This window comes from Schistocerca serialis, chromosome 4 (genome assembly GCF_023864345.2).
Source record: "Schistocerca serialis cubense isolate TAMUIC-IGC-003099 chromosome 4, iqSchSeri2.2, whole genome shotgun sequence".
Classification (NCBI taxonomy): Eukaryota; Metazoa; Arthropoda; class Insecta; order Orthoptera; family Acrididae; genus Schistocerca; species Schistocerca serialis.
The window spans coordinates 913,283,273-913,427,451 of record NC_064641.1 but is presented as its reverse complement, the minus strand read 5'-3'; the positions used below and the strand labels follow the sequence as shown (position 1 = coordinate 913,427,451).

Genomic DNA, 144,179 nt, shown 5'->3' with positions numbered 1-144,179 from the left:
AAGATTAAGGAAAGGCAAACCTACATTTCTAGCATTTGTAGACTTAGAGAAAGCTTTTGACAATGTTGACTGGAATACTCTCTTTCAAATTCTGAAGGTGGCAGGGGTAAAATACAGGGAGCGAAAGGCTATTTACAATTTGTACAGAAACCAGATGGCAGTTACAAGAGTCGAGGGGCATAAAAGGGAAGCAGTGGTTGGAAAGGGATTGAGACAGTGCTGTAGCCTCTCCTCGATGTTATTCAATCAGTATATTCAGCTATCAGTATAGGAAACAAAAGAAAAATTCGGGGTAGGTATTCAAATCCATGGAGAAGAAATAAAAACTGTGAGATTCGCCGATGACATTGTAATTCTGTCAGAGACAGCAAAGGACTTGGAAGAGCAGTTGAACGGAATGGACACTGTCTTGATACGAGGATATAAGATGAACATCAACAAAAGCAAAACGAGGATAATGGAATTTAGTCGAATTAAGTCGGGTGATGCTGAGGGAATTAGATTAGGAAATGAGACACTTAAAGTAGTAAAGGTGTTTTGCTGTTTGCGGAGCAAAATAACTGATGAAGGTCGAAGTAGAGAGGATATAAAATATAGACTGGCAATGGCAAGGAAAGCGTTTCTGAAGAAGAGAAATTTGCTAACGTCGAGTATAGATTTAAATGTCAGGAATTTGTTTATGAAAGTATTTGTATGGAGTGTAGCCATGTATGGAAGTGAAGCATAGACGATAAATAGTTTGGACAAGAAGAGGATAGAAGCTTTCGAAATGTGGTGCTACAGAATAATGCTGAAGATTAGATGGGTAGATCACATAACTAATGAGGAGGTATTGAATAGAATTGGGGAGAAGAGGAGCTTGTGGCACAACTTGACTAGAAGAAGGGACCGGTTGGTAGGACATGTTCTGAGGCATCAAGGGATCACAAATTTAGCATTGGAGGGCAGTGTGGAGGGTAAAAATCATAGAGGGAGACCAAGAGATGAATACACGAAGCAGATTCATAAGAATGTAGGTTGCAGTAAGTACTGGGAGATGAAGAAGCTTGCACAGGATAGAGTAGCATGGAGAGCTGCATCAAACCAGTGTCAGGACTGAAGACCACAACAACAACAACAACAACAACAACAATTCGAAAATTACTATAAAATGTGTTTGCGTTGGTTAGTAATCACAAAATTTGCTGCACCACAAGTACTTTATACTTTCTTTCTTAATTTTGTCCACCTCATATTTTCCATTATTCTATATATCCGTCTCACAAGGCTCCAAACTTTTTTCTCCTTCCATTCTTATTGTCTTCGTTTCTATGTCAGGAGCAGTCAAATGAAAACCGAGCACCCACCATAACGAGACCATGAAACGGTCCCATTCGAAAGTAATCACCACACGCGTTAAATGATTTATCCCACTAGGAGATGAGATAAATCAATTCCTATTTGGTAGAACACGGTCGGCCGGTAACGGAGCCACAACGGCACCCAATTTTGCACGTCGACGCATGTCTTTCTTCAGGTCGCCACAGACGTGAAAATCGTGTAGTGTAAGATGTGGGCTCTGTGGAGAATGTTCAGGTGTTTCCCATCCAGATCGCAGAAGCGTAGACTTTGTCCGATGGCTCAGTGGGGGTTGGCGTTACTTTACGACTGGATGCTTTCATGCGACAGGGTTCTGTCAAGCCGAATGCAAATGACAAAGCCAGCAGTGGAAACGGCCCACATCTCCCTCGACAAAGAAATCCAAAGCTGTTCATCCAAGTTCCAGTAAGGTCATGATGACCGTCTTCTTCGACCGCAGGGGCCCTCTGCTCATCGAGCTCCTCGAGCATGGAGCACAATCAACGCCCAGAACTATGAAGACACTTTGCAGAAACTGCGATGCACCTTAAAGTCAAACCGCGTAGGAATACTCTCGGACGGAATAATCCCACTTCACAATAACGCCTGCTCCCACACTACCACTCGAACGAATGGTGCGCTTCAGTGCTTTAGTTGGGAAACACTGCAACATCCTCCGTACAGCCCGGATTTCCCACCATGTGATCTTCGCATCTTTGACGACTTGAAGAAAGACATGCATGGACATCAGTTTCAGTCGGACGAGAAAGTGCAAGAGTAGGTACAGTTGTGGATCCATCAGTGGCAGACCACGTCCTACGAAACAGGAATTGATTGTCCCGTCTCCCAATGAAATTAATCTTTTAACGTGTGTGGTGATTACTTTCGAAAGAATCCATTTAGTGGTCCTGTTGTGTAGGGTGTTCGGGTTCCATTTGACTGCCCCTTATGTCTTGGCGTTTCTTCAGTTGTTTGTTTGGTTTTCCACATACAGGTGGTTAGGCTGGAACATGAACCCAACAGTGACGGAAGAATCAGCCATTCGTAGTTCAGGTGAAGGTGCCGCTTCATCGCATGGATGTGAGTTGGGGGTACTGATCACTGGAACCGTTCGCCGGGCCGTTAATGAAACATCCCTGTTTATAGTAGTCCTTTAACACAGAGAGAGGACTCCAGGAGGCTATTGCTCCTCGATCACGTCAGTGGCTGCTGGTGTGTCAGGTGCCAAGGTCAGCAACTGCCAACTTGGAATATGCTCCATCATGCGTTAGAAGCGATGGGCCTTGGTAGCAGCGAACCTGCCACCGGAGTCTCAGGCACGGCTCCTGGCATCATGATGAACTCATAGTCGCACATAGCACACCAGGAGGGGAGTGTTCTAACTGTAACATTCAACATGGCTGAGGCTGAAGGCAACTGCACACACTGGGCGGTGATCAGTGATTATGACGGCCCCTAGAATACAGTGTACAGCAGCAAAGAGAACGGACAACACTTACCCAAGGCTCTTATGTGCGACCCATCAGGAAAGTGGTTCTCACCGGAAAATACCATAGTAATTTGGCAGGTGACCCAGTGGCCTGAAGGCATCAAGTCGTCTGCTTACAGTCCCCAGCTCAGGTGATCGTCCACTGCTACTGGAGACAAAGTCCTTGGTAGATGACTCAATGCTTTATCTGGTACTGCAGTGGTATTCACCTCGAAGCTAACATCTGATGAGGGCGACGGTGTTTCGCATCATGTACATACTCTGATGTGGTGATGTACAGAGAACATCGGCGAGCTTCTGAGAGCATCGAACGGACAACAGGTCACAGCAGCCGGGTGTCCGCATTGGGTGTGATGACTTCATCTGTCCTGCGTTTCTTGTTTAGTCATCTTCTCCAGGAGCTTAGTCAGAGTTGCAACATAGCCCAGCTTCAACTTTCGTAGTCGCTGGCTTGCTACCTCTGCTCTGTCAGCTTTCTGAATAAGCACTCTTTCATTCTGAATATGTCTTCTTGTGAAACAATGTCTAGCCTTCAGCCTGACGCTCACTTCCCCCTGTATGACATCGTTTTGCTGAGAACCACAGGAAGAATTCATCGGACCCAATGGAGTATTGGTGCAATACAAGTTTCTTCTTCCTGTTGAATGCTTCGCTACCCATTACAATTCTTCCTTTTAGTTTTTGGTTCATCTCATATCCACCTTTATTAAGGTTACCATCCATTTCAAACTTTACTTGCCTTTTTGCTGTCTTTCTTTACTTCCTACCATTGATCATACTCTCTGTTTTCTTAATGTTAATTCTCATTCCACATTCTTGGCATGCATCACTCCGATTTTGTGCCATCCATTATAATTTCATCTTGAGCGACAAGCGACATATCATTACCAAATTTGAAATCTTTAATTTGATGAATCATGACAAAATAATTCCATTTGTTGTGCAAAATGTATGAGGCAGGCGAAATACCCTCAGACTTCAGGAACAATGTAATTATTCCACTTCCAAAGAAGGCAGGTACTGGCAGATATGAAAACTATCGAACAGTCAGTTTAACAAGCCAGATATTGACACGAATTATTTACAGAAAAATAGAGAAATTGTTAGAGGGTGACCCTGCGGAAGATTAGTCTGCGTTCCGGAGGAATGTAGGAACGTGCAAGCCAATACTGAACCTCAGAAAATCGATTGAAGTAAGGCAAACCCTTTTTATATCATTTGTAGATTTAGAGAAAGATTTTGACAGTTTGAGACTAGTCTACACTTTTGTGAAATTTTGCGCGAAGTAGGTATGAAATACAAAGACCGAAAAGCTATTTACAACTCGTACAGAAGCCAAATTGCAGTACACTTGACTTGCATTCTGGAAGACGACGGTTCAATCCCGCGTCCGGCCCTTCTGATTAAGATTTTCCGTGATTTCCCTAAATCGATCCAGGCAAATGCCAGTATGGTTTCTTTGACAGGGCACGGCCGACTTCCTTCCCCGTCGTTCCATAATCCGATGAGACCGATAACCTCGCAGTTTGGTCTCTTCCTCCATACAACCCAACCCAACCCAAATTGCAGTTATAAGAATCGAAAGACATCAAAGGGCAGCAGTGGTTGAGAAAGAAATGAGGCAGAGTTTGTAGACTATCCCAAATTTCACTCAGTCTGTACACTGAGCAAGCAGTAAAGGGAACCAAAGAAAAATTCGGTGATGGAATTAAATTTCAGACAGAGAAATAAAAACTTTGAAGTTTACCGATGACACTGTACTTCTGTCAGAGACTGCTAAAGACTTGAAAGAGCAGTTGAAGGGATAGGTCTCGATAAGAGCTTGTTAGACAAACATTAATAAAAATGAAACAAGCGTAAAAGAGTGCAGTCGAAGTAAATGAGGGGATGCTGCAGGAATTAGATTAGGAAATGAGACACTAAGTAGCAGATGAGTTCTGTTATTTGTGCAGAAAAATAACTGATGATGGTTGAGGTAGGAGATGTAAAATAGCAGACTGCTAGTAGCAAGATAAGCATTTCTCAAAAAGAAGAGTTTGTTAACATTTAATATAAAATTATGTGTGAGGAAGTCTTTTCTGAGGCGTGGCCACTTAAATGGCAGTCAAACGTGAACAATCGGCAATTCAGACAAGGAGAGGATAGAAGCTTTTGAAATATGGTGCTAGAGAAGGATGCTGAAGATTAGATGGGTTGCTCGAATAAGAAATGGGAAGGTACTGAATCTAAATGTAGGAAAAGGAAATTTGTGGCACAACTTCAATAAAAATGGACGGTTCGATAGCACACATCTTAATGAATCAAGATATTGTGATTTTGGTAATAGAAGTAATCGTGGGGATAAAAATTGTAGAAGGCGACCAAGGCTTAAATACATTAAGCAGGTTCAAATGGATGTAGGTTACAGTCGTTGTGTAGAGATGGGGCTTGTATAGAATAGTCTAGCATGGAAAGCTGCACCAAACCAGTCTTCAGACTGAAGTCCACAATGACAGCATCTTTTTTTCTATTGGTAGAAACGACACTGCTCCCTTCAGAGGATTTCTTTACAGTTTCTTCCAAATATATTTTGAGCAAGGTGAGAGAGAGATACCATCCTTGTCTGACCTCTCAGCCATTTAAACTTTTATTTGTCATCTCGTTTCCAATTTGTATTTTTACTTTCTCTCTAGTTCGCTGTATTTTCTCTTTTGTGCCGTTGAGCTCTGCCCAGTGATTTTTTTTTTCCAAATCAATATACATGGCAGCAACTTTTCTGCTCATCTCACTATGCTTCTTTGCCTGTTTAAATCCTAGAGAATGGAAAACATACGAATGTAATATGAGTGTGAAAATCAATATCGTACATTCACATGTTGACTACTTCACCGAAAATTTGAAACATAAGAGTGAAGGTCAAAGAGAAACAGTCCATCTTCGCATTTAATGAGATGGAGAAAAAACGTAGATAGATGGAATGGAAGTATGACGGCCGGCTATTGTTATACGTTGTACGGGGACAATAAATCAAAAAACACGAAATCTGAAAATTATATGTTGTTATGAGAACTGTTGGTAGTGTTTTTAGTATATGGATTAACAATAAAACAACAATAATAAAAAATTGACTGAGCAACTGTTTTGTTATCCTGTCTGATATCCCAAAGGGTGTTCATCAAGTATCATTACCCATCTGACACGAAACGTGTCACTAATTAGCTGTCTGGCAGTTCTATCAAACCTGCTCTAACTCACCTTAGACACGCGACGTAATACTCATTTATCACCACAGACAGAACACGGAAAGACTAATGAATACCACTGACACGCGAAGCTTTATTCCCGCTGTTCTTCTACAGCTAAGAGTTTGATTACCTAGTTGCGGAGCGAAGGACTAAATAGATATCTCGGCAATGGCAGCTTCGAAGAAGAGCAGCTGTCTGACATAATAACGTAGAAATAAGGTCGTTTTGCTACGTTGCAGGTCATAATTTAATTTCAATACAGAGTTACATTCGCTGCTATAAGAGTGCGTCTAAGAAGAAAAAGTGAGGCTACCGACCTCTCTATATTCATGAACATCGAAAGTTTCAACCGGTCGGAGACTTTTTGCTTGTTCTGTAGCAGACCATAGAAACTCAAACACGAAATTGGCGGCAATATGTATAACTTCAAGTGACAATGATTAATAAATAACTTACTAAAAAGCCAGCTGGCCATACCGGAATCCGTACTCGTACTGATGCTTCTTGTATGCAACATTATTAATTAAAAAGAACTTTCTGAAAAAAATAAATGAATCAGACAAGCGTGACGAATTTCGGCGGCGATGGCCGACCACTGACGTAAACGCCCCCTGTGCGGGCAATTGAGAAACTATTATAGTGCGTTTAAAATCAGTTGCGACTTTTGACGTTTGGCTCACAAGGGGGGCGGGGGGGGGGGGGGGGGAGTACATGACGCCCTTGCCCAGGTAACACCAATGGCGAGCCGGGTTTCACAACTGCGCCGTCAGCAGTTCGATTGGTAAAGCGCCCCTGTTGTCACGTCGTGGATAAACAGTTCACGTGTTTTCGCGTGTTGGATGTACCTACTTTCATTATCCCGTAATAAAGTGGGTATTTTATCTCGTTGATGGATGTGTTCTGCAGTAATCAGGTATTCTGAACAAGCGTTTTGTGTTGGCGTTGCTTAGCAGCAGTTCAGCACGTCTGAACATGAAGTTCGCATTAAAAGTTGTCGTCGCCAAGGACAGGATCACCGGCTGTTACGATAATGTCTGCTGCAAAATATTCCTCCGAATTCGGCAATGGTAATGGACAATGCAGGTACCACTCTGCTGTGATGGATGCAGCTCCAAAAATGTGATGGAAGAAAGCGGATATTTTACTCTGGGTAGAAAGAAATGGCCCACTGGATAAAGTTGAACAAAGCATGTGTGAGGCATACTTAATTGAACTTGTAGTGCTGTACAAGCTGAACACACCACGTTACGAGGTCGACGAACTAGTTAATGCTAGAGGGCATCGTTTAGTCAGGCTTTCGCCGTATCATGCTCATTTAAATGCGACTGAGAATATATGAGCATAGATAAAAGGTAATGTGGCAGAAAACAACAAAACGTTTACGTTCAATGAGGCTGAAATGCTGACAAAAGAAGCCAGGTCAAATGTTACACCAGAGGACTAGTCTCTAGCTGTCAGCCATATCAAGAAGGCAGTTGAGGAGAAATGTACTCATGATGGACTGTAACGAGTTTTGAGTAATACATAATTTCTATTGTGCCACATTAAAATTCGCTTCCTTTACCTAAACACAGCAGTTTACAAATATTCACCTCACTAACATTCTAATGCAGTTGAGAGCGTGACAGAATCCTAAAACAGTGTCATTTTAAAATCATCTAGTTACAATGATTGGGCTAAGCAGTTAGTAAACAAGTGCTCCAACATCTTTTCTGAATATGCCTGTAAAAGCATGCTGCAAATGAACCCCAGGGCACCACAGCTGTATGGTTAACCGAAGCTCCACAAACCGGAAGTGCCAATCCATCCTGAGTTATCTGCAATACAAGCTCCAGTACACAAGACTGCCAGGAGAATCAACACCATCGTGAAGAAGAAACTGAACTTCAAAGAGAAATTTAGCATTAAGAACAGTTTAGATTTATTTAACAAGTTAACAGACAGTGAGGTTCCAACAATGGCAAAATTCGTCCTTTTGAATGTGCATAACTTCTTCATATGTATTCCAGTGAAAGACTGTGTAGATATTGTATTACTATCATTCTATTCACACAACATAAATCCTGAAGAGCAGCTGAGTATTGTTAGTACAGTGGAATGATGTTTAAATCAAAATTATTTCTGCTTTCAAGGGAGCTATTATCAGTAAGTAGATAGTTTGGCAATAGGCTCACCTTTACCCCCTTACTAGCTGAAATGTTCATGGACAAGTGGGAGACTGGTTTTCTTAAGAGAGAACCACTGGCAAGAAATGTTGTTTATTGGGACAGGTATGTAGATGATATTCTTTGTATGTGGAAAGGTTCCAATAAATTTGTGGAAAATATGAACCATTGACACACTAACGTAAAGGTCAGCATGGAGTTGGAGGGGCCCAGCATAAATTTCCTGGACATTACCTTAAAGATAGAAGAAAATAACCTTAAATTCAAAATTTACCGAAAAGATTCCTTCTCTGACACTTTCATCCCGGCTTCCTCCCAACAGCCTACAACCTACAAATATGCGGCATTCCATCACATGATCCACCGTCTCTTTTCTATCCCTATGTTCAAAGAAGACTTTGACCAGGAACTTAACACAATTTAAACAATAGCCACTAATAATGAATGTGACCCCAACACCATTGATAAAATTTTGGGTAAAAAGATGAAGAAGCAAGCCAGGTCCCTACTGTCCCCAATGAGAAACACATACGATCTGGAAAAGAAATAGTGCAGATTACCTTTTATGGGAAAAACATCAAATAGCATTAGTAACACCTTGGAGGCAAAGGGTTTCTCTGTGTTTTTCTATATTCTCAGACAACAGGTAGTTTCTTGTTCAATGCAAAAGACAAACAACCAGCTATCACAAAAAGTGGGGTTTATAAAATCACATGCTGTGAGAGTCAGTCTTGCTACATTGGACAGACAGGGAGGTCAATCTGTACCGGGCTTAAAGAACACCGCAGAACCAGGAGATTGAAGAAGCCTGATTCAGCCTTTGCAGAACATAGCCTGGACAATAACCACAAATACACACACAGAGGAAAATGGGGCCAAACTCAACCAATCAGAAATTTTAGAAATTAAAACACATGTATATATCCCCACACCTGTTATTAAACGAGCAAACCCAGTTCAATTATTCATCTCTTTGAGATGAGATCACGGCCCCAGGATAGAAGCAAAACCTTGGGCCCCAGTCCTCAAGAGTTAAAAAGTTCTTGGCGATGCATAAGTTTAGTCCGGTTGCTGTAGTCTAATTGCCGAATGTGTCATAATCTATGTAATTTGTTAAAAAATGTTCATTGACATAATTGTACATTAAGCTGTGGATCGCTACCTTAAGAAACTGAGATGATTATCTTTGCCTTTTCAACATGTTTATCTGTGCATTATCATCTTCGGGAATCAGTAAGTACTTGCAAATGGGCTTATAGCCCGAACCCTAGGTTGTGCAATAAAATTGTTAAACAACGCCAAAAAACAGTGTTTGTATAGCTAAAACAGTGCGTTATTAAACTAACAGCTGAGGGCAAGACAGGCCAATAGTTACGAGAAAGCCCATTCTCTCTACAAAACTAAATTTTTAACTTTCGCTTATATTGTTGCAAAACCCACAGCAATCCTCGTTCACCAGCTATTTATGGACCTTAAAAGTTACATTATTTCATCTAAAAATTGTAGTTGCTTGAACATGTCGGTAGATCTGTAAGTTTGGCGTAATTGTCATATGGGAAATACTCTTCTGTCTGCTTGCTATCATTTGCCAAAATCTTGTTTTGATATCTGAGATCTTTTATGAGATATAGGGCTTTATGAATGCTGCATTTTGACTTGTTCACTGGAGCGTGCTTTCGTCACATAGATCCCATTTTTTCAACACTGGAGACAGATAGCCATATCTTTAAGAGTTTAAAGTATGATTCATTACATTATCTAAATTTCATACGTCACAACATATGACCTTACGCTCGCCAAACGCAAATCTAGTGACCCATGTTTTTCTCTGCAAACCTTAAGAATTTCGTGCAGTAGTTTGCTTAATATCGAATTATCACAATAACTGTTTCCAATAACGAAATTGCAAGCAATTCATGACGACGCCGACGAATGAAGCTATAAGATGTGCGAAAATCTAAGTTTATTAACGAATAGTTTCATTATCTTAGAAGCTAGATTAAGAAAAGGCAAACCTACGTTTCTAGCATTTGTAGACTTAGAGAAAGCTTTTGACAATGTTGACTGGAATACTCTCTTTTGGGACATGAAAGAGAAGCAGTGTTTGGGAAGGGAGTGACACAGGGTTGTAGCCTATCCCCGGTGTTATTCAATCTGTATATTGAGCAAGCAGTAAAGGAAACAAAGGAACAAATAGGTATTAAAATCCATGGAGAAGAAATAAAAACTTTCAGGTTCCCCGATGACATGGTAATTCTGTCAGAGACGGCAAAGGACTTGGAAGAGCAGTTGAACGCAATGGACAGTGTCTTGAAAGGAGGATGTAAGATGAACATCAACAAAAGCAAAATGAGGATAATGGAATGTAGTCGAGTTAACTCGGGTGATGCTGAGGGAATTCGATTAGGAAATGAGATACTTAAAGTAGTAAAGGAATTTTGCTATTTGGGGAGCAAAATAATTAACGATGGTCGAACTAGAGAGGATATAAAATGTAGACTGGCAATGGCAACGAAAGCATTTCTGAAGAAGAGAAATTTGTTAACATTGAGTATGGATTTAAGTGTCAGGAAGTCGCTTCTGAAAGTATTTGTGTGGATTGTAGCCATGTATGGAAGTGAAACATGGACGATAAATAGTTTGGACAAGAAGAGAATAGAAGGTTTCGAAATGTGCTATAGAAGAATGCTGAAGATTAGATTGGTAGATCACGTAACTAATGACGGGGTATTGCATAGAATTGGGGAGGAGTTTGTGACACAACTTGATTAGAAGAAGGGATCGGCTGGTAGGACATATTCCGAGACATCAACAGATCACCAATTTAGTATTGCAGGGCAGCGTGGAGGGTAAAAATTGCTGAGGGAGACCAAGAGATGAATACACTAGGCAGATTCAGAAGGATGTAGGCTGCAGTACGTACTGGGAGATGAAGAAGCTTGCATGAAGAGGTTGCATAGAAAGCTGCATCAAACCAGTTTCAGGACTGAAGACCACAACAACAACAACACAGTTTCTTTAAAATCGTTTGAGAAAGACTGCATATCGGCCGACTTGATCGGCTTGCTGTTAACGCAGCTAAGCGATCTTGACAGGATCCGTGTTCAGCGCACGCTAGCAACTATGCTACCCATCAGTCGCTCCGTCCTGTACTGCCAAAGCTGCAACTAATTTGGAACGCACTTGTGTGATCATGTAGACAATCTAGCTCGGTGTTCGGTAACTCGTTAACGAACGAACCAGTTACAACATGTAATTAAAAGCGATATCAGTGTTGAAAGTGCCTCGGGCGAAGTTTGTTACGATGTTAAGTGGCTTCCACGCGTCGCTGATTTTACAATGTCGTCAAATGTGATTCCCTTATTTAACGCAGTTGTACAAATAAATAAGGTGGCACCCGTTTTTCTAAAATGAATTTTTTTAACAATAGTGTCGTAACCACAAAAGCAGTCCCAGTGACCATACTTAGTTTCGCATTTGAAAACTGCTGTGCTAGAAGACGCGACTTACGCAGAATAATTGCAATGGCGACAACGAAACAACTATAAGTCATGAGGTAAGCATGCCTCCTCTCTTTTAACAATCGGCGAACCTTCCAGTTCATCTAACGAAGCCGTCCATATTTAACATCTACATCTACATCCATAAACTCGCATATATTCCGCAACCCACGATAAGGTGCTTGTGGCGGAGGGTACCCTGTACCACTACTGGTCCGTTCCACTAGCAGACGGCTGTCTGTAGGCCTCCGTAAGACCTCTAATCTCTCTAATCTTGTCTTCGTTGTCCTTACGCGTAATGTACGTTGGCAGCAGTAAAATTGCTTTGCACTCAACCTCAAATGCCGGTTCTCTAAGTTTTCTCGAAAAGAACGTCGCCTTTCCTCCAGTGATTCTCATTTGAGTTCCCGAAGTATCTAACTCCGTAAAACTTGCGCGTGTTGTTCGAACCTTCTGCTAATAATCTAGCTGCCCGCCTCTGAAATGCTTCGACGTGTTTCTTGAATCCGACCTGCTGCGGATCCGAAACAGTCGAACAGTACTCAACAATGAAACACACTAGTGTCCAATATGCGGTCTTCTTAACAGATCAACCACACTTTCCTAAAATTCTCCCAAAAATCCTAAGACGTCATTTTGCCTTCCCCACTACAATCCTTGCATGCTCAGTTCATTTCATATTGCTTCGCAACGTTACGTTCAGCTACTTAATCGCCGTGACTGTGTCAAGTAGGACAGTACTAACATTGTATTCGAACATAATGAGTTTGTTTCACCTTCTCATCTGCCTCACCTTTCATTTTTCTACATTTCGAGCTAGCAGCCATTCATCACACCGACTAGTAAATTTGTCTAACTCATCTTGCACCCTCCTACAGACCCTCCCCATACACCACAGCATCATCAGCAAACAGCCGCAGACTGCAGCTTACCCTGTCCGGCAGATCATTTATGTACATAGAAGATAACAGGGGTTCTACCACACTTCCCTGAGGGCACCCCTGACGATACCCTAAGTCTGTGATGAACCGTCGCCGCCGAGGACAACATATTGGATTCTGTAACTTCGAAAGCCTTCGAGCCATTCACACACCTGGGAACTTATTCCGTATGCTTGTATCTTCGTTAACAGTCGACAGAAAACCTTCACGTAAGGAGTAGTAATGCGTCGCGTAAGAAGATTCGATTGTTTTCTTCAGTCAAAGAATCGCCACAGCCTTACGAACGAAGTACAATTCCATTTGAAAGTTCCTGTTTTAAGTTATTTGTTTCTGTTCGGGGTGCGTGACGTGAGTCCCCTCTTCTTGAACTTGTGTCTTATTCTCCTGGCCCTCAGCTCTCAGACGGCCTTACGTGGAATAATGAAAGTTCAACGATATAACCATAGAGTAGAAATATCTCTGGAGTGAGCATTCAAAAGCGCAGAATTGATTTTGTGTTGTCAACATACGTTGCCACAAGGGTCACGTGATCTCGGGACGCCATAGATTTGTCCGACATTTGTCCTATAAATTTTGAATGTTGTCATATCGCTAGTAAAGACAGATTCCCTTCGTAAGAGCTGTGGATTTAGTATAGACATTTGCAGTCACCATAGCAGTTTACGTCTGATATTTGAAATAAATTGGGCTCTTAGCTTTGAAGAGCAAAATGAACGAGCATGACGTCACAGAAGCTTCACGTCAGCATGTATTTATAATGTGTTTCATGTCACATCTCTTCAAGTCGCTTAACACAGTACTGAACGGCGAAATTCGGGTTTTGAGTCACCATCCCTAATATGCATAAAATGTTAGAGTATAGTGTCAGAACTGAGGAGCTAACAACGACAAAATTTGTCAATGGCCGAATCAAACTTTATAACCTATGTTCTTGATCAATTATGTTTGGTAAATTACTGAGAAGTGGGACAACGTTTCAAAACATTGACAATTATTTGCCAGGGAAAATACGTACATCCGTGCACATCAAAGAAAGCTTCAAACGAATTAATGAAGCCTGTTAAACTTATCCATTATGTTTTTTCTTACGTAATTAATAACGTCATAAACAGCTGTATTTTACTCCTTCATTAAAGCTGACTTTTTTGCTTAAAATGTCCTATGGTGGAATTTGCTTCGTGTACTTGTGTTCTTATACATATACATTGTGGGCGTCAGCGCCGTTGTGTTATCGCAAAACCTAAATAACTTTTCGCCTTCAGATATACGACCTCGGTTGTGTAAGAAAGTGGAAAAAATATCCCAGCCGTCATGGAACATCTCCAATTTGTCACTAAAACAAAGCGCTGTTATAAAATAAAATTATGAAGATACAACAGCCAGCCGCGGTGGCCGTGCGGTTCTAGGCACTTCAGTCCGGAACCGCGTGACTGCTACGGTCGCAGGTTCGAATCCTGACTCGGGCATCGATATGTGTGATGTCCTTAGGTTAGTCAGGTTTAAGTGGTTCTAAGTTCTGGGGGACTGATGACCTCAGATGCTGAGTCCCATAGTGCTCAGAGCCATTTTTTTGAAGATACAACAGTACAAAATCCACTATTATAAGGAGAAAGAGCGCTGAAAAAAAAGGTTAACTTAAGATGTTAACAGACTGGTACCGCTAAAATTTTCTTCCCGAGAAACCTTGACGTACCGTGAAATGACGTGACGTTCCGTTGACGACCTGTGCGAATGCCTCCATTCGAAAGGTATTGTAGAATGTTTTGGTGTTATGTGACGAGACGTGACGTTACCTGATGGCTGACGCGAATTGGCGCTAAACAATCGACGTCGTCCCTAGATCACGTGACAATTCCAGTTTAATGTTGACAACATGCGCAGGACGCAATGCTCACTCCAGAGATATTTCTACTCTATGGATATAACCAGAGAGTACAAAGAAATAATGTGCTGCACATGGAATAAACGAGCGTTCTGCGTCATTCAGCTCAAAGGTAAATTCGTAACACACATCAAACACTTTCTGTAGGAGAGAGGTACATTCCCTGAAATGAAACAAAGCACTTACGAATCACCGCTACATTTACACGTCTACGTACAGTACGTCCCCAGACAACAGCCGAGTTCGACGCTAGCTCATCGTCTCTCTCTGTTTCAAAGCGCTTCATCCATTCTCTCCGCTTATACACACTCTGATGTCGCAGACTTGGCAATCTGCCGCGACACATGATCTGTTCCGCGTCACTCTTATTGCGTCAGGACTACCACTGATAGTAGCATCAGCGGACCTAGCGAATGAATATATTTAGTTTGCTCTGCTTAGGTCAGTATTACGCTATCATATTTCTTTGTCAAAGTTGATATGTCAAATATTTATGTCAAGGAAATTTGATGGTGTAATAGGGTACTTTGTGAAATCTCAGCAGTTCTCAAATAAATATGATCAAATCTAGGGTCTCGCCGTAGATTTTATCATAAAAGTCATTCGTCTTCTGTTCACTGCAACGTGCAATGTAACCGCTTGGAGCGCTGGCGTCGCTATAGCTATTTTACGTCTCTACATTGTTTGTAAACATGGCTTCAAAATTGGTGTGTTCCTTTGACTCTTTTGGTTTTACTAAACTTGCCCCGACAAAGGTGCGAGGTACAACGGTATAACGCATGCTAGTAACTGTGTGTTGCTGGGCAGGTGGAATATGCTGCAGGCGACTTCACAATCACAGCTACAGCCATCCACCTCTACAACTGGCAACATCCAGGCACCTTTTCAGCAAGCCAGAACAGAGGATGTGGTCACACTGTAAAATTAAAAAAAATTTTCCTAGCTTTCCATTTTACTTAGTCTGTTTCTTATCTCTGGGTGACACAAGTTAAAAAACGCTTGCATACTGTTTATTAATTTTGTAGTTGTTGGAACACTAATTCCCCTAATTAAATGTTCTGGAATTATTTTGTTTAATGTGCAATGTGATACTCGAGTGCTGTTTTGTAATATAGAGTAGCTGTCTCCTATATCAAGAAATCGCAGTGTCACAGTTTGCGTGTCTTCTGCACGTATAGCATTTCTCAAGAGAGTATTCTGCTTTGTAATATGAGATGCCACTTTACTGAGCAGATACTGAAATACGCTCTCATCCACTAGTAAGTAATTTATATATTAAGATTTGACTTCCTCCACTTGCAGCTCTAGTAACAAATTTTGCTGAATGCTTTTACTATCTCGACGTAATACCTATGGCTTCATCCAAGTATGCTTCCTTTTTTTCCGTCGCTTTTTTTTTCAAATACACCCAATGCAGTTGTGGTATTAGCAACAGCAGCGCACAATAACAAGTTGTTGTCCACCATCTTGAAATTTGACGAAAAATACGACGACAGAGTAATACCCCTTATCAGCGCCACGTCGAAGATCTTTGTCAAAAAAATTTGACGAATATTTGATCATATTTCTTTGTCAAGGAAATATGGTATGTGATACCGGCCTTGGAGCTGTAGTGTTCCATAGTATGCCACTGGATTTCGTCAGCATAGTACTTCACACACTAGCACACTTCCACCACACGCCGACAAGGTGTCGGTTGAGACGTAACGTCTACCTGATAAATGAAAATGATTTGTGTAAGACCACTGCAATTGAAACTCGACGAATTATAGACAGTTGAGATAGCTAGTGTAGCTCTGGTACTTCGCTTTTTATTACACAGTACCTGGAATTCATCACAAGACCTGGATTTGTATGTATAATCTATTCAGAGTGCTGAGTAAAAGGTACGCCTTTATACTTTTTATAACATTTTATATCTCAAGTCAATACAGGTTGTCCGCCGCAAACATCAGATCGACAATGAACCCCCATCCCCACAGCTCGCACGCTTATACGGAGTGTCCCAAAAAGAGCACCGTCAAACTTCAGGGAAAGGTTCCTTGAACGAAAACAAGAAAAAAAAGGTCTGGTGAACAAGGGTTCCAAAGCGCACACCTTAAGAGATAAGGCCATTAGTTCATCTTCAGTGCTATGAAACACATCTCTTGCTCTACTAGCTGAGTTTCGTATTTTGCTAGGAGGTGATATGGAGCAAAACAACAACACAATCCCTAATAACATGGGCTCTGAAATATATACCTTGAGAGCTATGACTACCTGTTTGGTGGAACAGATGTGTTTCACGCAAGCGAAGATGAATAGTAATTCTGTCGTTTGCACAGAAGGTATCTTTTGGTGATTTGTTTACATAATTTGGTTTCGTTATTCACAGAGTTTCACAGTTATTTAGAAAATTAGTGATTTTAGTTACATACTTAGATTATATGGATGAATAACAGCTTTACATTTGCTAATTCAAACTTTGTTTGTTGTATTTTGGCTGACAAACGAAAGCGAGTACATGGCATAACACGCCTTTATTACCAGCTAATGAGAACAGAATGACATTGCTAATCCTTATTTTGTACATGGCATAACACGATTTCATTACCAGCTAATTGGAACAGAATGACATGCTTTTAGATGTTGTTACCAATTGTCCGATTTTAATAGGTCAGTTTTTTATAATAATTTACATAATATATTAAATGAAAAGCTCTAGTTTACATTTTTCTGCAGTGTAATTTATTTTATTAACCGGTTTTCCGCTTACAAGGCCATCATCAGATGTTTACTTACTGACTATTGTCCCCAAAGAAGTTACAATCTTTGTGAACGACACTGGAAAAGAAGCACAAACGCACACCTAGTGACATCTCTGACAGCGTGGTGGCAAGCAATATAAAAAGTAAAAAGTTGAACAATAAATAAATCCAAAGCGAGTAAACAGGTAAAAACTTTAACACAAACCTGTAAAAGCGTTCCTACATAGGTTTATATTAATAAACGAAACCAATAAAATAAAATTACTACTTAACAAGGCTACTTCAAGTGGTATAAAATGGAGAGTGATACACAAACTAATTAAAAGAAAGAACTGCAGAATGTGTGAAGAACTTAAGCAATATCAATAAGAAAAACAGGAGTGAATAAACAGAAAAATACAGGAATGCGAAGCAATGTACGGTAAATACAACCTTTGAAAGTGTGGTGGTACTGCATTTTAAAAGTAAAAAGTTGAACAATATACAAACACAAAGGGAGCAAACAGGAAAAACATAAACACTATACTCTAAAACTGTGCCTATATAACAATTTGCGTTAAATAAATGAACCAAGCAAAATGAAAACAGTACTTGACGAGACAACGTCAACAGATATTAAACATGGAAAGTGATACAAGTACCAATTAAAAAATAACTTAACAGTTGTAACTATAGACTGTATGGATATGGATTACATAGACAATTTCAGTAAAATAAAAGAACTCCATGAATACAGGAAAATGGAGGAATATGAAGGAACAGACAACGTGGGAAACAATTACAAACTGAATTATGTGAAGATTAGAAGAGGGGAAACTTTTAAGCTATGTCTGGTCAATTAAGATTAGATCTTGACTGTAAGCTAGATGTTTGTTGATTTCCAGAGCTTCTAACAGATTGAGTTTTAGGCCTTTGTTTGCTAAGTGAACGACATGAGACTCTGGCTAGTTGTGGCCCTCACTCAGTACATGTTTAGGAAATACTGAGTTAGAATTCTACAACCCCCAGCTGCGTTCATGTTCAGCCAACTAGTTGCTATGACCAATGTAAAACTTGTCACAGTCAGAACAGGTAATTTTGTATACCCTGTGAGACTGTCCACACTTTATATCTGCACAGCGAATGGACTAATGTGTGCAAACTTAGCCCACCACTTAGTGTGCAAATGGACAAAACATCTGAACTGTATTCTGAAGTCCAGGATGTTAAAAAGACATTCTATATAAATATGAACTTGGCCCTCTAAGGCGTCTTATATCACGTGCAGAACGTAACAAAATCGTTAGAAATGCTGCTGTCACTTAATTAGGAGGCGCAAACTAATAAAAGTCAAAGTTTGTGGTTTATTCTACAAAGACAAAACAGCTATTCCCTTTTTTTCTACATATAATTTATCAACTGCGCTTTCAGGGGTCAAGTGATACACAAAAATCATGTTCAGTTACTTTTGACACTCAATAACAAAATATTTTACTCTTGGACATTCTTAATTGACGATTATTAAAATCTTTATATCTTTATAGATGAAAAATTTCTTATTACATGAAAGAATGATTAAAAATCTTCATCAGCTCATTTACATCTGCATTGTCGTAGCTGGTCAATGCACTGAGTTGGTGGAGAGTAAATTTACTTTTTAAAACAATGAAAAACTCTCAGATACTCAGTGTGAGGGTAGGTTAGTGTCCTTGCTTTTGATATTCAATGGTCAAAGCGTACACAAGTTGGCGTGAGCAAAATCTTGACCTAACATTTACTGTGGCCTAATGCATGATGGTACTTAACCAAGTAGCTGGATTTGAAACGCTAATTCCCTACTTTGGCCTTAACAGAATTCACTCAGTCCCAACTTTCGTGCATTCCATAGATTATTAATTTTTTCCTAGATGAAATAGTGGCTATTGTACACTCGCTAAGGGTTGGAGCAATGTGCACAATTTCTTTGCCTGCAAGAATAATTGACTACCTCTTTGCTATCTGTCGCCACGATACGTGAAGCGTATCGTCCACTCTTTGCAGAAAGCAAAGCTCTCAACGCCCTCGCTATTTTCCACACGTTTATGCGGTCTGCCACGAGATGGGAGAGAGATCTAGAAATTTTAGTTCTCAAAATGCTTTTATATAATGGGGATCTTCCCACTGTGTAGCGTCTGTGTCACCCAGTATAGCTTCAGCCAATCGCTGTCTCGTTAGAGGTGAATTTTATTTTTCTTGCCAAGTCTCAACCTAGCCCTGTTATAGCCGTCCAGCCACTTACCCTTGGTCCCAGCTGTATTTACGTTAAAAGGAATAGTTATTGTTCTGGCCTTATCCTTTTCTGTGGTGAAGCTCGCCGTCCTCTTGTCAAGTGGGGTTTTCCGATGTCATTAACCACCTGCTTGGTTCGTCTCCAAAATGAGTTTCACTTTAACTTGTTTATTCGTGCCCTGTCCATAAATTGGTAGATATTGTTTTGTTAGTTTTCGGTACATGAGATTACTGCAATTACCTTTTGTTGATATAATGTAATTATTATTTTCTGGGGATCTCATACTGTATCGTACTGTCGTTATGGATCGAGCTCACGTAAGGTCCATAAAATCCAGTCACCTTACAACCCCAGTGTTGGCTTATAAATGGGTCTCATCTTTGCTACTGAAAATACACTGAGCTGTGGTGTTCTTAACATACTATGTTTAGTGAATTTGTTGATCAAGTGATGCTTTAATATTCAAAGACAGTTGTAAATAAGCGGCATATTCCTGTGGCAATGGTTTGTATAAATTTAAACGAACCTTTTTATCAATCTTGCAATAAAGTGAACTAATATTTCGTATGTTGTATTCTCATTTCACCATCTCCTAGAGCAGTCAAAGAACCGACAGTTACACAGGACGACTGTAGTTTCGTCAGCTCATAACACTTTGGGCGCACCCAAAGCTACTTCTGTGTTTGTCGATGATTTTCCATGCAAGGTAACATGCAGCGTCCTCATTACTCAGAAATTTTCACATAGGTTACAAATTTCGCTTGATATTCCATACGATCGCACTCAATAATATGCATAAATGTGGTACTCTGCGAAGTGCTTTTCGGGAATTCAAGAAATATTTCCTCCATATAACTGTGTAATCGGGTAGCCCCTTGAAATAAGAAGATAATGACGAACAGATTAACAGAGTAGGGTCGTCGTTGAATGACTGTATGAGCTTAACAAGGTGACTATACAAGATTTCTGCTTGGTATGATTAATCGCAGCTGGTTCGAAATGCAGAAAAATGTAAGTTAATGCAGATGAGTCGGGAAGAGAAACCCATAATGTTCGAGTACAGCATTAGTAGTGTTCTGTTTGACACAGTCGCGTCATTTAAATACGTTGGCGTAACGTTGCAAAGCGATATGAAATGGAACAATCATGTGAGGATGGTTCAAATGGCTCTGAGCAATATGGGACTTAACATCTGAGGTCATCAGTCCCCTAGAACTTAGAACTACTTAAACCTAAAAACCTAAGGACATCACACACATCCATGCCCGAGACAGGATTCGAACCTGCGACCGTAGCGGTCGCGCAGTTCCAGACTGAAGCGCCTAGAACCGCTCGGCCACACAGGCCGGCAATCATGTGAGGATTGTGATAGTGAGGGCTAATGGTCGACATCGGTTTATTGGAAGGATTTTGGGAGTATAGTTTATCTACAAAAGAGCCGACATAAAGGACGCTAGTGCGATCTGTTCTTAAGAACTGATTGAGTATTTGGGACTCGCGCCGGGTCGGATTAAAGGAAGACGGCGAAGCATTTCAGAGGCGGGCTGTTAGATTTGTTACCAACTGGTTTGAACAACACGCAAGTATTCCAGAGGTGCATCGGGAACTGAAATGAGAATCCCTGGAGGGAAGGTGCCGATCTTTTCGAGGAACGCTATTGGGAAGATGTAGAGATCGGGCATTTGAAGCTGACTGCAGAACGTTTCTCCTGCCGCCAACATACATTTCACATTTCACGTAAGCTCCACGAAGATACGATAAATTGGGGCTCACACGGAGGCATATAGAGTCACTTTTCACTCGCTCTATTTGTGAGTGGAACAGGAATGGAAACGACTAGTAATGGTACAGGGCACCTTCCGCATACTCCGTACTGGGGCTAGCGGAGTGAGAATGTAGATGTACAAGGTCTGTTCAAAAAATTCCGAAACATCCGTAAAATCGCGCCAATGGTGTGTTGGAGCGGAATGGTGTTGGTACCTCTACATACGCTTGTGTTAAATGTGTAACTACCGGAAGTTTTATTGTTGTATATCTGCTCTTGTTCACTGCTGTATTGAGTGGAACGTTGTTTCGCACAGTTTGCGAATTTCGAGATGGAAGATTTAGAGGAGCAACATGTCTGCATTAAATTTGGTGTGAAACTTAAGAAGACCTTTGCAGAGGCAAACGAAATGATGCAGGAAGTCTACGGTGATGAGTGCTTAAGCTGTACTTAGTGTCACGAATGGTTCACACGGCTTAAAAATGGCCGAACTGAAGTTAAAGATGACCCTCGTTCAGGACAGCCTTCGACGTCTACCGACGACTCACATGTCAGAAACGTCAGCGAAACTGTGCGTGCCAGTAGAAGACTGATAGTCCGAGAGATTGCACAAGAATGTGACATTTCAGTTGGATCCCGTCACGAAATCCTGACACAGCACCTGGGAATGAATCGTGTTGCCGCCAAGTTCGTCCCCAACTCATGAGTAAAAACAAGAAAGACCTTCGTCTCGCAATCTGTGAAGAGCTTTTCGATCACGTGATTGAGAAAGAGATGTTCCTTAAGAGAATCGTAACTGGTGATGAGACATGGGTTTGCCCTTATGATGAAGAGACCAAGGTTCAGTCTTCACAGTGGGTCGGGAAAGGTTCTCGAAGACCGAAGAAAGATCGTCAGGTCAGGTCAAACGTCAAAGCCATGCTGATAGTTTTCTTTGACTTTGAAGCATTAGTTCGTCATTAATTCGTATCACAGGGCAAACTGTTAATCGATGGTACTATCGAGACGTGTTGCGACGCGTGCGAGAAAATGTGAGAAGGAATCAGCCTGACATGTGGCTAAACAAGTCATGGCTCTCGCATCACGACAACGCACCCGCACATTCGTCCCTGTTGGTGCGTGACTATTGCACAAAAAACGAATCACTGTGCTGCCTCATCGTCCGAACTCTACACACCTAACCCTGCGGACTTACGTTGAAAACCTCTTTAGAAGGACGAAGATTTGCAACGATGACGAGATAAAAGAAAATTCGCTGACGACGCTTCGCCCTACCCAGCAAGAGGTGTACCGAAAATGGTTCGGGAGGTGCAAACGGCATTGGGAGCGGTGTATCAGTTGTGGAGGAGAGTATTTCGAAAGAGACAGTGCACAATAAGTAAAAGGTAAACGTAGAAAAAATTTTGTGGACGAAGTTCCTGAATGTTTTGAACGGACCTCGTAGATGATGGTGGGCTGTGTAAACGTCTGGCAGCTGAGAAGTGCAGAATAGAACATAGCGGCAGACGGGATAAAGGCCGGTGTGCGGCCGCGGCTGGCGCCTGGCGCTCGATAGCGCATGCGCCTGGCGGCCTGCGGCGCCACTTGCTCACCTGCTCGCGCCCAGCGCACAACAATGGAACGCCAGAGTCGCCGCGGGCTGCGACGCCACACGCCGGACACGCGACCGGACCACGGTGAGTCGGCCCGCCTCCGTCTACCTCTCACCTCCCCCCTCCCGCTCCCCCTCCCTATCCCTCTCACTCTGTCTCCTTACATACTGTGAGCTGACTAGGTCGGACAAAATATTCTCCTCAAAAATTCTCAACAGGACGGAATGATTTCCTTCGATACTCGCTCGTCTACGTATTGGTTTGGTTGTCGCAAGGGATGTGCGCTGTTGACATATCATTGGTGCTGATTTCGATTTCATCATCGACGTGGAAACATTGTTATTTTTAACATAATGTTTCTTCATTGCTAAATACACAACTATATAACATTAAATTTCTTATTGTTGTTGTTCTTCTTCTGCTTCAGCATCGTCCTACAACGTGGCAGTAACCGCTCTTTTGACCCGCTGTCTCCACTTGGCGCGAACTTGTGTTTGGTCATGTTGGGGGACCGCTAATTTGAAGTCTATACGGATGTTATCTAGGCAACGTTGCCTTGATCTCTCAAATGGTCGTTCACCATTTATCGTTTCAACACAAAGCGACGTGTTGCTATTATATCTTGGTCTGCTCGAAGTACGTGTCCATACCGTTGTAGGCGATGTTCCCTCATCTTGTTAGCGAGAGGTACCATTCCGTACCGCATGCGTGTTCGTCATTGGTCCATGATCATGAAGCGGCTGGCCAGATGTCAATCGAAGCATTTGGTTTCCATTTCAAGTCGCTACCCTGTATCGTTTGTTATCATCCAGCATTCTGCATCCCGTCCACACTTTGTGGTCTAGTGATTTCTGTAATTATGTCAGTTTCTTGTGATTTCGCCTTGTACATCAAACGAAGGGCTTACAGTATCAGAAAAAGCCTGTACGATAGTTCAGCGTGTTCGATCAGGAGTCTACCCCCCCCCCCCCCCACCCATCATCTCCTACCCTCTGCGATGATTGTGTTTCTCATCTACGGAATTTGAACATGTCATACGACATCCGCATAGAACCAGTGACGAAAAAACAACGAAGATACAGGTCGACAAAAAAATACTGTTTAGCGTTGCTGCCTCTAGAGCGCGGAGTCCCGGATTCGATTCCCGACCGGCTCGGAGTTTTTATTCGCTCGGTGACAGGGTGTTTTGTGTTATCCTATTCATTTCATCCTATCTTCATCAAAGGGCAAGTCGTCGAAGTGGCGTCAAATAGGAAAGTCTTGTACCATGAGATATCTCCCGGGCAATAATGCCAATCATTTCATTCTGCACCGTGCAAGGCAACTGGGAGGATTGAAAAGTGGTATATTTTCGACTTGTGTCGGTGCGAGATTTAATTATCACAAAGCACGCAAGTCGTCGTCCGCCATTTAAGTCATACACTGCGAACACAGTTATTTCAGGGACGAGTGAGCCTTTGGCAGTGTTTCTTGAACCAAAATACTTGAAGATGTTTCTGTTTGGTACATCGGTACCGTCGGTCGTAATTGTGTCCGTATTATTTGTATTAACGGTTTTCAGTTTTCTTTATACTGAAGCGTAGTCCGGAGTGTTCAAGCTGCTGAAGGTTGTTCTCTTCAATAGCCAGTAGAACATCGCGAGCATGCGGCAGAATCCAAGCTAATTTCTGAAGATAATTGGTGGCCGTGTTCATTATTATGATGAACAGAAAGGGAGAAAATTAACGCCACATATCCGACTATAGTCAAGTTTGTATAAGAAGATCCCTGGCAGCTAACAGCGCTGTTGCCAGCTTTTAGCTGTTAGCGCCAACGGCCGCAGGCGAAAACAATAATATTCGGCTATACGGTTGTGACAACACTGTGACTTTAACATAGACGTTTACAAAATCGTATTGTGTGGTTGGCTGAGGTAGGCGCACGAAGCTGTAGCGCCCAGGCCAGTGAAACTGTCAGGGATCAACTTATGACGACTCGACAATAGTTTTTGTCAACAGACGAAAAGTAAAGTTTTTGAGAGACGTTTCCCCTTCAGTCTGTTGCACTGTTAACAGAGAACATAATCTTGCTTTTGGAAGCAATCTTTCACATGCTGTAGCTCTCAAATACTTCAGTCCCTTTTATTTTGTAGATTTGGATGGGTAGTATCGATGACGTGATTCCGTACTTCTATGGATCTTGCTTAAGATATAGAAGACCAGCTTTCAAATAATAACTGAAGTGTGCTGTTAGGTCAGATTCTGTACCAGTCAGACAATTTTTTTTCTTGCGCTATTTTATATTGTTCACGCCACAAATCGTAACGATGTTTCCATTTTCCTGTGGTGCATCATGGTGCTGACCATCTTCACTGACAGTCGTTTCAACAGCTGCAAGCAAGTCCTTGATGACAATTCTGATTGCCATCGACCGTGCTGAAGCATCTTGGAAGTGTACGTTCTTGAATACTAGACCGAACAGCCTCGATATCACCAATACGTTAACAAGTTCAGTTAGTAGTAAGGTTTTTTTTTTATTTCTGTTATGATGGTACTCCTCAGATTGTTTCCAGTGCCCGTATTTGTTGCATGTCAGGTTTTTGGATATTAAACATGCCAATTATTGGGATTAATTTCACATGTCCTTTGACTTAGAACGTAATTTTCTACCCAAATGTCACGAGTATTCACTTCTTTAGACTGCAGAATATCAGAAACATCTGCCAGATCTACAACATCTGCCAGTGTTAACATGAGCGATGCTCTAGCAAGGCAGCTCGTGATATTATTAACCAATGGACGCACCTGCAGAAATCTGTCAATCATGTAGGACCTTAATTCTATCCAGTGGATTCTTCTTGAATTAGTTTGAGGTCTGCCTCATTTCGTAGGTTTTCAGTTGCTATTACATTTTGTTTGGACGACAATACAATCTTTTTACAGCAGCAATGAACTCCGAGAGTTGACAGAATTTTCGGTAGATTTTTTTTTGCTAATAAGCTGTGTAAGTTGGTAACACGCGGTATATGACTTCTTTTTCCAACTGCTATTTTTATTACTTTGACGACTGCATTGATGCCGTTATCATACGTGCAGAACATCCATCAATCTGATACTGCATTATTTTGACACATTATAAGAGGCAGAACGGTTCAAGTACGGTACAGCTCAAAAAGGGGCTAAACTATCCCCCTTTAGAAGTGTCATCAATGAAATATAGGCCAGTGATATTTTGTCATACAATACCACACCAAACATTAACACTCCAATGACGGAGTATGTCAATAACATCACGATTACCGACAGCGTGAGGTCCACGCTTGAGTCTCAGGACGTGCACTTCATTTATTTCAAGCGTCAACTTCGCTTCGCAATTTCTCGAGATGTTATTGTATTGCGATGCAACCAACGCCATTATTTTTGCCATTTTTCATGCTACTGATTGCATACGAAATAATAGGAGGTGTCCATTTAAAAATACACAAGTTTGTATTGAAAATAGTATTTGTTTACGTTTTAAAATTTGGCATAGTATTTGGTTTCCTAAGCCCCTGCCGTACGTTCATGGTGATGAAAACCGTTTTTGAATATATATTGTTGTTCCAGAGATATTTTAGGTGGCAGAGTTAGGTGAGACACCATATATATATATATATATATATATATATATATATATATATATATATATATATATATATATATATATATATGTGTGTGTGTCTGTTTGTGTGTGTGTGTGGTGGCAAATCTCTCACGAAATAAGCATCAAACGAAAAAACTACAAAGAAGAAAACTCGTCTAGCATGAAGGGGGAAACCAGATGGCGCTATGGTTGGCCAGCTAGATGGCGCTGCCACAGGTCAAACGGATATCAACTGCGTTTTTTTTTTTTAAATAGGAACCCCCATTTTTATTACATATTCGTGTAGTACTTAAAGAAATATGAATGTTTTGGTTGGACCACTTTTTTTGCTTTATGATAGATGCCGCTGTAATAGTCACAAACGTGTAAGTACGTGGTATCACGTAACATTCCGCCAGTGCGGACGGTATTTGATTCGTGATACAATACTCGTGTTAAAAATGACCGTTTACCAATTGCGGAAAAGGTCGATATCGTGCTGATGTATGGCTATTGTGATCAAAATGCCCAAAGGGCGTGTGCTATGTAAGCTGCTCGGTATGCTGGACGACATCATCCAAGTGTCCGGACCGTTCGCCGGATAGTTACTTTACTTAAGGAAACAGGAAGTGTTCAGCCACATGTGAAACGTCAACCACGACCTGCAACAAATGATGATGCCCAAGTAGGTGTTTTAACTGCTGTTGCGGCTAATCCTCACATCAGTACTAGACAAATTGCGCGATAATCGGCAATATCAAAAACGTCGGTGTTGAGAATGCTACATCAACATCGATCGCACCCGTACCATATTTCTATGCACCAGGAATTGCATGGCGATGACTTTGAACGTCGTGTACAATTCTGACACTGGGCACAAGAGAAATTACGGGACGATGACAGATTTTTGCATGCGTTCTATTTAGCGACGAACCGTCATTCACCAACAGCGGTAACGCAAACCGGCATAATATGCACTTTAGGGCAACGGAAAAACCACGATGGCTGCGACAAGTGGAACATCAGCGACCTTGGCGGGTTAATGTACGGTGCGGCATTATGGGAGGAAGGCTAATTGGCCCCCATTTATCGATGGCAATCTAAATGGTGCAATGTATGCTGATTTCCTACGTAATGTTCTACCGATGTTACTACAAGATGTTTCACTGCATGACAGAATGGCGATGTACTTCCAACATGATGGATGTCCGCCACATAGCTCGCCTGCGGTTGAAGCGGTATTGAAGAGCATATTTCATGACAGGTGGATTGGTCATCGAAGCACCATCATACCATGGCCCGCCCGTTCACCGGATCTGACGTCCCCGGATTTCCTTCTGTGGGGAAAGTTGAAGGATATTTGCTATCGTGATCCACAGACAACGCCTGACAACATGCGTCAGCGCATTGTCAATGCATGTGCGAACATTACGGAAGGCGAACTACTCGCTGTTGAGAGGAATGTCGTTACACGTATTGTCAAATGAATTGAGGTTGACGGACATCATTTTGAGCATTTATTGCATTAATGTGGTATTTACAGGTAATCACGCTGTAACAGCATCCGTTCTCAGAAATGGTAAGTTCACAAAGGTACATGTATCACATTGGAACAACCGAAATAAAATGTTCAAACGTACCTACGTTGTGTATTTTAATTTAAAAAGCTGACCTGTTACCAACTGTTCGTCTAAATTCCATGTGTTTGTGACTATTACAGCGCCATCTATCACAAAGCCAAAAAAGTGGTCCAACTAAAACATTCATATTTCTTTACGTACTACAGGAATATATAATAAAAAATGGGGGTTCCTATTTTAAAAAACGCAGTTGATATCCGTTTCACCTATGGCAGCGTCATCTAGGGGGCCAACCATAGCGTCATCTGGTTCCCCCCTTCAAGCTACACATGTTTCGTTCTTTGTAGTTTTTTTCGTTTGACGCTTATTTCGAAGATATTTGGCCCGGTCACGATCAAGTGACCACCCTGTATATGCCAACTAGCTCCGCAGATGATGAAGAGATTGAAGAAATGTATGATGATGATGAGATAAAGACGTAATTCAGATAGTGAACGAAGACGAAAACTTAATTGTCATGAGGGACTGGAATTCGATAGTAGGAGAAGGAAAGGTAGTAAGTGAATACCGAATGCGGGTAAGGAGTGAAAGAGGAATCCGCCTAGTAGAATTTTGCACAGAGCACACGTTAACCATAGATAACACTTGGTTTATGAATCATGAAAAACGCTTGTATACATGGAAGAAGCCTGGAGACACTGGAAGGTTTCAGATAGATTATATAATGGTAAGGTAGAGATTTAGGAACCAGGTTTCAAATTGTAAGACATTTCCATGGGCATATGTGGACTCTCACCACAATCTATTGGTTATGAACTGTAGATTAAAATGGCTCAAATGGATCTGAGCACTATGGGACTTAACATCTATGGTCATCAGTCCCCTAGAACTTACAACTACTTAAACCTAACTAACCTAAGGACAGCACAGGAAAAAAAGGAATACAAACGTCTCAAAAATGAGATCGAATGGCTAAGCAGGGATGGCTATAGGATAAATGTAAGGATGTAGAGGCATGTTTCATTAGAGGTAAGATAGATACTGCCTACTGGAAAATTAGAGAGACCTTTGGAGAAAACAGCACCACTTGTATGGATATTAAAAGCTCAGATGGAAAACCAGTACTAAGCAATGAACAGAAAGTAGAATGGTGGAAGGAGTATATAGAGGGGTCTATACAAGGACGATGAACTTGAGGGCAATATTATGGAGATGGAAGAGGACGTAGATGAAGATGACATGGGAGATATGATACTGCGTGAAGAGTTTGACAGAGCACTGAAAGACCTAAGTCGAAGTAATGCCCCGGGAGTAGACAACATTCCACTGGAACTACTGGTAGCGTTGGGAGATCAGCCATGACAAAACTCTACCATCTTGTGAGCAAGATGTATGAGACAGGCGAAATACCCTCAGACTTCAAGAAGAATATAATAATTCCAATCATAAAGAAAGCAAGTGTTGACAGTTGTGAAAATTACTGAACTATCAGTTTAGTAAGTCACGGCTGCAAAATACTAACACGAATTCCTTACAGACGAATGGAAAAACTGGTAGATTCCGACATCGGGGAAGAACAGTTTGGATTCCGTAAAAATGTTGGAACACGTGAGGCAATACTGGCCCTCCGACTTATCTTAGAAGATAGATTAAGGAAAGGCAAACCTACGTTTCTAGCATTTGTAGACATAGAGAAAGCTTTTGACGATGTTGACTGAAATACTCTCTTTCAAAATCTGAAGGTGGCAGGGCTAAAATACAGGCAGCGAAAGGCTTTTTACAATCTTTTTACAGTTTGTACAGAAACCAGATGGCAGTTACAAGAGTCGAGGGGCATGTAAGGAAAACAGTGGTTGGGAAGGGAGTGAGACAGGGTTATAGCCTATCTCCGATGTTATTCAATCTATGTATTGAGCTAGCAGTAAAGGAAACAGAAGAAAAATCTGAAGTAGAAGCTAAAACCCATGGAGAAGAAATAAAAACTTTGAGGTTTGCCGATGACACTGTAATTCTGTCAGAGACAGCAGAGGACCTGGAAGAGCAATTGAACGGAATGGACAGTGTCTTGAAAGGAAGATACAAGATGAAGATCAACAAAATCAATATCAGGATAATGGAACGTAGTCGAATTAAATCAGATGATGCTGAGGGAGTTAGATTAAGAAATGAGACACTTAAAGTAGTAGATGAGTTTCCTATTTGGAAAGCAAAATAACTGATGATGGTCGAAATAGAGATGATATAAGATGTAGACTGACAATGGCAAGGAGAGTGTTTCTGAAGAACAGAAGTTTGTTAACATCGAGTATAGATGTAAGTGTCAAGAAGTCTTTTCTGAAAGTATTTGTATGGAATGTAGCCATGTATGGAAATGAAACATGGACGATAAATATTTTAGACAAGAAGAGAATAGAAGCTTTCGAAATGTGGTGCTACAGAAGAATGCTGAAGATTAGATGGGTAGCTAAGGTAACCATTGTGGATGCACTGAATGTAATTGGGGAAAAGAGAAATTTGTGGCACAACTTGACTAGAAGAAGGGATCGGTTGGTAGGACATGTTCTGAGGCATCAAGGGATCACCAAATTAGTATTGTAGGGTAAAAATTGTAGTGGGAGACCAAGAGATGAATACACTAAGCAGATTCAGAAGGATGTAGGTTGCAGTAGGTACTTGGAGATGAAGAAGCTTGCACAGGATAGAGTAACATGGAGAGCTGCATCGAACCAGTCTCTGGACTGAAGACCACAACAACAACAAATACCTTTGCTGCATTGTCTTGTATGAGTACTATCGAGACAAGAGAAATTTAGTTAGAATCTCAAGCATGTGCTAGAAAATCAGAACAATATTGGCGAAAACCTGCCTCAGGGAAATGAAGATAAATTTCTACAGCGCAACTGTAGTCCCAGTTCTTCTACGAATGAGCGTAAGGAACCAAATCCAGGACACAGGAATGAAGATTTTCGGAGGAGATAAAGGCTGCAGCAGATCAAATCACGTCCACAATGAAGACGTAAGGAGAGAATGGAGGATCTTCTCAACAACACAAAAAAACTGAAGAATAAAGGCAAACTATGCCTAGCCATGTCCCTCGAAAAAGCAACGAGCAACTGCCAAAACAAGCCCCCTCAGCATCAACCAACAGGCAACAGTAGTATGAGAAGACCAAAGACGAAGTGGACTGATGGACGGCCAGTGGCCCAAGGACCCGTGAAGTAGGTGACGATGATGATGATGATGATGATGAATAGCGGAGGAAAAATGATTACAGTTTAACTTTTCGTATACGTCGTGAAGTGATGGGCACAAGGTCGAACTCGAAAGATAACGAAGATAGGCGTTCAGCGCCATGGTTACTGGTGTCGGGAAACATGCTCGGTTTGGACAAGAATGGGAATGGCAAGAGGTCATATCCTTTTCAGAGGGACTAACAAACCATCACGGAAGTCGGCAGGGCCGATTTGGAGGAACCACGGACAACCTGCACCTAGGTAGGACAATAGGTATTTTAACAGCACTTCTTTAACGTAAGACAGTTCAGTATATTACTACAGCATAATAAACTAGGCGCATCTTGGAAGCAACGAAACATTTTTTGTTTAAATGCTTAGCAAATTAGTATTTTCACACGGTAGATGGCGAAAAGTTCCTAGCAACACCTAAGAAATCGCTTGTTTCGAAAGGAGGAAATACGATTCACCTTAAATTCGGAGGTATTCTGTTTCAGGCCTTAAGAACTTTGTACAAAAAAGTAATATTTTTACATGATAGAAGATTGATTACGAGATGCTTAGGGAAAGAAGGAAATCAATGTTAGGCTATGTAATGCCAAATTAAAAAACAAAGTGATGTAAGTTCTTTTAGTAGCAGTTACTATATGGCCTGCGATGTGATCACAGGAGGCAGGACATCGAACAGAAGACGTTTTGAAAATATCGACTTAGGACATCATTTGAAATCCGGAGTGTCGGTCACCAAGCTATAACTATTCGTAAAACTATGCGGCAATCACAGATGAAAGAAATGTGTGCAGAAACTGGGCCAGCCTTAATGACGCACCTAAGATATTCTAGAAGCACTACGTCAGTGACTAAGATGTGAACAGACCACGTCACGATAACAGCTGATCTTCGAAAAGCATCTGGAGGACTGTTAAGAAGCGATGTGAGTGTTACATTGCGCTAATCCTCCTGGAGAATCAGAGAACGTGGTATGGAGGGCCACGAAAGAAGTCCCCTGACACCTGGCAGAGCCGTTGACAGCTTTCAGCTGCGAAGAGCAAACGACTTAATAAATTTTTCACTTGGCTTTTTTTCTTTTGTAATGTTGCGATGTAAGAAACGACTAGTCAGAACTAAGCGTAACTACACTCATTGATATAAGAAGATACGCACTTTGAAGTAATAGTTCGGTGTAGCTGAAAAATGCTCCTGTAAACGATAAGAATTGCAATCATCTTAGACAGTTTGAACGATCGTTTGAGTGTGTTATTATGGTCACCATGGGGTGATGTTGTCATGTCTTACAGAGTGTGCACTGATGAGCCAAAACATTATGACTATTTACTTAATAGCTTCTTTGTCCGTCCTTGGAACGGAATACATCACTGATTCTGTGAACTGCGGATCCGACAGTTTGTTGGTAGGTTTGTAGAGGTATGTGGCATTAAGAGGTTTACACGAAGGTAATGTAATTCGCGCGAATAACAGGCCTCTGATTTGCGTACGCCGTGATGGCGCTCGATAGCGGCCACATGGATTCAGTACGATTTACATCAGGCGAATTTGGTTGCCTAGACATCAACATGACTTCACTATAATGCTCCTCAAACCACTGTAGCACGGTTCTGGCTCAGAGACGAGGACAATTATATTGCTGAAAGATGACATCACCGTCGGGAAAGACATTAAGAATGAAGTGATGCAGGTGGTTCGCAGCTGTAAGGGTATGTTCGATTACTATGACACGCAAGCGCGGGAGAATGTCTCTCATACAATATTACTGCCCCCACCATGTAAGTCGGCCGCTGTGGCCGAGCGGTTCTAGGCCCTTCAGTCCGGAATCGCGCTGCTGCTACGGTCGCAAGTTCAAATGCTGCCTTGGGGCATGGCTGTGACTGATGTAATTAGGTTACTTACGTTTAAGTAGTTCTAAGTCTAGGGGACTGATGACCTCAGATGTTAAGTCACATAGTGCTTAGAGCCATTTGAACCATAAACTTAACTTTGAATTGGACGTGTTATGTGTTTATTATTGTGGATTGTGCATACCTTCCCATTGTGTGAGCCCCTGACACAGGCAGCGTGAGGTGCACGCTTGAGTCTCAGGACGTGTGCTAGCTGTGCACGCCATGTATTTCAAGCGTCAACTTCGCTTCGCAATTTCTCGGGATGTTATTGACGTATTGCGATGCAACCAACGTCATTAATTTTGTGTTTTTTCCTAGCGGGTGTTCATATAAAAATACACAACTTTGTGTTGAAAATAGTATTTGTTTACGTTTTAAAATTTCGCATAGTTTTTGGTTTCATAAGTCCAAGCCATACGTTCATGCTGGTGAAAACCCTTTTTGAATATCTATTGTTGTTCCAGATACATTTGAGGTGGCAGAGTTAGGTGAGACACCCTTCATATATAGGATAGTTTTATTATGGGCCTAAGAATATACCGTTAATCCACCTCGTTAAGGAAGACCCCTGCTCTTAACAATTCCAACTTCATTTACAAGATGTGGTAAAACTTCGTCACCACGGACGAACGAAAAATAACAATAACCAGGAAGATGCAGTCTGGACAGTACTGCCCACTGACGAGAATTATTATGATGACCATAGGAGCAGTGCTAAAGAGTACTACCATAGCGGACAGCAGAGCATGCAACGCGACTGTTTCATAAACTCCCTCCTAGCCCTTAACTTCACTGGGTATTGTTCCTTCCGTGCGATTCACAGGACACAGAGAATACGAGGCAGTGTCATTCTGTGCGCAACACGTCCCGTGAGAGCGAACGACGCTTGATTTGTGGGATTAAGGCCGCGAGAATGTGTAAGCCACTTCATTCCCGTGATGGCCCAGCATTCTTCATTGTCTGTAGAGCTCGGACTGCTCCATGGGGACTGCCGTTGTCGTTCTTGGAAATGAGAAGTCGGGGCCTGCTATACTACGGGCGAGACGAAAATATCTCTTATCGCTCTCCTTTCTCCTTCGAAATTATTTCCCTTAGATCGACAACACCGTGCACATTTTTTATGTAAATCGTAACAGCAGCTGCGATCATTGCCCAACGTCCATCCTAATGATAACTTCCAGGATGTCTCGAGTGTGTCGATGGGTTCATCCTAGTCTACACGCCAGTGTCTAGAATAACACGTAAGAGGCGCGATTCATCGATGAATATCACGATACTCCAGTGTGCAACGTGTTATATTTTTACTCCACGAAATTTGTCGCTCTGCAGCGACTTGCAGGATCGTATCTATCAATATAGAATAAACAGTGAGGTGATCAAAGTCATGGGGTAGCGATATGAGCATATACAGATGGCGATAGCATCGCGTACATAAGGTATAAAAGGAAAATGCATTGTTGGAGCTGTTATTTGTATTACGGTGAATCCTGTGAATTGGTTTCCATCGTGATTATGGACCGCTCGACGAGAATTAACAGACTTTGAACGCGGAATGGTAGTAGGAACTAGACGCATGGGACATTTTATTTCGGAAATCGTTCAGTAATTCAATATTCTGCGATCCATAGTGTCTAGAGTGTACTGAGAACAGCACATTTCAGGCATTACCTCTCGCCATGGACAACGCACTGGCCGACAGCCTTCACTTAATGACCGAGAGCAGCGGCGTTTGCGTAGAGTTGTCAGCACTAACAGACAAGCAAAACAGCGTGAAATAACTGCAGAAATCAATGTGGGACATACGGCCAACGTGTACGTTAGGATAGTGTGGCGAATTTTGCCGTTAATGGAATATAATAGCAGATGACCGAGCGAATGCCTTTGCTAACAGCACAACGTCGCTTGCAGTACTCATATCGATTGGACTCTAGACACTGGAAAAGCATTGCCTGGTCAGATGAGTCCCATTTGCTATTGGTAAGAGCTGATGGTAGGGTTCGAGTATGGGGCAGACCCCACGAAGCTATGGACCCAAGTTGTCAACAAGTCACTGTGCAAGCTGTTGGCCATAATGGTGTGGGTTGTGTTTGCATGGAATGGACTGGGTTGCTCTAATTCATCGGAACCAGTCATTAAGTGGAAGTCTTTAGGTTCGGCTACTTGGAGACAGTTTGCAGTCGTTCATAGACTTCATGTTCCCAGGCAACGATGCCATGTCACTGGGCCACATGTGTTAGCGACAGGTTTGAAGAACAGTGTGCACAATTCCATCGAATGATTTGGCCACCCAAACCGGCCGACACGAATCTCATCGAACATTTATGAGACATAACCGAGAGGTCAGTTCGTGCACAACATCATGCACCAGCAACATTTTCGCAATTATGAGTTGCTGTACAGTCAGCATAGCTCAACATTTCTGCAGCGGACTTCCAACGACCTGTTGAGTCCATGCCACGTCGAACTGCTGCACCAAGCCGGGCGGAAGGAGATCCGACACGATATTGGGAGGTATTCCATGACTTTTGTCACCTCCGTGTTTCTACGTATTTAGTTTTCAGTCACTGTTCTTAGCCATCGCCATATTCATTATTATTAATTTTCATATTTATTATTAGCTTATTTTGTATTGGGACTTCTACACAGCGATGATGACCTAACATTATGATCACGACCACCGTGTGCTCGGATGCTGCCTGTTGGCATTAAGGGCTCGTGACGCTGTAAGGAAAATACAAGGTGACTCAAAAGTCCCGTAACATTTGAAAATGCACTGATTCGTGGAATAAAGCAGACAAGAGGTGAAAACTGACACACATGCTTGAAATCCGATGAGGTTTTACTGAAATCAAAAACGACTGCAAAAGCTGGCCAACGGATGGCGCTGGACAGCGACACGCCAGTGACGCTACATGAGAAACGTGTATAAATTGATCTGGTTGATAAACACCTGCTGGAATGTGCGACTTCTATGCAGGATGGCGCTCCATCCCACATTGCTGCACGTGGAAGACATCTCTTGCGCACGTCGTTTGGTGAGGATCGCATGCTGAACCGCCACTCCGTCACGCTTGTCCTCTCAGGTGCCCAGACTTCTGCTCGCTGATTGTTTGTTGGGGGGTCACCTGAAATCTCAAGTCTGCCACGATTGTCCGGCCTCATTAGGGATGCTAAAGGTTGTGCAACAACCGACGGCTGTTTTTCACTATACCTACTGATGCGCTGAACAGTGTTGCTCACAACATTGTCCCTCGACAACAGGTATTTTTGATGAATGACGGCCAACATGTTGAGCATTTGTTATAAAGAACATTGCCTTAGCAGAAGATCAGTTGCTACGCTAATTGTTGCTTTTTAAATCATATGAAGCCCTATTTCTTATTTTGTACACGTTTTTTGGTCTATAAATGCCATTTCAAGGATGGTTTTCAATTTTTACCTCTCTATCTACATTATTGCGTGAAGTATCGAATATTCAGATGTTAACGATCTGTGTATAAGCGGAGCAGACACGAGCGGGAGATTATTGAAGCGACGATACGGGCCGCAAAGGTGAAATCCACTGACTTGAGCGACTTCGACAAACAGCTGTTTGTTGCGGCCCGACGCCTGGGAATGAACTCCCCGGAAATGGCGAAGCTGGTCGGCTGTTGGCGTGCTACTGTCGTGAGCATGTACGTGAAGTAGCTGAGGAACGATGAAATCACGTTACGCGAAAAGGTGCATGTCCAAAGAAACGGGCACTGCGGTGACTGCAGCCGTTACGAAATACATGAAATGAATTCGCAATTGCGAATATGGACCACACTCAGCTGTATAATGGAATAACGACAGTGAAAATTTGTACCGGACCGGGACATGCATGCATGTCCATAGGAACATTCCATAGTAATTCAGAATTACACGGGAACTACAATATTGCATTTATCTGCTGACACCAGGGAAGCGACTTTCAAATAAAATGTCTCGCCTGTACGGGAATATACATAACGGATGTACGAGTACAGGTTGCAGACGCGTGGTTGACGACATATGGAAGTTTGGCTCTGGCCATGAGTCGCGCTCGGATAGCCTCACAGTAGGGCGAAAGCTCGCGATAAGCGGGAAATCCAGGTTCGAGTCCCTGTTCGGCACAAATTTTCACTGTCGTCATTCCATTATGCAGCTGATGGTTGTCCATATTTGTAACTCCGAGCACATTTCATGAGTACAGTGCTGTTGCAGACCAAGTGATTGCGAGCACAACCCTGAAATCACATCGTCGAGCGTGGGGCTCCACAAAGACGACTCCAACGTATTCTCAGCTTGACTGTACGATATCGTCAGCACGGGATCACTCGGGTTGGACAATACATCAATGGAAACGTATCGCATATTCGGTGAATCATATTTCTTGCTAAACGCAGTCGATGGTCACGTCCGGAAACGTCGTCATCCAGGCGAACGGTTGATGCAGGCGGGTGTTGGTAGTATTATAGTATAGAGGTGAGTTACCTGAGCTTCTCTGGAATCTGTGGCACTAATCAAATGTACGATGACAGCTATGGACTACGTGCTTAATATCGTCCACGACGACAATGACATCTTCAAGGAGGACAACTGTCCATGTCATAAGGACCAGCGCGTCCGCTACGGTGGCAGGTTCGAATCCTGCCTCGGGCATGGATGTGTGTGATGTCCTTAGGTTAGTTAGGTTTAACTCGTTCTAAGTTCTAGGCGACTGATGACCTCAGAAGTTGAGTCGCATAGTGCTCAGAGCCATTTGCTCAGAGCCATTTGAACCATGTCATAAGGCCAGAATCGTACTATACTGGTTTGCGGAATACGATAGGGAGATCAGAGTGAAGTCTTGGCTGTCAAATCCGTCTGATCTGAGCCCGACTGAACACGTCTGGAACTCTGTAGAGCACCAGCCCTGCGTCCTGAAACTACCGGCCCGTAATTTACGGGACTTGGACCAACTTCACGCAGACATCTGGTGTCACATACCTCCGGAAGCGTATCAAAGTCTTGACGAATCTAGTCCACGCAGAATCGCTGCTGTATTGCACCCAAATGGGTCCAACTGGCTATTATGTACGGGAGAACCAAGTAACTTACACTTTACTATGGCAGGCCAAGTAACTTTTGTTGAATGCTTCAAAATGGCTCTCAGCACTATGGGACTCAACATCTGAGGTCATCAGTCCCCTAGACTTAGAACTACTTAAACCTAACCAACGTAAGGACATCTCACACATCCATGCCCGAGGCAGAATTCGAACCTGCGACTGTAGCGGTCACGCGGTTCCGAACTGAAGTGCCTAGAACCGCTCGGCTAACGCGGCCGGCTGAATGCTTGAAACTGATATAGATACAGACATTAAGAATGAAAAATGCTCCCATCAGAGCACAAAAAGTTGAATATGCCCTGGCCAGGGATATAAGAGCAGGGAGCTTTCCATTATCTGGCAGCTTCAAAGATATTTAAATCAAACATCTTGAAGTATTCACTGTTTTTTCTTGTTAGTATTAGTACTCATATTACGTAATATAAAGCATCATGTCAAGTAAAGTATTCCCTCAAAAAAACTTCTTTGTCGATTACATATATGCTCTTCAGCTATGGCTGCAAATCTCCTGGAGTTTGGGAACAGGATGAGGGACTTCAGCTATAAATTGCAAGACTCAGATGTGTTAATAAAAAGTGGCACTGAGAACTATGTGACTTAACATCTGAGGTCATCAGTCCCCTATTACTTAGAAGTACTTAAACCTAACTAACCTAAGGACATCACACACATCCATGCCCGAGGCAGGATTCGAACCTGCGACCGGAGCGGTCTCGCGGTTCCAGACTAAAGCGCCTAAAACCGCTCGGCCATCCCGCCGGCAGATGTGTTAACACATTACAGCTGAGAGAGCTCACTATGAAAAGGGAATTAGGGGCAACTCATAAAAAATCGCGAATATGTCAAGATGTTTTAATTTAAACGTCTTTGAAACTGCCACATAAGTCGAAAAGCTAGCTCCATTCTTCACATCACGTACTCCGCCGAGGACCTATTCACCTTTTTTGTTATGACATGAACATTGTTCATTTTGGTTTCCAACTTTTCATTAAAGTATCATAGTTTGTCAACCGCTGTAGATTCTTGTTGAGTCGGGTGACGATTCATCCAGTATAGGCTTTTTATTGTCTTTCGAACAATGTTGCTTACATAGTGGCAAGAGATAAAGCTTTTTTTCGTACAAATAATCAACGGTTTGACGTACTGTGACACAGCAGGCATTGTCATAATGTAGAAAATGCGACGTTTTACGTTGTTTTTCATGGTTTTATTTGCAGGGATCGCCCACTCCCGTGTTGTAAAACCCTACTGTTCCTCATGATGAAGATTGAGGAACCAGACGCAATAAAACAGTATTAAATAGTGCTTCATTTATTTCTCTGAATACATCTCGTCTCCGTATCTTCGGCGGCTGTTGGTGGCTTAGCAAGCCGGCGAGAAATCACATAAACATAATGCTGTGTGGTTCAGCCCTGTGATCAGGCCGGTGACTTCCAAGCGGGTTGCTGCCCTTTGTGTGGAAGGCACGCCCTGTTGGAAGCTCTGCTCGGAAAGGGAAACGATGACAGCGGATGTGTGTTGTGACCCACACGCCATTCTGGGAGTACTCTGTCCCTACCATTTCACACTGCTCGTGTTGTCCCATTAGATGGACCGCGATGTTGGATGCCGTGAATTCGTGTTGAATTCTGATCCTGGCCCGCCAATTCGGTAGGCCGTCTGACCCAAGCGATTCTGGAGTTTAGGGGAGTTTGTGCCCCAAGCTGGAACGATGTTGGTAGGCCTCTGGACTGCGCATCTGTGACTGTTGGTACTGGAGGATGGGTTCCATAGTACGTGGCTAAGGATCGGTGGTCATCTCATAACGATCTGCAGAATGACCTCCAGAAAACTGATGAATGGTGCAGCCTCTGGCAGTTGACCTTGAACGTAAACAAATGGAACATATTGCACACGCGTAGGAAAAGAAATCCACTAGTGTATAGCTACACTGTTGATGACAAACAGCTGGAAACAATATCTGCCGTAAAATATCTAGGAGTAACTATCTGGAGCGACCTTAAGTGGAATGACCACATAAAATAAAGAGTAGGAAAAGCAGATGTCATACTCAGATTCATAGGGAGAATCTTAAGGAAATCATCTACGAAGGAGGCGACTGTTAAGGCGCTTGTTGGACCCATTCTTGAGAACTGTGCAGCTATCTGCGATCCCCACTAGATAGGACTGATAGAAGAGATAGAGAAGATCCAACGAGAGCGGGACGTTTCGTCACGGGATCGTTTAGTCGGCACGAGAGCGTTACGGAGATGCTCAGTAAAACCCACTGTCAGACGTTGCAAGAGAGGCGTTGTGTATCACGGAGATATTTACCATCGAAATTTCGAGAGAGCACATTCCGAGAAGACTCGTACAACATATTACTTCCCCCTGCGTACGTCACACGCAATGATCATGAGGAGAAAATTCGAGAAATTAGAGCTAGTACCGACAATCATACTTCTCACGCGCTCTTCGCGAGTGGAACAATGTTGGAGGGCTTAGTTAGTGATATAAAAAGTACCCTCCGCCACACACCAGTAGGTGGCTTGTGGAATGTGATAAGGTGGCAGGAGTATGACCGGTACTGGAACAGTCTCATAGACACGATGTTACAGTACAGTAATCAGAGTGTCGAGTTTGGACGACATTAACGCCATCGATCCTACTGATAGACTGCCTCTAGCCTAGTGGGGTGCAGTGTTTATGGCGTTGAGGAGAGGCACCGTTCTTTTATGTGATTCATCATCACCGAATCATTTCTTCTCTTTACGAGTTTCAGCGGTCTTCCTTTCTGCTACATTTGCTTAACCAATCTGTTTCAGATTACATAAATATAAATTCTTCTACGGAACAGAAGGTGCTGTCAAGGACAGACATTTAGAGTTTCCGAATTTAAGTTTGCTGTATGTCAGACAGTTTATAGCATGGGGTAACTGGTAAGAATTTTTGGTGACATCACTGTGCACCTTTTCTGTGATGTAGAAAAACTGTTGGTACTGGAGGATGGGTTCCATAGTACGTGGCTAAGGATCGGTGGTCATCTCATAACGACCTGCGGAATGACCTCCAGAAAACTGATGAATGGTGCAGTCTCTGGCAGTTGACCCTGAACGTAAACAAATGGAACATATTGCACACACATAGGAAAAGAAATCCAGTAATGAAGGCCATTTTTTCTTATTGCATTGTAATTATGTACATCATAGTTGGTTTTAACTGTAGTGAGTTATTTAGAACAATAGCAAGTTATTTAGAACAAACTTCATTGTGGAATAAATATACTGCGAAGCAGTAGTCAAAATGCCTAACTCTTTAAATACATATCTACAAGATTATCGTGAGTACACGCCACACGTTATTCCTACAGTGCGTTTTTGAACAAAGGAAATTTCCTTCATCAAAGATGGGTTAATATTCGTTTTTAGTACGCTGTTCTAAAAATGCAAATAGCTACCTTTGTAGTTTAATGCGTAGTCCGTAGAGGAGCCTAGAGGAAGCTCGTACCTAACAGTGTATGTCAAATGGATGCTGATAATCTTGTCTTTCCGTGAAAGCCAAGTGAATGTACTTTTGGACGCCTAGTCTCCCAGCGGTCGGTCACATGAGCGTAGCGTGTTGCACAAAGTACAGTACGTTGCTACGCTTCAATTATCACTGTTCTACAAAAAAAAAACCTTTTCTTCTATTTCGATAAAAAATATTGTGATCCTAGTTGTATTTTGAGTGCTGAATTGAAAACTGTTTTTGGTTTTTTTCTGTCATGTATAGTTTATGAGTAATCGCAATTTTATTTCTCTTTTCAGTTTCTGATATAGTGCAGCAAACGTGAGGTGAAATTCGACAAACAAATGCACATCTTTATGATGTTATAAGTTCATCACATTAATGGGGGGTGGGATCTAACATATAACACAGTAACCTTTGTGTATACACTTTGAAGCATTTATTTGACATGAGAAATTACAGAAAATTGTCAAACAATGAGCCACTGTCTTGTAATGCACATCACTTTTTCCTCTTGTATTGTGAATCTTTCTTCTCTCGAATGATATTCCAGCAATAATCTGCTAACATAGAAGGTACCCACTTCCCTTCATAGCGCCTTTCTATGGTAGAAATGTCTTTATGGAATCTTTCCCCATGTTCATCCGATACGTCACTACAACTCTCTGTGAAGTAGTCCAGATGAGAGTCCATCATATGTACCTTCAAAGACATATTGCACTCCAAATCCTGATATGCTTTGATCATATCCTTCACCATTGCTTTGTAGTTAGTAGCTCTTCTTCTTCCGAGGAAGTTTTCCGACACTATCTTGAAACAGTCCCATGCGGTTTTTTCTTTATCAGTTAAACATGCTTCAAAATTTGCATCTTTCTGCAGCTCCCTGATTTGTGGGCCCACAAATACACCTTCCTTTATTTTTGCAGCTGAAAGACGGGGGAATTTGGTAGCTAGATATGCAAACCGACAGCCTGTTGGATCCATGGCCTTCACGAATTGTTTCATCAGGCCAAGTTTGATGTGAAGCGGTGGAAGCAGTATATATTCAGGAGCTACCAGACTTTCACGTTGTACATTCTTTTCGCCAACTTTCCATCTTCGCCTAGGCCATTTCTTTTTCACGTAGTGAGAATTTCGGTCTCGACTATCCCACTCGCAAAGGAAACAGGCATACTTTGTGTAGCCTTGTTGCATTCCCAGTACCATAGCAATTACCTTGAAATCTGCACATATTTTCCATTTGTGTTCATTGTATTTTAATGAATTTAGCATCCTTCGTACGAATTCGTAATTTTCTTTTGTCAAACTAGCATAAGCTACTGGAACAGAGGGTATTTTATTTCCGTTATGGAGCAAAATACCCTTCAGACTTGTTTTCGATGCAACTATGAAAAGTCTCCACTCCTGTGAAATATAAGTGAAGTTCAGCGCTTTCATCAGGCCAGCAACGTCATTGCAAAATGTCAGTGCTTCGTCAGTTGAAAAATAAGAAATAAAGGCATGTTCTCTGTGCCTGAACACACTGATTTTAGTACTTTGGTGAAGTAGATTATACTCTTGTAATCTTGAACCAAGCAGTTGCGCCATTTGTTTACTTAGTCGTAGATCACGCACTAAATCATTTAAATCTGCCTGTGTTAACAAATGTGGCGATGACTCACTTGTGCAGTGATATAAAGAATCATCATCTGTGATTTCTTTAGTACTACTTATTTCACTGTCACTCGGAATTTGACCTCGAGCTCTTGAAGGTACTGGAAGATTGTTCGAATGCTGCACTGGCATTCTCGCTGAAGGCAGATCTGGGTAAACAATGTGCTTCTTTGACTTTTTGTTTGTAAAACCCAGAAATAACAATCAGTAACATGGTCCTTAGGCTCTCTCCACACCATGGGAACAGCAAACAACGCCACATTCTCTTTACCTTTCCACCACTGAATTAGTTTGCAGTAACATGTAGCACAACAGAAATGTGGTGCCCATTCTTTATCTTGGTCTCCTACCTCTACTCCAAAGTTATGTTTGTATGCTTTCTTTATGACTGAAGAAATTTTCTTCCTATTTCTGGCAAAAGTGAACTTCCCACAGATGTAGCAGACGTTGTCCGGCTTATATCGACATCCACGACGACGTGGCATTTCTGCAAATTTAAAAATACCACTTTTGTGATACACCTGTATTAAATTAATAGTAGGGAACTAGAGGAACGCTGATGTGTAAAAACAAGCAGTCGTTTTACCTTCAGCACCAGGCTCAATCAGTTTACACACAGGAACTAAAAAAATTCAACCGTGCTCGGATATATGACAGACAGTTACTTGGCAGCCAAAACACCCACTCGTTAAGACTGACACAAATTGCGGCGAACACCACTGTTGTATACTCGATGCACCTGCCCCTAGGAGGCGTGAAGCTTTACTGCCGAGGCAGCGACCGGCTGTCACCGTTCGAGTTAATGAGATGTTTAAGGTGGTCTTAATGACATAGGTGTGGCGGGGGATAACCTAATGATGTCTGATTCTTCCCACCTGCTGTTGCACAAGAAATTATCACGTTCTGTCACTACTGGATGCGGCAACATACCCGTATTTCTCTATAACGTCTCTGTGTTTGCCATGAATTGTGAATATACATATATATATATATATATACATATTACATAAAAAGTATCCCTGACAACGATATTTTGTTTACATATATGAATTTCCCACGGTAAAATGGTCTAGAAGCACATACTTTAATATCAGAAATAGAACCCATGTCGAACAGTGTTATTGGTCTTCTTTTAAATTAAATGTGTTAAACGACATATTTTAACCATTTTATGCGCAAAATAGAAGCTTTTTGCGTATATACACTCTATGACAAAAATAAAAGAATCACGACGAACGAATTATCCGAATGGGATGGATATGGTAGATATGGTGTGCATGTACAGGCAAACGAATGATTACAGTTGCAGAAAGATTGGATGTTTTATTCGAGAGGAACAGCTTCGCAAATTGAACAAGTCAATAGCCTGTTGCTCCACTTCTGGCTCTTATACAAGCAATTATTCGGCTTCGCATCGACTGATACTGTTGTTGGATGTTATTCTGGGGGGATATGGGGTCACACTCTGTCCAATTGATGCATTAGAAGGTGGTCGGTGTGGTCGAGCGGTTCTAGGCGCTTCAGTCCGGAACCGCGTGACTGCTACGGTCGCAGGTTCGAATCCTGCCTCGGGCATGGATGTGTGTGATGTCCTTAGGTTAGTTAGGTTTAAGCACTTCTAGGTTCTAGGGGACTGATGACCTCAGATGTTAAGTCCCATAATGCTCAGAGCCATTTGAACCATTTTTTCGATGCATTAGATCCCTAAAATCCCGAGCTGATAAGAAGAGCCTGCCAATAATGGTCTCCACGTTCTCAATTAGGGCGAGATGCGGCAGCTTTGTTGGCAAAGGTAGGGTTTGGCAAGCACGAAGACAATCAGTAGAAACTTAAGCCGTGTGCGGGAGGGCATTATGTTGCTGGAATACCGCAATAAAGGGGTCAGAAGGAGCAGGCAGGAAGAAGAATATTGTCACGAGGAGTAGCTGGCGCCTGTATTCCGAAAAGTTGACCAGAAGCGATGAGCGGTTAAAAGACGCCAGGTGTTGTACGACAGCCGGCCGAAGTGGCCGTGCGGTTCTAGGCGCTGCAGTCTGGAACCGCGAGACCGCTACGGTCGCAGGTTCGAATCCTGCTTCGGGCATCGATGTGTGTGATGTCCTTAGGTTAGTTAGGTTTAACTAGTTCTAAGTTCTAGGGGACTAATGACCTCAGAAGTTGAGTCCCATAGTGCTCAGAGCCACTTTTTTGTTGTACGACATACGACGCAACCGGTCGAGGGATAAAAGGAAAAACGAATGCTGCACGCGTGTTTAGAAAGCGGCACGAAAAATCTATTTCCTTCTTATTGTTTCGCAAGTGCAGGGAAAACCGCATTTGCTCCGGTTTCTCCGTAACTTCTGCGAAAACAAGCTGACAGTGGGACGTTTGTGTGGCGCGCGGCTATGATACCGCCACACGACTCCGCGAAGGCCAGCAGAGGTAAACACGGCGCCGGTGTGTGCGGGCTGTCCGGCGGCACAGAACAGAGCAGTGTCAGCGCCGGACCAGAGCTTGGCAGGGCCGCCTGCGTGCAAACAGCCTCCGCTACTCGGCACCGCGCCAGCCGGCACCAGGCCGCGGGCCCAGGACGAGATGCTGCCGGGCCCCTCCCCAGTATCTGTCCACGGAAAGGTGCTGCGCCGCCCGACGTCGCTAAATCGCTGCAGGGCTCGTCCAGCCGAATTCCGCCGTCCAAGGTCTTATCGTCAACCCCATCGAACACACAGGGCAGGTTCTAGAGCACCTCGCGAAGCACGCCGAATTTGCTTTCCGTCATGGTTCGTACACGCCCAGAAACGAGCTGGTACATTACACGGAACGTGCTCCTCGCCGTGATTTGCGACTGCAGTGCTCTCCTGCGGCAGTTGTTCGGTGCACAGTATGCTTACGAAACTGGTCGTCAAGTCGCTACGTTAGCTCCAATAAAGCGCACATTTCTACCCTAGTCTACATACTAGCTATGTTGCTCTGTCTGTAGTATATATAAGTTTAAAAAAATGATACAAGGCAAAAATAATAACACAAATTTGCAATACTGTTCCGTATAAATTAACAATTATTTCATTAACTTATTTTGCGTGTTTGTGCACACATTTGTAACAGTTTTATAAAGGAATGGGTAGCCTACAGTTTCTTAGAAGTTTCAATTAGGACTGTTGATATTTTGAAAAATGTCGGGAATCCGATATATCAATATTTAAAAAAATACCGTCTTCGGCTCTCGATAAATGTGAAAAATATATCGACACATGTTCGGACAAAATATCGACACATCTGCTTGTAAAAATATCGGCAGCACGTTGTAAATATACTGCCAGTTTTAGAGCTGTGTATTTAAGTATTGATTTATTGGCTCAAATGGCTCTGAGCACTATGGGACTTAACTGCTGAGGTCATCAGTCCCCTAGAACTTACAACTACTTAAAGCTAACTAACCTAAGGACATCACACACATCCATGCCCGAGGCAGGATTCGAACCTGTGACCGTAGCGGTCGCGCGGTTCCAGACTAGCGCCTAGAACCGCTCTGCCACTCCGGCCGGAATTGATTTATTATTAGATATTCTGTATATCAACAAGCTAGAAGTCCACCTATCCTCCTTAGAGCAAGAATTAAAAGGAAAACTATACACGTTCACCCTTGGCGATAGCCACTTTGCTAACAATGGTAATTGCATGTAAGTAGCACAGTAAAAGGTGTCTGATAGGTCCGTCGTTCAGTTTAGTCGCATATCAGATTTGTCAGAAATACTTAAAGTCGATTTCCCTGTTTTTTAGTTTTTGCCGACGCCAGGGACCTAGGACTTGTAGTGTCATAACTGCGTGGTGAAGCTAAACGTTGCAGTTTCTGTTTCTAGCGCCGAGCGCCGATTACGTCACCATTTCTCCTCGCACGTCTCCGCCCATCGCAACTACCAGTCTTGTCATTTAGATTTTTGTTCATCATTTTGAGCACCTGTGTTTGAAGAATGTCGATGTGAGGAAACAGCACACTAGCAGCAGGTGTGCTGCTTCTTGACGTCGGAAATGTAGTTATTCCGTTTACACCGCCGCACCTCACTGCAATCGGAGTTCTTCTTTTGTGTCACATATCCTTGCTTCACTCAGTCAAAGGGAAAGATAGGACGTGATGAAAGCTCAAAAAGTAGTAAGACTCCTTCACACAGTGAAAGTGAAATTATGTCCTACTACTGTTTCAAAAGAACAACTTCAAATATACTGAGGTATCAATATATGAATTTATTTAGCGGTCTCGTGGCCTCCGCTGGTTTATTTCAAAGTGCAGTACAGCAAAAAGCTATCGTATTGCGCCACATGCAAATGAGTATAAGCTTACAAATTGCGTCATTACCAGTGAATGATCTGCGTTTTCTTTACTGTATAATCTCTGTAGGCAAAAAAAAAAAAAAAAAAAAAAAAAAAAAAAAAAAAAAAAAAAAAAAAAAAAAAAAAAAGGAACACAAAATAAGAACAGTTTTTCTTGGTTACAGTGAAGGCAATAATATTGTAACTTCTACATTTACAAAAGGTGTTCGAAATTTACACCATTTGTTTGAATGCAGGCATTGCATCGCTCAGTCATTCTTTCACGCACGCTGTCGAAAATACGCTTTGTTATTTTGGATACGATTCACATGTTCAACATGTTAGCCACTTTTGGGGAATTCCCCGACATTTCCTGCCGCATGTGCCTTATATTAAATTACTTATCTGGGCGTCACCTACGTCACTGCGGGGATTTTAAACGTTATTAAGAATCATCCCCCATACAGCGTGTTTTACAGTTCATATTAAACGCACCTGGAGGAAACTACATCCAAGTATCAAAGTTACAGGCCCCGGCGCCTGTAAATCTACGTACATACATGGTGATCCCGTGATGATGTTACAAACTTTCCAAGGATGACAGAGAAGGATGTACCGGTACTGTTGGTGGTAAGACTGTAGCATAGGCAACTTTCAGAGGTGGTAATGTGGACTAATACCAGAAAAAATGGCTAGTAAATATGGGCTCTAAACTGGATACCTGAAGAGCTATGAGGGGTTGTTCAATTGAGGAGACGTGTTTCACACTAGCGAAGATGAACAAGTGCTCATACATCCTCATGTATGCATTTACTAGATATTTTTCCTTTTCTTGGTCCATACTACCACCTCTGAAAGTTGCCCGCCCTACAGTCTTAGCAACGACAGTACAGGTACATATAGTCCGCTTCTAGAGGTATCACGATGATTTTCGCTTGTAACTTACGATTCTTTCGTTTCTGAACAAGGGACCCTTATCTCATATTGATACATTTATCCGTCCCTATCATCCTTGACAGTTTGTACTTTTGTGAAGAGACCAAGCGACGCCGGGAGGTTTCGGATGGAGTACATAATGGCGAGACAGGAATTTCTATAGCGGATTTTAAACTCTAGAACATTTGCATCGGCAGCTTGGACACTCACCGTAATTAATTAACTGTGAACTGCAGATTAAAACTGAAGAAATCGAAGAGAGATTAAATTAAGGAGCTTGAATCAAGATAAGTTGAAGGATCCAGAGGATGTTGAAAATTTAACTGAAACAGAAGAAAGGACTACAATACGAGTTGAATGAAGAAGTGTTACATTAATATAAGTATTACATTGAATAAATTTTTTCCCCAAACTAAGCTACTGTTCTCCACAATACCATCAAATACAGATATTGCAAAATAAGGATTGGTTCCAACGAATACACTGGTGTTAAGAAAACGATGCAACGTATCGAACAGACTTAAACCATCCTCTATTAAATAAATCACTGGTATAAGCGAAGTTAATGTATTATGTGTACCAAAAAGAAATTTGGAAACGGAAGAGGTCGAAGTCAAAAAACGTCAACTGATGTATTTGGCGAATGAAGACTGAAATTTGCTATAAGAAAAAGAACAAGCCATTGCAGATGTGCTAACAAGGCTAACAAATTATTTTAAACACCGTAAACAAAAAAATCAGGACACGATTGGGTAATACAAGATATCAGCATATATCGTAAATACCAATGGAATGTTGCCATACATTGGAGTACTCGCAGAAAAATGTAGATCCCAGTACATTTACCAAGTTAGACGTTATGCTATATTTTTTTATACAGCGCCATTGCCATTTGGATCCACTTAAAAAGGATAGTTACATTGCGCCTCTATGTGATGGTCTCAACATGCATCTAGCTACAGAAGAGCCATTTCCAGAGTTTAAAAGTAACAGAATTCGTTCGTTTAGCGACCATTCATTAGCTGAAGTGGTAAACATGAATTTCTATAGGCAAATTCCGCTAGGGTCCGGGGAAAGGTCCAAGGCGTTTATGAGTTCGGGCGACAAAACAGTAATGTTTTTGTGACACACAGATCCTCTTCTGTGATTTGATGACAGGAACAAACCAAGCAGCCACCATTTAGACTAAGTGTTTACGAAGCTGACGTGCAGTATTTGGTCACACATACTTATTGCGAAAATACAGTTTACGCTGCACATTATATTAAAGATCACTCCGAAACGCGTCATTTTAGCACGGTCTGTTCGATTAACGTGACATCGGCAGATAAACAGTCAAACCTCATCTTGGAGTTGACTCTTGGTATTATTTAGTGCTTGATTATGAAAAGGAAAGGATATCTAGTCTGTGAAAATTTTAGGGAGCCTTGGAAAGACGTAAATTTACAATAGCATCCGTCTTGCAGAGTCAGGGAATCATGAGTTTGTTGGTGGAAGTTAATGTGGGAGATAAAAATCGTAAAGTGTAACCAAGGCTTGAGTACAGTAGGCAGATTCAGATAGATGTAGGTAGTAGTAGTAGTAGTTACGGAGAGATGGAGAGAGTTGTACAGGATAAACTAGCACAGAGAGCTGCATCAAACCAGTCTTCAGAATGAAGACCACAACAACAAAACGGGTAACATAAAGTAGGTAGGTCGAGTGAGGGGCGATTTCGAGGATGGTTCAAATGGTTCTGAGCACTATGGGACTTAACATCTGACTTCATCAGAACTACTTAAACATAACTAAACTAAGGACATCACATACGCAGTCGCGCGGTTCCAGACTAAAGCGCCTAGAACGGTTCGGCCACAGCGGCCGGCTAATCCTAGGCTCAAACGTAAACAAAATTAATTTGCGTCTTACGATGCGTTGGTAGTAAGAAAAGGACCGGATTTGAACAGGGTTGAATAATAATTTTGCTACACTAAGACGCGGGTTGTTGCTAATACCAAGTGAACAGTAGTTCGTAATCATTAGTGGCGATGTGTTGTCGACGAGTGGAGCGCTGTTATCCACAAGCACACGGTTAGACTATCAATGATAATGCGACGCCTGGACCGACCGAACTGGCACATTCGGGAGGACGGCGCTGTTGGTATCTAACCAGCCATCCATCTCCCTAAATCGACTGAGGCAAATGCTGTGTTCGTACTTCTGAAATGAGACGGTTAACACCCTTAGTTAGCCTTTCTTTGTGATACAGTTGCAATGAGCTTATCGTCAGAAGGGTGCTAAACCTTGAATCTTTCGTGTTTTCCACGATACTGGCGAAGAGGAGCAGTGATCTCATTACTTTTAACAATAAATCTTATTACAGCCAAGTAAGCCTGTAATAACCTCAATAGCTACACCGTTTTCAAGTGATAAGCTATTTGCAGTAGTCTGTGGTTAACATAACGGCTAAGGCTTCCTCAGAATCTGCGGGAAGTCGCTGTCTGGGTGAGGCTCCCACCAGAAGACTGGTCCGCAGTTCGACATAACCCACCTCTGTTTGTTCGACCCAATAACTGCCGGGCTGAGCGTAGTTTTCGCTCATTTTGCTCGAGTTTAGTGATACAACCCACCTTTAACTTGGCACAGTCAAAGTGTTTGAGTGAATTTGACGATACCGCCAATTACTGGCTTTTCTATCTGGTGTTACCCTTCCTTTCCCCCGTTGAGCACCGTAATGGTCATGCGGTGGTAGCTTTTGTGCCCGTGGAGATACGAGTGTCTGAAGTGGTCACCCGTCACACCGTGAAGTGGTCACTAGGACTTCTTCTGTCTCTTTCCCGTCAATGTGTTTATCAAGGAAAAGCATTTCAAGATTGTTCCATATATTCTCGGGTAACAATGTTAGCAGCACAAAACGAGTAGTAAATCAGCGAATACAGAATATGATAGCACAGAAAGAAAAAAAAATTAAAAATCTGTTGATACAATGATGAATCAAGATGAAAGCGTGTACCTCCCACCAGAATACTTCAGTTCTCTCAATTTTCTCGACATGCCCTCTCAAAAAGATTGCAAAGAAACATCATAGAGGCGCCAATATTAACCGGGAAACAAAAGGGCAAGTTAGTATTCATATCACCGATTCCATTCATTTCAACTAACTTGCCATTCGGCTATAAAAGGGTGCAATTTTCGGGAATATTAGCGCGCAGTATGACTAACAATGAAGCACACGGGCAAGAGTGTTCGCTTATTGGACAGGACACAAAAGTTGTTAGCTTTGTACCCGAAAGCAAAACACCAAATGTAAGACTATACTTTGAATAAGATGCTGTTAGAATAAGATAATTAATTTCGCATTTATTCAGTTCAGAACAGAAATGGAAAACGTACCAAGCGAAGCGGGGCCCTTTTCGGCTAGTACATCACAACAGGAAGAATCTGCACAATCTGGCCGTCACATGCATAGAAGTGTGTATCTCGCACAGTGGCAGCTATTTACAACTCTTTATCCTGAAGTTGTACCACAGTAGGCGCATAACTGTTCTGCATAACCAGAGCAATAGGCATTGTCTTCGACATTTCCTATGAATGTCGTAAGCAAAGGTTCTGTAATATCTTTAGTTTCCAAGATTTTGTTTCTTGCACACTTGTGACTTGCGCACACTAGCTATTTGTCATCTTATGTTGGCTTAATTAATCGAAAACCGTTTCGTAACATACAAATTTTAGTGGAATAATATGCATTTTATTTGCTTTTTATCCTTAAATATGAGTTATCCTACCGAGAGGTGATGGAAGAATCCATTGGTATAATATCAGTTATTTCACATCCCTCGTCCAAGAGCGGCTACTGCTACAGTGTCAGCAAGAAAACGACCCCTGGGGTATTGAAGGGATGGCGAGTTGAATTTTCAGGTCGGTCTGTGAGACGTCCAGGATTGGCCCTACTGGGCAAGTTATATCCCAGGAAGCCACGAATACTGTTTCTTTTCCCAGTTTTGGATTACCAGAGCTGTTTCAACACAATGTCTGGAATGGTAGCTTTACTTTGCACACGCTTTCTTTCCCGACAGAGCAGTCACGTTCTGCGAGACAAATAATTCACAAACTGCGCGCAACTATAAGTACGCGCCGACACTCTGGCGAGCAGAAACGTGTGACAGCTGAGAGAGCCCGGTGCTTTCTCTCCCTGGACGTGGGCCAGACAACGCGGCCAGCACCTGCGGCCGCTTTTGCCAAGCCTGTCCCAGCGGCCCGACCGCGACACCTTGCTACTGACATTCACTTCGTTCGCGTTCCTTCTCCTTCGTTTGTCATGCACTCAGAGACTGGGTGTGCTGCAAGTGAAATTAATTCACTCTATTCGAAAACTAAGTTCCTTTAATTTATTAAACGAGCGTAGCACGTTAAGAGGTCTTTTATTATACACAACCAAAAGCTACAACCGTCAGATATTTTTCTACATAACGGAGTATATCACTGCTCTCGTTGTTGAATTCTGCAGCCTCTCAGCTAAGCCATGTTTTAACACTCTCATTTAAATCGTCATTGGCTTGAAACAGCTGTGACTCCAGCCATTTATTTTATCTTCGCAAACAAGCAAAAATCATTGACTCTCAAATCGGGCTTGTACGGAATATGATCAGAGAATCTCCAGTTGAAACTTCTACACGGCTCTCCTGAATTTGTTTTAGATATCACGGTAAATTTCTGAGTATATTTTAGTGCCTCTTTTCGTAAAAACGAGAAGTGGTACTGGCAGTGCAGGATACCACTGGGCCATATATCACGGGGCGAACGGTCCCACGGAGATTCCAAAGTTATCCATTAGGTCATTTTCGTATATTTATATATTGTGAAAAGTAACAGTCCTGTAACACTCATTTGTGCTACACACTGAATTATTCTTACTTCTGAAAATTTCTCCCCGTTGAGAATGACACGCTGTCTTTTGTTTGATAGGAATTTTTCAATATAATTACAAAGCTAGTTGGCCAGCCGGAGTGGCCAAGCGGTTCTAGACGCTATAGTCTGGAGTCGCTCGACCCGCTACGGTCGCAGGTTCGAATCCTTCCTCGGGCATGGATGTATGTGATGTCATTAGGTTAGTTAGGTTTAAGTAGTTCAAAGTTCTAGGGGACTGATGACCTCAGCAGTTAAGTCCCATAGTGCTCAGAGCCATTTGAACCATTTGAACAAAGCTACTTCGATATTGTGTACGCTCGTATTTTTTTCACTAGCCGTCAGTGCAGAACTGTATCCGTAAGTCTTCTGGAAGTTGAGGAACGCTGCATCTATCTCAGCGCCTGTATTTACTGCTTTCTTGGTCTCCTGGACGAACAGAGCCTTCCGGCTTTCACACGCTCGTCGTTTTTGGAAGCAATGTTGATTCCTACAGAGTAGTCCCGATATTTTGACAGAAAAATATATTTACTGTTTCTGATAGCTTTGCTCTTTCCTACATTTATCTGTTATCATTCTTTATTGTTTTTCGTACATTTACGATCTTCTTTATCATAAACTGTAGTTCTTCCTCTGAGTCAGACAGCGCTCAGAATGATCAGCGATGTGCAGGATTTCAACTGAGCTGGTTAAGAGAACCTGCAGGAAACATAGTCGCAATGAGGATTTGAACCTAGCTCCTACCGATTATCATTCGAGTGCGTTAACCGCCTCGCCATCTCAGACAGGATATCGACCATCAGAGTCAACTTATTAACTTGTGGAACAATTGAACTTTTTAGCCTGCTGTCGTAGTGACACCTACATCAGATGATTCCACCGACGACCGATATCGGCCGAAGGAGGACATTGTTTTACTATCAGTACGCCAGTACGTGCACGTTCTCAGTGCAGCCGATCTCAACGCTTTAACGCAAAGACTTCGGACACTGATAGGCGGAATTCAAATCAGTCTTCTTCAATCGAATAAGATGACGTTCCCTCGTGCAAAATACGTATTGTGAGAAACTTATAAGTTAGTGGCTCCCTAAGGATGAGAAAACCGTACAAGAATACACAGTTATATCGGAATCTATGGTCTGAAACCGCAACTTTATTAATGACAGGTTACAACCAGAGGTAAATTAAAAGTATTCGCTTACAATTAACTGATTGCAGAAGTAGAAGGAAGAAAGTGATTTGCGAGTAAATACATTTAAAAAATTGTATCGTGTGCGCTATATAATTCGCCAGCCATAGTGTGTGATGCTCTGCTGAATAGTACTATAGTAGAATTGGAGCTTATAGCGGGTATAGAACAATCTCAATTTTTCTGAATGAGGTATTCAGTGAAATGAATAGAAAGAAGATACTGGACGGTTAAGGCTAGCCTGTGTTCGGCTGAAATGCATTTTATGAAGTTGGATTGCTTTTGAGTGTCGTCATATATCATCTCATGTATAGAACAGGAAGTTTCTTTCTCCGTTATTTACACGGTGGTCAGAGACAGTTCGAGAAGTTTGTAAGGGAGTTGCAGGGCAGGATGTCATTGTACCGTTTCCTAGTTTATCAGTAATGAAGTTAGACTCGCAATGGGTTTGCTTCCTTTAGTACCTGTTAACTCGGTAACGGTGCAACGTATAGATTTTTTTTCTTAACATTTATTTCTGAGGACAACCACCTGTGCAATACCCTAACAAGCTCTTCAGGCTGTTTGTTTTTAGCCTGCATATTTGTAAAACTTACGTGATGGTTGCAATAACTAGAGAAAGAGTGCATGGTATTCTGCACATTCACCTCGGGACGGATATAGCTCGTCCACAAGCATTCAGCGTCTTTTGAATAGCAAATCCCACAATTAAGGACTCGTCTGTAAGAACAGAAGCGTTGTGGCTCGTACCCTGCCAAAAACAGACGAACGAGATCGGTCGCACTGAGACCAAGCTGTCAGGCGATGTTGTCGGGGGACATCTGGCGATGGGGCCTGGGGACCGGTGTCGGTGCCACTGTTACCGCTAAGTTTTCTGATACTACCTCCCGTCTCACCGTTAGGGACTGCACCTCTAAATACGCATGGACTTACCATTTCGAGCATTCTGTTGTTATACTCGTCAGAATGGGCTCTGCCTTTTCAGCTGTTGGTCTCTGCCACTGACTCGGTAGGCCTCACCAGCGACGAGCTGACAGAGGGAAGGGAAGCGAGCAGAGAGGATGGCGGACACGGACAACGCGTACGACCAAGAGTTCCGCCGCCTGCGTAGGCTCACCAGCCGCTACGAAGTCCGGCAAATGTCCGTGAGTTACGCCGCAGCCGAAGTCACCACAAACAACTCCCTTCTAGTGCTACTAACACGGCCAACTGTTTTGCAGTCCCACTAACCACGCATTGTGCTGTTCGTGTGTCGAAACTAACTCTCGTGTAATAATTCTTGTGCTTGTTTTATACTAACGAAATGTAGTGGGTGCAAGACATATGAAACTGAAGTTGCTTGTGTCAGCGAGCACGCTAAGGGCCGACTGCTCCAAAGTCAATTAAAAAGAAGCATAACCGAGGGTCTCGTGATCGCGCTTAAAGCTTATCCCGATTAATTTGTGTCTGCGCTGCACCAACGTTAAATGTCGGTTAGCGAAACAATTTCGGTTAACCGGGAATTTGACCGCGATTATTTCCGTTTGTTGCAAAGGAAAGCGAGAATTATACAATGAAAAAATAATGACAATCAATGTCCTAGGTATTTACTTCTACTCCCCTTGGTACTTATATACGTTTTCAGATTGGTATCTTAATCAGGGCATTGTTATTCCCTATGGAGGGAAATAAAAGGACGCCAAATTTCAGAAAACTTGAATTTGATATGCATTTAGAGCTGGTTGGTTACAAATCGAAAATTTTCGGATATTAAAAACGGACGGATGTAGTGTTCGGAAGAAACTGGAAGCGTGGTCAAATGCAGGAACACAGTTTAATTCTACTCCTGGCCACCGCGCAACAATATCCCATATTATTAAATTTTGGTCACTGATGGTCTGGCAGTTACATGAAAAATGCGATTTTCTATTGCAGAAAAGTCCGCATTAAACCGCAGAATCGTTATGTGAATACAATCCACTGGAAATTCATCTACTGCGCTGAAACCGTCCAACACGTTGTGTAATTTTGCTGGAGAAAGAAACTTCACGTATTGTGGAGACATTGCTGGTATGATCCCCCGATACATTCACTGATAATTCCTTGCACTGATGCACTATGTACGTTTGCATTGTCAGAAATAACTACAAGGGCTATTCGGAAAGTATGGGCCGATAGGTCACGAAGTGGAAACGACAATGAGAATCCGATGAAGCTTCGCACAGATGTTTTGGGCTGTGTATGTACTCAGCCTGTCAGTGGCGTCACGTCTCTCTTTGCAGTTTTGAGCACACGGTGAGCACGTAAAAATGCGTAAACCGAAAGTGTCTTCCGCCAAGTATTGATGCCCGGTGCGAGGTTTAGCCCGATATCATGCAACTCCACGTAACGTACCTGTCATGCATTTCCTTCCTCACAACTTTTCTCGGCCGCACATTGCAGGTCAGTGAGGACGCCACTGCAGCATTTTCGATGCGAAATGTTTGGTCAACCACCATACAGTCCGGGCTTGGCTCCCTCTGATGTCCGTCTCTGCTCACATCAACCGCTGGTTATGAGGACAACATTTGGCGCAAACAACGATCTGTAGACCAGCATAGAGAAGTGGTGGAAAGCGCAAGTGGCCGCCTTCGACAACAAGAGTATTGGAGTTGGCACTAAGTTACAATGATGACTATATAGAGAAATAACTGGAAGATGTAACAAACTGTTACAAATAAAACATTTCACGACATGTAGGACCTTACCTTCCGAATAGTCCTCGTATATTACATGCACCAGTTGCATATGCACCAAATGTCGTCAGAACTCTGTTCATGGGCGAGACATGGTTATTCCGATAAGTACGAAATTCCAATCGCTCGTTGGTTGGACCTAATAACAACCACTCTGTTTCTTTCGAAAGATGAAATCTCTCTTCAAATTTTCTGTCTCTGTAATCTTCAACAGGATATCCCGCTTTCCACAAGTATACCAGTACGGTTGCAGTGAAGATTTACATGGTCAAGACATAACATTTCTTCATCCTCTGTGCCATCTAAAACATCAAAACGCGCCGCTGTCTTAATGCGGTGTGTGTTTAATTCCATGTTAACTTTGATCAGTTCAAGATAAATGAGTCTCCAACCTCGGTCAACATAACAACAATGAACGCCCTCGTTTAACTTTAACTGAGGTTGGTGCAGTCGAATTATGATTTGACCAGTGTTAAATGCCGACTTGACTGCGGTTAACTTTTAATCGAGTTTGGTGCAGTCGGCCCTAACGCACACGTTTCACGTTTTATACAATGACATGCAGCAAGTCACTAAAGGTATTAGATGAATCATGGCCCTTCCTGCAGCTGGTACAGACAGATCCGGTTCTTCAGATTTTTCATGAGATTGTGGGAACACATCCGTGTAGACACACAGTGGAAATGCGTCTGGCACAGTTGAAAGCTAGTGGATAATATTTTACGTAAATCAGGTCGCAGGTAAGAAAGTGCAAAGGCGAAGCTCATTAACAACATATATAATGGTCTAGTTACAAATATTCTCTTATTCCCCACTAAAACATTAATTTCAGATATAAGGATCAGGAAATGAATATCAGACTGCTGCTGAGTAATGGGGGAACGGCGACAAGTCGGAAAAAATATTATTAATAATTCGGGAAGTAATTCATTTCACGTCTAAGAACGTCTGGGTCCCCATACAGCTTCGCGATCCAGAGATGTAATCGCGCAGAAACTAACGTGAATGCGGTGGATCCGCGGAACAATGGGCTAAGAGCCACACCATCTACAACCCACTTTCGTCTCGCAAGAAACAGGAAAACACGATATTGTTTTGGTCAGTCGTTGCACAGTGTTCGTTGTGGACTGACCGTTTCACAGATGCGCCAGAGTAGTTGTAGTTACCTTCCATTATTTTTCAGAGACTGTTATGAAGTTGTTACTAAGAGGTGCACTGCTTGCTTTATTAATTTGGAACTATTGATATCAAGTGTCGTCATTGGAACAGATAGTAGCTAGTCGTAAGGCTGCGCCTTGAAATGCTGGTTAGCTCCATTTAGCCGAGGTTTGGGGGCGTGTTTCTGCGGAGTGTAGCGCTTATGGGCTCAACGTACAGACGCATAAGCCGTCGACACACTGACCATGCATTCGAACGTCAACGTTGAGCCTATCGAGTTTCTGAAGTCACAGTGTGGAAAACGCATGTTGGGGAATCTTTCCGAACGTCTAGATCAATATGAAGCATGAAAGATATTCTGAACTTGCATCTAAACGTAGACCGAAGAGATGGAAGGACATCGCTTACGTCACATGTACGCCATCTACTTCCACTACAGAGTCTGGAGACGCCATATTAACTTTTATTTGAAGTCTGTATCTGTTGGGTTTTATATTATAGCGTACGTCCTATGAATATCAGTCGTTTAAAACCACAATCAAATTGATCGCTCGAAAACCCGTCGCTAATTGGTACGATCTGTTGTGATAAAATGACAGGAAACGTCATATTGCTAGTTAAATAATTCTGGAACTGTAACTTGCGTGTTACGAAAACATGCCATTTTAAGGTAAAGGCAAGTTGAAGATCCATTAACGACACATTTTTCTTGAGACGATTTGCTATAATTAAATGTCACCTAATGACATATTGCGATTAAATAAGACAAGTTTGCATCATATGGTAGTTCAGTGTTGTGTAATGAGAAGAGATGCAGAGAAATAAACTGAGATTTTATGTTTTTCAGCCGACCGTTGTGGGGGTTCTAGGCGCTTCAGTCCGGAATCGCGCTACTGCTACGGTCGCAGGTTCGAATCCTGCCTCGGGCATGGAAGTGTGTGATGTCCTTAGGTTAGTCATGTTTCAGTAGTTTCAAGTCTAGGAGACTGATGATCTCAGATGTTAAGTCCCATAGTGCTCAGAGCCATTTGAACCCTTTTTTCTTTTTTTTTTTGTTAAGTTTTGCAGGTTCGTGTCTCATTTCCTCCCACTTTTTTGCCATCGTTCGCCTTTTTCTGGTAGTTTCTGAGACTTTCTTATTAATTTAATACACGTGTATTTCTTATTATTTGATGTTAGATAAATTTAAGTGTGCTTTATCTTAGGAGTGTGTTTCGATGGGCTTTATACGAGGGTTGGAACTTAAATAGTGGCAACTACTTATTCACAACCGATACAAATGAGTTACGTGTTTGCACCTGTTACTGTTCTTCAAAGTAGTCCCCAGCGTTGTGTAAAGCCCGTTGCCAGCGATGTGGAAAGCGTAGTATACCGTCAGCACGGCCTGTTCTGTCGATGATGCGAATAGAGCGGTCTACAGCCTGTCGAATCTCTGGAACAGTTCTGAAGCGAATGTCGCGAAGTGGTTCCTTCATCTTCGGAATCAAATCAAAGTGACGAGGACTTAAGTCCGTGGACTGTGGTGGATGGTACAGTACTTCCCAGTCCCATCGACCGAACAGAGCAGCCACAGCTTGCGCTGTATTCGCCCACACACTGTCGAGCAAAATGATGGGTGGGTTGCGCAGAAAGTGTCGCCGCTTCTTTCGCAAAGCTGGTCGCAGGTGATGCTCCAAAAATGAACAGTAATACCGTGCATTGACGATCTGCCGTGGAGTAACGCAATGCGTGCGGATAACACCATCACAGTCGTACACGAGAATCACCATAACTTTAGACCGCTCCATTAGCACCATCAACAGAACATGCCCTGATAACGGTATATTACGCCTTCCACATCGCTGGCAACGGGTTCTACATAATGCTGGAGACTGCTTTGAAGGACGGTAACAGGTGCAAACATGTAACTCTTTTGTACTGGTTGTGAATAGATAGTTGCCATTATTTGAGTTCCAACCCTCGTATACAAGAGAGCGCAATGAAATTTTCCTAAGCTGATGTCCTTACTGACTGTATCTAGAACATTTTTTGTCTTACAAAATGTTCGTGGATATTGGATTTTGCATTTATTTATACTGCAGAAAGAACATCGTGACTAGCTTATGGACAAGGGAGGAAATGTGCGTTTTAATACAGCTGGCGTAGGCATTTTGCACCCGTCCATTTTATAAACGAATTGTGTGATGATTTGCGAACCAGATACAGCCGACAACTACTATTGGGGCGCGTTGCGATCGCGTATAACATGTTGAGACATGTGTATCGTCTGCAAAGCCGCATAGTTTCTGAGCGTTCAGCAGCACGGCGAACTCGCTACGCTCAACGTTGACGTTCGAATGCACGATCCGTATCCTGACGCCTTAAAGATGTCCTGCCAACGTCCACGTGATTTTCTTATTTCTCCTCTTACAACACGGCGGCTTGATCTTCACTATGGAATTCGTGCCTCTGCATATTTCTCTGTTATGCTTTGATGCATCATTAATCGACGCTTTATATCAGTGTTTTAATAGTGCTGAAGTTTTGTTTCTGGCACTGGCAATTCTGTCCGCTGTAGCAGTGACGTGCTGAAGTTTGTTAATGTCTTGCTAGAGTGCACTAGAATGCAGCAACGAAAGTGGTGCCACGCAGCGAGAGTTTCATGACTGATTGAAGGAAACAGACCGCAAAATATGTCCCATCACCTTTAGTTGCTAACAATTTCCATCCCTACTGACGGCGTTTGCGGGATAAAGTGCGTTGTTAGCAAGTTTCTTTTTCTGTGTATATTGCTCGTGAGTTCTCGAGAGTTTTGTTTTATTGCGATTAAGTGTTGCACACCGCGAGTGTGAAAATATCCCAATATGAATTAACTGCGAAATTTATTAGGCAAAAGTTTGAAACATAAGCTTAGGGTGAAAGTGAAGTAACTTGCAGCGCACAGACCCAATCTAAACATAAATCAAGAACAAAAACAGAGCAAATCGAGGCAGTGGTATGTATATAATTTCAGCGGAGCAGTGTTCCCTAGCACAGTTATCAAACGTCACATTTCTTAACACTTCAGCAGAACTGAACATACTAAAAATGACTCCTTTCAGAGAGATCTGTAATTGGGTGTATCTCTTTAACTGCATATTTTTATATTACGCAAGTATCAACACGAATACCACGAAATACGGCATGTTGTCTTCGCAAACGTTGAAGTCAACACAGGGACTTCTCCGTTTGCATGTTAGTTATTTAAAGCACAGGGCGTGTGACGTCGCGGGACATCGCTGTTCTGTCCCGTGAACTCAATAAACGCGGTGGAATGAGCACACAAAAAACATTAAACATCCCAAGTTCGGAATCGAAAACACGATAGACATTAAACATGCACCGCAGATGACATGTATCGCATTAAAGATCTCTTGGTGCTATTTAGTAGTAGATTACGAAAAGGAAATCAGACGAATCAGTATATTTTTTATAGAGTACTGGTACCGCAGTTCTGATTGGTAAGGGTCGCAGTCTTCCCCATTGTGGAAACCACGAGCTACATCTGCAGATGAATGCATTTTCACTCTACTATTTCAGGAAAAATACGCAAGACTGTTCGCATAGCCAGTAAATCATCTGTCGTGGCGTATTGGTGTGCGACTGTTTTTTATTGTAGTCATTTTGTTGTGCTCAGCCATAACACTAAAACCTCGGAGCTCCTAAAGGATCTCGCGTTTTAGACACGCAGAAATGTTTTGAGGTAGCTGATGGTACAAATCCAGACCTTCGAGGAATCAAATGGATGCTACGTAGATTGCGATTACCACTAATTGAACTTATTTAGTAAGTATACCAATCCGCATAGACAGTCTCGTTTCCTTTGCGTCTATGCTTGCACACACTTTCCGTTTGTACCAAGGTAAATATTCTATCTCGCCACTTTGGGAACTTTCCAGCCGAGCCTGAGTACATCTGCGGACGGACCTTCGGAATAGATTACCAGTCAACTTCTTATGACAAGGATGTAACCTTTTTTTAGAATATTAAAAAAATCGATTATATTCTAGAGGTTATTAATGACTTTGTCTTTCGGAGATAGCATTATAGCCTACTTGCGTCGGTCTTCATGGTGTAGTGCTACGGAGGTCGGAACGATAGCTCAGCGTGTTCAAAGTGCTGACTACCCTCTGGAAGGGAAAAAAAAAAACTGACGGAAGTATTTAGCGATGAAATTTAAGGGCTGTCCTGTGACATCTGCCAGACCAAGTCATGAGTACAACGAAGAACAAAATGAAGGGGGCGGGGGGGGGGCGGGGCGGGGCGGTAAAAGGCGTGTCGTGTCTAGAGGTCGAAAAGTCGTGGGATCGAAACCCGTTCAGACGGCGAACTTTTTAGTCTCTCTTTCAACCTACCATCGCCTCTCGCTGATGTAAAGATTCGCCAGAAACGACAATTGCTTCGGATTCCATGTTAAACTGTAGGTTCCGTTTCTCTCCCTGGATAGCTGGGGTGGGGTAGGGTAGGACAGGGACACGCAAATCCCCGAAGAGGCCTCCACTTGAGACACTTGCACGCGGCCACTGAGCCAGAATAGATTAGTTATTATAGTTTACTGGTTACGCAAGGTGAATCCTATGTCGTAACATCCGCTGTTCAGCGTTCCTGTAATGTGCGTTACTGCTCTTTTTAACTTTTCGAACCTGAGCGATAGATGCGATGTGCGTGTCGGTCCCAATATACTGTCAGCAGTACGAAACAAAAGAAGAACACAGATTTTTTTCGTGAACTTTCACCCCATGATGCCCTCAGAACTCTACTAAAGGCATTAATTGCATATAATACCACCAGCCTCAAAAACTCTGATACAAAATAGTTTACGATTCATCAGCAACGTTGATGGGACCTTCGAGCGATAAGTGCTGCACAGAAAAATGTATAATTTCATCACGTATTAGATATTCCGTCTTGGTTATGGTTTCAGATTTATAGAAAATAACCCAGTAACTATTGACCAAAAGTATATCGCCTCCAGAAAATGTATCTCTGAGACTGTTTAATGTGGCGTATTACGTGATCGTAGTAGTTAGGTAAATCTCGTAAGTCAAGGGACTTGAATATGAATCAGTCTAAGTAATGTAAAACTACAGGCGTTTTAACAGTTGTCAAAGATCGCTTGTATTCTGTCAGTATTTCAGGTATGAGAAAAAGACTGCATGTAAGCCTCACATGGCACGCCGTATTTCCCCTCACTGGGTGGTCCAAGCAGCTTCCAGCTCAGTTGGTTTTGAATATGGTAGCTTCGAACAGCGCGTCTAAGGCAACAACATTGCCAGCTGTTATGACAATAATTGCTTTGTGTTTTCCCAAGCCTTTCCTCTTGTATGACATTTTTGTAATTTTTGGAAAGAAAAATATTTAAGAGGCATGGTGGAAAAGCTGTATTTTCAAATTCGGGTTGATAAAGGCTCTCATTAGTACACTCCACGATGAAAGAGTTACGATTCTCCTTGGAACATGATTGTTAATAATAATAGGACCAAGTAAGGATCGAGTCTATCTGCCCGACTTTCACATCAGCAAACGCAACTATCTGATCCAGCTAAATAAAACATTATATTACCTGGAACTGACTTTCAGTCGCAAGCTGACCTGGAAACTTCGCGCACCAACCATCCAACAAAAAGTCCACAACAAAGTGAAACTGCATGCTGTAACCCTTTCGTCATGATTCACACCTTTAAAATCCTTATCCGACTCTGTCAACTATGCTTGGATTTCACTTTATATCAGTCCATACAAGTCCTTGAACATCAGACTCCCAGCGTAGCATTCGGCATCCGTTTACCCTCCCTTTTACCACTCTTAACCAGCTAATTAAATGTCCAGTCCCGCTAAATTGTTAGAACACTTCGGGAAATGATATTCACCCTGTAATAGTGACCAGCAAAATGCCATCGGGTGCCCCCCTTCTCCACAGTCACGCAATTGTTATCATTACGTAGAAGTAGCAGAGGAGCGTCACCAGTTTACACGATTTACTGTTACAACCACACGCTGTAAAAATCAGGCTCCATCGTGAGACATAGCGTTAATATTGTGTCACACTAAGTGTGGCCTTGTTAATGACCTCAGGTCGGTGACCAAGAGAGTTCAAAACTTTCTTCAGCAAAACTTCAGCTTCAGCTGAAGCCAGTCATTGTTTCAAGGAAGTTTCATATCAGCGTACACTCCGCTGCAGAGTCAAAATTCACTCTGGAAACAATCACACGGGCTGTGGCTAAACCATGCCTCCGCAATACCCTTCCTTCCAGGAGCTCTAGTCCTGCAAGGTATCCAGAACTTCTGTGAAAGTTGGTTCATAGGAGATGAGGTACTGGCGGATATAAAGCTTTGTGGGATGGATCAGTTGCCCACGAAAAGCAAGTGTACTGGTATCGAGGACTCATTGAAGAACTATCGAACTGCAGGGATACGTCTCTCTGCCATCACATACCACGTCGTCTTCACCTCAACACATTCTGTCCCAATATAACTTAAATCAGTCCCCCATTTTCTCATCTGCAGCTATGTATGGAGAGGGAGATGGAGGGGTTCGCAACACACTCTTAACTTACTGATTAAAGATATGACTGGAAGGACAATAAAGGATATCCTTTCTACCCTTTATAGTCCTTCCTGTCATATCTTATCAGTAAGTACCTGCATGTGACACCCACATCCACTCTTTCGTAACCTCCAACAAAACAGACACAAAGCCCCTGCTACGCGTATTTAATTTCCTCTCCGCTTACTCCCTCAGCCATCCATCAACACTTACTCATTCACCAGCAGTGTGCCACCCTCAAACTGTGAAGAGCACTGTACCATATCCATCAACAGAATGTTACATACCTTGAATCTCATGACTGACCTCTTTCAAAATCCTAAAACAGTCCTGCAAGTTTTAAATACTCGTTTTGGCTTAAGAGAGCCGTAATGGCAGAAAATCTGCATGAGAAGGATCTGACAACAGTTGTAAGAGTCGCTTTTGGACGCTTTTATCTTTACTTGTCCATTGCTTATTCGTTTTCTTTCATGGCTTTCTAGATAACTTTTTTAGGAAAGGTACTTTGAGATACTGACACACGTTTACTATGGAATATACTGAATTTCATATTAGCTTTTCTTCCTATGTATACCTCATCCCATACCACCTCTTTCAACTTATTCTTAAGTTATTGTATCCTGTTCTCATTAATTAGATTCCCTGCTTTTTGTGAACAAGCCCCAGATCTCCGAGTTGCTACACTGTTTATTTAATTAATTGTGCAGCATGATCTGATAGTCCGTTAACAATTGGGTACGCACTGATCATTTCAGCCAGAGCATTGATAATAAGATGTTATCAATGAGGGTCCTGCTATTTTGCCGCACCAGTGTAGCAAAATTTACCATTGAAATCAGATTGAAACAGCAAAATAATGATCTCAGTTCATTTTTCGTGCCAGAATGTTTTAAGAAATCTGCACTGAAATCTCCACAAACTACTGTTTCTTCTTGTCTGACATGTAGCTCAACAATACAACTAGATTTCACATAAATAGCCAAAAGTGTCCTAGAGAGGGTCTGTATACTTTTATAATTTATTAATTTATTATGAGAGAAGTATTCTGCAGTAACAACTCACAGGCACATTCTTTTAGGTTCTGATCTACACAAAAATTGCTTGTTTCAATATTTCTGACATCGCGTCCAACTTTTACATATGTTGCAACTCCTTCTTCCGTGTTAACTCTGCAGATGCTAGTCTATAAACCCTTATTTCCTGTGGTTACATGTTTTTCAGAGAGGAAGAGAATTTTCCAAATCTCCTAGACATACAAAAATCTCACTTAACTTGTTTTTCAGCCCCATACTATTGTGATGAAACAAGCTAATTTTATTTTTCACTTTACTGAGCCCTTTCGGAGAAACCAATTAGGGGCGGACAGCCGTTAGTTATTATCAGCAACATTCTTCCTTTTTTCCATTCGACTGACACATGTGACAAGATCACCTCTCACAGCATGTTTCCACAGTACGGCTGTATTAAAATACAATGCTTCGACAGATAAACGGTAGTCTGACAGCATTCGGTTATGTGTAAATTGCTAGTATGAGCTTGGAAACCTGATAAACAGACAGATCCAATTTGTGTGTGCAAACAAAGCTGAAATATTCATACGCTCAGCGGAAAATCGGTGTCGTGGAAGTTTGCCTCTCGGTTAAGCTTAAAAGCGATAAATTAATATTCAGGAACGTGCATGTAGATCAAAGCAGTCACTGACCCCGACATAAAATCCTTTTTGATGCGCAAGTCTAAAAGTAAAATCCATGTAATACACTGTTTGTGTTTTCTCCAGAAAGGCAAGTAAATGTTTTGGAGAGTATTTTTCTTAACTAAAAGGAATAAGGACAGAAAAAAGGTGAAAGTGCACAGAGAAGATGTGCCACTCACCTGATCAAATCACGGTACAATAGTATTTGAAGCCAAAACAGTTGTAAAGTACTAAACATCAAACTAAGTGCATTTAAGAATATTAAAACGTTGAATAACGGTATTTCATGGCAAAATGGGAAGACTGTGTAGATAGACCTTGCCTTGACCACATTTATGTGAAGATGAAAAGTTAGGCCTAACCGTAGGTGATTTATATTGTGAGTGGGTAATTGTAGTATAGTGTCCCGAACGACCAACAAAAATCCAGAAACAACAGTTGCGAGTGTCATTTATTTGGGGAAACAAATCTAATTTTGCGGTTTCGCCTCGATAACCGCAGTACAATGTTTTTAGCTTGAAATTATACATTCCCACTCTTATTTTCACAGCAAAAAATGGGTGATCCAGTATTTAACCCCAGATAGCGCTTTAATATAGTTGATGGCTACCTCACAGCTTCCCCAGAATTGCTAATATTCAGGGTTTCTAAACACAGTTGCAAACACGTGGGACAGATTACTAGGATCAAAACAAGATGAGAAGTTATCGATAAATACACGTCCTTCCGTGTGTTGGTGTGGTATTACCTGCACCTTTCGCAACATACTATGGCGATCTATTTGCTGTGGGGTGGCTGGCACACATCACTTGCAACGCGAAACAGACGTGAACATAATCAAAGATGGGATCTGCGTTCATTCATATTCAAAGAAATTACAATTTATGGAGATACCATAACACCTATATTGAGAAGCAGCCCACCTTGTTGGTGAGCCCAAAACAATGGTACTGGAAAGTATATGTTGCGGTACTATCCGTCGAGATGAAAGGTAATTATTTAAAAATAGCCACTTGTGTTGACTACGGGTTCACTGAAGTACGTGAAAAGTAAGCTGATACATTTTACACATATATATCCTTAAGTGAAAGTAACATTTTTTTCTTATGTATGGAGTGTTAGTTACGGTTTCAACCAACTGCTTGAAATTTTTGTGATTGTGAAATATAGGTTCGTGAAGGAGAACGCAACGAGAAACTTGTGGACCAAAACATTTCGACGAGAAGACTAGAAACCAATAAAACATAGCAAAAACTTGTGAATATAGTTTCTACGATGTTGACACTGATTATTTAGGCTCACATGCCGTTAGTTGTTGAAAATCCATTTTACGGTCTTCGCTGAATATTGTACTCTAGCAAGCGTTAAGTTTTAACCGTGGCTTAAATGTGTAACCCTCAGTATGAAAAATTTCGAAACTAAATTGGTAGTGGTCTTAGGAGAAACAAGTGTTTCACATGGAAAAAAATTAGAGAGAAAAGAAAGTCTTCAACGACATTACGTATACGTATTTGAACGGTTAATTTTCGTACGAAGTTGCTGTATTCCTCTACGTAACAAGCACACTTCATTGCCAACATTCTGAAAGCCCTACGTATTGGTAGTGACATAATTTACTGTGAACTACACCATCAGGCAGTCTGATTTTACTTAAACCAGGAGTAAAATGGTGGGTTATTTGACTGCGCTATAGTTCATGTTTAAATAACGAAATTTCAAGTCAACAAATACGTTTTCAACTATTTGATAGCACATGTTCGTCCACGTAAGTACACAACATATAGGATATAACGAGTATAAGTGAAAATATTTGTGTTAGCCACTGAGGACGTGCGGCGCCCCGTTGTATCTTCTCTAAAACTTAGAGCCGCGCTCCTTGGACTATCAGTGTGAACTTACTTGAATGCCGGATACAGGCTCAGCTTCCCCGCAACTCCGGCGTCTTCTGCTTGCATCAAACTCTTCTCCGAAGATTCTATATTTTGAAGAAGGTGAAAATTCAGCTACTATTCCAAAATCCTATTATATAGTCCAAATAAAGACTCTCAAAATTCAGTTGCCGTTAACGTATTCTCTATTCAAAATTCAATACACCATTTCACTACCATATTAAACAGTAAGCCCACACTTTCTTAGAGCATTCGCACGTGACTGAATTCAACCAAATTAAGTAAAATTTTTTCTCAACGATACAATACTAATATACATGTCCGTCTGCTCGAGACCAAGTCACTATTAATAATACTCTTTTTTTTCTTCCGTTGTCTCTCCATAACACACAACAATCATCAATGTTTTTCGTGCATGAAATTCGTCCACGGAATTCTGGGCCGGAAGTTTTTCTTTTCTCTTTGCTGCAACCGAGCGCGTCACTTGTTGGCCCGGTTTTGCTCTTCTTTCTCGGTTAGCCTACACAAATCACGTTCTGCGGCAGTGAGTATCTGTTTATGCTACAACCCACTACAAAATAACGTGTGTTCGAAGCGGCTGGAACACAAGTGACTCCAGAGTTTCGTAAAATTCTGGGGGCACTACAGACGGTGTGCTGAACGTTATTTAATCAGTATTTGCGTCATTAGCACACTAATAATTAAGCTATAGCCTTTACATGTCGTACATTTTTAGGTTTGTTAGTAGCTCCAAGTACATGTGGCAAGGGCAAGCCATTAATGCTTCTATTACCCTGGGCAGCAGCTCAGCTGTCGAAGTGTGGATATGTGGATGCGAAATCGTTAGTCGATACTGACAGGCGTAGTGTTGCAACCCGACGTGTCATGGACCCAACAAGAAATACCCTACACAAGTATTGAGCCGTACTGCCTCTGTAGATCTCCATAATTGCGTAAGTCTTGCCGGTGCATGATTTAGTGCGCGAACTGACATATCGACTGCGTTCCACAAATGTTCGCTGGGTGGCCAAACCGTTCGGTCGAGTTGTCCGGAATGTTATTCAAACCAGTCGCGAACAATTGTGGCCTGGTAACACAGCTTATTGTCATCCATAAAAATTCCATCGGTACTTGGATGCATGAAGTCCATTAATTGCTGCAGATGGTCTCCGAGTAACCGAACATAACCATTTCCAGTCAATGTTCGGTTCAGTTGCACGAGAGGACAGTCCACTCTGTATAAACACAGCCCCCATTCATTACGGAGCCACCGCCAGCTTGCACAGTGCCTTGCTCCATGGCATCGAGTCGTTTGCGCCACACTCGAACCCTACTGTCACCTCTTACCAAGTGAAATCAGGACTACTCTGACCATGCCACAGTTTTCCAATCGTCTAGGGTCCAACCGATAAGGTCACGTGCCCTAGAGAGGCACTGCAGGCGATGTCGTGCTCTTTACATCGGTCGTCTCCTGTCATAGCCCGTTAACCCGAAATTTCACCGAACTGTCCTAGCGGATATGTTCCTTAAATGAAAGCTGTCGGATGCAGCACACTATTGACAGCGTGGATCTCAGAATATACAATTCCGTAACGATTCCCGAAATGTAATGTCACATGCGTCCAGCTCCAACTATCATCCCCCGTTCAAAGTCTCTTAATTCACGTCGTGCGGTCATAATCACGTCGGAAACCTTTCCACATTAATCACCCGGATACAAACGACAGCTCCGCCAATGCAATGCCCTTTTACACTTTGTGTATGTGATCCTAGCGCCATCTGTCTATGTGCATATACCCATGACGTTTTTCACCTCAGGGTATGTTACCACTTCTTAAATTTAATAAGTGATACAGATAAATGGAATTGTGAATGCTACAGATTTTCCCCATAGTTTTAAGAAAACTGAGATTCACTTTAAACATGCGAATGTCCTTAGACACCAGAAGAGAAGGCGCCAATTGAGGAAGGAGGTAACCCGTCCTCATCAAAGTCCTCAGAAATACCGACCGTTCATCGTCAAATTTGGGACACGAAAAGAAGATGGGGTTTTCATTAGCTTCTCACTCAGAAGCACACTCGCATGTAGAGAAACCGTAAATCTTAATTGTATACAGATGTAGAGAAAACAAGGCATGGTTAAAGGGGAGTCGAATGATGGTGATATCGTAGATAGGTCCAATGCGTCATAGTAAACCACTTGTAGGAATTTGAGGTTGTAACGCCGCATATCATCCCCCTTCCCTCTGTTGGGACACTTTCCAAATCTCTAGCAATCGCTGTTTTTTGTGGCTTGACTTCATGTAAGTAGTCCGTATACGGTAATTTCAAATCAAGAACAGTTTCTGCAGAGGTAGCTTGCTTTGCTAAGACATCAAGTTTCTCATAACAGCAGATGCCAGCATGGGAATACACCCACAGCAGAATGATAGTCTGTCGTCTCCGTTAACTGCGAACATAATCCAGAACCACATCCAAAATATAACGATTGGTTGTTTTATTCCATCTGCAAATTAGTTATAAACAGTCCGTTCTGAAGCTGATTGATCCCAAGAAGTGAACGAATAGATTCAGGACATTGTTCTCCACCTAGGCCTATAAGGAGAAAAAAAATGAGAACATTCATCGAAAAGCTTTTCTCCACGTAACTGTAAACAAATTGTTGTGTCAATTTACGTGCTGCAATTGTTTGAACTATAAAATAAAACCAATATTTAAACAATGGTAATGTCACACCTCAGTTGCATCTTCTTGAGCTCTTTTGTAAAAACTTCGACCCTCGTACTTTACGAAACTGTTCTGGAGATCAAGTTGACACTGCGCTTTCGAAATTCTGCATCATTTACCAACAGAATGAAACCCAGATTTCATTGACATCGACTACAACCGTGTGGTAGGCCACGGAATTTTGTTCTTCGCCTGAAGTGTTTTTCTGCGGATTTTGGAGGAGACAGTTGAGGTATCACAATTCTACACGACCATCAGGCTTCTGTTCATGCAGCGCCAGTCTCATAGAAGAACTTCTCGTTGCGTGTTACTACTTCTGGACAGGCCTCCTGAATCAGGTTTTCGTAAGCCAGTTTCCCGACACTGTTGTGGTTGTTCATGTAAGCACTTCAATATCGATTCTATAATTGAGGTTCCGGCTGCCGGATTTCTGTTCCAGTCTATCTTCGCTCCGACGTAACAGCTCTGCAGTTTTTGAAACGTGGCTGAGGTACCAGGTTCGTATTGGCTTATAAAATGAAAATGTTAGTTAATGTGAACGGAACGATTTTATGTGGAATGAAGGAAAAGGATTAATTGAGCTGGAACTCATTCTTCTCCTTAGCGTTGAACCCTTCTTTAGTTGGAGTCACAAACGATGGCGGTCAAGTTGAGGGTTGTTCTGCGCACCTTCGTCACGCGTTCTCCGACAGCCAATGGGCGTTCAGTAGTGTTCTGAGCGTTCAGCTGTGAATTTTGTAGCCAATGCATGCATTAAACGTGATCGTAGCGAGTTATTTGGTGAATTTTTATTCCATTTGTTGCAAGTTGTCATCGCCGATGGTGGTGGTAAGCGACAAATTCTACACGAGCAAGCGAGGGATATAGTTTACAAGATACACGCTTCCTTCAAGCGCAAATAACTTTCACGCACCTACCGTAGCTTACTGTCGCTTGAAACCGGCAACAATGCAGTCCCCGTACCTGCCTCGACCTACGCGAACCGCCATCGTTCGTGAAGAAGACTATTGCATGGGGTCCGCTGTACAGAAGATTTGGCAGGTCTTTTTTTTTTTAATTTATCCTTCGGCAGGATGCCCTTCCTGTCGCCACTGTCATCATTTACCTGAGGAAGAGAAGTCGCTTGCGTCACGTGTTCGTATTGTGTAAATTTCATTGTGTGTGTCGTCAGATTTTAACTGTTTTTGTATCGTATTTTCTGGGGAAAAATTAGGGACCAGCCCAGCGTTTGCCTAAACGAGCGAGCGAAACTGCCTAAAAACCATGGTCGGGCTGGCCAGTGCTCCAGTCACGGCCATTGCGCCGCAAAGATTCGATATAGCTCTGGCTCCTATTGCTGTTGCGCAATAGGAGCAAGTCTGAGCTGGAAGTTATTCATTTCCTTTATTGAACTGATTTAACTGACTGTATTATATGTTTATTAGACGGAAAGACACACATAAGTAATGATACATTTGATGCACTGGATCACCAGTTTATTAGAAACCAAGACTGCTTCATGTGAAGTAATTTCACGACCAGTTTCTACAATAACTAACTGTCATTCTCAGATTCTCAAATCTCCCAGAAATATATCAGTCTCGTCGAGATACTGAGAACATGCTCCGTTTATAATAACACAGCTCCACGCTGGTTTGTCAAATGTATGAAACTTCTTAAATAAAATATCCATAGTCGCCGACGCATAATATTTACTGATGCACCTGTTTTTGCTCCTGTTTTGCTTATTGGTGCTTTGGGTATTTTATTTGTCAAGTTTCATATATCTGATAAACCAGTGTGGAGCTGTACTACTACGACTGGAGCACATTCTCAGTATGTCGACGAGACTGATGTGTAGTTATATTTCTAGAAGATCTGAGAATCTGAGGATGACAGCTAGTTACTGTCGAAACCCGTGATGAAGTAAACAATTTCACTGTAGTGATCTTTGCTTCTAATATTACAACATTAGATCGGCCCAACAACATGTGCAAACTGCGACATAAAAGTTTTCTGGTTATGGTACCGCGTCTAATGTATAAAACTACCAACGTTTCGGCCACTGTTGCAGTGGCCTTCTTCTGGGTCTACTGACCCAGACCCAGAAGAAGGACGCTGCAACCGTGGCCGAAACGTTGGTTTTTGAAGGCCGCTGCAACCGTGGCCGAAACGTTGGTTTTCTGTAGCAGTAGTAGTTTTATACATTACGACGTGGTACCATACCGAGAAAACTTTTATGTCGACGGACTCTGGCCGCGGAAGCCTACGCAATTATACACTCCTGGAAATTGAAATAAGAACACCGTGAATTCATTGTCCCAGGAAGGGGAAACTTTATTGACACATTCCTGGGGTCAGATACATCACATGATCACACTGACAGAACCACAGGCACATAGACACAGGCAACAGAGCATGCACAATGTCGGCACTAGTACAGTGTATATCCACCTTTCGCAGCAATGCAGGCAGCTATTCTCCCATGGAGACGATCGTAGAGATGCCGGATGTAGTCCTGTGGAACGGCTTGCCATGCCATTTCCACCTGGCGCCTCAGTTGGACCAGCGTTCGTGCTGGACGTGCAGACCGCGTGAGACGACGCTTCATCCAGTCCCAAACATGCTCAATGGGGGACAGATCCGGAGATCTTGCTGGCCAGGGTAGTTGACTTACACTTTCTAGAGCACGTTGGGTGGCACGGGATACATGCGGACGTGCATTGTCCTGTTGGAACAGCAAGTTCCCTTGCCGGTCTAGGAATGGTAGAACGATGGGTTCGATGACGGTTTGGATGTACCGTGCACTATTCAGTGTCCCCTCGACGATCACCAGTGGTGTACGGCCAGTGTAGGAGATCGCTCCCCACACCATGATGCCGGGTGTTGGCCCTGTGTGCCTCGGTCGTATGCAGTCCTGATTGTGGCGCTCACCTGCACGGCGCCAAACACGCATACGACCATCATTGGCACCAAGGCAGAAGCGACTCTCATCGCTGAAGACGACACGTCTCCATTCGTCCCTCCATTCACGCCTGTCGCGACACCACTGGAGGCGGGCTGCACGATTTTGGGGCGTGAGCGGAAGACGGCCTAACGGTGTGCGGGACCGTAGCCCAGCTTCATGCAGACGGTTGCGAATGGTCCTCGCCGATACCCCGGGAGCAACAGTGTCCCTAACTTGCTGGGAAGTGGCGGTGCGGTCCCCTACGGCACTGCGTAGGATCCTACGGTCTTGGCGTGCATCCGTGCGTCGCTGCGGTCTGGTCCCAGGGCCGCCGACCACTGGCGACAACATCGATGTACTGTGGAGACCTCATGCCCCACGTGTTGAGCAATTCGGCGGTACGTCCACCCGGCCTCCCGCATGCCCACTGTACTCCCTCGCTCAAAGTCCGTCAACTGCACATACGGTTCACGTCCACGCTGTCGCGGCTTGCTACCAGTGTTAAAGACTGCGATGGAGCTCCGTATGCCACGGCAAACTGGCTGACACTGACGGCGGCGGTGCACAAATGCTGCGCAGCTAGCGCCATTCGACGGCCAACACCGCGGTTCCTGGTGTGTCCGCTGTGCCGTGCGTGTGATCATTGCTTGTACAGCCCTCTCGCAGTGTCCGGAGCAAGTATGGTGGGTCTGACACACCGGTGTCAATGTGTTCTTTTTTCCATTTCCAGGAGTGTATATCTAACGTTTTGAGGCCGGAACTCTTCTGAAATTCTAAATATTTTACGGAGCCCTGAAATAAGCAAAACCTGTTTTTACGTTCACTCTGTACTTCTAATTTTTTAATGAAAATCGTTCAAAAATGTATACATATTGACTTCTACAACAATATACGATACAGCACACAATAATACATTACACAAAATAATACTGTATTGATTCACTGTAATTGAGAATATTGTTTCCATTTAATGGGAAATAAGAGTCTTTTTTATTATTTTTGACCAGCTGTTCAATGGCAGGCTTGATAGAAGAGAGCTGAAGACTCATGTCAGGTTCAGCATCCCGTCTACGGCGGTATTTTAACTGCCTGAAGTAGTGCTGGAGGGAAATGACACCATGAAACCTGTAGGGCTGTCCATAAATCCGTAAGAGTACGATGGTGAGGAGATCTCGTCTGAAGGGCACGTTGCAAGGCATCCCAGATATGCTCAATAACGTTTATTCTGTGATGTTTGGCTGCCACCGGAAGTGTTTAAACTAAGAGTGTTCCTTGAGCCATTCTGTAGCGATTCTGGGCGTGTGGTGTGTCGCATTGTCGCTTTTGAATTGCCCAAGTCCTTCGGAATGCACAATAGACATGAATGGATGCAGGTGATCAGACAGGATGTTTATGTATGTGTCACCTGTCAAGAATCGTATCTAGACTTACGAGGGGCTCCATGTCACTCCAACTGCACATGCCCCACACCATTACAGAGCCTCCACCAGCTTGAACTGTCCACTGATGACATGCACGGTGGATGGATTCATGAAGTTGGTCTCCATACTCGTACACATCCATCCCCTAGATACAATTTGAAACGAGACTAGTCTCACTAGGTAACATGTTTCCAGTCATCATCAGTCCAATGTTGGTGTTGGAGGACCCTGCTTAAAGCTTTGTGTCATGTAGTCATCAAGGGTACACGAGTGGGACTTCGGTTCCGAAAGCCCATATCGATGATGTTTCGTTGTATGGTTCGCACGCTGACACTTGTTGATGGCCCAGCATTGAAATCTGCAGCAATTTACAGAAGGGTTGCACCTCTGTTACGTTGAACGATTCTCTTCAGTCGTCGTCGGTCCCGTTCTTGCAAGATCTTTTCCTGACCACAGCGGTGTCAGAGATTTAATGTTTTATCGGATTCCTGATATTCACGGTACACTCATGAAGTGGTCCCCATTTCATCACTATTTCGAAGATGCTGTGTCCTATCGCCCGTGCTCCGATTATAACACCACATTCAAACTCACTTAAATCTTGATAACCCGCTACTGTAAAATCAGTAACCAATCTAACAAGTGCCCCAGACACTTGTTGTCTCATATAGGCATTGCCGACCACAGTGCCGTATTCTACCTATTTATATATCTCTCTGTTTGAATACGCATGCCTATACCAGTTTCTTTGGTGCTTCAGTGTAGTAAGCCATATAGCACAGTCAACACGACGACTAGGTCACCTCAAAAATCTGTGTATGAGGGTGCAAATGAAAGCAGGGTAAGCCGATCAAGTGTGAGACGAATTCTGAAGGCTGCAAAGTGTAAAGTTTAATTCCAAGACAGCTGCAAACTATGAATGAGGATGATCCAGATTGAAGGATGGAGTATTCTGAATGGTCTGAAGGCATGCTTCGTGAGGATGAATGTTCCGCAGGCATGGTCGTCTGGTCTGATGAAGCACAATTATAACTTTATTGTAACAACTGTGTGTACTGGGCTCCTGAAAATCCTAATGTTCATGTGGACAAACATGTTAATTTACTGGGTGTCAGTGTGTGATGTGGTCTGTCATCATAGTCTGATTGGCCCCTTCTTCCGTGAAAGTAACGTACCTGGTGAGATGCATCTCGATATACTGCAAAAATCAATTTTACCTGCCATCTGACAGGTGTTTGGAAATGAAATATTTTACCTACAACAAGATGGCGCTCTCCCTCACTGCCACATAGATGTCAGAGCCTACTTGGATGAAAATTTACGTGGTCAATGGAAAGGTCAAAGAGGAGCTGTTGAGTAGCCACCATGGTCTCCACACCTTATGTCTCTTGTCTTCTACCTATGGGGAACTTTGAAAAATGAAGCATATCAACAGAAACCAGCTACACTGAATGAAACCATTGAGGCATCCTATGTGACTGTCATACCGGCAACACAGGCAGCTGTAATTCCGTTAACAGGAACACTTCAGCAGCATCAATGTTGTTTGGCTTCTAATGGGGGTCACTTTGAATCCATAAAAGTAACATTCCCCCCAGGGCAAGAATTGTAATGGTATGTCATTTTGTTCCATTAATATTGATTATCAAAGAATGTCCACATTTTTCTGAATGCTTCTGTATTGCTTTAATGATCACTGGTTACGTCATCCATTGTTACACACAGAAAATTTGTGGATAACAACCAAAAACTTGTTGGTGTGTACAGAATGATATCAGGAAATTATTTTTAATTTACTCCTATCATATTGCACCATTAAGTTTTACATCGGTTTTAGCTTTTAGTACTGAAGTTTGTAAAATCAGTTCATCAACAATGTTTTTTGTTATAAAGTTACTTGCATCATGAAGATTATTAGTTGGAAAATGTTCCTAATGCTTACATGTATTCTTTACATAAATCCTAACGAAAAGCTAGTTTCACTTCTTGCGAAATATATCTTGGAATTACAAAATGAGAATTTTTTATGTTTTATGTTCAAGTATCATTTAGTAACAGTTGAACAAGAGCAGAGGTCAGTATAATAAATTGAGTTTTAAAATGATTGGATAAGTGAAAAGAAATAAGAATATTACAAAGTTTATACAAGTCTGTAAATGTCGCAGCCTGACATCTAAGCTCAACACTTCATGTTATACTTACCCTAATGATCATATTGTACTATGACAATAATATCAGTTAGTTGCAATTGGAATTGACCAATGCATGAAAATACCTGTATGCAACAAACAAAAGGAAGTGATTTCAGCATCTTCTGAGGAGCAGACATGAAAAGATTTCTCAGAGCACAAAGAAACTCTCTGGGACGTTTTCGTTACATTTTCTTTCCAGTTTAAGCCTTGGTCTGCATACACCCCCAATAGTTTTGTGCATCATACTTTTTCTAACTCATTACCACACTCTACCAGCTAGAGATCTTAATTTTGATAGTTTCTTTTCCAAAGTCAATGTAATGTGTTTTCTTCACATTAAGGACAGCCTGAACCAAAAATGTGTGGACTTCAGGACTTGACCAGTCATTGTAAATGGAGATTCCTTCAAATCACTCACTATTACAATAGTGTCATCTGTGAACAAAATTACCTTAGCTGGACTGCCTGGGGTCTATGTATCATTACCTTACAGTACATCTATTCTGACTTCCTTTGCATCAGATACTAATTTGATCAGGTGTGTAACTGCTGCTTGTATACTTCTACCCGTTTGAAAGCCAGGCTGATTACTATTCAGTATATTGTAGTCATTTAAGTACTTGGTGATTTGTAGCTTCATTAATCTCTCAAATACTTCAGAGAATGCTGACAGGAGTTTGATAGTTTTTACCTTTATGCCTGCTACCACTTTTGAATACACTGTAACATTCTTATGTCAACTTAGGAAATGATAGACCAAATAGGCATAGAAGAAAATGACAAAATATTATTCAGTATGTTTGACAGACAATAACAGCTCTCAGATAAGTGCAGCACCTAACTGCAATGCTGAAGCACTGGAGTTTGTTACATAGCCTTGTGAATAAATAAATATTAGAAAGAAACAAAATGAAACTATAAAAACCTCAGGATGGAATAATGACAATATTATGAAGAGGATAAATTGCTACTCACTATATGCAGGAGATACTGAGTTTCAGACAGGCACAGCAAAAAGATTGCTGCATTTGAGCTTTTGGTCAAAAGGCATTCTTCTAAAGTAGCAAATACACACACATGCACAAATCACTCACAAATGAGGACTGTCTGGCTGCTGAGGCCATACTCAGCACATATGTGCCATTTGCAAAATTCACTGCAGGACAGGCTCCTTGCTTTTCTTTTTTTACTCATAATTTTGTTACATCATACAATGCTGAATCACTATTTCTGTTCACCAACTTCAGTTAAAGTACTGTCATAGCTTGCCTCATTCAATTTGCACTACAGTGAAGAAATTTAGAGTTCAGAAGAAACATCTCATCAGTGACCATTTTGCTCCCTCTCTTGTGTGGAAAAAGTTGTAACAATATCGTGTTTTTTCCATTTTTGAATGATACCCATCTCTTATTAAGTTCAATATTCAAGATGTGCCATCCCATAGTTTAACAGATATTTCTCTGCATGGTGCACTGAATATTAGTTTTAATACTGCATTCTCGACAGTATTATTTAAGTGTGTTAAGTAAGTAATTGTAACAATTTGTCCATAGACTGCATGCCACGATTTTAGAATTAATTGGTCATTAGGCTGTAATAGTCAATAACAGTTTGACAAAAAATAGTCTTTGATTAGTAAATTATTTTGAGATTAAATAGTTTCATGTATTGTATTGACAGGAAGTGTATTTAGTGTATAGCACCACAATTTAGAATTTTGTGACTAAATTTTGTTATCATAACATTGATTGCATAGAAAAGCTTTCTGACTTATACATTCATTACTTTTATTTCTTATGTAGCGAGCAGTCATTTCATTCTTTGTCCTTTCCTTTCAGTCTGAATATGGATTAACAGAAGACCAAGTAGCAGGTGAGCAATCAGAGCCCCAACCTTTTCTTCATAGTATATTCCCTTTGATCTATAATGGAAGCTACTTCTCCTAACCTGACAATCATTTCTCACACTTAAATTACTTGCTTATCAAGTTCAACATTTATAATGCTAAAACAAATAAAATGGTCACAATGGCCTACCACATTCATCGAAGTTTTTGTGTTCTTTTCCTAAAATATATTTCCCTTTTTCTTTCATGTTGTTCTTTTCCTTTATTATAATTTGCTACCAGTTACTGTTGCAAGTGACACTTTGATATTTATTCTAAAGAAACATATATTTTTTCTCAATCAGTCACATAAAAAATAGACTTTATAAACAAAGCTGAGTTACTTATTTGGTATGTGAGAAGCTTTAATGTCCTGGTGGCCGTCATTTAACCTTTCATGTTGCAGAAGAAATGTAACTATTATGAATTTCCTTGCAATCTTTCAAAAGATTATATTTACATTGAACCATTTGGGACCAGGCATAAGTTTACACACATGAAATTGTCAAAATGACAGGCATGGGTAGCTCATCTAAATTAGAAATGACAACTATTACATCACACGTGTAACTTTAATCGACCCACAACAACCTTAATGTTTCAATAACACAAATACTCAAAATACTTTAAAAACATAATGTAAATAACAAGACACCTGCAGGAAGTTGGAGAGCTTTGAACTGGGGAAATCAGCTCAAACTCACCAGCCAAGTATGAGAGGCACCCAAAAACAAAACAAAAATATCTCTCATGAAGTAGGACCTTGAAAATACCCACAATAAGATCTCCAAAACACATTGCAAAATTAGTGTCACTGTCTTCAGTTCATCCATGTAGCTAAACTGAACACTATAATATGCACAAACACCATAACAATGATTCGCAAAAGCATCATCAACAGGCACACAAAAAAGGATGAAAACTTTGAAAGCTTTTGGAAGAAACCGTTTGACAAGATAGAATACCCTCCCTCCTCCCTACCCACTCTTTCACTCTCTCTCTCTCTCTCTCTCTCTCTCTCTCTCTCTCTCTCTCAAATGCACACGCACACGCACACACACACACACACACACACGCACACACACACACACACACACACAGACACACAGACACACACACACACACACACACACACACAGACACACCTGTGCTACTGTCATTGTGTGTCCAACCTGCACTACGTAGGTGCACGGGTGTGTGTGTGTGTGTGTGTGTGTGTGTGTGTGTGTATATATATATATATATATATATATATATATATATATATATATATATATATATATATATATATATTTTTAGCTTGTCAAAGTATTTCTTCGAAAAACTAGCAAAGTTTCCGTTTTTTTTGCATGTCTATCAGCAACAGAAAACTTACGCTATTCAGTGCATGATCTCCATTACTCCTAAATTACATACACTATGCCAGAACTACTGTATTGATAATAATGGTAATAGTAAGATTCCATTGCACTGTTTACAGTACAGTTTGTTCACACTGCACAGGATCACTAATCTGCTAATGTAGTTGAAGTGATTGATGTAGTAGATTGTTGCTCCGTTATGACTGGGATCAGCACCGCCATCAGTGTCCTGCAAATTACGACCATTCAGACATGCACAATGAACTGCAGCAGTAAGACTTCCCTGAATACTACACATTAATTGTCACAAGTAAAATAGCAGATACCTGAACACGTATTGGTTTCCAGACATACAATTATAGGAATTGTTCTTGTTGTTATGACCAATACCTACTTCCTGTAGGAATATGTGACACTGTCTAAAATATCCTTTACAGGGTGAACCAGAAACTCACTGACAAAGTTTCAGGAGTGGTTGTTGATGTGGTCTTCAATCCTGAGACTGGTACGATGCAGCTCTCCATGCTATTCTAAGCTGTGCAAGCTTCATCTTGCAGTACCTACTGCAACCTACATCCTTCTGAATCTGCTTAGTGTATTCATCTCTCGGTCTCCCTCTATGATATTTACCCTCCATGCTGCCCTAGAATACTAAATTAGTGATCCCTTGATGCCTCAGAGCATGTCCTGCCAACCGATCCCTTCTTCTAGTCAAGTTGTGCCACAAACTCTTCTTCTCCCACATTCTATTCGATACAACCTCATTAGTTATGTGATCTACCCATCTAATCTTCAGCATTCTTCTGTAGCACCACATTTCGAAAGCTTCTATTCTCTTCCTGTCCAAACTATTTATCATCCACATTTCACTTCCATACATGGCTACACTCCATACAAATACTTTCAGAAACGACTTCCTGGCACTTAAATCTATACTCAATGTTAACAAATTTCTCTTCTTCAGAAACGCTTTCCTTGCCATTGCCAGTTTACATTTTATATCCTCTCTACTTCGACCATCATCAGTTATTTTGCTCCTCAAATAGCAAAATTCCTTTACTACTTTAAGTTTCTCATTTCGTAATCTAATTCCCTTAGCATCACCCAACTTAATTCAACTACATTCCATTATCCTCATTTTGCTTTTGTTGGTGTTCATCTTATCCTCCTTTCAAGACACTGTCCATTCCATTCAACTGCTCTTCCAAGCCCTTTGCTGTCTCTGACAGAATTACAATGACATCGGCGAACCTGAAAGTTTTTATTTCTTCTCCATGGATTTTAATAACTTCTTCAAATTTTTCTTTTGTTTCCTTTACTACTTGCTGAATATACAGATTGAATAACATCGGGAAGAGGCTACAACCCTGTCTCACTCCCTTCCCAACCACTGCTTCCCTTTCATGTCCCTCGACTCTTATAGCTGCCATCTGGTTTCTGTACAAATTGTAAATAGCCTTTCGCCCCCTGTATTTTACCCCTGCCACCTTCAGAATTTGAAAGAGAGTATTCCAGTCAACATTATCAAAAGTTTTCTCCAAGTCTACAAATACTAGAAACGTAGGTTTGCCTTTTCTTAATCTATCTTCTAAGATAAGTCATAGAGTCAGTATGCCTCATGTGTTCCAATATTTCTAAGGAATCCAAACTGATCTTCCCCGAGGTTCTCTTCTACCAGTTTTTCCATTTGTCTGTAAAGAATTCACGTTAGTATCTTGCAGCTGTGACTTACTAAACTGATAGTTTGGTAATTTTCACATCTGTCAACACCTGCTCTCTTTGGGATTGGAATTAATATATTCTTCTTCAAGTCTGAGGGGAATTTCACCTGTCTCATACATCTTGCTCACCAGATGGTAAAGTTTTGTCAGGAATGGCTCTCCCAAGGTTGTCAGTGGGCATGGACCAAAAAAAGAAAAAAAAGTCAAACTTGGGCTCTAAATGCAGACCTAAAGTGCCATGAGAACTTGTTAATCTCTGATACTATGAAACATATATTTCTGCTACAAGCTGTTTGCTTTCCATCATTGGGAGGAGACAGTATGGACCAAAACAAGAAACACATTCCCAGTAACACATGGTCTCTAAAATGTTAAAGTGATTGGTCATTGCATCATACTTCTGCAGAAATGATGTACTAAGCATTTTGCACATTTTCTTGTTCCGGATGTGGCTGTTATATACATACATTATTTCAAAAGTCAAAGCTAATGTTCAGTGATCCAAATATTTTTGTGACATTTCATTCATTGCCATTTCACTATCAGTTTTATGCTGCAAACTCCAAACTTAAGCACAAAATAACTGGAAGTTATCTTTTAGAAGTGCTGGGTGGGAAAGGAAATATGAGTGGGATGGAGAGCAGCCTAGGTATCTGTAAATAATGACTACACATATTGAAGATTTGTGGTGGGGACTGAAAAAGTACCATTTTGAAAGAAAACTCATGTCCACTAGACGTTAACCATGCCTGTGCTACAGAAACAAACATCTAAAACAATATATTTCACTCTCCAACTTCTGATGGCTGAAAAATCAACATGAATTAATTCATCCTTACTTTGATAATTAATCACTTTGTAACCAACAAAATATTGTGCTTATAGAAACCAGGGCAATTTTTTTTTCTTTTTGGTAGATCAATATATGGGCCATCAGTGAAATAAGATGCAATGAATGTATAATGTGACTCAAGAACTAGGTGTGATCCATACTATCACCTCTGAAAGTTCATTGCTGGAGTTCTGGTTAACATGCAAAATTGATAACAGTGTCTTCACTTAATTTAATCTGCATGGCTAAATAGAATTCTATGATAACCACCAACCACAAAACAGCAATTAACATAAAAACAGGACTCAGATTATACCTTTCACTTGACACTATTTACTTTAGTTTATCATGCAATGTACCATCACTTGCTAATATGATAAAAGTATGAAGCATTTCATAGAAAATAAAATCAAAACAGGAGGGAGTATAAAAATGTCATATGGTAGCGCTGTTTTCTCTTTTTCTGCTTTCTTTTTATATTTCTTTTTTTAAATTCTATGCTTAGGGTTTCATATTATATGGAAGTATATTAAGAAGAGATATAGATCCTTAGATGTTTATGATATCAACAAATCAACAAAGAATGGTCCTCTTTTTAAGCCAGTAACTGTTTGCCAGGCTGTCCTCTCAGTACGTGATTCATGTTAGTAAATACATTTATACCATTCATGTTCATTAGTCCACTTATTCTTTTATTTTTAATACTTCATCATATTACAATTAGTGAACCTGCAGTTGTCATTTTACAAAAGATTAGTGAAAGGCGATTGAAGTAGCCTGTTCCACACAGGTTCAACATCACAACCGTTTTGAATGATCATGAAATAGTTGCACTTGCAGTGCCTTATTACTAAAAATGCAATCGTGGTTGTAATTTTCATTTCAGTAAAGTACCATTGTTGCATCTTCCATTAGCTTTATCAGTATTTTTTTGCAAAGTTTTATGGCTGATGAATTACATCTTATAATTACTTGCCTCAGAAATGTATCATGTTCTTACCTTTTCAATATTTATTTATGTATGACAATAATATTTCTGTTCAGTTATTCCTGTTATACATGATCACTAATGTTCTTAGTACAACTTGGAAAATGATAGTAATCTGACACATGCATAGAAACTTTATTACTAAAAGTAGAGACGGGCAATAAGTAAACCAGCTTTAAGAAGTTAGCAAGAATGGTGTATTAGTTATTAGTGGAAACAGAAAAATATCATTTGATGTGTTTTTGTCTGTGTAATATGATTAGTTCACTGTAGTAAAGGAAAAAGGAAATACATGTGTAGTTTAACTTGCATGAGTCAAAAGGAAATACATATGTAGATTCACTTGCATGATTCAATTACGGGGAAGTATTTTTGTAATATCATCTTTAATTTAGTTCCTGTTATTGGCACACACAAAGTACGAATTATATATTTGTGAATAATATTTCATGTAGGATGTGTCAAATAATACAGACAGTGTCATGTAGGACTGCAAATTGATCTATTTTCAGAATATATTCCCTTAATTTGGGTACTATGGGCATCAAAGTTTGAGAATGGTGATGTTAACATTGCTTTGGATAATATTTGGTGTCATAGTTAAATATGCAGTCCTGTAACGGAGGCATAGGCAGCATCTAACTGGTCTCCTGTGCCAATGCCTTATTAATTTCATAGTTAATGGTTTTCATACTAATTAAGTAGTTTGTGTTTTGTTACAGGATGGTAGCATTGTTGACAGCAGTACAACAGAGCAGTGCACAAAATATGGAAATTGGCTGACAAGCAAATTAATTGCCAACCAGGCTGCAACTATAGTACCATTTCAATAATTTAAGAGGTTTTCCATCTGTCTTACTGGGTGCCGTGCCATTTGCACAGTGCACATTCCTATCTATTGATGGAAACTGTACTAATTTCAAACCTAAGAGCCTTACTTTTGGAATGAGCAACTCTCAGCCAGTCACCTCTATTGGTCAGCACTTAGCTCAGCTATTTAATATGTGCTACTGTCCTTTATACATGACCCTGCTATTAGTGTCATTGGTTGGCATATTTAATCTGGTCAATCATTGAGAGGTAGACAGTGATTGGTTATTTATAAAATTATCCAGAATAACATGTGAAGACAGTTATTTAAGGAAACAATTTTTAATGTGTTGGGTTTCACAGGTGTGTTTCTACAGATAGCTCTAATAACTAGCTGGACTAGACACATCTTTGGTTCAATTTAATATCTTTGATCATCCCTTAGCACAAAAAATGCAATTCCAGTCTGCTGCACATAAATCTTTTAGCTCTTCCGAGTCGTCCTTCATAACGTAAGTTGATATAAACTGTCTTAGTATTAAGAGCAATTTCGATTACATGTTGTGCAATGATGATGTCTATTGTCACATTGTCACTACAGTTCAGCATTGCACATTTCTAAAGAGGAAGAAATCTGTCACTTTTATTTTGTTTGCTAGTGAGTTGCCTTCCTATAATTGTCAATGACCATGAACTGTGACTGAACAAAGTGACACTGAGATTCAGACACTGGACTAACATTGGGCAGGACAGTGGTTAACATCCCCACCACTCATTTAGGTTTTCTATGGTTTCCTTAAATCACTGACGGCAACTTTTGGGTTGTCCACAGGAAAAGATATGGTCAATTTCTTACATCATCATTCCAGAATTTCATGTTGTGCTCATCTCCAATGACTTCACCATCAAAGGGACGTTAAAGACTTCCCTTCCTTCCTTCTTTAAACTGTGAAATGCATCTTATCAGTGCTAGTCTGTTTCAGAAATCTTTGTAATACAACTTTTAGAGTACAGGGGCCTTGTGTTCACAACTGTTTTCCATAGGCAGCTGCATGGAACACAACAGATACTCTGGTGTGATATAAAACATTACAACTGAGGTTTTTTTTAGGTACTGTGCCAGTAAGATGACAATTCCAGCTTGCTTGGATCTGAACATTTGGCACTCCAGAACTTAACACCATTTGACTGGTGGAGGTCAGTGTGCTTTATGCCCATGGTAGTCTCAGGACCTTACACTTCCTGGTTGTTTTCTGGGCAGTCTCATGAAAACTTTGGCATATGCTACTTGATTGACATAAGAAGAAGACCTTATCATATGAATCTATGCAGAAACTGTAAACCTGTGTGCACAGCCACATATATTTGGTCTTGTGTGTGTATGTTTGCAGTGATTTTGTACAAAATTGGTAATTTTCATGTAATAAATTACTGTATACTGTGCTTCATTTTTGGTGCATTTAACACATTGTTAACTACATGCCCATCACTTTGTCCAATTCATTTTCTAACTTTGATATCCCATGGAGCAGTAGACAAGAATATTTGGACAAGGGTTCCCTTTTGAAAGGTAACCAGTTTGACATACTATACAATACTAAGGGTTCACAGTGTTATTTTTATACATTTTGTATGTAAAAATAAAGGAAGTTTGGCTCTTTGCTTCTGTCTGTAACTCATATCACATACAACTGATCACATTCTTACTTCTCTGTGTTAAGTTTCATTGTTGCTTCAGTGACAAGAAACATATTTTTTTTCAATTATAATATATTGTCCTTAATACCCAGACTGTAAAGTCTTATGTTATAAATGAAATTCCCTATCAATGTTTCAGAGTTTAAAGAGGCATTCATGCTGTTTGACAAGGATGAAGATGGCACCATAACTATGGCAGAACTGGGGGTTGTCATGAGATCACTAGGGCAAAGACCAACAGGTGAGTTTCTGTTATTAGTGTAAAATTGTATTAGTGGTTCCTTGATCCACTAGATCATTTATGTGAATACTGGACTAGACACTTACTCTGGTGCCATCAGCAGTCTTTACATATGACCAGAATTTCTTTGGGTTTTGTGAAATATCATTTGACAACATTCTGCTATGATAGTCATTGAAGGCATCACACATTGCCCTTTTGACATATTTGGCTGCCAAGAAAGCAATGTGTGATGCCCTCAATGACTACCATTGCAGAATATTGTCAAATGATATTTCACAAAACCAAAAGACATCCTGTTCTTACATAAAGGCTGTTGAGGGCACCGAAGTTAGTGTGCGAATGGGACAGGAATGACATTGTGGGGAGCAAAACAAAAGCTGAAATGTTTAACTTCATTTTCAAATGTTCATTTACAAACCAAAGCCCAAGAGAATTTCTTGAATTTAATCCTAGTACCTCTGAAAACAAAGTAGTGAAACGTGTATTAGTGTCAGTGGTATTGAGAAACAGCTGAAATTGTGAAAACTGAACAAAACTCCAGGGCCCAATGGAGTCCCTATCAGATTCTATACTGAATTTGCAGCTGAATTAGACTCTGTTCTAACTATAAGCTATCATAGATCTCTGGAACAAAAAACCATGCCCAGTTCTTGGAAAAAAGTGCAGGTGACACTCATCTACAAGATGCGTAGTAGATGTGATCCACAAAATTACCATCCAGTATCCTTGACATCAATTTGTTGCAGAATGTTAGAACAGATTCTGAGCTCAACCATAATGAGATATCTTGAACAGAATGACCTCTTCAATGTCAACCAGTGTGGATTCTGAAAACATCGATCATATGAAACCCAACTCACACATGACATACTAAAAGCTTTGGATCAAGACAGTCAGGTAGACACAGTATTTCTTGATTTCTGAAAATTGTTTGACTCAGTGTCATATCCATAGTTGTTGTCAAAAGTATGAGCTTATGGGGTATCAAGTGAAATCTGTGGCTGGATTGAAGACTTTTTGGTAGGGAGGATATGGCATGTTAGCTTGGATGGAGAGTCATCATCAACTTCAGGTGTGCCCCAGGGAAATGTGTTGGGACCCTTGCTGTTTATGTTGTATATTAATGACGTTGCAAATCATAGTAACTTTCTGCAGTAATAGTAACTTTTTGCAGATGATGCAGTAATCTATAATGAAGTACTATCTGAAAGAAGCTGCATAAATATTCAATCAGATCTTGATAAGATTTCAAAGTAGTGCAAAGATTGCCAACTTGCTTTCAATGGTCATAAATATAAAAATGTGAACTTCATAAAATGGAAAAAGTGGCATCCTATGACTATAATATCACTGAGTCACTGTTGGAATTGGCCAAATCATATGAATACCTGGTTGTAACACTTTGTAGGGATACGAAATGGAATGATCACATAGGCTCAGTCATGGATAAAGTAGGTACTATGCTTCAGTTTATTGGTAGAATCCTGGGGAAGTGAAATCAGTCTAAAAAGTAGATTGCTTACAAATCACTTGCGCAACCCATCCTAGAACATTGTGGCCCAGAAGTGTGTGGCACCTGCACCAAACAGGATTAACAGAGGATATTGAATGTGTACAGAAATGTGTGATTCCTTGATACAAAAATGTCTCTGATAAAATTTCATACCTTGCATATTTTTTGTAGAAAAGGGATGTCAAGAAATGGCAATTCAGCATCACAATAATGACATGCATAACAAGATAGTAGCTTCAATCAGTACAGAGTTTTGAATTAGAATATTTGAGGTGGGTAATTTGATTCCAAACCTAGCTATACTCTTTTCACCCAGTACTGCCGCAGTAGGCATTGTTTCTAAAATCTTATGTATTCTCCAATTACTGTATTTTTTGATGGTGACTATAATAATCAATGATCAGACATGTCAGAGACATTCATGAAAAGTAATAGTCAACTAAACAAAACTTACAGGCCATAGGACTCAGTTTCTTTGAATCATTTCAAGCATGCTCAGCAACTGGATATTGCATGTACCCAAAGTGGACAGTCCTATGTCCATTGATGCACTCAGACAATTTAGTATGGTTATGAGTTTCTGTGCTCCATGGATTGGTGCACTATAGGTGAGTGATTGCCCTTCTTTTTGGATACTGATGTAGAATTGTCATATGTTCTGACAAGGATGTTACAGAGATGAGGAGAGTGACAAAAAACAACATTAACTTGTGTGGGGAGGATATCAGAGAGAGAAGATTTCGTTTCATGGCTTAACATTGGAAACTTATAGCTTTGGTGGAGTAAGAGAATGAGGCATTTGAAATCTTGGTGGTACGGAGTGTAAGGGATTTGGGGGGGGGGGGGGGGCACATGCTTTCAAACTTTTTTTTTTAAGGGGAACTATATCAGTCAGAGGCTCAGAGGAGGGTATTGTCTGGGAAATTTGTTTGTGGATAAGATCTGTAAGGTAGTTGTAGAGGAGGAAAGCCTGAGAGTGGTTACTGGTGTAGATGTTGAAAGATTTGATGGTGAAGCAAATACATTTTCTGGGAGTGTCAAGGATGCTGGACAGAGTCATTGATGTTGAAGGAATGGCATCAGTCAAAGTGTAGGTATTGTAGATTACTTGTTACTTTTATATGAACTGTGGTCTGTATTTGGGCTTCAGAGAGGTGGAGGTCAATGTCAAGTAAGGCATCTTTGGATCTGGAAAAGGAACATATGAATTTTGCTTGGAGTTAAGCACTTGCAGAAAGCTCTCCTTCACCGTGGTTCATATACAATAAACAAAAAGAATGAACACACAAAGGCATGTGAGCTCTATCACTGTTGGAAGTTTAGTGCTCTATGACTGAGAGGCCTCCCCCTTATCCCATTTTATCTTTACCCGTAACTACCTCACTTAACAAATAAATCATGTTGCAAAATATGTGCCCAGTCATGGGGGCAGTTTTCTGGCTCTTGAGGAATGCTTCTTCCATGTGGCCGACAAAAAGATTGACATATGATGGGTCCATCCTCGTTCCCATAGGACTGCCTCTGGTTTATTTGTAGGCCTGGCTCTCGAAGGAGAGGTGGTTAAGGGTGCAGGTAAAATGGGCTAAGGTGGTGGCCTCTCCATCATAGAGCACTAAACTCCCAACAGTGATATGGCTCACATGCCTTTGTGTGTTAGTTCTTTTTGTTTGTTGTGTGTGGAGCAGTGTGCTATTATGGGTGCTGTGACTTTGAAAGTGAGCATTTTCCTGACATACTTCAAGGTAGGGCTCAATATATTAGGCTTTCTGTGCATGGGGTTGCAATGTGTCTGTGGAGGACAGTGTATTGTTATTCCAATAGCCCTCTTCCATAACAAAAAAAATTGTTTTGGATGGCAAGTGGTGGAAGCCCAAAGTATTTTCCATATGTTGCAAGAGACTTAAAATAACCAAAGTATCCAGCCCTAGCACCTTCTGAGGCACAAATGTTTGTGATAACTCTAAGGACAAAATAGACAGAATTGAGTTTCTGTTCGAGTCGTATTACATGGTCATTAAAATTTAAGTTTTCATCAAAATGTATGCCCAGCAATTTCATGGCTGTTACTTTGTCTGTGGCCTTGTCACATAATAGATAATAATGTACTTTCACAGCATTTTTGATTATCTGTGGATTTCCAAGCTTGATGTCTACTGGCAACATATGAACAAATTTTGCACCAAAAAATACATGTCTTGTTCAAAGCAGCTGATTTTACATGAGATATACATTTACATCTAAACTATGTGAATGATTTTGCATGATTACATTGTTGATCCACAACTGGAAACCTATACCTATTCCTTCATTATTGCTTCAGGTAGCACAACGATAAATTGTGTTGTTATACGTCCAATTGAGCAGCAGCAATATAAAATCTAAAGTGAGCAAGGCAAGAAAAAATTTACGATCAGTATAAAAAAATAACCCCAAACTAGCAACATAAATCCAGATTGAGGCATTTGTCTATGAGATAATTAGTGATTGAATAAGGTTCTGGCTGGGATCTGGTGCAACTGCACTGCTTAATGCTTCGAATGGGATCTGCGTCTGTCAACACATGTCCTTGGCAGCAGTGTGTTATAGTGAAAGTTTGTTTCATTATTGTTTAATAAAACAGAGGTGTAGCTCATATTATGTAAGTTTATTTTCTCATTGTTTAAATAAAGTAAGATTAAACTGTTGTTTTTATCATACATGACTTACCTTTGTAACATAAAGAAAGCTATTCTATACATGTGTATATGCCCACTCTTGTTATGAAAAATGACACACCACTTGAGGTTTAAGGGAGAACATGTTCTGAGATTCTAGAACAGGTGGATGTTAATGATATTGGACAGTAGTTTTGTGAATCACTTCTGCTACATCTTTTTTATGTGGTTTTGACATGTTCTTTCTTCAAACTTCTGGGAACAGTGTTTTATTTGAAGAAAGATCTGTGATATGGTTGGCACAGTTTTTTTGTTTGAAGAAGGATCTATGGTATATTATGGTCAAAAGATGGGTTAACTCGTCCTCAAATTCTATGTAGAATATGTAGGGATTCCATCATGTGTTGGTGCCATGTTTAATTTTAGCAGTTTCAATTGTTTCTCAGTGCCACTGATGCTAATGTCTACACCACTCATATTAGGAGTGATGCAGTAATTAAACTAGGGCAGTACTTGCAGATCCATCTTTGTAAAACATTTGAAAATTGAGTTCAGCATTTCTGCTTCTGGTTCACTACCCTTAATTTCAGTTCCTATGTCAGCCGCAGATGACTGGGCACTAACTTTAGTGCCACTAACAGCTGCTTCATATGAGGCGTCTTTCAATAAAATTTTTACAGTATGAGCTTCCAATTTATCCACTTGAATGGAACAAAAACAACATGACTGCTTTAAAAGCTGTGCTACAAAGTGATTTAAAACTTTACTGGATTTTTGTCCAAGTTAGAACTTCACTATACATAACTTTTTCACATGCAAAAAGTGACTTTTGAATTACATGTTTTGAGATCCATGCTGGTTGCTGTGGAGACTGTTCTGTTCGAAATATTTCATTAAGTTTTAGCTCAGTATAGACTATCTTATAAAAATATCCAGACACCTACTAGTGGACATTAATATGGAGTGTATCCACCATTCACCCTTATCATGACTGATTTCTGGTGGAGACACTTCCATTGAGTTTTCTGAATCTCTGTTAAGCAATGGCAGGTGACATCAGACACTGGAGTCTGGAGTGGCATCAACATTGTAACTCATCCAAAAGGTGTTCCATTGGGTTTATGTCAGGACTCTGGGTGGGTCAGTCTATTTCAGGAACAAAACAATGCCTCACTGCTATTGTTGCTGGTGCTGCTGATTGTGGGTTTAAGAAGATCAAACATCTAATGTCATCAGTCTCCTAGCAATCAATACTCAGTGGGATGTGGGAAAATGCAGAGAAATCACATCCACACTGGGCTCCACACTGACCCTTATTGTTATTCCACGAGGCAGATTTGAATAGGGTCCAATGCGTCCCACTATCCTGGAAGCAGGCACTTTAACATGGACAGCTACTTGGGCAGATACAAATGCTTTGTAGCTGCTGCTTTATGACAGAGTGCATTGACATGCTTATACAAACAGTCATTGTCTCTGCACTGTTCCTCCACTGTACACATTTCTCTACTGTTCGCAATACATAAAAAGGCAAAATATCTTCATATCCTTCCACACTTAGGATTTTCTTAAGCACAATAAGGGTACCATACCCTAATCGTGAAAATCTCCCTTATACTGTAACACCACCTCCTCTATACTTTACTGTTGACACTACACATGATGACAGGTATAAAGGTCTCTATGCTTTGCTTTGGAACACATGAGGCAATACTGACCCTACGAATTATCTTAGAAGAAAGATTAAGGAAAGGCAAACCTACATTTCAAGCATTTGTAGACTTAGAGAAAGCTTTTGACAGTGCTGATTGGAATACTCTCTTTCAAATTCTAAAGGTGGCAGGGGTAAAATAGGGGGAGTGAAAGGCTATTTACAATTTGTACAGAAGCCAGATGGCAGTTATAAACATCGAGGGGTATGAAAGGGAAGCAGTGGTTGGGAAGGGAGGGAGACAGGGTTGTAGCCTATCTCCAATGTTATTCAATCTGCATATTGAGCAAGCAATAAACGAAACAAAAGAAAAGTTCAGAGTAGGTATTAAAATCCATGGAGAAGAAATAAAAACTTTGAGGTTCACTGATGACATTGTAATTCTGTCAGATAAAGCAAAGGACTTGAAAGAGCAGTTGAACGGAATGGACAGTGTCTTGAAAGGACGGTATAAGTTGGACATCAACAAAAGCAAAACGAGGATAATGGAATGTAGTCGAATTAAGTCAGGTGATGCTGAGGGAATTAGATTAGAAAATGGGACACTTAAAGTAGTAAAGGAGTTCTGCTATTTGTGGAGCAAAATAACTGATGATGGTCGAAGAAGAGAGGATATAAAATGTATACTGGCAATGGCAAGGAGAGTGTTTCTGAAGAAGAAAAATTTGTTAACATCAAGTATAGATTTAAATGACAGCTTTAGAATGGCTGAAATGTCCCAGAATGGCCTGTACTCAAGTGACATTCAGTGACTATTCCACATCAAAGTCACTGAGCTCTCCTGACAGGCCCATCCTGCTGTTAACTCTTCTTTTCTGACAACACAATAATTCCACCTTTTTTCCTGGCAGATCCACTTTTGTGATATTTAGTGGTCAATTCTACATTACATGTTGGTGTCTGGATACCTTTCATCAGATAGTGTATGTTCTGAGATTCTCCACTGGATACATGTCAAGGATATTGGAAGGTAGTTTTGTGGAGCTCTTCTGTTATCCTTATTGTAGATTGACGTGGCCTGTGTTATCTTCAAACCAAAGGATCTATGGTATATTATGGTTACAAGAGGGGCTAACTGAAATGCAAATTTTGTTTGTGTTACATTAAAATTATGGTATATTCTGAAATGTAGTTGAGTGAAGGAATCTACGTTAACTGTAAGGAATTGCTGGAGTGAAATTAAACAAATCTGTTTTAAAGACAGATTTCATTTCAGGTGTGGACTTTTTGTAGCAGGTGGATGCCATTTACATTTGTGAACAAAACTGAAATGAAGTTATTGAAAACCTAAAATAAATACCAATGATTTTATGTACAAGTTAAATTAGTGTGCCAGATATAATTTGAATATCCATCACATGCAGTGAACTACCAGTCCTCTATCCTATCATGCCTTAGTCTGACTCAGACATTGAACTTATCTTGACAAGTTCCTCCTCCTCCTTATCAAAGTTCGCGGGAGGCTCTCCCACATTGCTGTCACATAGACCAAAGGGATTAAGTTCAGACACAACCCTAAGGTTGCTGTATCGATTCTCTCAGAAGTGCTAGTTTCACTGTCTCATGATAGAGCTTCTGGAGAGTTTGTAAGATGGAGTAAGGGTGGGGTATATGATGTGGTGAAGCTTTTATTGTGTCACTGAGGCATGCTCAGATGGTATAACTGCTAATGCACCACCACTGAAATGTGAAATCCTATACGGGAGACAGTCCTGCCCACTGACTTTGCTTATCACACGCAGCCATCACAGCAAATACACTGCTGAGGGTGACTTAATTAATTTTCAGTAATAATACTGATAGCATAAATCTCATAAATAATTTTCAACTAATGTGTCTTAACATCATTTGAGAAATAAATCTGAAACCCTCATTTCTCAGTAAGTTTCCCAATAAATACTTGGAGCTCCCCTTCTTTAAAGTTCCTCTTAATATATTATTTCCATGAGTGCTGGTTTTGACTGTAATCTGCTGGACGTTCTGCACAATTTCACAGTTGCTGTTAACTATGCTATTTTTGTAATTTCAAAATACTCTAAATTCTGTTTTTGCCTTTTCTAATTTCCTATTTTCTTTTATGTTGTTTCATGCCACCCCTCAGGTCTTCCATTGCACTACCTTTGGTAATAGCTCAGACATAATCAACAAACATTTTCAGAAGGTTCTTTTGGTATTGCTAGATTTAAGTCCCATACTTCTTATCATGTTAAGGTATTTGAATATGGCCGCGAGTGTAGAAGTGTATAATCCTAAGATGAGAAAAAGTTACAGTTATGTACCAAAAAAGGGAGTGTGCGAGAATTGTAACGTCGAAATAACAAATTTAAGAGAATGAGTTTCAGGTCTACAATTCTTAATCAACACTTTAAGAAGCGAAATCACCACACTCAAGAATGAAAATCGGGAACTACGGTCGAAGAGCAAATCATCCGAAGTGGCACCTGACGAAAGGCACAAATCGTCCGAGTGGACAGAAGTGAGACACAAAGGTAGGACTTTAGCTGGAAAAATGAAAACGAACTTTGCAACAGCAGTTACATTTACGGATAAAAACAAATACGGTGTTCTGCAGTCCAGTGATGGAGTTAAAGACAGTGTAAATTATCCAGACCATTCAAAAGACAATGCGTTGAAAACGAATGGTCACTCTGGGAAAAATGTTGATAAACGGGAAACAAGAGGTAAGAAGAACAGTGTGCTTTTTCTAACAGATAGCCATGGCAGGAATTTATCAAATATGTTTCCAGAAATAAATCGAGACTTAGCAGTGACCAGTGTTGTTAAACCTGGAGCGGGAACTAAACATGTTTTAGACGCTTGCATTCAAACAAAATCCACGCAAGAAAATGACTTTGTCGTTTGCATAACGAGATCAAATGATGTTGCGAAAAATGAAGCAGATGTCTGCGTAAAAGTGCTTCAGAACTTTCTAGAAAAAAATAAATCAAGGAATACAGTTGTTGCTACAGTGCCTCATAGGCACGATCTAATCTATAGTTTGTGCGTTAATAAAGAAATTCGAAGAACAAATATTAAAATAAAGAAACTGTGCTCTGAATACGCAAATTGTGCTGTGGTCGATATAAGTAAACTTAAGCGTAACCTTCACACCAGACACGGGCGCCACCTAAACTATGAAGGGAGAAAGTTTGTTTGCGATCGTGTCAATGAAATAATTAAAGAAAGACTCACACGGAATAAAACGATCTACGAAAGTAGCGGATTGAGTAATACCTGGAATGTACGTCATTTTTTAGTATAAAAGTCTGTGAATCGGCGGGTAATAAACCTCCTGTACTTGAACTAGCTGCTAAAAGCGACATTCGAATGAGAGAGTGTTCTCAGACAATAAACAATAAAGATAAATCTGTTACTGTGATGCAAACGAACATTCGCTGCATTAGAAACAAAGTATTACAATTAGAACATTTGTGCAGTATTGAAAACGTTGATGTTGTTTGTATCTCAGAACATTGGCTGACAGACGATCAAGTACAATATTTTGTTCCTCAGGGGTATGCTGTTGGAGACATTATGTGTAGAAGTGAAAGAAAGAATGGAGGTGCCCTAATATTTGTTAAAGATAGTATAATGTTTACTAAAATAGATGTTAGCTCTTACTGTGCAGAACTAGATGGAGAATTTAGCTGTATAAGACTAAACGTAGAGAATACCATAATTGTTAGCTTATATAGATCACCAGGAGGAAATGTAAATACATTTTTCGAAAGATTTGAGCTGCTTATGAGGAAAATACTAAAATCTAACATAAAACTAATTATCTGTGGCGATTTCAACATTGAAATGGCCAACAGTGATGAACATGTTACTAGAATGTTTTTTAATATCTTAAGATCACTAAATTTACAATGTACAAATTACACACCAACACGGGATAAGGCGTGCTTAGATAATATTATAGTAAATTTTTCTAGAGATATGTACGACGTCAGACTTGCCAGTGGAGCCCTAGCTGATCATGAACCATTGATTTTAACATTCTCCTGTGATCAGTTGCCTAAATCAGACAAATCAGTCAGAATCAAGTCTAATGCCACATGGGTAAGAGGGCAGAAAGATGAATATATTAATTTATTTATTGACAGAATATCTTATGTTAACTGGGACTTTGTATACAACACACAACCTGGAAAGGGTGCTGGTGAAATGGTGTTTAACAAATTCCTGGAAATACTCATAGAGTTATGGTACTCCTGCTCACCATTAATCAAAAGTAGCCCTAAACATAAACAGAAAAACAAACAGCTAAAATGGTATACTGATGAGCTAGCTCTCACTAGGGAGGAGATGCTCAGACTGTACAGAATATATAAAAATTCTTGTAAAGAAGGACCTGAGCTAGATAATACTTCTTATAGAGCTTATCTAAAATGTAAAAAAATCTACAAAGACAAACTGTCCTTGGCCAAAAAACAAGCATGTGAACATTACATTGAAAGTGCTCCCAACAAATGTAAAGCAGCATGGGATATCGTCAACCAATATAATTCACAAACCCATACACAAGATGCAATGCTGGTCCCAGAAGAAGTAAATAATTACTTCCTAACCTCAGTGAGTGAGCTGAAAAACAAAATCAAGCAAAATGGCACTTGTGCACTAGATCATCTTTGTGCTGTGCCCCATAGTATGTATACTTTCCACTGGAATGTTGTCACCCCAGAGGATATTGTAAAAGCTGTGGCAAGGTTCACCAACTCCAAAAGCATGGACTGTTATTGGTTTTCTAATTATCTAATGAAAAAAATAATACACCTTATCTGTCAACCTCTTTCTTTTATTTTTAATATTTGTTTAGAATCTGGAGTTTTCCCAGATGCACTCAAAACTGCTAAAGTAATACCGGTCTTTAAAAAGGGAGATAAGCATCTGCCCCAAAACTATCGACCAGTTTCTATTGTCCCAATTTTTTCTAAAGTTTTTGAATATGTAATGTACAGTCAACTAAATAACTATTTTGATAAGCATGATCTCCTCTCCAACAGACAATTTGCATATCAGCATGGTAAAAACACCACTACTGCTGTCACTGAAGTTGTTAACCAGGTGTTAACTGCATTCGAAAATAAGGATCTAGTGTCAGTCGTACTGTGTGATCTTAGCAAAGCCTTTGACTGCATACCATCTAACACCCTACTTGCAAAACTGGAATTTTATGGCATACACAAACCATCTTTGGATGTAATCGAATCATACTTAAGTAACAGGAGACAGTATGTATCAATTAAAAATAGATGCTCCTCACTGAAGGAAGTTCGGACCGGAGTGCCTCAGGGCTCGGTCCTAGGTCCTTTTCTGTTTATCATTGCAATTAATGACTTACCTTACCATGTAGGAGCAAGTTCAGTTGTGTGTTATGCAGATGATACAATGTTGCTCAATACACACCATGACACAACAGAACTGCATCAGGCAACACAGGAAAAACTAGAACTAGTAATGGATTGGTTTTCTTCTAATGAACTCCTGTGTAATCCTGATAAAACACAAGAGCTAATTCTGGGTTTAACTACAGCTGTTGAAAGCAAATCAATAAAATTATTAGGATTCCACATTGACTCAAAATTAAACTGGGAGGAACACATTAGCCATATCTGCAAGAGAATAGCAAGAGTGTGTTATCTCATCTGGAGACTGACAGATATAGTCACTGATGAGTATCTAAAGGTGGTATATTTTGGCCTCTTCAGTCACACATTTCCTACGGCATATTGTTATGGGGACATTCTTGCTTTTTCAGTGAAATTCTGAAAATTCAAAAAAAAGTAATTAGAATAATAAGCAAAACTAAGCCCAAGGAACACTGCCATCCCCTCTTTATCAAGCACATGATATTAACTGTGGTGAATCTATACATCTACACAGCCCTGCTTTATGTCAAAAGCAACTTAAATGAGTTCGAGACCAGAGAGAACATACATCCCCACAACACCAGAGGCAAACTGGACTTTGACGTACCAAGACACAGACTCACAAAGACTGCAAACTCACACAAAATAATGAGTTTAAAACTCTTCAATAAACTTCCAGCATCTGCTCGGTCACTGACCAATAATATTTTCAAACGTAAGGTTTATGACTGGCTTCTCAAACACCCATTTTATAAGATAGCAGAATATTTTGAAATAAGCATTGACATTAGTATATAAGAATATTCCTAAAAGAAAAGGAATTAAATTGTAAAAACTTTACTGTAAAGTTGTTGTTAATTGTATATTTAATGTTCAGACCTATTCCGCTGTAAGTGGTCAATGGTGAATACTGAGTACTGAATACTGAATACTGTGTGTGTGAGACCTCAATGACTGACAACACTCCCTGTCAGCATTGTATTTAAAATTAACTGTTCTTAACTGCAACTACAATCCAAAGGTCTCTGACATTGAGAAGTGATATTTTCTTCTCTTTTCAATCATTTTGATAAATTAAAGTGATATTTTATGAATTTGATTCTGATTGTCATGTTGTAATTTTTGTGTGCAAACCATAAAAAGTATTTTTATTTCACAGAGACAGAACTGCGTGATATGGTGAATGAAGTGGACCAGGATGGAAATGGAACCATTGAGTTTAATGAATTCCTGCAGATGATGTCAAAAAAGATGAAGGGTGCAGAGGGCGAAGATGAGCTCCGTGAAGCATTCAAGTTTGTATTTTTCAAAATCAATGCATTTTTAAAATATGATGTACAGGTGACTTTTATTTGCTGACAGCAGTAGTGTTTTGAGAGGCTGTGAAACTGACTTTAAGAAAAACTGAACATCAGATTAACTTGTGTGGGATAAAAAAAATTAACACCAGGTTGTAAACAAAACTGAAATAGAAAAAAATAATGCTGAAAAGTTCAGTGAGATAAACTAGTGTTCTTCAACAACTGGTTGACTAACAGGACAAATGAAGGAAGGTAGAGGGATACAACAAGAATATAATGGAACTTTAAAAATATATGGGGGATTCAGGTTGTTTTGGATTTAAATTATAGGGAGTATATGGACTGAATAAATTGTGTATAATGAGGACAGTGGATGTGGAATAACTATTAATAAATGTATGTAATCAATAATTAATTGATTTTCAGTTCATCATTTGTCTAATTTTGAGCCCAATTACAATTAAAATTGTGTGGATCTTAACACAGTTCCTCCCCATAGCCAAGAGGAAACAGTGTCCTTCATTTTATGTAGTGACTGGAAAATTATGACAGTATTAATATATTGTCTGGTGAATAGGAGTGCGGTGGTGAATAGATCAGTACTAAAGTAATATCGAAGTTAAACAGCTGTCAGATACTAACATACATCCAACCCCTCCACACACACACACACACACACACACACACACACACACACAGACACTGGGTTCAAAAATGATAAAATGGGTGAAAAATAATGTCTTTATACTTATTTCCTAGCAGAGTGCTGTGTTCCATAAAATGGCATGTTACACCTCAGTACCATGTGATAATGTTCCATGATTATGGAGATGTACAGTTTTCAGATGCACAACAGTTTGATTGTCATACCATGTGCCTGATGATGAAATCATCAGAGCTTCAGAATTAGTCTTAATAAATGACTAGTGTTGAATATAGGTGTTTGGAATTAATTTCAAAATAAAGAAAATAAATTATATGAAATCCTTGTATGCCATTATCAGAAACTTCAGGATTGTTCATCCGCCTGGTGCAAGTCTTTCTGTTTGACACCACTTCACTGACTTGTGTGTCAATGAAGGTGACATGAAATGATTAGGACAACTCAAGGACCAAATGAAGAAAACCTCCGACCTGACTGATAATCGAATCTGGGACATCCAGATCTAGAGTCAGCTTTGCTAACTATTAAATCATGTTCTGTGAACTTAAAGGAATTAAATGGTTCCTCTGTGAAACAAATGTGAATCTTTTAATAGTACGTGATATCACACAAATAGAAACACAAATAAATGTCAAATAGAAACACAAAAAAATGTGTTTAGTAGATGTAGAGGTCAGTCATAAATAGAAATATATAAAAATGAATCCCAAAAAATTTTCCCTGCTCTTCATGTAATATAATTTTCACTTGTGAAATAAACTCTGAAAATGTACAAATCACACACTTAATGGAACAAACACTGTTGAACTGAAAATGAATTAAACTAATTTTAACATTAACTAAGTTTTTACAGTTTTTGCTCAACTTCATCTTTCCTTCCCCTTTACAGGACATACACTTTTTTTTCTTCGTCTTTTTAGAAACAATGGAAAGTCCAGGTAGGAATATCAACAGTATTATGAAAAGAGTAGGTTATTACTCATAATAAAGATGATATATTGAGTTGCAGCAAGCACAAGAAGATGACTGTTACACATTTAGCTTCTGGCCAGAGCCTTCTTCAAAGAAGAAAACATGTGCATATTCTCACAAGGAACCACACCTCATGCACACAATACTACTATCTGTGCCCAGAGCAGCTGAAAATAATGGTTGTATATGTGAGGTGTGCATGTGTTTTCTTCTTTCAAGAAGACTCTGGCTGAAAGCTATCTTGTTGTGAGTGTCTGCAGCTCAGTGTATCATGTTTACAATCTATCCTTTTCATGATATTGTTGATATTTCATCTTATGTTTAGAGCTTGCATATTTAAGCAGGAGCAATGTCAGTAGCTTACTGGAAGATGCCTTAATTGGTTTCAAAGCAGCAAGACGTAATTCTTTTCATGTTCTGTAGATCACAGTAAACCTTCTATTCTTTAAGAAATTGAACTACCATCTATAAAACTGCTTTGAACGCCTGTTACAAGTGACTTAACGTGTCAAATACTTGATGTTAAGTGTGCAAGTGGGGGTAAGTTTAGAAAAGGATTGAATTATTTTTAAAGTTTCTTGGAAGTCACTAGGTACTCTCATTACCAAACACTGGATGGGTATGATTAACTCGCTTCAATGTTTATGGCATCATAGCTCCTGGATTGTGTATTGTATGACAATATGATTTTGCTGGTACAGTCAGTAGTATATATGGATACTGTGTGCAAAATGTCTTGCAAGTAGAATTCCTAGTACAGAAGCAATAAATTAAAATGTCATGCCAGATGCTGAAGTTTATTCCATTATCAGCAAAAATGTAGTAAGTGATAAACTTTCTACCTTTCATTATGTTGTGGAGGCTTTTGGTGACAAAAAGTTTCCTAAATATTTGAAATGTTGCATATAGTTTATTAGAATTACTACGTGCTGTTGTTCTCAAATAGTGGGGGAACACAGTCTGGGTAATTTCCACAGTGTAAGTTACCCTGTCACAAGATGTACAAGATGTTCAAAATAAAGTATCGAATACCTTGAGAGGTGGTAATACTCTCTGAAACAAGGAAAATAAGTACAATAAACATGGTTTCAGAAAAACAGAGAGATAAAGACGTGTTTATAGAAAGGGCTTGTGGTGTTTGGTTGCAGATATTAGCACAGTCATTGCATTGGCACTCCATCAAATGTGTTGGCAGAGAATTGTGATATCTTACTCACAGTACTCTGTGTGCCTTTTGCACAGTTCTGTCAAACCTGGATATCGATCATGGTGTTTTACCTTCTTCCAAATGCAAATTCATTTATGTGTTTCCTGGTTGTACGTACAAATGTTTCCCTTCCACCACCTGTTAGCAATGGAAGCCTACTACTCGACAACTGAAATGGTAGATATGATATTCTGCTATGGTTTAGCAAATGGTTGTAGCAGGTGAGGCTGTGCCCTCTACTCTGAAAAATATCCACAGCACATAGTGCCCTCTGGTAAGCTGTTTGGCAAACTTTTCCAGCCTCTGAGAGATGCAGGTACTCTTGCACCTGGGAAGACTGACAGTGGAAGGCTCCACACAGTCCGCATGCCTGACACGGAGGAGGATGGGATACGTTTGGTGGAAGAAACCCCTGGGGCCAGTGTGTGATGATTAGCAGCAGCAGAAGGCATGTCTCTTTCTCTTATCTGTGGAGTACTTCATAAACAGTTGCTATATCCATATCATCTACAGTGCATTCAGGTCCTAAGGCCACATGATCATCATGGCAAGTGCTGGTTCTGTTGATGGCTGTAGCAGAAGTGTGCTGCAGATCCTCGGCTGACACCCAAGATTTTATTTGTGAATGAGGCAGTGTTCACAAAAAATGGCATGAATTTCCTTAACCATCATATATGGGCACATGTAAATCCCCAAACAATACAGGAAAGGGAGCATTAACAACAATTCCCAATCAGTGTATGGTGATAGATTAATAGGGCCATACTTGCTACTGCAAAGGTTAACTGGGACACACTATCTGAGCTGTGTCATTAATGCACCTTGCTGGTGGCTGTGCCATTGCATTAACAAGTACAAATGTGGTTCATGCATGATGACACACCAGCACAATTTTGTCACAATGTTCGTGAACATCGACACAGATATTTCAGGACTGCTGGATTGGTCAGTGGAAGCCCACACCTTGGCCTGCTCATTCCCCAGGCCCCTAGACTTTTGTTTATGAGGAACCTTGAAGGAATGGATCTATACCACACCAATCAGTTGTGTGGACACTACAGGGTTGTATGTTCAATGCATGGCAGCATGTACAACAACAACTGGGTATACTTCAAAGGGTTCCTTAAACTTAAACTGGCAGGCAAAGGGGTGCATTGTCATCCATGGACATCATGTTGAACACCTCTTTGTAAACACTGGTTTATTGCAGAAAGTAGCATTTCCAGTTTATTGGACTTACCTTAGAAATTATTCATTTTCAGACCCCTGTTTATTTGATTTATTTTTCTTGTTTTGATGAGTACTACTACTTCTCAAAGTGTTCGACACTTTTTTTTGAACACCCTATATTCACAGTTTCTAACTATAGGAACCATCTTACCTTTAACATTAGATTATACCTCTTAATGAGTTGATCGTGATGACATTTTCAATTTTTAAATTTGGTCAATAACTGTACAAAATGCTGATTCTTTTTCTCTGAAAGCTGTTAGATAGGCAACTTGCAGGGAGGAATACATAAACTATGAAATGCAAACTGGGTTAGCCATTTAGTAACATAGATATTAATAGTAATTATTATGATGTCAAGCACATCACTCCTTGACATTTTTTTTCTTTGTGTGTGTGTGTGTGTGTGTGTGTGTGTGTGTGTGTGTGTGTGTGTGTTTAAGAATATGGAATGAATGCATAAGAATTTCTGTGAAACCCTGATGAAAATAAACAATGAATGACACTGAGGAAGGAAAAACAACAAAGAGGAAGGAATTAAACATGTTTTCCTAATTTTGACAAGCTACCATTGGTGGAAGTGTTTGTATGCATATCTTGTGCTACAAAAAGAACTGAAAATGAAGGAAGATGCTGTCACAGAAAATGGTACTGTTCTCAAATGAAGCATAATTGCAGTCCACAGATAATATGAAAAGATTAAATGTCCAGACCATTGAAACTAAGGAGACATGTGAATGACAAAAGACTAAACTAGTTAGTAAAATTCAACATTTCTGTGTGATGTGTAATAAAGTATATAGCTTGTTTGTCTTAAATGAGGCAGTTATCAAGAAAACTCTTGTAAACATATTAGAAGAGTAGTGTTTGTGAGAGTGATTACTCACTACTAGTACTTTGTTCACATACTCAAAGTGGATCAGAAGCCTCTACATTTTCATACTAATCTACAAGGGCTTGGAAACTGCATTCTTGCTCAACACTTGATCACCAACATTACTGATTGTGATATCAACATTCTTCTTTGCCCACTTTTATTTATTTTGAATTATTCAACAATGTTTCTATTTTCTTGAATATAATAGAGGGAAACATTCCACGTGGGAAAAATATATCTAAAAACAAAGATGATGTGACTTACCAAACGAAAGTGTTGGCACGTTGATAGACACACAAACAAACACAAACATACACACAAAATTCTAGCTTTTGCAACCAACGGTTGCTTCGTCAGGAAAGAGGGAAGGAGAGGGAAAGATGAAAGGGTATACACTCACACACACACACATATCCATCCACACATATACAGACATAAGCAGACATATACAGAGGCAAAGAGTTTGGGCAGAGATGTCAGTCAAGGCGGAAGTGCAGAGGCAAAGATGTTGTTGAATGACAGGTGAGGTTTGAGTGGTGGCAACTTGCAATTAGCAGAGATTGAGGCCTGGTGGATAACAGGAAGAGAGGATATATTGAAGAGCAAGTTCCCGTCTCCGGAGTTTGGATAGGTTGGTGTTAGCGGGAAGTATCCAGATAACCCGGATGTTGTAACACTATGTCAAGATGTGCTGACCGTGCACCAAGGCATGTTTAGCCACCACAGGGTGATCCTCATTACCAACAAACACTGTCTGCCTGTGTCCATTCATGCGAATGGACAGTTGTTGCTGGTCATTCCCACATAGAATGCATGACAGTGTAGGCAGGTCAGTTGGTAGATCACGTGGGTGCTTTCACACGTGGCTCTGCCTTTGATCGTGTACACCTTCTGGGTTACAGGACTGGAGTAGGTGGTGGTGGGAGGGTGCATGGGACAGGTTTTACACCGGGCGCGGTTACAAGGGTAGGAGCCAGAGGGTAGGGAAGGTGGTTTGGGGATTTCATAGGAATGAACTAAGAGGTTACGAAGGTTAGGTGGATGGCAGAAAGACACTTTTGGTAGAATGGGGAGGATTTCATCAAGGATGGATCTCATTTCAGGGCAGGATTTGAGGAAGTCGTATCCCTGCTGGAGAGCCACATTCAGAGTCTGATCCAGTCCCAGAAAGTATTCTGTCACAAGTGGGGCACTTTTGTGGTTCTTCTGTGGGAGGTTCTGGGTTTGAGAGGATGAGGAAGTGGCTCTGGTTATTTGCTTCTGTACCAGGTCGGGAGGGCAGTTGCGGGATGCGAAAGCTGTTGTCAGGTTGTTGGTGTAATGGTTCAGGGATTCCGGACTGGAGCAGATTCGTTTGCCACGAAGACCTAGGCTGTAGGGAAGGGATCATTTGATGTGGAATGGGTGGCAGCTGTCATAATGGAGGTACTGTTGCTTGTTGTTGGGTTTGATGTGGACGGACGTGTGTAGCTGGCCATTGGACAGGTGGAGGTCAACATCGAGGAAAGTGGCATAGGATTTGGAGTAGGACCAGGTGAATCTGATGGAACCAAAGGAGTTGAAGTTGGAGAGGAAATTCTGGAGTTCTTCTTCACTGTGAGTACAGATCATGAAGATGTCATCAATAAATCTGTACCAAACTTAGGGTTGGCAGGCCTGGGTAACCAAAAAGGCTTCCTCTAAGCGACCCATGAATAGGTTGGCATACGAGGGAGCCATCCTGGTACCCATGGCTGCTTCCTTTAATTGTTGGTATGTCTGGCCTTCAAAAGTGAAGAAGTTGTGGGTCAGGATGAAGCTGGCTAAGGTAATGAAGAAAGAGGTTTTAGGTAGGGTGGCAGGTGATCGGCGTGAAAGGAAGTGCTCCATCGCAGCGAGGCCCTGGATGTGCAGGATATTTTTGTATAAGGAAGTGGCATCAATGGTTACAAGGATGGTTTCTGGGGGTAACGGATTGGGTAAGGATTCCAGGCATTCGAGAAAGTGGTTGGTGTCTTTGACGAAGGATGGGAGACTGCATGTAATGGGTTGAAGGTGTTGATCTACGTAGGCAGAGATACGTTCTGTGGGGGCTTGGTAACCAGCTACAATGGGGCGGCCGGGATGATTGGGTTTGTGAATTTTAGGAAGAAGGTAGAAGGTAGGGGTGCGGGGTGTCGGTGGGGTCAGGAGGTTGATGGAGTCAGGTGAAAGGTTTTGTAGGGGGCCTAAGGTTCTGAGGATTCCTTGAAGCTCTGCCTGGACATCAGGAATGGGATTACCTTGGCAAACTTTGTATGTGGTGTTGTCTGGAAGCTGACGCAGTCCCTCAGCCACATAGTCCCGACGATCAAGTACCACGGTCGTGGACACTTGTCCGCTGGAGGGATGATGATGGACCGGTCAGCCTTCAGATCACGGATAGCCTGGGCTTCAGCAGTGGTGATGTTGGGAGTAGGATTAAGGTTTTTAAGAAGGATTGAGAGGCAAGGCTGGAAGTCAGAAATTCCTGGAAGGTTTGGAGAGGGTGATTTTGAGGAAGAGGAGGTGGGTCCCGCTGTGACAGAGGATGGAACTGTTCCAGGCAGGGTTCAATTTGGATAGTGTCTTGGGGAGTTGGATCATTAGGGGTAGGATTAGGACCATTTTTCTTCATGGCAAAGTGATACTTCCAGCAGAGAGTACGAGTGTAGGACAGTTGATGAGGGCTGTTTGGTTGAATCTGGGAGTTGGGCTGAAGCTGAGGCCTTTGGATAGTACAGAGGTTTCGGATTGGGAGAGAGGTTTGGACGAAAGGTTAACTATTGAGTTAGGGTGTTGTGGTTCCAGATTGTGTTGATTGGAATTTTGAGGTTTTGGAGGGAGTGGAGCGGGAAGTGGGAGATTGAGTAGATGGGAGAGACTGGGTTTGTGTGCAATGAGAGCAGGTTGAGGTTTGCTGGAAAGGTTGTGAAGGGTGAGTGAGTTGCCTTTCCGGAGGTGGGAAACCAGGAGATTGGATAGTTTTTTGAGGTGAAGGGTGGCATGCTGTTCTAATTTGCGGTTGGCCTGTAGGAGGATGCTCTGAACACCCAGTGTGGATGTGGGAGAGGAAAGATTGAGGACTTTTATTAAGGATGGGAGTTGACGGGTGTGTTCATTGGCTGAGTTGATGTGTAGGTGAAGGATTAGGTGTGTGAGGGCAATGGATTGTTCAGTTTGGAACTGGTATAGGGACTGATGGAAAGAAGGGTTGCAGCCAGAGATGGGAACTTTAAATGTGAGGCCTTTGGGGGTAATGCCAAATGTCAGACAAGCCTGAGAAAATAAAATATGCGTACGTAATCTGGCTAGGGTGAAGGCATGTTTGCAGAGGGAATGTAAATAAAACTGAATGGGGTCGTTGTGGGGGTGTTGTGAGGGTGACATGGTATTAGAAGGTGGAAAGTGTAACATGAGGCTGAAATGAAAATGAAAATAACTGGAGAAAGTAACTGGAGATCTGTTGTGAAAAAAGGCGAAAAAGTGTTGGTTAAAGCTGGGCTATGTTGATCCTGTGGTGAACTTGGGTTGGTAGACAACGATGTGCACAAAGGTTAGGTGGTTGTGTTGCCGCAAAAACACGTTAAAGGATGGAGAAATTCGGGAAAATTTCGAAAAAACTGCGTGTAAATGTATTAAAAGGAGTGATTTTGTGGTGGCAGATTATGAAAATGAGGCTAACAATTGTCTGGCGAAGAAATAATGACGTTAAAATCTGTGGGAAGCGGCTAAAAATTATCAGTGATGTGGGAAAAACGGAAATGGAAATAAAGCGAAAGTTATCAGAACTAGACGAAATGGTTGTTTAATAGGTGAAAGGAACTGTTTGTGGACTAGAAACGGTGGATTATATAGCAGTGGTAGTGTTGAAGCGGAAATTTTTTTTTTGTTATGGTTTGGAAGTGGGTGACGTATTATTGAGTGTATATAGGCGGGATAAAATTGTATAGTATATTACGGTAAAAAGCAGAAGGTGAATACAAAGTGAAACTACTGGCAACAACAAAAAGAGAAAATAAGACGACAGAAAAGATTTCGAAATGCAACAGTGACAATAACAAACGTAATTGTTGGGTTCAAATTAATGATATGAATATAATAGAGGGAAACATTCCACGTGGGAAAAATATGTCTAAAAACAAAGATGATGTGACTTACCAAACGAAAGTGCTGGCATGTCGATAGACACACAAACAAACACAAACGTACACACAAAATTCTAGCTTTCGCAACCAACGGTTGCTTCGTCAGGAAAGAGGGAAGGAGAGGGAAAGACGAAAGGATTTGGGTTTTAAGGGACAGGGTAAGAAGTCATTCCTATCCCGGGAGCGGAATGACTTAACTTAGGGGGAAAAAAGGACGGGTATACACTCGTACACACACACATATCCATCCACACACATACAGACACAAGCAGACATATATAGAGGCAAAGAGTTTGGGCAGAGATGTCAGTCGAGGTGGAAGTGCAGAGGCAAAGATGTTGTTGAATGACAGGTGAGGTATGAGTGGCGGCAACTTGAAATTAGCGGAGATTGAGGCCTGGTGGATAATGGGAAGAGAGGATATATTGAAGAACAAGTTCCCATCTCCAGAAATCGGATAGGTTGGTGTTAGTGGGAAGTATCCAGATAACCCGGATGGTGTAACACTGTGCCAATTTGTACTGGCTGTGCACCAAGGCATGTTTAGCCACAGGGTGATACTCATTACCAACAAACACTGTCTGCCTGTGTCCATTCATGCGAATGGACAGTTTGTTGCTGGTCAATCCCACATAGAATGCATCACAGTGTAGGCAGGTCAGTTGGTAGATCACGTAGGTGCTTTCACACGTGGCTCTGCCTTTGATCGTGTACACCTTCTGGGTTACAGGACTGGAGTAGGTGGTGGTGGGAGGGTGCATGGGACAGGTTTTACACCGGGGGGCGGTTACAGGGGTAGGAGCCAGAGGGTAGGGAAGGTGGTTCGGGGATTTCATAGGGATGAACTAAGAGGTTACGAAGGTTAGGTGGATGGTGGAAAGACATTCTTGGTGGAGTGGGGAGGATTTCATGAAGGATGGATCTCATTTCAGGGCAGGATTTCAGGAAGTCGTATCCCTGCTGGAGAGCCACATTCAGAGTCTGATCCAGTCCCAGAAAGTATCCTGTCACAAGTGGGGCACTTTTGTGATTCTTCTGTGGGAGGTTCTGGGTTTGAGAGGATGAGGAAGTGGCTCTGGTTATTTGCTACTGTATCAGGTCGGGAGGGTAGTTGCGGGATATAAAGCTGTTGTCAGGTTGTTGGTGTAATGGTTCAGGGATTCCGGACTGGAGCAGATTCATTTGCCATGAAGACCTAGGCTGCAGGGAAGGGATCGTTTGATGTGGAATGGGTGGCAGCTGTCATAATGGAGGTACTGTTGCTTGTTGTTGGGTTTGATGTGGACGGACGTGTGTAGCTGGCCATTGGACAGGTGGAGGTCAACATCGAGGAAAGTGGCATAGGATTTGGAGTAGGACCAGGTGAATCTGATGGAACCAAAGGAGTTGAAGTTGGAGAGGAAATTCTGGAGTTCTTCTTCACTGTGAGTCCAGATCATGAGGATGTAATCAATAAATCTGTACCAAACTTTGGGTTGGCAGGCCTGGGTAACCAAGAAGGCTTCCTCTAAGCGACCCATGAATAGGTTGGCGTACGAGGGGCCATCCTGGTACCCATGGCTGTTACCTTTAATTGTTGGTATGTCTGGCCTTCAAAAGTGAAGAAGTTGTGGGTCAGGATGAAGCTGGCTAAGGTAATGAGGAAAGAAGTTTCAAGTTGTCACCACTCATACCTCACCTGTCAGTCAACAACATCTTTGCCTCTGCACTTCTGCCTCGACTGACATCTCTGCCCAAACTCTTTGCCTCTGTATATGTCTGCTTGTGTCTGTATATGTGTGGATGGATATGTGTGTGTGTGCGAGTGTATACCCGTCCTTTTTTCCCCCTAAGGTAAGTCTTTCCGCTCCCAGGATTGGAATGACTTCTTACCCTGTCCCTTAAAACCCAAATCCTTTCGTCTTTCCCTCTCCTTCCCTCTTTCCTGACGAAGCAACCGTTGGTTGCAAAAGCTAGAATTTTGTGTGTATTTTTGTGTTTGTTTGTGTGTCTATCGACGTGCCAGCGCTTTCATTTGGTAAGTCACATCATCTTTGTTTTTAGATATATTTCTCTTTTCTTGTATATACTAAAGTTCTTAGTGAAACAAAAATAAGACTGAAAATATGGCTTAGCTTTTGGACAGTGTTCTTCATATATGCTGACCAATTACATTACCCTGGTTCCACAACCCAACTGGAGCTTCAGAGAAGAAAGCTTAGTTGAGTTGCAATACCAGAAGAAAGTAGTCAGCAAGGACAATATAGCTGTGAATGTGTTGTAACTTACTGACCTGTTATGTATGCATCTTAACCCGTATTGAATTAATTTTTTTCCGTACTACTTCTTGAGAATTGTGAGGAACATTGAACAACTGTAAATTATATACACAACGAAGATGTGATTTTCTTTCATAATTATTTTAGATGATTAGTTTTCTTGTCATGAAGTATTTCAATTTAACATCACAGGTGACAAAAAACAAGGTAGACTATTATTATCCCAGTGAACATTAACAAGTGGCATTGCAATTGAACATACAGTTTTGAATAGAATTTTATGTATTTATTCCCACGTTCAGACTGATTTAGAAGTTCACACATCAGTCACACATTAATTGCCTTGTGTGGTCTGCCTGTGACCTCATTCACAATCACTACATACTGAAGAGCAGACTACATAAATCACAAAACAGTAAAATATGAGACTATTACTTTTCAGATATTGATGTAAAAGACAGAAAAAAACGACTGGTACAAAGATATAATAGGCAGCAAAGTAAATACATTTAACATAAAGGTAATGATTTTCTTGGCAAGATAATGGCTACTGTTTTATGAGAACAAAGTTTTAATGTGCACTGTCATTTCATTTTGAGGTTTGAATATTCTCGAATACAAAAATTTGGAATATGAATAACTTTTGAAATATTTGGTTTTTGGGAAAAGTAACAAGTTTGCTTGAAAGAGGAAAATGAGAACTTTCATTCAAGATATGTCAACATAAGAGGAAGCATTTTTTAGCAGGGTTGAACTTTAAACTGAATGTGGTTTATAAGTACCTATTGTAAATTATGAATCTCACATCAAAGAAAGTGTTTCTATGTTAACTATTACATTATTTTCAGCAGCACCCAGTTAACTGTACACTGAATAATACAGTTTAGCAAAACATAGTGTGTAATCATGGCATATCAGAATGTATTTTGAATGAGAACAGATTAGTAAAGTAATGAAAAGGAAATTGTGTTTGCCTCGTGTGTGTGTGTGTGTGTGTGTGTGTGTGTGTGTGTGTGTGTGTGTGTGTGTGTGTGTTTCCTGACACAGGACACTGTCCAAAAGCTCAACTGTCTTCAGTCTTGTTTATGTGGCTGTTGCATTTTCAATACCTCAACTGTATGGTGGGTGCTTACCTTTTGTCCGTGTATTATTTAAAGACAGCATTGTGATTCACTGTTGCCCGTATCCAGTCAACAACTTGATGATCATATAACATGCACTTTTTAGACAGTTACACTTACTGTACTATTCTTCTTCTGTTACCAAGTGCATAAGTGTCATATGACCTATGAGATGTACATGGAAACCCTGAAGTTTTGTAACACACACATTAGCCTCTTGCACAGTTACTGCAGCTGACAGTGCATGACATAACTAAGTAAAGCAAGATTATTTGTCTTTAACACTTTTAGAAATTCTGAAAGAAGTAGTGTCTCAGTTTGTTTGCTTTTCTGTGTTAGTGAAAGAATTAAAATGAAATTAGAGCAATATTTGGATATTTTCTGAGTTTACCAAGTGAAAACAATGAAAACTTGTTTTAATGATAAAATTGTTTACATTTCAAATATCATGAAATGGTGATTGAAAAGTAATGTGAAATATAATAATTTAATATTTGAAATCCCTTTTTCTGTTGTTCTCCAGAGTGTTTGATAAAAACAATGATGGTCTGATCTCGAATTCAGAGCTACGGCATGTAATGACAAACCTTGGAGAGAAGCTATCTGATGAAGAAGTTGATGATATGATTCGAGAGGCTGATCTTGATGGGGATGGCATGGTCAACTATGAAGGTTAGTCACTTATATATTATTGTATGATTTCTGAATCAGTGGAAATTGTTGTAGCAGCTGCCTAGGCCAAGCATATAGGTTTTGTAGAAGAATAATCTGTCCGAATGCCAATGGCATTTTGGGATGAAAGAAACAGAATAAAATTAGGAAATGCTTAATTTATGTACTGTAATTTACATTGTTCATTATGTCCTCCTGTGAAACTGGATTCCACATTATGAAATAATGTACACTGAAGTTCCAAAGAAACTGTTATAGGCATGTGTATTCAAATACAAAGATATGTAAACAGACAGAATATGGCACTGTGGTCAGCAACAAGTGTCTGGCACACTTGTTAGATTGGTTACTGCTGCTATAATGGCAACTCAGTGTAAATGCAGTTTCATAGTTGGTACATGAGTGATGGAGCACAGCATCTCTGAGGTAGCGATGAAGTGGGGATTTTCCCATACAACCATTTCACAAGCATACCGTAAATATCAATCAGGAATCTGGCAAAACATGAAATCTTTGACATCGCTGGACCAGAAAAAGATCACACAAGAACAGGACCAACGATGACTGAAGTGAACCATTCAGTGCGACAGAAGTGCAATCCTTCTGCAAACTGTTGAAGATTTCAATGCTGACCCATCAACAAGTGTCAGCATGTGAACCATTCATTGAAACATCATCAATATGGGCTTTTGAAGCCATAGGTGCACTCATGTACCCTTGATGATGGCATGGCACAAAGCTTTACACCTCACTTGGGCCCATCAACACTGACATTGGACTGTTGATGACTGGAAAGATGTTGCCTGGTCAGACAAGATTCATTTCAAATTGTATCCAGTGGAAAGATGTGTACAGGTACAAAGACAACCTCATGAATCTATGGACCCTACATGTCAGCAGAGGACTTCTCAAGCTGGTGGACTCTCTATAATGATGTGGGTGCAGTTGGAGTGATATGGCACCCCTGATACATCTAGATACGACTCTGACAGGTGACGCGTATGTAAGCATCCTGTCTGATAACCTGCATTCATTCATGTCCATTGTGCATTCTGACAGACTTGGGCAATTCCAGCAGGACAATGCAACATCACAAATGTCCAGAATTGCTTCAGAGTGGTTCCAGGACTACTCTTCTGAGTTTAATTATTGGGAATTTCTGGAACACGTTGCAACGTGATGTTCATAAAAGATCTTCACCCCCCGTAATTGTAAGGATTTATGGACAGCCCTGCAGGATTCATGGTGTCAGTTCCTTCTAGCACTACTTCAGATGTAAGTTGAGTCCATGCCACATTGTGTTGCGGCACTTCTGCGTGCTTGCAGAGGCCCTACACGATATTAGGCAAGTGCACCAGTTTCTTTGGCTCTTCAGTGTTGTACATCACATCTAATGGGTTATTAATTGAGTTGCATAAAAATAAATTTTTAATAAGAAGGAAGGTTACAAACCAATTAATACTGTATTTTGTTGCTGGAACATTAGCTTACATGAATAAGAATGGTAGGAATTTGACCATGAATTTGTTGAAGGAACCACATAAACATTCTCATATGGAGGTTCCAGGGAATACGCCACTACATGGACAGCTGAACCCCTTGTTGAGAGGCACCTATGAATTATGAGTGTGGAAACTGAGACAAAGATCTTTGCCTTCTGTCTTCTGCAGGACAGCTGACAAAGCTCTTCATTTCTCCTTGATCTTGCAAAATGCATGTCCACTGTCTTCACATCTGCATCACCTCATGTGATAGGGAGGTGTTAATTTTATTTGCATAAGGGAATGTGATGTACTTCCTTATATGAAATTAGTTTATTATTTATTTTTCAACAGAATATCTATATCAATGACACTAGGTAATACAAAATGCTTTAATGTGTATACACATGATAAGGGAAGCAGTCAGCACAATAATACCTGGAACTATTCAACTCTTGAACACTTTGTTTATATGCTCCAAAAGACAAAATTCACTTGAGAAACTTGTAAAACTGATTGGCTGGTCTGTACTTAACTTGCTGTAGTGCTGCCTGTGATGGTAGGAAATGGTAGTGGTCTGTTTGGAGCAGCATAAAGAGAGCTGTGCATGGGGTAGGGAGGAAGGAGAAGTGGTAAGCAGAGAATGGGAAATGATTATGTAGGTACGTTAGAGTGGTAGAAGGAATGTGTGAAGTTCGAGCAGGAACAGGGAGCTAGGCCTACAGTGGGCAGTATCTTGTGCCATGCTCTTCACTGTGGTTTGCCAGAGTATGGATGTAAATGAAAACTTGAAATAAAGAAATGAATGTATGCAACTAGGACACACAAAACTCAGAACTATGTGGAACACAGTGAGGATAAGTCAGCTATAGAATTAGGGGTAAGGTATCCATCTGTTTTCATTCTTATCTGAGCATATGAAATAGAAAATTACTTAATTGCACATAACAGGAAATGAGCTGTTGCTGTAAAGTTACAAGGCAATTCCTCAGGGTTCCATTGTAGGACTCTTTCTTTTCTTGATGTGCTTTAATGAATTGCCATTAACTAGTAGATAGCTCACAAACTATTACTGTTAAGATCAAAATTTGAATGATATTGCCAATCATATCCTGGACAGAAGTAACTCTGCCTTCAGTTCCTCTCAAATGACACTGTTCACATCGACAGTGGAGTCAGTAGAATGTTATATTCGGTACTGTCAGAGCCATTTGACAGTTCTAAAAATATCCTTGCCTAATAGTTATCATTGTCTAGTGTATAAATCACCACTTTTATAATCTCCACTATAGCCAAATCTGTATATATAGTATTTTGGAAAATGGAGTGTTCTTTGCTGAGATTATATTTGTTCTAGTATCTCATTAAAATGTCTTTTACAGTTGATTTTGGAGAAGGACTACTGCAGAGACACAAATATGTAATTTTCTTTGTCTTCTACATTACCTTTCTTTGCTAGTAGCACAACCCTTGTCTTTTAAAATGCCGTAGAAAATTAAGTGAACTGCATTTCTCATTTATCACATTGGCTAAGGAAGCTTGTTTGCTGTATATGTATTCTCTTAGTACACAGACCAGTACTTCATCTATGCCTGGTAACATTTTTTCCAGTTTTTTGTTCCATTTTTCCTGGAATTAAGCTCTAGTGTGTAATATCATTATTTTACCTGATGGATAGCATTTGTAGAAGCTATAACTGCTTTGGGAAAGTTTTATTGTACATTTTCCTTCAGTACTGCAAACATATTCATTCACAAAATTTACCAGTGTGATTAGGTCATCTATTGCCCTACCCCTGCCTTTTGCTGAAAGCTGTTATATTTCTGTTTGTTTTTCCTTGTTGCCTGTTTGAAAGCTTTCCAAACTGCTTCACCTTCATTTTTAGCATTAGATATTACTTGGTCATTTGAAGACTGTTTTGGCACCAAGTAGTACCCTCTGTTGCACTTCTTGTCCTCATGTTGCACTTTTTGTAATAGTGATAACGCCTAGAAATTTTAACTATCTCTCTTTTTTAGTGATGCATAAAAGTAGCATTCTTTGCTAACTGGAGAATTATCTAAAACTTTGAAAAATGCTTAAAAGTAAAATTCTTTGCTTACTGGAGAGATATGTAAAACTTTGAAAAATGCTACATCACTGCCTGATGAGAGCTGTGCAGAGGAATACAGCATATTGTTTCCAAGGATAAAATTATACATTTTAGAGAACTACGTAGTGTCTGTAATATTTTGTGGAGTAGAGTGTTGGGCCCTGACAGGAAAACAGGAACATAGAATCCAGGCAGCAGGAATGAGATTTCTATACTAGATTTTAAGGTACATGAAAGATGATTAGTAAAGAAAATGATTTGAGACTCAAATTAACTGCACAGGAAGTAGAGGAAGAAATTGAACATGGCCAATATTTAATGTCCTAAAATAACATATAATTACAAAGCTATATGGCAATGCAGTGGACTAGTATCACAGAAAAAAGGTGAAAAGACCAATTCTGAGAGCCTTCGAGATTAATCTTTGATGTTGTTGTGCAAGGAACATTGCGACAGAATGAGTATGATGTGTGGCTATAAAATAAAAGGATTGATACTGTCACAGGCCAAGTATGCATGTGCCAAATATGAATGACCAATAACTGTCCAGTTTGAAGTCTTCCAAGTGGAATCTGGCACTGTGATGCCTAAACAAATCAGTGTGGCTGTAGTTTTGGTCTGTGGGAGAGCTGTTAGTTTGTATTCCTGGAAAAACAACAGCAACAAATTGTCATGAAGTTTGATATGCAACTTGGAAAATCTCCCACTGAAACCTATCATTTACTAAATGCCCTTCAACGTAAAAAAATGGATGAAAATATCGAAAAAGTAATCCAATCTGATTTGATGTGACAGTCAATTGGGTGTTCAATCAATTCCAGGAACTATAGCAATTGTAAAGCAAATTTTACACAACCAATTTAACATGAGGAAAGTGTGTGCAAAACTGGTCCTGAAAGTTCTCTCGATTGGACAAAAAGAAGGCTAAGAAAATATTTATAATGACACCTTGAATAGCATTGAAAATGATCTGAACTTCTTGAAAAGAGTGATAACATGTGATGAATCTTGGTTTTTTTATGATTCAGAAACTAAGTACCAATACATGCACTGAGAGGGCCCAACTTCACTGAGTGCGAAAGAAGCTTGAACAAGCAAATCAAGAAATCTTCATGGAATTGTGTATCTTCACTGGTTTTTGAAGGTCAAATTATTAATCAACATTATGATCTTGAGTCTCTCCCCTATGCAAAATTTCCACAGATGGAAAGAGTGCTGGAAATCTTCCTTTGTGAGCTCCTTGATGACACCTACCGCTTTGTCTTCCTCTGCTTCACCAGTCTGAAATCTTATTTCTGTTAATGCAGATAATAGATAAGTCACAGGCAGCTAAGTCAGGTGAATAGCACATGTGGTCTCAGACTGTGATGCTGTACATCGCTAGAAACCTCTTAATGGAGAGTGCAGTTTGAGCTGGTGTGCTATCTTGCTGAAGAACTCATGACTGGTTCTTCCACAATTTGGGCCACTTTTTTCTTATCTTCTCCTCCTGGAGAGAGGGAGGGAGGGAGAGAGAGAGAGAGAGAGAGAGAGAGAGAGAGAGAGAGACAGCACCTGCATGGGAGGAGGGGAGGGGGGGGGCGATTGGTGGGAGAATGCAGTACACAAACAGAATGTTTAAGGCTGGTCTAGACAACAACAGAAGAGGAAAGAGTTAAGATATGATAAGGTGAGGCAGTGGGAAACTACTTAGCAGAGGTTTAGGCCAAGGGGGCTGTGAGAATGCAAGATATGCTGCAGAGGCAGTTCCCATCTACATAGTCCAGAGAAACTTGTGCTGGAAGGAAGTATCCAAATGGCATGCGTAGCTAAGCAGCTTTAATGTTATTTGTGTTGTTGTATGCAACATGTTCAGCAACTGGATGGTCAAGTGGACATGTGATTTCTTGTCATACCCACACTGAATGCTGCACAGTAATTGCAGCATAACTGCTGTGTCTCGTGGTTACTGTGGTATGGGGTGGCAGGTGAGTGTATGGAGCAGGATGTTCACAAGTAATTATCGACCCATTGCACTGCTTTCAACTTTTAGTAAAGTATTTGAATATATAATGGCCACCAGAATCATGTTCTTTCTAGACAAAGAAAATATCCTGTCACCTGCTCAGTTCGGCTTCCAAAGTAAGAAAGATACAACTGATGCAATACAAGAATTTCTAGATCATGCACTGGAGCTTGTGGACAAAAAACTCCCAGCCATAGGTATCTTCCTAGATCTAACAAAGGCCTTTGACATGGTTAATCATAGTATACTTTTGCAAAAGATGCATTCCTTTGGAATAAGAGGAAATGCCTATGATTGGTTTAAAAGCTACCTGGAAGATCAACAGCAGTATGTCGAATTAAATGAAACTAAGCTCTCAGGTACAGCTAGCACAGTACATTCCTCCATACATACCATAAAGCAAGGCATTCCCCAAGGCTCCGTCCTGGGCCCCTTGCTGTCCTTACTTTACATAAATGACCTTCCTCACAGCCTACCAGACACAAAAACCCTTTTGTTTGCTGATGACACCTCTGTACTCATATCTGCACCCGAACAAATTCTCCAATCTAATATAGATAGGACCACAGATCAAATAAGTCGATGGCTTCAAAGTAACAGGCTGCTTCTTAATGCAAAAAAGACAATTGGATTAACCTTCCACACTGCCCAAAACAGAAATCCATTACTACCAACTATGTCACTGGAAAAAAAGAATGTTAAACTTGAAAATGAAGTAACATTTTTGGGGGTCACTATTACTGATACGCTCACATGGAAAAGGCACATTGACGTTACCAGCACAAAACTTAGTAAAGTATGCTTCATGATTGATCAATAAGGAACGTCACTAATACAAGTACCCTAACCACAATGTACCTTGCACTCTTTCACTCTGTACTTAACTACAGAATCATCTTCTGGGGCCAAAATTATTTAAGAAACTAAATATTTTGCCCCTCCCATGCCAATACATACTAGAATTATTATTCTTTACCAAAAAAAGTATCGACAAAATTAGCAAAAATATGGATTACCACGATTATGACACAAGATCAAAAACCTCTCTAATAATACTTCCCCACTCAACAAAACTGTACAGTGATGGTGTCAAGTGCATGGGAATAAAATTATATAACCATCTTCCAACTTTTATACAAGAAATCCAAGAAATAAATAAATTCAAACAGACAGTGAAATCTCTTTTAATAAAAGACTGATTTTATACCATTCAGGAATATTTGGAATCAAAATTGTCTTAGTGCATGATAATGTATCAAAGCTGAATGTTGGTAAGTCAATTTTGTCACGATCATGTAACAATTCTCTGTAAAGCTGTAACTTTAAGTAACATAATTTGTAGGTTATGTAAAATAATCATTCTTCTTTGTTCTTGTTTACTGTTTTAGACTCCTGTAAACTGTATATTTGTATTGACTTATCCCATATCAGTTGTACAAGCCATTGTACTGATTTGATCTATGGGACAAACAAATAATAAATAAATAAATAAAAAGGGATTGACCCATGGGGTGAATGACTGGAAGCAAGATGGGAATATGGATAGGTAAGGATATTCCATAGATTGAGTGGATAGCAGTGATGTGGGTAGGATTTCAGGTAGGATATTATCATCTCAGGGCTTGATTAGAGATAGTCAAAGTTCTGGTGAAAGATGCGGTTGAGCTCATCAAACTAAGGGTGATGCTGGGTGGACAGAGGAGTGCTGATTGGAGGCTGGTTAACAGGTGTATCCATGTCAGAGGAGGACATGGCATAGAGATTCGATTTTGGTGTGTTGTAAAGTGTACTGTCTGTCAATAAAGGATCAGGTAAAGTTATTGGTATGTTTTGTCAGCTTCTGTTTTCCTTTGCAGTTGCAGCATTCAAGAGATGTGAAGCTATAGGAGAGAGAGATTTTGGATAGAATGTGTGACAGCTATCAAAGAGGAGGTACTGTTGGTGCTCATGGCTTGGTAATGAACAGACTTATTTATGGAACCATCTGAGAAGTGAAGATAAACATCTAGCAAGGTGGCTCATTGACTTGAGAAGGACCACGTTGAAATGGATTTGGGAGTAGGTGTTGAGGTTATGGAGGAAACAGCAAAGGTTGTTCTTGTCATGAGACCAGATCATGAAAATGTCATCATGAATCTGAACCAGACAAGGGATCCTAGGTGTTGATTGCATAGGAAAGATTCCTCCAAAAGGCCAATAAATAACCATAACCATCAGGGTGACATGTCACTTCACTTGATGAATTAGCTACATTCAGCATTGAAAACGTAAATCTGTGCCACCCCTACCACTGAAGTAGTAATTTGTAATTGACCGGCACCTCCAACTATTGCTGTAACCTCTCATCCAACATCCTGGGCACTGTTCACTTCCGTCATCACCTTTCCCCAGTTCCTGTCCCATTACACCATGAAACTTTTAGACACTGTTATACAAAAGGTTTCGATTGGCTGTTGCTAGTGGGGTGCATTGTGTGAAGTGCTTCCACTGTAGAGGATGAGTAAAGGAAAGGAGGTCATCTACAAGCTGAGCATGATTCAACTTAGTATTTGGGTTAAAGGGGAGGCCTTTAGAAAGTACTGAAATTTCTCCAGGGGTCAGAGCTTTGCAGAAAGGTTGGCAATAGTTTATGGAATGAGTAATCAGGAGCAGTGTGCTTCATGGAGGGTGGATGAAGTTTCTGGAAATGTGGGATGCAGAGTAAGCAAGAAAGGCACGGTTGGGGAGCTATGACGGATTGACAGGAGGGTTGCATTAGAGTGGTAGGCTCTGTATTGGCTACAGGTAGTCCCATGTGGGCATAAGACAAAGTAGCTAAGACAGCTTCCTCAAATGGTGCTGGGAATGCTATTCCAACTGTTGAAGGGCAAAAGTTTATGATAGCCTTCAAGAAGATGGGGTCACAGAGTAAAAGGATTTTCAGAAAGGAGCAGAGGCTATCAAGTATAGTTTGGAATTGGATTGTATGATTATGAAGGATGTGACAGGGTGACTGCCCAAGACACTTTTCAAAGGTAAGCCCATTTGGTAGGTTATCATGTGTCACAAAAGATTTCAGATGGAGGATGTGTGTGACTGGAGCTCTCCTAGAGAAAAGAAAAGTCTTTGGAATTGGCTATTTTCCAGTTAAAAACAAGTAATGAAAGACTTATGGTTGAAGTGATACAATGGAAATAACTGGAAACTCCTATATAGAGAGCTGTGTAGTAAGTTAGAAGGAAAGGTATGAAAAAAGGAATAAACATGCTCATAAATAAATGTTGCAAATTGTGGGTAAAAATGTATGATCATACAATGTGATTTTAAATAAACACAAGTGAATTTAAAATTGCACAGTTGGTTTACAGTTAAGGCGTTAGAGTGAAAACTGCACTAATAAAAGTTCAGAAATCTTGTAAGGGTGTTGTAGGGTAAGTTGTGCTAAGAAATAATTGTTGAGAAAAATTTTGGTACATTGTGCTTTTTCCGAGCTTTTTGTATTGAAGTTATCCAGTCAGCAAATTCAAGCAGCCCAACACAGTCAGTTGTTCTCATAGCAAAGATGACAGCACATGAGACTGCTCAATCCTGACTACCAATTCTTGAATCTCTCTCCTGTTTGATTTTAGGAAACCAAAAAAAAGGACATTTGGTAACAACATCTCTGGCAGGCTGCTTGAATTTGCATGCACAATGGTCTGATTGTCTAACTTCAATGCTAATTAACTCAGAAATGGTCCAACATACCAAATTTTTTTCTTTACAATTATTTCCCAACACAATCTACCCTGCAATGCCCATTCAAGCTTTTCAGACTGTATCTGACCACCCTGTATAAAAAAAATGTGAAGGGCATGATTTTAATGCAAAATTAAAATATACTGATGGAAAAAATATCTGTGACACCAGGAAGGGATTGTGCAATGTAAATGAAATATGATGTCTCTTCAAATTCCACACCAGTTGCATAAGAGTGGCAGTAGTAGTGCCACTATGAGGATGAAAATCAGGTTTGTTTTAAATATGCACTGTAATGGTTGTGTGTCGAAATTAGACATGGCGAGTTGATGCTGAAAAAGAATGCCTTTGAGGTGACAAAGGTGCCATTATAAACACTCACTGGGTTTGGATGGGATCACATAATAGGGCTATGAGGATGTTCCTTCTACAATATTGCACAAAGACTGGGCAGGAATGTAGTGACTGAACATGACTAATCGTGGCTTGTTCACAAGAATGTACAGTTGCAAGAAAAGCAGTCTCCAGAAGGCCTTATGTGGCACTACCAAGAGGGAAGACAACTGTGTTCAGCATGTGGCTCTGGTGCATTATGCTGCATCTGCTGCAGCAATGTCAGCAGTATGACATAATGAACTGTTAAACAGTTCCAAGCCAGGCGCACTGTAGCACGCATTCCACTGACCCCAAACTACCACCATTTGTGATTTCAGTGGTGTCAAGTGAGAGCTCATTGGAGGGCAATCTAGTGATTTGGCCTTTTTGTGCTGCCATTCATAAACAGAATTCTAGAAGGTGTTTTCCGAGAGCATAACTCTTGGCCACATATTGTTATTGTAACCTAACATGCTCTACAAAGTGCTGACATGTTATCCTGGCCTGCTCAATCTGCAAGTCTACCTCAAATTGAGCATATATGGGTCAACATTGGATGGCAACCCCAGCGCCATCCACAAACAGCATTAACCATCCCTGTATTGACTGACCAAGTACAACAGACAGGGAACTCCATCTCACAAACTGACATCCAGTACCTGTACAGCACAATGCATTTAAATATGCTTGCTTGCATTGAACATGTGGTTACACTATTTATTAATGTACCAGAATTTCACATTTGCAATAGCTTATCTTGCACTAAAATCAACCCGTGATCCTGCAATGTTAATCACTTAAATATGTTACCTAGATAGAAGGATTCTTGAAATTTCATTACTCTATATTAATTAGTTTTTGGTGTTGTGATATTTTTCTGTCAGTGTAATTTGTGAGAGAAAAATGGTTAACTCAATGAATTTTAAAACTTTTCAGTTAATACGAGCCAATAACATATCAGATATAAAGTAATGATAGACAACAGTAAAAAGTAAATGAATAAGGGTTTAGTGAAAATCTAAGAGCAAAATGGAGTGAAATAATGTGAACAGAAGATACAAGTATGAATAGACATGATAAGGAAACTTAAGTATAAACAAGATGTTTCCTTGTGTAGGTTACAAGCAGGTTCAAGCTTTGCTAAGTGATGCCACTTAGTCAATTTACATGCTATGTGTCATAACTAACAGTTTCATATAGGTAATGTGATAATACCACATATAGTGTATTGTTATATTGTTGTTGATGATGACGGAAGGCAGAGTATGAAAGTAAATGCTAATTCATAGTCTGCTCCTTCCAAACTGCATCAATGAAGCCATTGTGTTTATTATTCCTATCCGACTGGTCAATCATCGACAATGTCATATGCCCTCACAGTATGAGACACTGGGAGAGGCCTAAAATTTAACCCAAGACATTGGCACAAAGTACAATGATCAAGAATTATACACCACCACCTCTTCTCATCTTGCTGACGAAATCCTGGTGATGAAATTTTCTTCTATCACCAGGAACCAGATACATCTGAATGATGGAACATTTAATGAAAACAACTAATGTAGCACAAAACTGAAAAGAATAATGATAAAAATAGAGAGATTGATATGTGTGCTGAAATTAATAATAGATGCAAAAAACAACAAGGAAAGAAAACATAAATGGTTTTTCAGTTTTTGTAGATTTGAACATGTTCATTGTTGAGGAAGCAAGCTGTCTTAATGCACACCCCAACTTCAGAAATGATTGCTTCAGTAGTCTGGAAGAAAGAATCTGTAGTATGTTTACTGAGTTTAATATCTGCCCTGATGTCATCTGTACTTTATGTTTGGATTATGTCATTGCTCAGTTTTTGTCAGTAATTCTTCAAGAACAAATAATGAAGAACAGTTAATACAAGGGGACTTTAAAAAGTATTATGGCTGGCCAAGTTTCTTTTACTGAGTGCTGCATTACACTTAAAAGTTATGCACAGACAAGACAATATTTGTCAACATAGTTGCCAAGTTTCCATAAATTCTACTAATCATTCAGTTTGTGGACAATATAATTCTGCTCCATGGTTATGAAACCATTCAAAAACTGTTGTGTAAATGTCATCATCATTGGGAAATGTGCAACTGTTGCAAACTAGTTACTCAATTCTCTTGACATTGTCATCTATAGTTAAAGTTGGTGGCCTTTCTTCCTGATCAGTATCACCTATTTGTGCACGTCATTTGCATGTGTTCCATATACTGTGATAATTTCAAAGTGAATCTGTGTGCAATTTAGGTGTTTCGTACACAAGCATCATACAGTTTTGTGTACTTCAACTTTGGAGTATGTTTCTAGTTGCTGCACCATGTCACTTCACATTGTGATACAATTGTTATCCATAGCTCAGCAGAACTGTCTCTGCAGCAGATGCGTAACATATATACTCTCCACTGACAATGCACTATTCTTGTTGCACAGTGGTCTTAACATAACTTTTTGAAGTCCCCTCATATATATCATCCTGACATCTGTACCTTTTGAGTGACGTTATTAGAGAGCACTAAAATGTTTAATGCAAGTGCTAATATTTTAAAAACCTTTTTATTTCTGTTGCAGAATTTGTAACTATTCTGACATCAAAGAATTAGTCCAACTGCTCAGAAAGATGTCATGGAACTTGGGCAGAAAGAACAGCAAGGCTCTCAGGAGGCACTGGAGTTTGTCCTGAAGTCACATATATCTACCAGAATTATTAAGGAATTATGATGCTATGTTGTGTTTTAGTTGGGTAATTCCCTTTTCTTATGGATAAGGGACTTACATTTTCAAGAGCTTCTGTGGTGGTTATTGTACAACACCTTGTATCAATTTAATATGAATTGTAAATGAAATAAGTTTTTAACAATACATGAAAGTGTTTATTATGCTGCTATATTTTTTCTTACTGTGAGTGATACCACACACAGTACAAAGAATAAGTTATTAAACTACTATGATTTTAGATTTTATAACAAAAAATAATAGGCCAAACAAAGTTGTTTAACAGTGTTTTGTACAGTTAGTGCTGCAAAATTTCAGGCAATTCGACCAGGATCATTATTATTTTTAATACATGTAACTTAAGCTGCAAAATATACATAAAAATAAGATACCATTTTTAAATATGGTAACTGTATGTTAAACACTGAGAAACATGGAAAGTGCTGGTCACTACAATACTGTGCTTGTGTTGGAGCCAGTGACATTGTCACTCACCATCTGTAAGTAATGGGAAAATGTGGGGGCAACACAGTTAAAGGGATGTGAGCGCCTCTTCTGATTCTGTATGGAAACTAGAGATCAACACAGATCTCGAATGAGACTGAGTTATCGCTCTTCATCTGAATCTCCAATAGCACATTTTACCATTTCTCATAGTTGGCATGTGCCAAAGTTTGTTTGTGTATTGTTATTCCCTGAATCATTTATTTAATTAATTTATTAAACATATACCTCTTGAAAATTTGAAACAAGAGCTCTGACAAAAATATGTTGTAAATGTATCATTCTTAAGCAGTTAAAAGTAACTGAATAGTTGTTGATAGATAGACAATAACATTGTTGAGGTTTTCTGTGGATTTTGTTGAAAATATAATGGATGTACCATTTTATAGCTATATACATATGGCATTTAGTTTCTAGTCTTTGGCTATATTTATACAGTTGAAAACAGAGTTGATTTACTTTATAATATTGTACCCTGTTCCTTTAAGATACATGTCACTGTATCCTGAGCAACTGCTGATGTGGATTACATTCTATATTTTAAGACATTCTTACAGTCATTTCTTTGCTCAAGGTGTCATTAATATTTTCAGATAAATTGTGCAGGGATATTACGGGTTAATTCAAATTTTTAATTGTTTGAAACCTTGTACAATTAGCCATTTAATGTTTATGTATTATACCATCTTTATGACACTTTTTAACCTCTGAAACCAAAAGATAATATAAATTTGGAAATTATCAGCAGATTTCTGCAAATTCATCTGAAATCCAATTTCAAGGGCTTTCTGAAAGGCATTGTTATGGAACACAGGGCAGGCATTCCATTAGTACACACACAGTTCTCGTACTTTGTTTATAATTATTGTATTGTACAGCATTTGAAAATTTATTAACGTAACCTTTCCTGATGCTCACAAGCAGCAATAATTAATTATGATTAGTTTTTATGTGTTACATATATCAATTGTAAGTCACCCATAATTTACATTCTTCTCATTATGAGTGGAAGATCATACTATACTGGGTATAACATTTGAGCTTGGCATTTCTAGATGGTAATTTAGAGGCAGATCAATATGTTAGAGTGGCAACAGTTAGGGAGTAATGTGTTCTTACATGTACAGTTATATTTACAGGATGGATCAGCATGGTAACATACACCCTTAGCACCCTTTGAAAGCTACCTGTAGAAAGATGATCTAATTAAGAAAATGTACCCATCCAGCTTGTATGCAACTTAATACCCTATCCCTCCATAATGCAAGATATTTAAGATATTTTTAAATGTATACTACAAAGTAGAAAATGTGTGTATGTTAAATGTAAATTGTGTAAAAATATTGTGATGCACTTCACTTCAGTCTTCAAATAGTGTCCAATTTCAGTTGTTATTCTGTTCATTCAAAATCATTAACCTTAATCTGGTGGTCACATGATTAACATCTCCTTATGATTTTGATGTAGTTGTCTTATAGAAACAAGATTGGTGTCCCTCCATAAGTTCTGTTTCTAGTTTGAATTTAGCTGTGGAACCAATGAATCTGTTATTTGTTAGTGCAATTGTGTCATAGTCAAGTGTAGATTGATGTGATATGTTAGGCAGAACAATGTGTACTTTTAAACAACATATATTAGTTTCAGCATGGACAAGGAAAGCACACTAATGAGGAGAGTTGAAGAGTTACTCGAACATTTCTGCCATTTCCACTTCAAGAGGGGGCACCTGTTAAAATGATAAAGAATTATAACTTTTTGCACATAGAATTTCATTTTAAATGGGATAAACACTTCCACGTTAGTGTTTCATGACAAAATCAAATCCCTTTTCCTACGTTGAAAAATTTTACTTTCTTCTTTGCATTATTTCTCTGTTTTGTTTTTAGTCCAGTTTCAAACTAAAACAAATACATGACAAATACTTGCTGAACTGATGAGCAGAACTCTATTAATTAGCTGGAATTTATAGAAATAATTCACATTTCCATTTAGCATAAATAACTATATTTTGGTTACATTTTATGAAGGTCATACCTTAAAATATACATCTGTGGGGGAATAGTTTTAGAATCCAGTACCACATTATAACAAAGGCTTTATTTGATTATTCATAGACATACATAAGTTCATCCACTATTTTATCCTAGTAGTCTTAATTAATATAGATTTATTCTGTTCAGAAATACTTCAGCTACAACATACTCAGTTCTACATCAATGCAACTATAGAGAACAAGCCAACATCTATTAATTGGATTATAAGTAGATCAAATTTACTATCTACTGATTTATTTTCTGTACCTGTATGAGAATTTCATTAAATGATAGAAAATTGTATCTAGCAGGAAGCATACTGAACTGGCCAAAATCTTTTCAGTGAAGGTCTCGGAATGGAACACCATCTATCACTTTCACTTTCTTCCAAATATTCAATCTTTTTAAGAATATGTTTGACAGTCAAAAGTGTTTTATACTTTATTGTTAGTTAGGATGTGGGTACTAAAACCAATTGTATATAGGGAACTGAATCAAATTTCCAAAAAATGAAAATCTGAAATTCTGTTTCACATTGCTCCTTTTAACTAATTCTCTGGATTAGTCCACTTTCAGCTGAGTTGTAGATATCTATTTTCAACAAAGTGTTGGTAAGTTTCACTTTCTGTGTGGAGCAGTTGTAAAACAGACTGAATGTTACAGATCAAATGCATGTTTGTAATGCATATTTTATTTCTAAAATCATTGTTACTATGTTAAATCATTATCATTACATAATTGTGAGTACATATATTTTGTTAACTGATATTTTAGTGTGAAATCATACAAGATTATATTTTGCATATATAAACTGCATTAGTTCAGAATATTAATGTGATGATATAGATAACATACTTTTATAGTATCTTGGCACAAAGTCCATATTAGTGACCAGGCAGCCAACATAAAAATATCCATTCTCCCAATTTATCATGGCAACAGTAAGTGAAGAGGATTTCAGCTTAAGATATCTGTAGCCTTCTTTCCAATGTCACCGTCCATGTTATTTTCAGATGTTTACTATATTTCTTTCTTGGAATATTCAGGTCAAGAAATGTATGATTTTACAATGATTCATGGAACAGAATTAATTAAAGAAGTGTGTTATTCTGTAAAAGAAATGTGTAACAATGTGTGGAATCCTTATTCGTAAAAGATGTACAAGCATTTTTTTAAGTTTTCATTTGGGATAATATGTAAAGATATGGAACTGTATGTAAAATTTTTGGGATGTTTGAAAGTAATTTTTATAGAACAGTTCATTGCAGTCATCCAGGAAATATAGACAGGGAATATACATAAATATACTAGAACATGATTTCGGTACTTGTATACAAATTGCAGTAAGCATTAAGTTTGACTACAGATCTCCTGCTGAAGGAATATTGTTAGTTTACACAGATAAAAAATGTTGGAAACTGTTTTTCAATAAATGTCCTGCCTGAATTGCTAAATAAGGCAGCAAATAAAGCAAAGTAAGTGAAAGACATAAATATTATCTCTATTTGTTTAGTTTTGTTAAGGGCACTGTCATACTTATTTTTTTGTTGGTGTAATTCCTAGTAATGACTTCCAAAAATTAGTTTCTCCATGGGTCTTTGTTTCTTGATTGCAACATGCTACCAAATGTCAGTGTTATTCACATTTGGTATTCCCTGTTAGAAAAGTAACAGACATTTCCCACACCAGGAAAACTCTTGGAAAGAAACACTTGAACCAGGCCATGGAAAAGAGCTGGTACTATTGCATTACTACCATTGTACAATTTTCAGTCATTGTAAATTTCATACTGTTTCATTGTTCATTTCTAGTGTGCAAAAGAAAAAAATACACATGAAGTAAACTTAATCAGTTTGATTGTGTATTTACACTGAGGGAAAGAGATACCAGTACTTCATAAGGCAACCCCATACAGAACATTACTTTGAATGTGTAATATGCACTCAAATTTTAGTAGCCATAATACATTTTCAGTCTTCTGAAACAATAATAATAAATACAATTGTAAGACATGTTACAGATGATTGCTAATGTTTCAGAAGTAACACAAAATCAGGGATGCAGTTTAAAGTCAAATACATTAAAGTGCATATACTTATATGTAAAAGCATATCCTTTGAGCAAACACACATGTGAATTATTTCCTTAACTTCTTTTTAATTTAATTTAATGGTTCCAGAAATAAGACAGACACAGCTCAGCTACCGGATATCGCTGTAAACACTTTAAAAAAAGAGCTAATCAATATGGAAGTAAACAAAAAGTTATGTTTCATTCTAGCTAAATTTACATTGTTCTATTTATGTAGCTACAATGCCTGCTTATATTTCTGACACCAGATGAATGAGTGAGACATAGTACCAGCTAAAGATGAGCATTATATTAAAAACAACACCAAAAACAGAACTATAGCTTACAAAACATTTTGCTGTGGAACATGTAATGTTAATTATGAGAATTGGTACTACAATGAGCTGGTATTCTATACACACTGAACCTTCAATCTATTATGTATTTGACAAGCTAGATCTTTCTTTATTAATAGGTACTAATATCACCTGTCGAAAGCTATGACCACCTTTGTACGAAAACAATGAAATCATTAATATATTGTAGGACTGCTAAATTAAAAGACAGTTCTGCTATTGCCAGATTTCACATAAACTTTATGTAGATCTCAGTCAAGTTGTTGTATTGCCTCAAATAGTTAACATGAAAATTACTGAGGCAATATGTACATTACGTTGTCTTACAACCAATCATGGAAATAATCTGGACAATGACTCAGATGCCCTTTATTCCAAAATATTTACATCTACATGAGAGATCTGGTGTGAGACTCTTGAATAATTCCATTCTCATGAAAACTATCTACCTTCTCTCCCTTTGTAGTTAATACAGAGGTCAAAGCCCATACCATTCCTCAGAGATAATACAGTTCCTCATGTCAATGTACCAAAGTAACCAGAGCACTCACTATTTCACAAGAAAGTGCAAGCTCTTCTGAACAACAGTTTCAGTCAGTCATTAAAACGTCAAATATGGTTATATCTGAAACAGACTTACCTGTTTCTCAGTGTTTCACTTAAATTTTCCACCCTACGAGAAGTTATAGAGACTCTACTGTCTGGTGTCAGTGATACAGTAGGTATGGAAAGCAATTTGTTTCCATAGCATAACATTTATTCTAATTTTATGTCATTTTACATCTGTCTCTTCTGATTGGAATGAAAATTTAACTGTTTTGTTGCAAAATTATTGTTATTGTTCTTACTCAGTGATATTTGATTATCAGATTTGTTCACTGATATGTAGTTTTTGTGAATGCCCATAAAAACAAAAAAGAAATAGAACAACATTAGTGTAGCTTTTACATGGAATGAAAATCCAAACAGGAAATGCTGGTCAGAGAAAATGACTACTAGATCAGCTTTCCAGATAAATAATGCTTGTATAAAACTGCATGTTTTCCTTATTTTAATAAGGATTATACATAGTCAAGGTAATAGATCAATCTATATTCTGTAATTAATAGAAGTAAATGATCAGTTGCTGGCTTATGTTAAATATGTTACAGCATTTTTATCATCACTAGTCACTTGTGTGAACTTTAACTATCTAATTATGAGTGTATGTGAATTATTTTGAACCTCTTTGGAAATACATATATTCAAGTAAGAGGTCTGCAGGTATTTGAAAAGTAAGTTGTAATGAGTGTGAAACATAGATTTGTACCTGAGGTGTGCATAATTCAGGTTAACTTGTGAACAGCTGGCTTTGTATAATCAATTGAGTATTTTTAAATGACCACATTGTAAAATATAAACTTGAGACTAAGATCTGTTAAGTGGCTTAACACATTAAAATCATGAAACCTATAAACAGGATATTTTAAGAAGGAAGCTTTTAATAAGAAAGGTTGTGAAAGTTAATTTCATGAATGATCACTGGATTATATGTATTTAGTGAGAGGGGTCTTCCTTTTACTAAAATAATATTACATCAGAGGTGCAGTATTTTGTAGCAATGGTAGACAAAGAAGATATTATTACCATAGTACTACTGCTAATATATCAGTCCTATACAAGAATTGCTTATCTCTGTCTAAAAGTGTGATTTAAAAATACTAATAAATTAAGAATGAATTAAAATAACTCATCAATGAATAAATTATTTTAAAAATTTTCCTTTACTCACAATAGAACTGATTTAACATAAACCTTTACTAATACTCAATGAAATTCAAATAAAGATTTATCTAAATTAATTGATAAAATGTATATAAATGTTATGTGTGAAACAAACTGTTAATAGAAACAAAATATAATTAAAACTGATGCAAACACTATAGAGATGATATATCAAATATGTTTTATAAATGTCAATGAAGCCCATTCCTGAAATTGATATATTAGCCCATATACAAAAACATACATGTATATACACAATAGCTATATATACAAGAATATTTACTTGTACATGACAATGTTACTTTGTGATAGAAACTTTACCCCACATTATCCAATGTACATTCTAGAGCTGTGTTACAGAACAGGGAAATATAATCACTTTTTTCTAATAAAACTGATTTCATTATCAGACCAACTGTCCTTTAAAATTCTGAATGTTTATGATAAAACAACTACAGTATGAAGCCATTTATCATAGACCTATTATTCTGCCTCAATGTCATACTGTAATACAAATATTTTACCTAACATTTTATAGTAAGTAGTATCTTATACCGACAATGAAATGGTGCACTGGATGGCAAATGGGTTGTGGATCTTTGAAAGTTATAAATTCTAAGAAAATGTCTACATGTATTGCAGTTTTGGGTTACACAATGCCTATATAGACAACAGGAGTAGGTACAAAAAGATAAAAGATATTACAAAGGAACACTAACATTTCAAGGGTAAAAGCAATAGAACTAAGAGCGGAACATCTGCAAGGTACAAGAAAGAGACAGATGACGAAGGCATGTGTTTTGGAGCAGGAGTACTACATGAGAGATCGGCGACAGATGGCTTAAGCTATTTACCACACAGGAGTTGCTGAATCGAAGGGGCAGATGTCTCAAAGCCATTTTTATTATTCATTTCAAACATTGGTTTTATGCAGCTCACCATGCTAGTCTGTCCTCTGCAAGCCTCTTTATCTGTGAACAATTACTGTACGCTACATCCATTTGAACCTGTTAACTGTATTTGAGCATAGGTCTCCCTCTACTATCTTTACCCCCCACACTTCCTCCATTACCATATTGCCTATTCCTTGATGCCTCAAGATGTGTCCTATCAACAGTGGTCTTTTATTAGTCAAGTTGTCCCATAAATATCTTTCTCTTTAATTTATATCTAAAAACAAAGGTGATGTGACTTACCAAACGAAAGTGCTGGCAGGTTGATAGACACACAAACATACACACAAAATTCAAGCTTTCGCAACCAACCGTTGCTTCGTCAGGAAAGAGGGAAGGAGAGGGAAAGACAAAAGGATGTGGGTTTTAAGGGAGAGGGTAAGGAGTCATTCCAATCCCGGGAGTGGAAAGACTTATCTTAGGGGGAAAAAAGGACAGGTATACACTCGCACACACACACATATCCATCCGCACATACACAGACACAAGTAGTGATACAGTAGCACTCCATTTTTTTATTTGACCTGCCCATCTAATCTCCAGCATTCTTCTGTACAACACACTTCAAAATTTTCTATTCTCTTCTTGTCTGAACTGCTTATCATGTACATTTCACTTTTCTACATGCCACACTGAAGACAAATACCTCCAGAAAAAGGCTTCTGTACTCTTAAATTTGTATTAGACAGATTCCTCTTCTTTCGCTATTTTGAGTCTGCTATTTCTATCCTTTCTACTCCGGCCCTCATCAGTTATCTTACTGCCCAACTAGCTAAACTCATCTACTACTTTTAACATCTCATTTACTAAAGTACCTCCTTCAGCACTGATTGATTTAATTTGACTACATTCCATCACGTTTGTTTTACATTTTGATATGGATCTTATAAACTAGTTTCAAGATGCTAACCATTCTGTTCAATTGCTCTTCCAGGTTCTTTTCCATCTTTGACAGAATTATAATGTAATCAGCAGACCTTAAGGTTTTTATTCTTATCTCTGAACTTTAATTCTCTTTTTCACTCCCTTCTCAACTTCTTCTTCCCTTGTATGTTCTTCAACTGTTATAAATGCAGTCTGGTTACTGTACAAACCGTATATATCCGTTCACTCCCGATATTTTATCCATATCAGAATTTCAAAAACCACAGTGTAATTGACATTGTCAAAAGCTTTCTCTAAATTTACAAGTACTATAAAGAAACTGAATCAACATGTTTGATGCTATCTATGAAAAGTATAACTTGTGAAAATTTATATATGAGACATAGATATTTAGGCTCCTGAAACATAAAAACATTTCACATAAGAAGATTGTTTGATTATGGTATTTTGTTGATGATGTCCATAAAAAATAATCTCATATAAAAATATTATAGTGATGGAAATTCTGGAATAGGAAAACAAACAAAAATCAGGAATGCAAGCACTCATCTATAGATCGTTGATGGGTGGTTCATAGACACATGTATCAGTTCAGAAAAACTTTCCCTCTTATTTAAGTACACAATATTGTACCCATATATATGCACATAAGCCCAAATGCTCAGTGAATATGTCTACTTAAACTGAAATAAGTGGAACTTTCTGAGCTGTTACACATGTCTAAGCACAACCTGTCAATTGTCTTTGGGGGTGTTATTGTCATTTTTTATAATTATTGGCATTATTTTTTTATATGCTGCAGAATGTGTCCAATTTAAAAAAATTTGGAAACACTGTGCACTCAACAGCAAAAACAATGTGACTTGGTTGTCACCTGAAGTACTGTATATCTCTTTGGTCACTATAATTTTTCAGCAAAGTGAGTAAACTAAATTTTCTTATGTGGATGGTGAACTCATCTGCTTCATCAAATAGTAGTTGGATGGTCTTCCTCAACTTGCCATCATTGTCCCCACCACATGCAGCATTTAATCCTTTGACTGAAAAGTTAACTTGTCATAATCTGCTGCTCCATAGATGCTATTGATGAGCTGAAGCCTCTGGTTTCTCCTTTGGCACTGGTGCTGGTCTAATTTTGGCATTCTTGTTGACCCCTGAGTGCTAATGAAGAATATACACAGACCATACACAGACCTGTGTCCTGTTGACAGGTTTATGCATACAATGGAAATTCTGCCCCATACATCAGTAGCTTTCAATAGCTCTGACAACTAAGTTGTATTCTGATACTTTACCTATTGTGATCTCCTTGCAATCAACTTCACTTTACGTCTTACTGTGCTTTAGGACTGGCATCACAGTGTTTTCCTCCTTGTCTGTTTTACAAAGAAAACAGAAAATGACAAAGCATCATGGCTCCACTGACCAAGAAATCATGAAAATATGAAGAGTGACAGTGATGATGAATTATTTGATGATGACACAAGTAATAACTACTGCATAGATTCTGAAATCAGCAGTTCTTACCTGTCTACAACATCCAAAGTATCTGAAAGAACACGTATGAATAAAACCATGGTTTTGTGATAAAACTGACTGGAAATGAAATATTTTATCCAGTGAAACACACATTTTATGATTTGCCTTTAGGACATAATTGTCAGCTGGGGAATGATACAGGCATTCTATCATCCCTCCTGTGTTTTTGGCAAACAATTTAACGAAATTTACAGCCTTGAAACAAACTGGTTAGGGAACCACTACACAGTTGGTGCATTCTTGATTAACAAGTTGAAAAGGTAAATTATATGATGAAATGTATTGTTTGACAGCTGTATGTCTTCTCATGAAACATGTGGAAAAGTTAATAATTTACAAATACTGGTCCAGAGATGTTAATCTGGACATTTCAATTTTCAGTGACTCTATGCCTACAGACCATTTTATGTTCATCTTCCAAATACACTGACAGAAAAAAATGGCAACACTAAAAAATAATTAATGTAAGTTTGTGAAATTTTGGGAATTCTTTTGTCTACGTAACAATAATTAAGTGATTACCACTACAAGATCACAGAATAATGTAAGCATGAGTTAAGACATCATAAATGTGAAATGCTGGTATACTAATAACCAGTGTCACCACCAGAATGTTAAATGAAAGCATGCAAATGTGAATGCTTTGTGCTGTATAGGTGCTGGATGTTAGTTTGTGGGATGGAGTTCCATGCCTGTTGTCCTTGGTTGGTCAGTACAGGGTTGGTTAATGCTGTCTGTGGCTGACCCTGGAGTTGTCATCTAATGTTACCCCTATACTCAACTGGAGACAGATCAGGGGATTGAGCAGGCCAGGGCAACATGTCAACACTTTGTAGAGCATGTTAGGTTACAATAACAATATGTGGCTGACAGTTATCCTCTTGGAAAACACCTCCTGGAATTCTGTTTATGAATGGCAGTACAACAGGTTGAATCACTAGATGCACAAATTTGCAGTCAGAGTGCGTGGGGTAGTCATGAGAGTGCTCGTGCTGTCATACAAAACTGCACCCTAGACTATAACTCCAAGTGCAGGTCAGATGTGTCTAGCATGCAGGCAGTTTGGTTGCAGGCCCTCAACTGGCCTCCTCCTATCCAACACACACGATCATTGGCATCGAGGTAGAACCAGCTTTCATCAGAAAACACAGCAGACCCTGCCCTCCAATGAGCTCTTGCTTGACACCACCGAAGCTGCAAATTCCAGTGGTTTGGGGTGAGTTTGAATGCATGATAGAGGGCATCTGGCTTGGAGCTGTCTTTGAAGTAACCAATTTGTAACAGTTAATCATGTCACTATGGTGTCAAATGCTGCCGAAATTTCTGATGCCGATGCAGCATGATCACCAGAGCCATATGCCTGACATGATCTTCTCTCTCCATAGTGTCACGAGGCCATCTGATGCCTGGTCTTCTTGCAACCATACATTCTCGAGACCACTGCTGCCAGAAATCAATACTGTGGCTACATTCCAGCAAAATCTTTCTGCAGTACTGCAGAAAGAGCATCCAGCATATCATAGCCCTATTGCATGATCTCATTCAAACTCAGTGAGGTGTAGATAATGGCATCTTTATCATCTCAAAGGCATTCTTGACTAACATAAACTCACCATATCCAATCTCAAAGATAACTAACACTCATGCTAATTACAGGGTGTATTTAAAGAAAACTTGATTTGCATCCTGAATGTGAAGCTACTGCACCACTCTTACGTGAATGGCATAAAATTTGAAAAGGCAACATATTTCAGATGTAGAAACAAACCTACCAATTTCTGTTTATGTCAAATAACTCCTTGTTATTGCAATTTTCAGTGTAATTCATTTCATTGCTACAGAGTAAGTTTCAAATAAAAACATGTCTTGTGGCTATCTGACTGGCTATGCCCTAGATTTCATAGTTTATACAGGGCCAACAATAGAAACTGGGTCTACAATTTGAGGAAACATTTTTGTCAGAGTGACAGTACTTAGAATTTATTTTTGGGATGTGGATATACCTTATGCAACAACTGGCATTCAGGCAGACTTATTTTTCTGGCTACTGTTCTTACAAACAGACTCAACATACTGCAGTTACAAAATAAATTGAAAAGAGGAGATATTCAGTTTACGCCAACAAGTATGACGCATGCCATTAATCGAGCAAGGTGGCATAGTGGTTGGTACACTGGACTTGCATTTGGAAGGACAATGGTTCAAACCTGCATCCTGATTTAGGTTTTCCATGATGGTTCTTTTGAAAGGGCATGATTGATTTCCTTCCCCGTCCTTCTCTAATCTGATAGGACTGATGACCTCACTGTCTGGTCCCCTCCACCAAATCAACCAACCAACCAACATGCCATTCAGTGCTGTGACAAAAAGGACGTGTAGATGTTGACCACATTTAACAGCACAAAAGTGCTTCAGATGGGGAAGACTGACAGAAATAGTGAAGAGAAAATTAAGAAACACAAAGCATTGTAGAGCATGACTTGAATATGGGAGCAGGTGCCTGCTCTGACATGCTGCTAATCTCTGTTGGACTGATATGAAAGACAGTGAAAGAGCTTGTTTTTATGTTTGTAACTTGTGCATGCTCATGTTCTGCACAGGTCAGTAACAGTCTGAAAAATATCAGTAGCAGAGTTTCATTTGGTGATGGTAAGAAAACTTTTAGAAACATATGCAGAAAAGTTGGCAGGTGAAGATGAAGTGATGATAATCTCCTACAATTTGTGGGAAGACATTTTCCAATTTATAACAAATGATTACAGCAACAAAGGTACACTAACATGTAAATGCACTTCTGCAAAGAGTAAGTGCATCGAGAAACCAGATACGAATGCAAAACTCATATGGTACAATTGTGTGTTGTATCATGTTTTCAGTCCTACCACATAAAGACAAAATACTAATCATCAGTTCAAGACAGATCAAACTCAACTAACAAGAATCAAAACATTACACCTATTTAAAAATAATTAATACATAAGAAACCAAATAAAATGTACTTTTAACTTTGCCAAAGCTTGGATCACAAAAGAGGATTTAAAATGCATAAACAGTGTGTCAAAATATTTGGACCTCTACTTTAAAGCTTTGGAGGCTCTCTTTAGATAATTACAGTGCTGACAAATAACACAGATTGGAAATTTAAAGAATTTTTACAAAAATTTTGTGTTTTGATGTCTATTTCATTAAATATAGCATGTACTCACAAAAATAATAAATTATCATCAATTTATTAGAGTGTATTGTTCATATATCAACACAAAGTATACATGTACCATGATTTTTGGTTCTTGCAGATATTTTTACACAATTGGACACATTTTCATACACTGTTCAGACTCACAAACATCTTGTCTTCCGTGGCTGTCTACAGAACATTTGTTATACCAGAAAACACATGGAGAATAATTAACTCTTTGGATTGTGTTCACCTGATTTCAAAAGCTACATTAAAGTTATCAATTGTATGACAGAAAAATAAACTGTCTGTTTCTGATGAACAAGTAGTTACCAGAAATGAAAAAAATTTCATTGACCAATTTCTCAACAAAATGTGAACTGTGCCATAGATGTACTGGTTACATGGTGTACTTATTACAGACAGGCAGTTGTCCTCCAGTGACTAAACTCTCAAGTAATCTAAACAAAAATCATTCATGAAGCAATTAAATAAATCTCATGGTAAAATGAAAGTGAAGTTACAAATTTTTTGATGTGATTCACAATGAACACCAACCAATACATATGCATGATGTTCTGGTACCAAGCGCCGCAGGTTTTGAATCCACGCCAAATGGCATGGACCTCAATTACCACTTGAGGTCTCTACAGCTGTACCGCCATAACCCGTGGCTGCATGTGTTCTTGGCTCGCGTATAACTTGAGAGCACCACGGTGGAGCACGTGGTCCCAGCAGCCAACAGTGATGTACCGTATCCTGTATATAAGTGCCTGCCTCTCACCCAGGTAAGAAGTCTGATATTTGTGTGAGACTATCGACATCTCGGCTACAGACAGCATGTCTACCTTACTTTGTTTTCATTTATGAGTGGATGTTGTGGATTCATTTGGCTGTCACTTGTGAACCTGTTGCTTCTCATGTGTTCTCATTGTAAGGTCTGCTAGGTGGTCTGCCATTGTTTGTGTCCATCCTTTCCCGGTCATTTGTTTCTTCACAGGCCACTCTCATTTGATCCTGCGACACTTCGTTCTCAGCAACCCCATGACTGTTCCGGTCGCGGTTACAACGGATGTCACAGATGATCAGTATACTTTGTTTTCTTATGAAGTAACAAGATGCTTTTGATTATAAATATAACATAAAGGAAACCTGTTTCATTCATGGCCCTCATTTCTCATGTGTGATGCAAAAACTATAATCTACACACCAGCAGATAGTATGATGTAAAAATGTCTGCTTAACTGTAATCAGATTGGTTTATTTTTAGTGGAGCAAATAATATATGAAGTTCAGTAGATATTATGGACATGTAGTTATGAATGTTGATGGTGTTGACTACTTACACACCCTTGTAGTCATTGCCATGGGATGTCGGCATCTGGGTGTGCTTGAAAACACTCAATGCTCTTCATTATTTGGCAATGGCCTTGCCGCAGTGTCTACACCGGTTCCCGTGAGTTCACGGAAGTTAAGCACTGTCGGGCGTGGTCGGCACTTGAATGGGTGACCATCCAGGCCACCATGCACTGTTGCCATTTCTCAGAGTGCACTCAGTCTCGTGTTGCCAATTGAGGAGCTACTTGACCGAATAGTAGCGGCTTTGGTCAAGAATACCATCATAACGACTGGGAGAGCGGTGTGCTGACCCCACACCCCTCCTATCCGCATCCTCCACTGAGAATGACATGGCGATCGGATGGTCCCAGTAGGCCACTCATTTCCTGAAGATGGAGTGCTCTTTATTATTTCATCTTGGCACAACACAGTACAGCATGGCAATGATATGGCCAAGGAATGCTGCTGCCTCAGGTACTGCTGATGTCCAGAACTGCTGACTGAGCACAGCATCAGCATGTCAAGGCCTTAATGATGCAACCTCCTCCCCCGGTGACACTTCTCCTTGCCCAGAGGCCCCTGCAAGTCCCACGTGATGTGGTAGCACACTCCTCCCCCCCCAACCTCCCCGTGTTGTCAGAAGGTGGCAGACTGATGACATAGCAGGCAGTGACCCACTGCCTCTGTGCTGCCCTGGGATAGCACTGGGCTGCTGCAATGGCAGCTCCAAGACCAAACAACTTCAGGGTGGGCAGCCCCAGCATAGATTCAAACTGTGATTTTCGATCAACATCCCATGATGATGATTATTATTATTAGTGTTTTAGGGCGCACAACAACAACATCCCATACAGTGGCCAAACAGCAAGCAGCACAGCCTCTAAGGTGGTAGAGCTGTAGTGCTGGAAGAAATTATTTCAGTATAAATGACTTAGGTATATATATTCTTTCAAGCTGCACATTTTTGACCTGTGCTAAGCCTCTTGGTGATGGTTTAGAAAGGCCTGTGATACCTTGCAGCTTGAGTACTGCTGTGTTACTATTTCCACACAGTGCCAGGCTGGCCCACCTCGTAACATTTCGATGGCTGTGTTGTATTTTGCAAAGCGTAACACCCATATTTGCATGTGGCCGCCACTGCTACAATCCCCTTTGTAACTCCACATATTTATGAACAAATATGGTTGGTGTGCTACAGTGCTCTTTACCATAGCAGGATCTTGTTCCTCAGGTTGCCTTAAAAGTAGCTTACATTATTACATTCTGAAGTAACAAGTTCTCTAGTGGCTGGTCCAGTTGGATCTATTCTACTTTCAGTTTGATATTAGTCTTATAACTATTATTTTCTCATGCACTACTTGTCCTAAACTTTGACAGTTTCTTCTTGACCTCCTCAGGCTTATTAGCACTTCCACACAACCTGCAGTTACGATTTAATCTGTTGCCTTCTACATTCTGGGAATACAGTCCTCTGGGATCTGAACAGCAGGTGATTCTTTCCACATCTTGCAAATGAAAACAAAGACTATGGATAGAAGAGTAAGTATTGCTGTGGCATTTGGTATGACAATAGTCAATGTGTTTCCATTTTGGTACCGGTCACCATTTATATGGCTCTACGTACTGCATTATTGTCTCCATAGGGATTCACCTCTCTACTTTGCAATGAGTGTACCTCTTGAATGAATCAAATCTTGTCCCACAATCTGAAGCAGGATACTAAAATTCATATCTGGAAGCTCTGCTATAGTCTCTTCTGGCCAATACAACTGCGCCTGAGAAATTCTGTTGTCTCATTCCTGAGAATGTGGCAGGTAGTTTGAAAGTAGTTCCCACTACTTCACTTATGTTCCATTTACCAACAATCCACTCCTAACCAGTTCTACACTTTCTGCTGCCATAAGCTTCCCCTGCTCATAGCAAATGGCTACTCTTATTAATTTATCATAGATGGAGGCAACCAAGGAGCCTTAACTTGGTGGAAGTAAAACTCAGTCTGACTATTTCTTTTACACAATCTTTTCTCCCTCCTTTCCCAACAATAATTTCACTGTGCATGATTTCTGGCCTTCCTCAATACCCTGTTTGCACACACTGTGACTTTTCCCAAATAATACCTGCAACTTTGCTTCCTTCACTGCTGTATGCCTGCTTTTATCCTCTGAAATTAACGACAATCACTGTGTCTGTACCTGGACAATCCTCCTCATCATTCCCCACATGACTGGATATGCATGGACTGCATAACATTGATACTCTGCCTGCTTCCCTGCTACTGGAGAGGAGATTAATGTATACCCTTGTTCCATCAGTTCTCTCTTCTACTGCTGCTATGTCAAAAAAGAAAGATAAATTTCCATGACTAGGTCACATGAGCTGATTTAATTTGGATGGTAACTCCTTAAACACTTTTGTTAACCCTTTCAGGTACTGATCTGGTGACAAGAAGTTCACTCTCAATTGCCATCGTAATTCTGTTCTACTCCTTGCACATCCAGCATACTGTTTTGCAATTATTGCAACCACTTTTTCATTATTTCTTTATCCAACACCTTCACTCTGGCTTGCAATACTTTTAAATTCTAACAAGTCGTCCATGCATAGTTCATTATCTCACAGTCAGCTTGTGTAACAACTGAGTATTATTCAGCAAGTCTTTATCTAAATTCATGATGTCTTGCATGTCACTCATTCTTTCATTCCCTTTAACCCACTGTCTCATATCTCCACCATATAATTCACCCTCCTGGTATCTTCCTCATTAGCTTTCCTGAATATAGTTTTCAGAAGTTGACCTCCTGCATTAATCCAACCTCTCTTGTTCCTCGTATGCGTTGTAACCAGCATTGTCTCATTCCGCAGTTCCTCATGAGTCCCATGTATTTACATGCACTCCCTGAATATTTCCTTGAGCACTCCATATTTCCTTACACCCTACCGGACACTGCTGAATGCTTATTCTAATCTTCTAACCTTGTTTCACATTTCCCATGCATTGAATACTACCTGTATCACCCAATGTTTACTGCTGACTATTATGTAGTATGGCTGTGGTCCTCATCTTCTCCATGTTGCCTTCTGATATACACCGTCTTGCCCTCACTACAATATATACACTTATATCCAACAAATAAAATCTACTCATATCTCCTAGGTCTTAAAACATACAGGCATCCTCACTTTGGCTTGTCAGCATCCTGTTCGCTTCTCTTCATCTTCCCTTTCCCTTTCCCTTTTTTTCCCCAACTTCTGGAATAACTCTCATACTTACCAAAAAGGTTTCAAATGTCCCATATGTATAATTGTCATCCTTGTAGGTAAATCAATCTTGACATTTATTGGCGATGAAGTTTCTACAATTTAATATGATCAATACCTTGTAATGAATTTTTTTGTCTTCACTTTGGTGTATAGGGGGTCATGTAATGTCTGTCACAAGCAATCTGAGCTGAAAGGAAACACAAAAAATCCTTCAGGTTAAATAATGTTCAAAATCATATTGATTCATTAGTGACTCGTGCTTTCAGATCACACAGAATGTCGTCAATTATCAGTGAAAGAGAAAACTATATTGAAGTTTTTGATAACAAATGTTTTATGATACAATATCGTTCTCTTGTGTTGTAACTACCAATAAGTAAATAGAACACAATATGTTACTTTTGGAGTTAATTGGCTTAGTTAAAAGTTCTATGACCATGAAGCTCTTAAATTACAAGTGTGCTAATTTCTTTTTGCACTGGCAAATTGAATTTCATCAATATAAAACAAGCAGATTCTATGTAACAAGGATACAGAGGAATTATCTCTGTGAGATGGTCACAAGAGATTGCGACCAAGCTGCCTAATTCTGATCAGAAAAAATTACTGCTTCATCCATG

General features: G+C 40.1%; 1 protein-coding gene across 3 annotated transcripts; it reads left to right on the top strand.

The window, feature by feature from the left end:
* Positions 1-22,885: 22,885 nt before the first annotated feature.
* On the top strand, positions 22,886-132,373 carry LOC126473588 (neo-calmodulin-like). 3 transcript variants are annotated; one of them, XM_050100734.1, is made up of 7 exons: positions 22,886-22,975; positions 55,734-55,893; positions 79,872-79,905; positions 87,468-87,569; positions 99,982-100,117; positions 113,121-113,269; positions 125,535-132,373. In XM_050100734.1, the coding sequence occupies exons 2-7, from the start codon at positions 55,810-55,812 to the stop codon at positions 125,564-125,566; spliced, it is 537 nt and encodes a 178-aa protein (XP_049956691.1). In that variant the 5' UTR covers positions 22,886-22,975; positions 55,734-55,809; the 3' UTR covers positions 125,567-132,373. The 3 variants fall into 3 exon arrangements, with proteins under 3 accessions (XP_049956691.1, XP_049956692.1, XP_049956693.1); XM_050100736.1 differs by lacking the exon at positions 55,734-55,893 and having other exon boundaries at positions 22,928-22,975; XM_050100735.1 differs by lacking the exons at positions 55,734-55,893; positions 79,872-79,905 and having other exon boundaries at positions 22,900-22,975.
* The last annotated feature ends 11,806 nt before the right edge of the window (positions 132,374-144,179 follow it).

Coding starts and splice junctions, on each gene's coding strand:
- LOC126473588 (XM_050100734.1), top strand. CDS start 55,810: ATGGCGGACACGGACAACGCGTACGACCAAGAGTTCCGCCGCCTGCGT. Junction 87,570..99,981: donor ACTAGGGCAAAGACCAACAG/GTGAGTTTCTGT, acceptor TTTATTTCACAG/AGACAGAACTGCGTGATATG. Junction 100,118..113,120: donor GAGCTCCGTGAAGCATTCAA/GTTTGTATTTTT, acceptor GTTGTTCTCCAG/AGTGTTTGATAAAAACAATG.